At 42.0% G+C, this 144,179-nt stretch overlaps 1 protein-coding gene and 1 non-coding gene across 6 annotated transcripts; both read right to left on the reverse strand.

Annotated features, from left to right (window-relative positions):
- Positions 1-32,201: 32,201 nt before the first annotated feature.
- On the reverse strand, positions 32,202-120,111 carry atp6v1h (ATPase H+ transporting V1 subunit H). 5 transcript variants are annotated; one of them, XM_078216162.1, is made up of 14 exons: positions 120,017-120,111; positions 110,725-110,856; positions 106,199-106,298; positions 104,783-104,872; positions 100,305-100,418; positions 93,159-93,263; positions 83,674-83,721; positions 72,031-72,128; positions 67,775-67,967; positions 59,967-60,145; positions 55,077-55,202; positions 53,681-53,782; positions 45,917-46,030; positions 32,202-32,600 (listed from the first exon to the last, which is right to left on the reverse strand). In XM_078216162.1, the coding sequence occupies exons 2-14, from the start codon at positions 110,826-110,828 to the stop codon at positions 32,540-32,542; spliced, it is 1,434 nt and encodes a 477-aa protein (XP_078072288.1). In that variant the 5' UTR covers positions 110,829-110,856; positions 120,017-120,111; the 3' UTR covers positions 32,202-32,539. The 5 variants fall into 5 exon arrangements, with proteins under 5 accessions (XP_078072288.1, XP_078072289.1, XP_078072290.1 ...); XM_078216163.1 differs by having other exon boundaries at positions 119,879-120,025; XM_078216164.1 differs by lacking the exon at positions 120,017-120,111 and adding an exon at positions 116,644-116,734.
- LOC144496242 (U2 spliceosomal RNA) lies at positions 38,533-38,720 on the reverse strand. The gene has a single exon (XR_013498407.1). It is a non-coding gene; the product is annotated as a U2 spliceosomal RNA (small nuclear RNA).
- Positions 120,112-144,179: the final 24,068 nt, after the last annotated feature.

Consider the following 144,179-nt stretch of genomic DNA (forward strand, 5'->3'; position numbering starts at 1 on the left):
GTTCCCCCTGGGCACCCTCAAAATTATAGAGTCCATTGTCAGTCATCTGCAACCCCAGAGGATGGTCTCTCCTTTCACCACTTTTCAGCCACAATGCAACAAGCAAGTTGCAGCAGGGCTCCCAGTCAGCACCTACACCTCACTGGTAACATTCAAGCAACGACCAAAAGGTTAATACTTCTCGCCTCCCAATGGCTTTCTTGGGCAGATATGCAATTTGACAGCTTGGTAGATTTTTGACCAGAAGTCAAAGATCTTAGGCAGGATTCTCCAGTCTCGTCCTTGGTGGGACCCTTTGCAAGTGAGAACGGAAACTTTGGTGTCCAGCCAAAACTCCATTCACTCTCAGCGGCACAGGAAAATCCCAGCCGCGAACGGAGACACCAGAATTTGGCCAATGACTGAGCTTCCAAAGTCCTCTGGGTTAGAAAATTCCGAAGATTCAGAACCCGCTGTGTAAAACCCCCAGTGACATTCAAGCTGCCTAAATTTACACACAGGTGGTTTGAATGGTGTCACTTTTGCTACTGCTGCTGGTGTTTTGAGACCATATAAGGATTTACCTGTCTGAGCATTTGGTGACCTTGATGGCCAAGGACAGACAGTGGAGCAAAAATAAAAATAAAATACTGTAGGCCGCACCATATGCTTTCCTAGCTGGTGTCCACGAAATAACAGAAAAGAACAACTCTCCCCTTATATATGGTTCCTTTTTAGAATGGGAACTCCTGGGGGCTGAACAGATTGCCAATGCTGTTCTTTTATACATGGGATCATTGAAATAATGAGGGGTCAAAACTTTCTTTATGACAGCGTGCAAAAATCCTAAATGAAATAAAATGGGGCTCTCTCAATGTCTCACATAAAACTACTTCTAATTAGCACTAAAGTGCCTGAGCCATGTAAGGAGGCCTGGCATTGGAAATGAAAGTGCCATGGTGATATAGATGGAGAGCTGAAAAGCAAAACTGCTTATAATTATACATTACAAAAGTCTCTGACAACAATATTCTTCTGATCCAATCATCTGCTGAAGTCCCTGTTGCTGCATATAATGTCCTTGAAAAAATGCTGTTCGCATTTTTCTGTCATGTAACTTTTCTGTTTCTCTTTTCTTCCTTCTATTGGTCCATTTTGCTTAACATTTTTAAATATTGCCTTCCTTTTCTGGTTTCTCCGTCACCATTTTATTATCTAATATTTCATTCAGTCCTTTTTCTTTCTTTGCAGCCAACAGTGGAGTCAGTGGAGACAACAGAAGTCCTGCACTTGTGTTGTGATAGGTCTCTCCCATCACCATGGAAATAGTGGAGCCAGTTAACCTTCATAATAAAATAATTGAAGACATCAGTGGATACACAGGCAAACATGGATTTATTTTCCTCCATTAGTGATTTAAGAGGCGTAGGATTTTCCCTGTGGGGATCTAAAGCCACCCAGCAACCTGAAACGTGGGTCAGACACCCGCACTCTGAGAAAGAGTCACTCATTGTGGTATTATTCCCTGGGACGGCCGATTAATGGCCAGAGGATTGGCTCACTGTCTACTTAAGCCTGAGAGCCAATCAGAGGCCTTCAGCTCAAAAGGAGGAGTGATGGCAAGTAGGTAACCTCAAAATGGAGACAGCCACCCTCCAACTTTTCAAAATTATAATTTAAAAATGAGCTTCTCAGCCAGGCTACTGGTGTGTGGGGAATCTCATGACAAGGCGGTATGCAGTTACTATAACAAGGCAGGCCAGGAGGGTTTATAAGTTTGCTTGCAGCCCTGGCTCTACAGCAGGGATGACCCCTTCCTGGCAGTTAAATTGGCCCCTGCTCCCTGCGGGCGGAACCTGGAGGCCGGCTGGAAAATCCCAGTTGGGATTTTCTTTAATTGGACTTCTTTAATTGGCCTTAAGAGGCAGTTAACGACCCAGATCTGTTATGCGCTTGTGGGTCCCCAGCCAGCCTTCATCCTGCCTCTGGGAAAATGGCCCAGGAGCTGGATGGAGCAGGGGAATGGCAGGCGAGCAGCAATTTTACTGCCTACTTGCCTCCCCACCCAGGTAGGGCCTAAAATTCAGGCCCTAGATCTCTGCCCATTCAGCATCTCACAAAGATCTTAATCTGTGCTAAGAAATTCTAGTGACACCACTTAGGACTATTTTCCATTGCTTCTATCCATAAAAACACTGTTTAGTTTTGCCACCAACAACAAGTGTCCAACTTTATTTGACCCAGGCCTATGTGATTTCAAGAAGAAATTAGATATCGCTCTTGGGGCTAAAGGGATCAAAGGATATGGGGGAAGGCAGGATCAGGATATTGATTTGGATGATCAGCCATGATCGAAATGAATGGCAAAGCAGGCTCAAAGGGCCTACTCCTGCTTCTATTTTCTATGGTTCGATGTTTCTATGTGGCTCATGTGAACTACTACAGAATGTGACTACCTACAGCAGCTGAATAGAATTCCGGTCTCTGAAACTTCAGTTTACATTTAGGCTCAGAATTATTCAAGTTAGTGCTTCATCCGCAGGAACCTGTCACAATGTCTTCACTTTAGGTTGTCTGTTGTACCACTATATTTGACTCACAAAGCAAGGACCAGCATAGCTCCGAGTTAATTAAGGCTATGCTATCTCTGTATTATAATATCTCTATGGTATTCAAGAACATGAGCTGAGCATGGGTTTAATGATGAGTATGCACTGACCGGGGGAATATTCATCAAGCACACAGCTGGCATTTTGAAGAAGCACTCCTGGCTCAGTCTTCAGGAATCCCACAAGTATAATCCCAGCTAAGGTGTCAAGGATGATGGTAGCGTAATACTTGCTGTACAACTTCACCCTGTAAAGAGGTAGAAAATCTCCCAGCCCTGGACCTCGGGGAGAAGCAGGGGGGAACCTGTAAGGTTACTGAGCAATGCCTGATGCTGATTGCTGTTCGATAGAATTTAATACAGGAAATTTTGGCCAGGGTTATGCTCCGAGTGGGAATGCTCTGACAAGGCTTATTCATCACCTTTAAACAGTGAACTCGTGGCAGGATTCCCAAGAGGGAGCTGAGCCATGATATTACGCATCACAAGCGGCTGTTTGTGTGTTGATGTGGCCCACAGTTTCTTTTGTTCTCTATCAGGATCCTGCCCAATTTCAGGCAGATTCACCGAGGGATTCACGGCCCTTTTCTTTCACTTTGCAATGTGCCCATTGCATTAAGAACAAAAAGAATCCAAGCACAGGCTCTTTGAGCCTTCTTTACCATAGAGTAAGACCATGACTGATCTTCTTACTCAATCCTTCCATCACTGTCCCCATATCCCCTGCCTTAGTCCCCAAAATGTATCAAACATTGTCTGACGTACTGAGAAAATCGAGCATCCACAGTTCACCCTGGTAGAGAATTTCAAAGATCCTCAAAGCTCTGAGTGAAAATGTTTGATCCATTATTCTGAAGCTAGATTTGGTCTCCAAGGGAAAAACCAAGCTCCTTAATAATGTTGTATGTTTCAACGAGATTGTCTCTCATTCTTCCAAGCTCTAGGGAATATGGGCCCAGTCCACTCATTAAAACCGACCTTTCGTACCTGGTCTGGCCTATATCTCCAGTTCTAGACCAACGTAGTGCCCTTTGAAATTCCCTTGCAAGTTATTCAGTCATATTAAATGGCTACAATGAACTGCAGCAATTTAGAAAAACCTACAACTACCTTTTCAGAGCAATAAATACTAGCCTTGCAAGAAATGCTAAACATAAATCTTTTAAAAATCAGGTTACTAATTTTTTTAAGGATTTAGATGTTGGAATAAGGACTGTGGAGTACTTTTTAACATGGAACAGAAACCGTCAATTCTTCACTTGCCACTTAGTGAAAATTTGAAATACACTACGGCTTTCTGTCCTTTTGTTCAATACCTTCAGATTTAACATTTTCATGAGAAAACAAATCCTTTCTGTTCTGCCTCCAGTCCACCTGTCATTCTGCTATACACAAGCCATTTATAATCCGTGGTTAAGGGTTGAGATGGATAACCTTTCCTAGGTTTCTGGCAATGTTGCTGTAAATCAGCTGCTAGGAAGCATAGGAAACCAGCCAGGGGATTACTATTTACTTCTCTCAGCTCACAGTATCGACATCGCTCTGTCTAAATGTTGCCTGAGTGACAAGAATACATTAGGTGGCTAACGTTTTTCAAAAAATCATTCATGGGATGTGGCCATCGCTAGCTGGGCCAGCATTTAGTCTCCATCTTTAATTGCCCTTGAGCTGAGAAGCTTATAAGACCTTATAAGGCTTTTAAGAGTCAACCACATTGCGGGGGATCTGGAGTCGCATGTAGCCCAGAGTACAAAGAACAAAGATCAAAAAAAATTACAGCGCAGCAACAGGCCCTTCAGTCCTCCAAGCCTGCACCGACCATGCTGCCCGACTTAACTAAAACCCCCTACCCTTCCCTCTATTCCCATCCTATTCATGTATTTGTCAAGAAGCCCCTTAAAAGTCACTATCGTATCTGCTTCCTCCCCCGGCAACGAGTTGCAGACACCCACCACCCTCTGTGTAAAAAATCTACCTCGTACATCTCCTTTAAACCTTGCCCCTCGCACCTTAAACCTGTGCCCCCTAGTAATTGACTCTTACACCCTGGGAAAAAACTTCTGACTATCCACTCTGTTCATGCCTCTCATAATCTTGAAGACTTCTATCAGGTCACCCCTCAACCTCCGTCGTTCCAGTGAGAACAAACCAAGTTTCTCCAACCTCTCCTCATAGCTGATGCCCTCCATATCAGGCAACATCTGGTAAATCTTTTCTGTACCCTCTCCAAAGCCTCCACATCCTTCTGGTAGTGTGGCAACCAGAATTGAACACTATATTCCATGTGCGGCCTCACTAAGGTTCTATAAAGCTGCAACATGACTTGCCAATTTTTAAACTCAATACCCCGGCCGATGAAGGCAAGCATGCCGTATGCTTTCTTGACTACTTTCTCCACCTGCATTGCCACTTTCAGTGACCTGTGTACCTGTACACCCAGGTCCCTTTGCCTATCAATACTCTTAAGGGTTCTGCTATTTACTGTATATTTCCTATTTGGATTAGACCTTCCAAAATGCATTACCTCACATTTGTTCGGATTAAACTCTATTTGCCATCTCTCCGCCCAAGTCTCCAACTGATCTATATCCTGCTGTATCTTCTGATGGTCCTCATCGCTATCCGCAAATCCACCAACCTTTGTGTCATCTGCAAACTTACTAATCAATCCAGTTACATTTTCCTCCAAATCATTTATATATATTACAAACAGTAGGTAAGGATGACAGATTTCTTTCCCTGAAGAACATTAGTCTTCGGTTTTTACCCAATCGTTTCATCATTAGACTTTTAATTCTAGATATTTATAGAATTCAAATTTCACCATCTGCAGTGGTATGATTTGAATCTGGGTCCCCAGTCTCAGGATTACTAAGCCAGTGACAATACCATTATGCCACCACTTCCCCTAACTGTTTTGCATGTAAAGGAAGCTTTGCAGGTTGAAGTGACCTTTGCTTCTCAGTGACTGAGCTCAGTGTTGGTCTGGTGGCATGCACCACCTATTTTGCAACTTTATTGGCCTTCTTGAATTGATTCCGTTCATGTGGTGTAGATACGCCCATGGTGCTGTTAGGGAAAGAGTTCCAGGACTCAGCAACAGTGAAGGAACGATGATAAAAATCCAAGTCAGGACGGTGAGTGGCTTGGAGGGGAACTTGCAGGTGATGGTGTACCCTTGTGTCTGCTGATGTTGTCCTTCTAGCTGGTAGAGGTCACAAAGTTAGAAAGTGGGTGCATCTTGTATGTAGTACATGCTCTGCTTTGGTGATCATGATGTGGAGATGCCGGTGTTGGACTGGGGTAAACACAGTAAGAAGTTTAACAACACCAGGTTAAAGTCCAACAGGTTTATTTGGTAGCAAAAGCCACACAAGCTTTCGGAGCTCTAAGCCCCTTCTTCAGGTGAGTGGGAATTCTGTTCACAAACAGAGCATATAAAGACACAAACTCAATTTACATGAATAATGGTTGGAATGCGAATACTTACAACTAATCAAGTCTTTAAGAAACAAAACAATGTGAGTGGAGAGAGCATCAAGACAGGCTAAAAAGATGTGTATTGTCTCCAGACAAGACAGCCAGTGAAACTCTGCAGGTCCACGCAACTGTGGGAGTTACAAATAGTGTGACATGAACCCAATATCCCGGTTGAGGCCGTCCTCGTGTGTGCGGAACTTGGCTATCAGTTTCTGCTCAGCGACTCTGCGCTGTCGTGTGTCGCGAAGGCAGCCTTGGAGAACGCTTACCCGAATATTAGAGGCCGAATGCCCGAGTCGCTGAGCAGAAACTGATAGCCAAGTTCCGCACACACGAGGACGGCCTCAACCGGGATATTGGGTTCATGTCACACTATTTGTAACCCCCACAGTTGACTGGACCTGCAGAGTTTCACTGGCTGTCTTGTCTGGAGACAATACACATCTTTTTAGCCTGTCTTGATGCTCTCTCCACTCATGTTGTTTTGTTTCTTAAAGACTTGATCAGCTGTAAGTATTCGCATTCCAACCATTATTCATGTAAATTGAGTTTGTGTCTTTATATGCTCTGTTTGTGAACAGAATTCCCACTCACCTGAGGAAGGGGCTTAGAGCTCCGAAAGCTTGTGTGGCTTTTGCTACCAAATAAACCTGTTGGACTTTAACCTGGTGTTGTTAAACTTCTTACTCTGCTTTGGTGATCCAGGGAGTGCATCTTTATGTTGGTGGATGGGGTGTCAATCAAATGGGCTGCTTTGCCATGATGGTGAAAGGGGGAGAGTCAAGATTGAGAGATGAAAGGTCGAGGGCAATTGGTACTATGTCAAGAATGACAGTTGGAGACTGCAGAATGTTTGGGAAAAGGATCAGCGTGATGTTGGAAAAGTCAACCCACTGGGAGGAAGCTCAAGGGTGCAGATGGATGGGTTACAGCTGCAGGGTCAACATGGTTGCTAACACAGGCTGAATTGGCAGGAGATCAGATTCTTACAAAAGGGGACCACTGTGGGTTGGGAGGTGTTCTGGGTGTTGCACATGGGAGGGTCATGTGCTCTATTGGCCAACTGCAGCTGCTCTAGGATTGAACATAGAACATTACAGCGCAGTACAGGCCCTTCGGCCCTCGATGTTGCGCCGACCAGTGAAACCAATCTAAAGCCCATCTAACCTACACTATTCCAATATCATCCATATGTTTATCCAATAACCATTTGAATGCTCTTAATGTTGACGAGTCCACTACTGCTGCAGGCAGGGCATTCCACGTCCTTACTACTCTCTGAGTAAAGAACCTACCTCTCACATCTGTCCTATATCTATCACCCCTCAATTTAAAGCTATGTCCCCTCGTGTTAGCCATCACCATCCGAGGAAAAAGGCTCTCACTATCCACCCTATCTAATCCTCTGATCATCTTGTATGCCTCTATTAAGTCACCTCTTAACCTTCTTCTCCCTAACGAAAACAATCTCAAGCCCCTCAGCTTTTCCTCATACGATTTTCCCACCATACCAGGCAACATCCTGGTAAATCTCCTCTGCACCCTTTCCAACACTTCCACATCCTTCCTATAATGCGGCGACCAGAACTGTACGCAATACTCCAAGTGCGGCCGCACCAGAGTTTTGTACAGTTGCAACATGACCTCCTGACTCCGAAACTCAATCCCTCTACCAATAAAAGCTAACACACCGTACGCCTTCTTAACAACCCTATCAACCTGGGTGCCAACTTTCAGGGATCTATGCACATGGACACCCAGATCCCTCTGTTCATCCACACTACCAAGTATCTTACCATTAGCCCAGTACTCTGTATTCCTGTTACTCCTTCCAAAGTGAATCACTTCGCACTTTTCCGCATTAAACTCCATTTGCCACCTCTCAGCCCAGCTCTGCAGCTTATCTATGTCCCTCTGTAACCTGTCACTTCCCTCTGCACTGTCTACAACTCCACCGACTTTAGTGTCATCCGCAAATTTACTCACCCATCCTTCTATGCCCTCATCCAGGTCATTAATAAAAATGACAAACAGCAGTGGCCCCAAAACAGATCCTTGTGGTACACCACCAGTAACTGAAGTCCAGGATGAATATTTCCCATCAACAACCACCCTCTGTTTTCTTACAGCTAGCCAATTCCTGATCCAAACCACTAAATCACCCTCATCCCATGTGTCCGTATTTTCTGCAAAAGCTTACCATGGAGAACCTTATCAAACGCTTTGCTGAAATCCACATACACCACATCAACCGCTTTACCCTCATCCACCTCTTTGGTCACCTTCACAAAGTACTCAATAAGGTTTGTGAGGCATGACCTACCCTTCACAAAACCGTGCTGACTATCCCTAATCAAATTATTCCTTTCCAGGTGATTATAAATCCTATCTCTGAAAACCATGTAAACTCAAGCATTCATACATTTAACTGTCTCCTTAATATAGCTCACTTTGTGAACTCACTACGGCCCTCATACACCCAATCTATTTACAACCTGGAGCATTGGAAGAGATTATTTGTCAGATGAGAGCCATATAGCCAACTAAAAACATAGACCACTGTTGTGTTTTCTATTGATAGGCAGAAGGATTAGAGGGGATATTAAGAACAACATGTTCACCTAGATGGGAGTCTGGAATTTGCTGCCTGGATTGGTAGCTGAGGTAGAAATCCTCAGCTCACTTAATAGGAACCTGGATCCACACCCGAAGTGCTGCAACCTGCAAGGCTATGGACCAGAAGCTGGAAGGTGGGATTAGAATGGGTGGCTAGTTTTTCTCTTCTGCTGGCACAGACACAATGGGCTGAATGGACTCATTCTGGGCTGTAATATTCTATGTTTCTATAGGAATTAAAAGATTAAAAGCAGAGTTCCATCTGGTGGACAAAGGTATAAAAATGTATTAACATACCTGGGCATAATTGTGTGCTCAAGCATCCCAACATCCTAAAGCGTAGAATTTGGTACATCCTCTACCTAACATAATGCATTTCTGAAAGAAATAGGAACTAACCTATACATTATCTCAGCAAGACATTGATAAATTGTAAGGTATCACAATCTAATATTGGGTAACCAAAAGGATGACTGAAAATAATTTGTCAATTGAATCCTAGAAACTGAGTATACTGACCACTATCTGCACCTTTCAATATCCTTGAAGGCTACGGGAGGATATTAGCTATGAGGAGAGGTTGGATAAATTTGGTTTGTTCTCAGTGGAACAACAGATGTTGAGGGGTGACCTGATAGAGGTTTACAAGATTATGAGTGGCATGGACAGAGTGGATAGTCAGATGCTCTTTCCTAGGGTAGAAAAGTCAAGTACTAGGGGACATAGGTTTAAGATGCGTGGGGAAAAGCATTAAATTAGATTAGTTCCCAGGGCCTGATGGGATCTACCCCAGAATACGAAGGGAGGTAAGGGCAGAAGTTGCTGGGGCCTTGACAGAAATCTTTGTATCCTCATTGGCTACAAGTGAAGTTCCAGAGGACTGGAGGATAGCCAATGTTGTTCCATTGTTTAAGAAGGGCAGCAAGGATAATCCAGGAAATTATAGGCCAGTGAGCCTTACGTCAGTGGTAGACAAATTATTCGAACAAATTCTTAGGGACAGGATTTACTCACATTTGGAAACAAATGGACTTATTGTGATAGACAGTATGGTTTTGTAAAGGGGAGGTCGTGCCTCACTAACTTGATTGTGTTTTTTGAGGAAGTGATGAAGATGATCGATGAGGGAAAGGCAGTAGATGTTGTATACATGGACTTCAGTAAAGCCTTTGACAAAGTACCTCATAGTAGACTGATATGAAAGGTGAAGTCACACAGAATCAGGGGAGAGCTGGCAAGATGGATACAGAACTGGCTTGGTCATAGAAGACAGAGGGTAGCAGTAGAGGGGAGCTTTTCTGAATGGAAAACTGTGACTAGCAGTGTTCCACAGGGATCAGTTCTGGGACCTTTGTTGTTCGTGTTAAATATAAATGATTTGGAGTAAAATGTAGCTGGTCTGATTGGTAAGTTCACAGACAAGTTCAAGTGTGAGATAATGCATTTTGGAAGGTCCAATGCATGTAGGAATTATACAGTGAATAGTAGAACCCTTAGGAGTATTGACGGGCAGAGAGATCCACCGTTCATGTCCAGCGATCACTGAAAGTGGCAACACAGGTGGATAAGGTAGTCAAGAAAGCAAATGGCATACTTGCCTTCATTGGTCGGGGCATTGAGTATAAAAATTGGCAGGTCATGCTGCAGCTGCACAGCACCTTAGACCTCATTTAGAATGTTGGGTCCAAGTTTACCATTGCGTTGTGCCCGTTTTCGGGTGCGAAAACTTGGTAAAGTCTGCACCCGCTTCCGCGCCAGTTCCCCCTTTACCAAGGCCCAAAAATGGATGCGATTGGGACCACGTCTGAAATGGGTGCGATGGCCATTTAAATGCATTTGCATGCATTTAAATTGACTTAATGGCCTGCATGCCCAACTTACCGGTACTTCCCCCTTTACCACCGCATTTGCCCATCCAGAATCGGCGCAAAATCGACATGCTCCATAAAAGTCCAATTCGAGCACTCCAGTTAGTGAGGAGTTAAGTGCTGAGTGTCCGACAGCTGTCTGTTTGAGATCGATGCGGGAGGGAGTGGGGTGGGGGAGGAGGGGGGTCCGCCACTCTGCTTGAGATCGGTGATTGGGTGGGGGGGGGGAGGTGGGGGGAAGGAGTCTGGTACCACTCTGCCTGAGATCAGTGGAGCGGAAGGGGGGGTCCGCTGCCACTCTGCCTGAGATCAGCGGAGGGGAAGGGGAATCCGCTGCCACTCTGCCTGAGTTCAATGGGGGAAAAGCAGGGGTCCACTGCCACTCTGCCTGAGATCGGTGAGGGCCCGCAATCGGTCTGGGTGGCGAGGGGGGGCATAAGGGGGTCAGTAATGTTGAATCATAGAATCATAGAATCCCTACAGTACAGAAAGAGGCCATTCGGCCCATCGAGTCTGCACCGACCACAATCCCACCCAGGCCCTACCCCCATATCCCTACATATTTACCCACTAATCCCTCTAGCCTATGCATCTCAGGACACTAAGGGCAATTTTAGCATGGCCAATCAACCTAACCTGCACATCTTTGGACTGGGGGAGGAAACCGGAGCACCCGGAGGAAACCCACGCAGACACGAGGAGAATGTGCAAACTCCACACAGACAGTGACCCAAGTCGTGTTGTGGGGGTGGGCCAACATCTGTGGGAGCCATTGGGCGGCATTATTCGGCCCGAGAGGGATGTGGTAGGGGAGCCGCATTCTATCCTTTTTTTTACTGTGCATGCGCAGTTGGAAGCGCCGATCAGAGCTGCAGGGTTTCGGGCACATTAAGCCCCGCCCACAGGCTTCTGCAGCACAATTCGGAATCGCTGATATTTTTGAGGCAGAGTGGGTATGGGGACGCCTGAGAATGGGATTAAAGTCAGATCTGAAACACTCCCAGTTTCAAGTCCGCCCAGCACTTAGAATCAATATGTTAAAATAGGGCCCATTGTGTACAATTCTGGTCGCCACACTACCAGAAGGATGTGGATGCTTTGGAGAGGGTACAGAAAAGGTTTACCAGGACGTTGCCTGGCCTGGAGGGTATTAGCTATGAGGAGAAGTTGGATAAACTCGGTTTGTTCTCACTGGAACGACGGAGGTTGAGGGGTGACCTGATAAAGGTTTACAAGATTATGAGTGGCGTGGTCAGAGTGGATAGTCAGATGCTCTTTCCTCAGGTAGAAAAGTCAAGTACTAGAGGCATAGTTTTCAGGTGCATGGGGAAAAGTTTAGAGGGGATGTGCGAGGCAATTTTTTACACAGGAGGCGGTGAATGTCGAGAACGCATCGCCTGGGGAGGTGGTGAGAACAGGTACGATAGCGACATTTAAGGGGCAACTAGATGAATACATGAATAGGATGGGAATGGAGGGAGTGCATACGTTGGTAGTTTAGGCAGGTATCTTGATCGGCGCAGGCTTGGAGAGCCGAAGGGCCTGTTCCTGTGCTGTACTTATCTTAGTTCTTTATTCTTTGCTATTAACTAAATGAAGCATGTTGAAGAAGACAAAGAATGTTGTCCATATTGAGTACTCAACATGCTTCCTACTGGATCCATTCTTTTATGGTATAAATATTGGAACCACACATTAGGGATTTTGAATTTGTTAGATTCACTCAAGGTATAGCTGCTGTAGTGTAATGATAATAGTTCTCACCATAATTGGCATGGTGGTGTGTCGCTAGACTCTGTAACTTCCTACTCAGGGATTTGACTAGAAATGGAACTGGACTAGCCATATAAATACTGTGGCTACCAGGACAGGCCAGAGTTAGGAATCCTGTGGCAAGTAACTTATTTTGTGACTCCCCAAAGCCTGTCCACCACCTACAAGGCACAAGTCTGGAGTGTAATGAAATGCTCTCCATTTAGTCCGATTCAGTTTCTAGTCATTGGTAACCTCCAGGGTGTTGATAGTGGCAAATTCAGCAAAGGTAATGCCATTGAATGTCAAGGTTAGATCCTCTCTTGTTGGAGATGGTCCCTGCCTAACATTTATGTGGCGCAAATATTACTTGCTACTTACCTGAATGAGCGTCGTTCCAGCAGCCCTCAAGAAGCTTGACATCATCCAGGACAAAGCAGCCCACTTGATTGGTACCCCTTTCACAAACATTTAATCCCTCCACCACCGACGAACAGTGGCAACCATGTATACCATCTACAAGATGCATTGCAGGAACTCACCAAGGTTCCTTAGGCAGCACCTTCCAAACCCAAGACCACTACCATATAAAAGGGCAAGAGCAGCAGATACCTGAGAACACCACAAACTGGAGGTTTCCCTCCAAGTCATTCACCATTCTGACTTGGAAATATGTCATTGTCCCTTCACTGTCCTTCACTTCCTAAAGCATTGTGGGTATACCTACGCCTCAGAGACTGCAGCGGTTCACCACCAGCTTCTGAAGGGCAAGTAGGGATGATGGACAATAAATGCTGGTCTAGCCAATGACATTCACATCCTATAATTTAATTTTTAAAAGTACATAATCTAAACTGAGAAAGTACCGCAATGAGGTCTTGGAGAAAAACGTCCACAACTGGACTGAATATGCTATTTTTTTGAAAGAGAATCTACTTTTATGATAATATTACCAGTACAAATTACCAGTACAAATCTCAAGTATTTAATATTTAATATATTATTCCTGCTGAATATGCAGGAGGATAGCACTCTATCAGAAAGGAAAAACACTGGATTCTTGGCTCAATGTGGGTAATGTCCTGATTGGCTAAACAGACAAGTACCCTGGAATTATGGTAAGGTGAACATAGTCCCTGCTGTAATGCCACTGAGTAATCAACTGGTAGAGAAATGAATTTTAAAAATACAAGCACATCAAATCAATGTAAATCTCTAATATCTGCAATATTCGGCTTTGTTAGCCAAATAAAATCAATTCTGGGAATCTTCTCAAACTGGGATCGGGGATTAAAGTTTTCAACGATGCTACATGAACTTTCAACTTAGGAGCAGGAGCAAGCCACCGGTCCCTCGCGCCTGCTCCACCATTTGGTAAGTTCACGGCTGATCTAATTTTAACCTCCAGTTCACATTCCTGCCTACCCCCAATAAGCTTTCACCCCCTTGCTTATCAAGAATCTATCTAGTTTCTGCCTTAAAGATATTCAAAAACTCTAGGCTGGGATTTTCTCCCGTATTGGCAAATTCTGATGTTGAGTGGGAGAGTGGCATTGAGCCCGTCGATGACAATGATGGTTTTTTACGCCAGTCAGGCAAGGGTTCCATGATGTATCGCTAGTGCGCAGCTACTGATTCGCCGACCTACCGTCAACTCAGTGCTTTGATGATCCAGGCACCATCCTTATAGGTTGCCCAACGCATAGCAAACACACCGGGAAACCATCTTCACCCTCTGGGCACTTCTTTGACATCATCCTGGCACCACCATGCCACTCCCAGCACGACTCTCCACCCCCCCCCCCCCCACCCCCCTTCTCCCACCGAGCACTGCATTCACCTCCAAGTTCTCCTTAGAGTACTGCTCACCTGGTGCATGCCTTTTGAGACCAGCTGTGCATCACACCATTTTGACATCACACAGCCATCAGCCATGGATATATTTTTTGATGTGGGGGATATGATTCCAGCGGATAGACCCAATAATGATATGCAAATTTATTACAGCGCTGTTCCAACTGAGTTGCTGCAATGTGTCAGAGGGACCAGAATACTGAGGCGTGGATAATTTACAAAGGGTCACAAGAGAGTTATAAATGTGGAAGGCCAAAGGTTCCATCCTAATTTATTCCAGATTATATCCCCCAGTGTAGCACCTGATTTTTTTTTAGTGAATGATTCCAGGGTTATTATCTCCATTACTCCACACAGGAGTTTATGAACAATCTCTGACACCTCTATAATATCACCTCTCAGGTGTTTCCTCTCAGGCTAAAAAGTTCAAGTCTATTCAACAACAACAAGACCTTGCATTTATCTATTGTCTTGAACACAACAAAACTTCCCAAGGTGTTGAACAAAAGTGAAAAAAGTAAAAAAAAAGTCCTCTGTGGATCTCAGAACAGATGACCAAATTTTTGGTCACAGAGGTGAGTCTTAAGGACAATGCTAAAGGAGGAGGCAGAGTTAGAGAGGTTTAGGGAGGGAATTCCAGAGTTTAGTTCAGGTCACAATAATGAGCAGGCAAGCTGGGGGCAACACTACCTCAGCTGCTTGTGTGACCCCCGGCCATCAGCAACTAATTTGCTGTCATCAGAACTGGCATTCCCTGAAAGGATGGCCTCCCACCATCCAAAGTTGCTGGCCAATAAGAGAGGCAGCAGCTCAGCAGTCTCAACAATGCCACTGGGGAGTGGTGGCCGTTGCTGGAATTGCACTAGAAGACAAGAACGCCATGAAATCTGCCACCCTCCAGACCAGGCAAGTAGGGTCTGGGGGTGTCAGGGCCAATCAGGCAGCCTCCAGCAAGCTGGGGAGGTGAGCTGGGGAGACCAAGCAGCGCTGTTGCCAAATGGGCAGCCATTGCCTCCTAGGGACCCTCTTTGGGCCAAAGGGTGCTAAATAGGAGGGTCTCCTCTGCCAGCCCACAGAGAGGCAGCGAGGGCTCACAGGCAGTCTCTTCAGTGACAAAGGGCCCACCATTGGTAAATTCCCAGCGTTGGCAGTTGGAGACCATAATTGGCTATTTAAGTGGCAAATTTTGCCTCTAGACAGATGGACATTCCTGGCCTTCCCCAGAACTCATAAAATGGGACGACGGCAGGAAGCTGATTGGCACTCCACCTCATCCTTCCTTTGCCATTTTACATCCCCGTCCCCTCCTCTTCCTCCCCACCTCCTACCCCATCTCCATATAGCTGATAAAGTTCAGCTCAAGGCAGTTAAAAACATGGCCACTAATGGTGGGGGGATTAAAAGTGGGATGCACATGAGCAGGAAACGGAGGAGCCAGGAATCTCAAGAGCTTGAGGGGCTGGAGGAAGTGACAGAGGTAGGAATGGTCGAGGTTATGAGGGACTTAAAAACAAAGGTGAGGATAAAACTGAGGCATTGTTGCATTGGGAGTTAATGTTAATTAGTAAGCACCTTGCTGATGGATGAACAGGACTTGAACCGAGTTAAAATACCGGCAGCAGAGTTTTCAATGAACGTAAATTTATAAGGGGTACAAGATGGGAGGTTAGCCGGAAAAGCATCAAAATAGTCAAGTCAAAAGGTAATAAAGGCATTGGTGATGATATCAGCAGCAGATCAGCTGAGGTATAGTTTGATGGTGTCTATATGGAGGGAGAGATTTAGAGAGGAAAAGAATGTAGTGAACATGGAAGTGGGAGAGCAAGAAGAGCTGTGGTGAAGGCTGAAAGCCAGGATGAGAAGTGAATCAGTGCAGAGGCTAAGGGAGGAAAGCAGAGACAACATCTGAGTGAGAAACTTGGTGAGATGTATTGTGAGTGGTAAATAACAAGGATTTTAAATGTGAGACGTGAAGCGTGGAGCATGGCTAGGCATTCAAAGCAGAAGTTATCAAGGCAATAAGCAGACAGACTATGGTGTGATTTAGCTAGAAGGAGTTACGTCACTATGACAACATTTTAAACGAGGTATGTGGTGGTAAGTGTAGCCAGGAGGAGAAGATACAATAAGGGGAAAGGTGTCAGTACCCTTCAGCCACATCTCCAGCAAGGCTCTGGTATCAAGCCATAATAAGCTCATAGATGCCCTGTTGACAAGTGAATGTATATGCTGGAGGGACATGGGGAGAGGTGTGATGATAGTAGATCCACTGTCAGGGTGCAAAGGGTCAGAGCTAGGATGGGATGACAGGGAAGAAGGCTAGCTAGATTATCCCCAGACAGGTGTGTGGCGTGCCAGATGCTGGAAGAGAATAGAATGGAGCTGCTTGTTGGATGTCTATATGCTGTGATAAGAGAGTGAGACCAGAGTCTATTGGACAGGAAGAGCACTGCGTTGTGAATTTGCAATAAGTTAAATGTTTCTCTTGGCTGTATTGAAACAAGGTGTTGCTGGTGCCCAGACTTCCACATGAATACAAGGCAGCCACTGATCCCTTGGGAATCACTGCTGTTAAATCTAAAAGTCACAATGACAAACATCATTTTTCTCACAGCAAACTAAGAGTCAAGAATTGTTTAAATGAAACAAGTCTGATAGTTTTCTATTAAACTTAAATTAATTTAAAGACCAGTACATCATAAGATTGGGAATTAATTAATGAATTCCACAGCTGTCGCTGTTAGTTGATTAAAAAGCTGCACAGAGAAATCACCATTTCAACATCAGTGCTCCAGCTCTTGATGGGGAGGGTCCTTTGGGTAATTTGACAGCGAGACAGCGTGAGTCTGTGAAGCATGCCCATCAGTGATAATCTCTACTGCCAAATCTTCTCAAGAAGAGAACTAAAATTCTCCAGAGCTTTGGGATCAATTGCTGTTGATTTTGTTAGAGTTTTCTTTTAGGTCATTGTAAAGGTTGAAGAGGATATAATTAATTGACGATGCCATTTATTCTGAAGGACAGATCTGATCTAACACAATTCTCAGCAATGATCCAAGCTTCTCTCCAGGAGACTGCCTTAAACGAATCCCAGTCCTGCCAAAGACAAAGGATACAACGCCGTGTTATTTTTAGCTCTTTCACGGGATGTGAGTATTGCTGGTAGTGTCAGTATTCGTTACTCATTCCCTGGAATTGCCCTGGAGAAAATGGTGGTGAGTCGTGGTATTGAAAATCTACTGCCCATTTGGTGCAGATAAACCTACATTGCTGCGAAGGAGGAAATTTCAGGATTTCGACCCAGCGACAGTGAAGAAAAGCCAAAGTAGTTTAAGTCAGGATGGTGTGTGGCTAGGAGAAGAACTTGCAGGCAGTGATGTTCCCATGTGTCTTTCCTCAGATCCCTGACAATGGAAATCAGACTCATGAAACCAAAAGAGAAAATGCTGGAAAATCTAAGCAGGTCTGGCAGCATCTGTAAGGAGAGAAAAGAGCTGATGTTTCGAGCTCAAATGACCTTAGTCAAAGCAGACTCATGAATTTTCTCTGTACCACCACCAACACTTAAATTCCTGTCTTGTTTCTTGGTGACCAGATTGAGGTATAGAATTCACAGTGTGATTTGACTAGATTGCTGTGCACTTTGATCATTACCTCCCCTAACTACTTTGACTATGTTATTCACTATCACATTAGCTTTCATTGTTGCCTTGCATTGGTTCCAATCAACTAAAATGTCTAAGTTGACCCTTCTATCCTTGAACACATCATCCTACCTCTAATTTCCTTTCCCTCTCCAAAGTACTTGAAAAGCGCCTTCCAAATCCATGCACATACTTCCTATAATTCAGTGCCACAGCACAGAAATAAACCAAACTTACTATGTTGACTTTGGTTGTTAGTAGCATTCACATCTCAAAGTCAAGGGCTGCGATTCATCCAAATCAAGATTAAGTGTCAATGCCACTGTGAAAACTGGAGTGCTTCACTTCCTCTTTTGCAGACCACTTCGTCCCTTTGAAAAACCACAGCTGTCAATCAGGCTGAGAGTCTATGTAAACACTGTGGTTAAGAACAATGGGGGTACTTGAGATGCATTCAAGCGTTAAGGGAAAGTTAATCATCGTAGCTGACTGGAGCCTGAGAAAAATGCCATTAAGGTATTAATAGCAGTCTATTCCAAAGCACTGTACATTGAAATTGACAGAGATCAAAGGTTTTCAATGCAAGAGAGAGGATTTCAAATGTTTCAATTTTCTAGGAAGGCTCAGAAAATTCAAATAAAAGCTGTACAAATACAAAGGAGCTGAGTGAATAGCTGTGGAGGGGACCCCCCCCCCCCCGCCCCACCCCCCTCCACACACAACCCCCAGTGAAATCTCCTCATCTCCATCTTAATGGGAGACCCCTAATTTTTAAACTGTGTGTCCTGGTTCTAAACTGCCCACAAGGGGCAGCCTCCTCTCAGCATCCACCCTGTCAAGTCCCCTTTTATGTTTCAATAAGATAACCTTTCATTCTTCTAAACCCTGTTTAAAGTTCTTTCATCTCAGGAATCAGTCAAGTAAACCTTCTCTGAACTGCTTCTAATGCAGTTGTATCCTTTCTCAAGTAAGGAGATCAAAGCTGTACAGAATATTCCAGCTGTGGCTGTGTGTGATTGTAACAAAACTTCCCTAGTTTTATGCTTGATTCCTCTTGTACCAAACATCAACATTCCATTTGCCTTCCTAACCACTTGCTGCACATGCATACCAATCTTTTGTGACTCATGTACCAGGATACCCTCTGTATTGTGGAGATCCCTTTGTACGGTTGACACGTTGAACACACTATCTTCCTGTAATGCCTGACCCTGTTCTTCAATCTGATTGTCTAAAGAAATTTGCCAAATAAAGCTGGTAACTACGGTATTCATGTCATTTCTGGGGGTTGGTTAGCTCAGCTGGCAATTCAGAACAATGCCAACACTGCGGGTTTAATTCCTGTACCAGCTGAGTTCGTTCATGAAGCTTTCTCAACCTTGCTCCTTGCCTGAGGTGTGGTGATTCTCAGATTAAATCACCACCAGTCAGCTCTCTCCTTTGAGGGGGAAGAGCAGCCTCTGGTCATCTGGAACTATGGCGACTTTACCTCATGAAATTTCTGACAATAATTTACAATTATCGGAATATTAAATATTGCAATATTGCTCCTTTTCAGCTACGGAAATGCTAGGATTTCTGGCTTAATTGTGGGCTTTAGTTTGCTGGAATCTGCTTTAACACTTGGCTTTGCTTTAAGCCAGGATGATCCCGAGCATGATGATACTAAATACCACAATGAACAAATATTGCAAAGTGCGCATTTTTTATGTTTAATTAACATTTGAAGTAAGACTATTGGAGCAGTATAATTTACTTCAGTAATGTGCTGTAACCCATGTTCTGAGATTGGTACACAAAAGATAATATTTATACTCAAATAAAAATGAATGAGGTAGTTGGCAACATGAATAAACTGTGAATGATCATATTCACAGTAATAATGTGGTACTGGCTGGATCAATTTTCGAGCCTTGACTTATGAATTCCGGTTTCTAGTGACTGAGTCAGGTTAAAAAAAAATGACACCTCAAAAGATTTGAAAAAGCTTAAATTTGACGAGGTTACCATGGATTTCTTTTTATATGTGTCACAGTTTGCTCTTTATGAAAGCAGAAAGTGCTCGTTAACATTCATTTAGATTTCTCCTATTTCCTTATTTCACAGGAAGAGCTGAGAAGCACAGTAGTTAAAGGTTGGCTTGGTGAAATCATGTTTGTTTTACTGTAGCACTTCATTTGGAGCTATGAGTAATCTAATTATGCTTCTTTTCTTGACAGCTGTAAAAGTGCATATGAAGGGCAATTTTAAGGCCTCTTGTCCAGTGGCACTGCCCTGATAATTGCGGGTGAAGGCATAGCCCTGTTTCTTTAGAGTGACGCAGTCACCATTTTCCTCAGGTCCTGGCCTGAGCAACCACCTGGCAACAACTCATGGACCAGTGCTTTCAGTAAAAGAACAAAGACAACTAGCTTTTCACATTACCCCTACACTTACAGTCCTTCAACATCAGTCCATGTTAACCCTCCACATTTCAAGAAAAGAAACATTCTCTGACCGTCTGCCATCAATGGGGGCTCACTGTTTCATTATAACCTAGTAAATGGGCAACATTCAGTTGTTACGATTTATAATCCTGTCACGTACCATCATTATTGACTTATTTTGCCCTTCCATTAACTCACTGTGATCTCATTAAGTATTTTTTTGCTGAGTCTGCTGCTTTTCCAAGATGCTCCTTCAGTGACGTCAGCAGGGGTGGGGCCACCTACTGATTTTCAGATGAGGGTCCTTCTACTGCTTGGTGTTGGCAACCTTTAGCAGATTGGGGCCATTAGGGGTCAAATGGAGATAGTGACAACTTAGCTGATAACAGGGCAGTCTGATCCCACTGCCTTTCATGCACATTGGTGATTTAGAATCATCGAATCATAGAATCCCTACAGCACAGAAGGAGGCCATTCAGCCCATCGTATCTGCACCGACCACAATCCCACCCAGGCCCTATCCCCATAACCCCGTGTATTTACCCTGCTGTCCTCCTGACACAAAAGGGCAATTTTAGCATGGCCAATCAACCTAACCTGCACATCTTTGGACTGTGGGAGGAAACCCAAGCAGCCAGAGGAAACCCACGCAGACACGGGGAGAACATGCAAATTCCGCATGGTCACCCAAGGCTGGAATTGAACCCAGGTCCGCAGCGCTGTGAGGTAGCAGTGCTAACCACTGTGCCACCATGTCATGTTATGCAGGGAAAGCACATCAACCGTAAGTGTCTGCAGCTTGAGGAGTTTCGGCTCAGAGTCATTGAGCTGAAGTTTGACATTGTGACACATCAGGGAGGGAGAGTGTTACCTGGAAGCTTTGTTTCAGGAGGCAGTCACAACCCTTAGGATATAATCTTTCAATTTGGAAAGTGGTCAGGGACAGGAGGATGTGATGGCTGCTGAGGCAGGCAAAGGGACCTAAAGGGCAGGAGTGTAGGAGTGTCAGCCACTGCAATTGTTCAACAGGTTTATGGTTCTTCCAGCTGGTTTGGATGAGAATGGAGAATGAAGGGTGGATGAGCTGTCTGACTATGATGCAGTGCTACAAGAAGTCATTCAAGTGGGAGAAGTACATAAGAATGTAGTGGTAATCGGGAACAGTATAGTGGGGGAGATTGAACTGTTCTCTATAGCAAGGAGTGAGAGTACAGAAGTGTGTGCTATCTGCCCAGTACCAGGGTTCAGGACAGTTGCTCCAGGCTGAAGAGGAACTTGGGGTGGGAGGGAGGAGGATCCAGGATGGAGAAGCAGTATGGTTGAGATGATATCATAAATAATAAAGGCAAGAAATTACTTGTGGGAGTGGTGTACAGACTCCTTAATTGTAACTACACGGTAGGACAGAGTATAAAAAAATAAAGAATGGGAGCTTGTTACAAAGGTACTGCAATAATCATGGGGGATTTTAATCTACATAAGGATTGGAAGAAATCATGGCAAAAGTAGCGTAGATGAGGAGTTCATAGAATGATTTCAGGGTAGATTTTTAGAACAACACATTCTAGAGCCAACCAGGGGTCAGGCTATACTAGACCTGGTATTGTGCAATGAGACAGGGGATAATTGATACCCTCATAGTGAAGGTGCCTCTAGGTAGCAGCATAGAATCATAGAATCCTACAGTGCAGAAGGAGACCATTCGGCCCATCGAGCCTGCACCGATCCACAATCCCACCCAGGTCCAATCCCCATAATCCCACACATTTACCCAAGCTAGTCCCCCTGAGATTAAGGGGCAATTTAGCACAGCCAATCCACCTAACCTGCACATCTTTGAACTGCAGCATAATATGATTGAATTTTACATTCAGTTTGAGGGAGAGAAGAGTGTGTCCAAGGTTCTTTTTTAAACTTAAATAAGTGCAATTATAAGGGCATGAAAGTGGAGCTAGATAGAGAAAATTGGCAATTATGCTTAAGGGATTGAACAATCTAAAGATGGTCACTGGCAGACATTTAAAGGAATATCTCAGAAACACAGAATATCCTCGTGTCTGTCCCCCAGGTGTCCCTTGACTAGGCCCCTGATATCCTAAAGTCTCCACCCTCCCCCCCCACCCGACACCCATATCTTCCAGTATTACCCCGGCTTCCCTTGAATGTTACCCCAGTCTCCCTCAAATCAAGCCTGCTGTCTCCCAGGTCAGAACCAGTAACCCGCGTCATACCCTGGCATCCCCGAGTCAGATCCCAGTTCCCCTGAATACACAGAGTCACTCTGCGAGTGCTGTGCTCTCCTCTGAACTTCCCTCGGAGGTGTGCCCTCCAGGTTTGCAGCTTTTGAAGGCAGTTGTAATTCGCACCATTCTGACAGCACCCAGCCAATGGATGGACATTTTGACAGGTGAGTATGATTCCGTTGTAGGGGCCTGATAACGAGATACAAATGGATTATAATGGTGTTCCTGACATTGAACCGCAGGAAACACGACCCATCACTGACGGGGGAGGGGCGATCATGGCAAGCTTTCACGTCAACATAAAACACGACTGTACAGTTTTTGCAATGATTCCCACTCTGCCACCGAACCCACCTGATGCAAATGGGAGCGGAAAGTCCAAAATTTCAGGTCCCTGAAAGTAGGCCTCAAGGCCGAAGATGGCATTTAACAGAGCTGTGGAACTGATTGCTGGAAAATGCAGGATGAGTTGAAGTTAGAAGTTAGAATCTCTACAGTACAAAAGGAGCCATTCGGCCCATCAAGCCTGTGCTGACAACAATCCCACTCTATCCCCATAACCCCATACATTTATCCTGCTATCCCCCCCAAAACTAGGGTCAATTTAGCATGGCCAATCAACCTAATCTGCACATCTTTCGAGTGAGGGCTGATGCTGTAAAGTCATAATTGATCAAAGACAGGAACCGTGCAAATGGCTTTAGAGAGTTCTGACAGGCCTGAGATAACCTCAGTGTGGGCTTTTACTCCATGGTTTAAGCAAAGAACTCAACTTGCCATTGAACATTTTATAGTATGAAGAACTTTACAGGACCATTAAGTCCTGTCCATGTAATACCCAGGCCAACTCCTGAGAAAGGATATAATGATTAAAACTTTGAAGGAAGTCATTGAGGTAGGTGGCGGAATGAAAGCCCTACGGGTAGATCCATGCTAACATTCTTGGGTGTGGAAAGTTGGGAAAATGTGAGGCACCAAGAAAAAAGAGAAAGAGCAGTTTGTGCATCCGAGCCATCCTGCCAGACCTGGACCAACTTGCTGCTTGTAATGGTTGTGTGTTTTTGCCATATGGTTAGTGTATTCCATCATAAACTCTGATTAAACTCAACATACTCGCCATTTTGGTTGTAGTCACTTTTAAAGAATTGATTAGACTGATTAAAAGCAAACAGTGCAGGAATAAGAACATCAACAAATTGGTGAGATTAAAATCACAATACAGGGAGATTGGTTCTTTCATGCAGTGCCCACCAAAAGAAGACTCTGAATGAACTAATTAAAGCACCCCAGAATATATGGAAAGGAGAAGGCGGGTACCTGAAAATAATTCTGCAAATGCCATCATTGATAAAAGCTTATAACCAATTAAGTGCAAGTCTCAAATTCCCCGAGACTTTATATTTATTTCATCCATTCATGGGATTTGAGGGAGACTGAAAAGACCAACTTTTGTTCCCTAACCCTAATTGCCTTGAGAAGATGATACAGGCCTTTGCATGTCCTCAGATATAGGCCTTTGTGTTTGTAATGATGAAAAATGAAAGAATACATATTCCTGCATGTATGAAATAAAAATAGAAAATTCTGGAAAGAGGCAGGAGCAGAACCGTGAAGAGGAAGGTATGGCAAGGCCTGCTTTGCACAAAGAGGATGAATCTGAGAGCCGTCGCTCGGAGGTGCCTCGGAGGTGCCTCATTTTCAGCTGTTCCCAGGTCCCTGAGATGTTTCATGGTCCACAAAGGCTGCAGGGTTGGATCCTCAGGGGCAAGAGTTACCCACTGAGGAGGTGACTGATGTCGCATGTGTGGAGGCAACAGAGTGAGCTGAGATAAGGTGGTGGAGCAGACCATTGGGATGCTGAAATCAGGGCATGTAGACGGCAACTAACTTACCTGCAGTTTTCCAGAACCAGTGTTGCCAAAGACAACACATGCCCAGGGAACTGGTTGGTCACAACTGCCACCTTCTTCAGAATTTGGCACCAGGGGGACTTGGAGGACATCCTCTGCCAGTGTCACTGAGAGTTACAGAAGTGCTCAATGTTTACAGCAGTGGCTCCTGCCAAGGCTCCACAGGTATCTCTGTGGAATTTCACAAACTTCCAGACATAAGTGGATCCAGGGGTGGTGGGCACAGTCTTTGCGAGGGCACCATTTCCACCAAGACCAGGTAGGCCAGGATACCAGAGTGATGGGCTTTGTGCAAATCTCTGACTTTCCGCCGGTGCAGCGTACCATTGACTGCACTCACGTGGCACCCGGATCTCAGGGGCATCAAGCAGTGAACTCTATGAATCACAAGGGGTTCCACTCACTGAATGTTCGGCTGGTCTGCGACCACACCAACCTCATTCTGCGGGTGTGTGTTCGATTCCCAGGGAGTGTGCGCGACTCCCACATTCTCAGCTGTTCCCAGGTCCCTGAGATGTTTCATGGTCCACAAATGCTGCAGGGTTGGATCCTCAGGGGCAAGAGTTACCCACTGAGGAGGTGACTGATGTCGCATGTGTGGAGGCCACAGAGTGAGCTGAGATAAGGCGGTGGAGCAGACTATTGGGATGCTGAAATCAGGTTCCAGTGCCTGGACAAGTCAGGCTGCTGAGCTCGGGGTGCGCTCATTGCCACTAAATTCATGGAGAGTGATGAGGAGATAGTGTCATAGAGTCATAGAGGTTTACAGCATGGAAACAGGCCCTTTGACCCAACATGTCCATACCACCCAGTTTTTAACACTAAGCTAGTCCCCATTGCCCGCATTTGGCCCATATCCCTCTATGCCCATCTTATCCATGTAACTGCCTAAATACTTTTGAAAAAACAGAATTGTACCCGGCCTACTACTTCCTCTGGCAACTCGTTCCAGACACTGACCACCCTCTGAGTGAAAAAATTGCCCCTCTGGACCCTTTTGTATCTCTCCTCTCTCACCTTAAACCTATGCCCTCTGGTTTTAGACTCCCCTACCTTTGGGAAAAGATGTTGACTATCTACCTTATTTATGCCTCTCATTATTTTATAGAGATCAGAGAGGACATCCCATTACTTTCACATGGCTTTGTGAGCATTGATCTCCTGATGGTAGTGCACTCTCTCTGTGATAAAGCTCCTGTTCTGGGGAGGGAGCAGTTGCCCATAGTCCCCCCATTGCAACAGGATGATGACAACTTGCAGTGGGGACATTGCTTGGTTCCTCACAGAGATTCTGTGAATGTCTGACTCCTGAATGGCTGATGGCAGCTCGATTACTCTCAATGACTCGAGTCATATCATGGCGATGCAGTGAGGAAAGTTTCACCTCTTCTTATCTAATATCATCCTTTGTGAGCTGTACCCTTGAGGTTCAGTGTCACAGGAGGATGAAGAAGATTGGATGTGAGGCCAGCCACAGCTCAAAAGTTGCAGAGAGAACACACTGACAATCCTCATTCCCTATGAGAAACAGTATGACTGATGTGTTCACCACTGTGAAGGGACGCCACCAATGTACTGAAAACCTTGCACAAGCACGGTGGGGTGGGGGGAGCCCTGGACTGAGAACCTTTCCTTTCCTGGTACAGAAATCCAATTTTCAGATTGTAACTACAAGAACACAGCTCATCAGAACAAGGAGCTATAGGACGAGCACGATGAGTGATAGTTTATGTACAGAGGTGAACGTTATCTACAAGTGTTTAACACCCACACCCACTCTATGCAACTAGAGCTTTTTAACCTTTCTAACCCTGTTGCTACATCTTGGGTGTATCCCCAATATCGAAAGCGGAGGTGAAGGCAGCCTGCTGTCTGCCACACCCTGTTGTCTGTCATGACCTTTGCAAGCATCCTCTGGAGACACGAGACCAGGGGTTCCCGGCCTGCTTTCGGTGTCCTGTTTTGTGGAGTGTCATCCTCCTCGGCCTGTGGAGCTGGACCTGAAGCAGTCACAGGAAGAGGGGGTTCGAATGGCCGGGACACTCCTAGAGTCACCTGGGTTGATGGCCCAGGGTGTGCATCAGCTGATCCTCTTCCCTATTGGTGCCCAAAGACCCCGGCTTCCTCCTTAAGATAAAGGGGCAACTTGACTGACCGTGAGAAGCTCTGCCGTCTTCTGGTGTTGGAACTGATGGATCACAGCAAGTGCCTGCACCGTAGAGCGCATGTCCTGCAACAGTACAGGACAAAATATCTCACACAAAAGTGAGATAGGCAGGTGTCCTTAAGATCTGCCCCAGAAAGTGTCCTGCTAGTACTCTCTCCATCTGTTTTCACGCAGGACAAGTGGGTAAACGGGAAAGATTCCAGACAGGTTGAGAGATGCCGGAGATGAAGGCCTTGATGGACTTCGATGATGGAGCCATCCAGCTGGCTAAGGAGGGCATCGACCACTCCTGTGCTGATGGTGAGGTCGGCGGTGATAAACCAAGTGAGAATCCAGCACTGCACCATCCATCAGACATCAATGCTCGTGTCTCCTGTCTCCTGTTTTGAAAGGCCTCTGCCATGCACTCAACTGCAAGTAGCTCTTGCAGGCACATCTGGTCAGCGGCCACCATCCCAGCTGTGTTAACCTCAATGCATTGGCGTGTCGGCACAATCACCTCATGAATAAGGCAGACAGATTCCTCCATGCAGCCTTTCAATCTGAAGAATGTACCAGGCATCCCTTCCTGACTTTCTCGTATTTGCCTTTGGAGCTCCAGCTATTGAGGCATGACCGAGTCCAGAGGCACATCATCCGACTGGTACTCAGCAGATTCTTTGGTTCCAGCAATCCTCTCACTGCCAGCACCCTGGCTCCATCTGTTGTGCCTCCAACAGAGTGATGTTCTCACCAGATTGTGACCCCGAGGCTAATGTAGAACTAGGTCCCACCGAGGTGTGTATCTCTGCACTGGTGGAGGATGTCTGTGATGGTTCTTCTATTTCGAAATCTGTGAATCCCTCCTCTGCTGCTGTCGGGGCTGGAATCAAGGAGCCTTTAAGGAATCAATGTACCTTTAAGACCTGGCTGGCTGTAGAGATTTGCATTCTAATTAGTATTCTGTAACTTGATTTCTGTGTCTCTGTGCACTGTTGGAGAACAGATATCCACTCCATCTGACGAAGGAGCAGCGCTCCGAAAGCTTATGGTATTTGCTATCAAATAACCCTGTTGGACTTTAACCTGGTGTTGTGAGACTTCTTACTGTGCTTACCCCAGTCCAACGCCGGCATCTCCACATCATCAAGGAGCTGACCAGATGTGCCTGCAAGAGCTACTTGCAGTTGAGTGCATGGCAGAGGCCTTTAGAAACAGGAGACAGGAGACACGAGCATTGATGTCTGATGGATGGTGCAGTGCTGGATTCTCACTTGGTTTATCACCGCCGCCCTCACCATCAGCACAGGAGTGGTCGATGCCCTCCTCAGCCAGCTGGATGGCTCTATCATCGAAGTCCATCAAGGCCTTCATCTCCAGCATCCCTCAACCTGTCTGGAATCTCTCTCGTTTACCCACTTGTCCTGCGTGAAAACAGATGGAGAGAGTACTAGCAGGACACTTTCCGGGGCAGATGATAAGGACACCTGGAATGTGTGGATTTTGAGTGGGAGCAGCAAGGTATGAAGACATGACTCGCAGGGGAGAGTAGGAGCCTGAGTGGTGATGTCCCTGAGCTGGAATTGAATGAGGTCCCTGTTGATATGTGATGGTGTGTGTGTGAACAATGAGGAGAATGACATGCCCTTGCAGAATGGAGAAAATCATTTGTCCTCTTCCTGCACTGGATGGATGTCCTCCTCCATAGAGAGAGTGCTAACCATTGTGCCACCATGCCGCCCATCTGAAGCACAGGTAGATAATATCACAGCTTGCCTCAACAGCATTGAAGAGTCTCTCCAGGAAAGTATCTGAGAATTCCGGGGCACATTTCCTGGCAGCCATCACTTCCCAGCAACCTGCAAAGTGTGGCTGCTCTGCACTGGACAGCCTTTAAATGTGGCACTCAATGATTGCTGCACTGAGATGGCAGGGCAATGTGGGGGGAATCAGAGGCTGCCCTGCCAGCAATACAGCATGGAATCAATGGATGAAAGTTTTTGGCAGTAAGTGCTGCCCTATACAGTGGGGGGAAGCTGTCATTGCTGTCGGCGGGCTCAATGCTGCTTTACTCACCAGCTATCAGTTTGTTGATTTTTGAAAAAATTTTGCCTTTTGTATTTGCCTGTTATTAACTGTTTATGTTCAGAGCTGTTCATAAGGACTGCTCATTAGCTGCTCAGTCTAACTATTCCCTTCCATAATCGGACTAGGTAACCATTGACCGTATGGTTCACTAAAGTAGCTGCAATCTCTTCACTAACTTACATATTTCTGCAAGCATCTTAATCTGGCAAGGTTAACTGAAAATCCTAAAATGCTGGTTAAACTCAACCGGTGGAATTCGACCATCCCGTCTGCCACAGAATTGGAGCGGGTAAAGGATGGACAATGGAAAGGTCTGTTGACCTCGGAAGGGATTTTCCAGTTTTGGGTCGAGCAAAACCATAAAATCCCACCCAACAGGTCTGGCAGCATCTGTGGAGACAGAAAGTGAAAGGTTTCAAGACCATATGACCCTTCTACATATGGACTAGAAACATTAACTGTTTCTCTCTGCACAAATGCTGCCAGGCCTGCTGAGTTTATCCAGCATTTTATCTATTTCAGATTTCGAGCATCTGCAGTATTTTACTTTTATTTAACTGAAAATCCAAACTGCTTTGAATTCTGGTTCCTTACAGTACCATATTTCTTCATCTAGTTTTAGTTGATTCTATACATATATTCTAAACATATTTTAAACTAACACCTGTTAAGCAAATTTACTCCTCCAAAAATCTTAAAAGATATGCAAACACCTCAATAAAAACTATTGAAAAAAAACTGTAGATGTTACAATGCAAGAATCTAAATAGACCGTTTCCCTCCAAGAGCTGGATCACTTAGAACATTTTCTTTACTCTCGTTCAAAATAAATTAAAGGCAAAAACTGTAAGCTGAACACAAAAACCAGGTGTTTATAGTTGGTACATTTTCAATACTTGGGTACATATTCCAGGACATCAGTGAATACTTTGTGAATTGTAATCGCTATGGTGCAGGGAAATGGAGAAAATTACATAAATGACCAGTTAATATGCTTTTGATATGGTGCTGTTCGAGGGATAAAGGTGCAGAAATGTAGTAATAATCCAATCTTCCATGTCACAGCGGAAATCTCTACAGAAAAAGATAATGTTCCATCTGTAGCTTTGATCAAATGAAAATAGCAACCATTGCTTTATTTTGTGAAGTATTGTCTATTTTTGGAATTAAAATAAAGCTTTCTCTCTGTTCCATCATGTCCCTTGCCTCTGAATTTTTAAAAAAAACAGGTATAGGTACAAGCAGAGAGATAGTAGATTTAAAACTGAGGTGAGGAGGAACTACTGCTTGCAGAGAGTGGTGAATTTGGTAAACTCACTGCCCCATAGCACAGAGGAGTCTGAATTGTTGAATGGTTTCAAGATGGATATATTTCTAATAAAAAAAACAAGATAAAGGGATATGGGGAATAGGTGGGGAGGTAGATTTGAGCCCAGGGACAGTGCAGCCCTGATCTGATTGAATGGCTGAATTTGCCTACTTCTGTCCCTATGTTCCGAGGTGCAGTTCAGGGACGCCATATATGTGGTGGCTGTTTTATAGATCCAATGATGGAAACACATCTCCCAAGATATTTTGTATTATTTGTACCATAATAATGCTCGATGCCAGAAATGCTATTTAAAAAACCCCACATAAAATAGCTCATCAGTATTGTCCTGAATGTGTCACTGTGGTAAGATAGATTTTGTAAAAAAAGTTACTCTCTCTTTCAAATTGGACACAAGAAGCCATAATGATAGGTGCCAAAAGTCAACTGATCTTTTCCACTATAATTTGGACCAATTTCCAACAAGCTCCACATGGATTGCAGGTAGACATACCCAGACATGTGAAGACATTTGAAATTCAATTTTCATTTCCACAAGGGGTGAATAGAACCTACCTTTGCCACTCTTCAGTCCCGATTGGCACCATTAACAGCCCCTTGTCTCATATCTATGCCATCTTTGTTAATCTCTCCTTAGCTCTGACCCATCGTAACTTTTCATTCCCCCACCCCTCCAAGTGTATAATTCATCACATTTCAGTTCTGCAGAGAAGTCATATGTAATCAAAATGTTAACTGTGGAGACCTACGCCAATGGGAAAATAGAAGTTTTTCTCGCTGGCGCTGGGAGCATCTATCAGCTGGGATTCGCCCACCTGACAGATGCTCATGAGGTCATTTCAGGGAACCCACCGGCCAGTCCTGCCTTGCTGCTCAGAAATTGGGGTGCCATTTTTAAAGAGCTCCCCAATCTCTCCACTCAGACAGGACCTCCTCCCCAAAGAAAAATGGTGCCCCACTCCTATTGACCAGGGAAGCACCATCAACCCCTCATCAGAGAGGGGCACCCTCTCCACCACCCACAAATAATAGGTACCCCCCCATCACCACACAGGTACAAGGGTAATCCAAACCCACCTCCACCCATCTCAGACCCCCACACGTCCCTCTTAGACTTCCACTGAAACCCCTTCATACCCACACTCAGACAACCACCCGCCCCCCCAGACCCCCACTCAGGCACACATCACCCCAGATCCCCACTCAGGTCCCTTCTTCCTCCACAGACTACCCACCCAGCCCCCCACCTCCCACTTAGGCCCCCCATTTAGACCACATGCACAGACACCCTGGGCCCCGAGGCGGGGGGGGGGGGGGGTGGGAAAGAGAAGCAAAGAGGTAGATCCAGTGGCCATTTACCTCTGTTGCTGCCATGTTGCCGAGGGACTCTCAATAGTCTTAGGGGCTAGTTTGGCTCAAGCTGGGGGCAGGTGTTGACCTCACCACTCTCCCCTGAGATAGGGGTGCCATGGCTGGACTGCCCCTTCTAGCCCTGGCAAACCCAAGATCACCCTGGCATAGCAATTTCAGTTGTCCTGTGATTAATACCAGCATTCCTGCCAGTCAGCTATGAAAACTTTGAAGGGGCCAGGTCACTTTAATCTCCATGCTCCCTGGTCACCTGGCAGGCTTTCAAATCATTGCAGAACTCAATTCTGCAGCAGAAATGTTCCTTTCTCCCTGTCAGAAGCTGCAGGTGTCAGCAGACTCGTGTGAAGTCCTCTTGACAGAGAGATGTCAATTTCACCTGCTGGGGTGAGATGGCCGGGGGGGGGGGGGGGGGGGGGAGGGGAAGAGAAAGAAGAGGGGCATATGAATCATGTTTGCTTTTATCATGTGCACTCAGCCCCAATGTATGTACCCAGCTTTGATTTGAAGTTCCTCTGGCTTCCCAGCAAGCTGAAACCTTTGAAACCCTCTCTATTCCACAGGAAATCTTTGATCTCTCAATTTCGAAGTTCAGCACTGTGAGAGAGACCTCCATTGACAGCTATGTTTATTGACCGCTCCTTTCATGCTTGAATGCATCTCAAGTGCCTTCATTGATCCTAACCTCAGTGTTTACAAAGGTTCGAAGTTTGATTGATAGCCTTTGGTTTCTTCAAAAGGAATAAGTGGTTTAACTTTTTCTTTTGTAAATCATTTATTCCATTATTATCAATGATTCAGGTCCACAGAACAAGTTATTTCATTATTAATTTATCACTATGTTGACGTGTTAACAGATGACAGACAATACCAAACAATACACAGCAACTACTTTACTGTCTGCTCATCTTTTATTGGAAACATTACTGCGAAATCAAAGGCAAAGACATAAATAATTGACAATTTGTTCAAACAACAGATATTTCAGGTTATTCATTATGTACATACTTCTATGCTGAAAACAGTAAGCTGCTTTAATCAGGATTTATTTTCTATTTCATTAAATACATCACAGAATAAAGAAATGCAGTGTGTGGACATATGAAAAGACACAATTATCCATCAAGATATATGCTTAGTTCAATATATTCAGAAATGTACTTTTTACAGTTCTGAGAACAATCAGCCAATACACTTTAGCACAGACTGCAACAGGAGTACGACAATTCAGCTTCTGGTGGTGACGGCTGGTGGTTGTTCTGATTGAAGCTGTTTCCCAAGGTACTCCCTGAAAGTAATAGGATCGCGGTTATCATGTTTGCTTTTAAAGACCAATTTTTGTTCAATATAAAATTGTCTAATAAAATGCAAGGCCCTTTTCATTGCATACAAGAATGTATTACACATTTATTTTCAAAATAAACTAGAAGATTCACAAAATTAAGACAAAATAAATCAGTACATGTTAAATAATGCTGCACTTTTAAAAAAGGAAAACCGATTTTTTACCAATGCGGCACAGAGTGAATAAAGAAATGAAAATCATGTGCTACACCACCACTTAGTAGCCAGAACACAGAACTGCAGCATCCCTTCATCATTGACAATTACACTCCATTCTTGAGTCTTTTAATCCAATGTTACCATTACAAGAAAATGGTGGCAGAACACTTTTCAATGATGTGTGGTCAGTCCAAGAACACAAGATTTTTCTTACCAATTTAATTTTCCCAAGTCTGCAACCAAGAGGGGGTGGGGGTAAGAGAGAATACCTCGTCGTTACCACTACACCACAATCTATACTGGATGTCAATGTAACTGAACTAGTAATCCCAAATTAATCCTTTGGGGACATGGGTTCAAATCTCACCATGGCAGTTGGTGGAAATTAAAATTACTAATTCTTGATTCATTAATCTGGAACTGAAAGCTAATTTCAGTAATAAGCTATAAGCTATAAGAACTAGGAGCAGGAGTAGGCCATCTGGCCCCTCGAGCCTGCTCCACCATTCAATAAGATCATGGTTGATCTTTTCGTGGACTCAGCTCCACTTACCCGCCCGCTCACCATAGCCCTTAATTCCTTTACTGTTCAAAAATTTATCTATCCTTGCCTTAAAAACATTCACTGAGGTAGCCTCAACTGCTTCACTGGGCAGGGAATTCCACAGATTCACAACCCTTTGTGTGAAGACGTTCCTCAACTCAGTCCTAAATCTGTTTCCCCTTATTTTAAGGCTATGCCCCCTAGTTCTAGATTCACTTGCCAGTGGAAACAACTTCCCTGCTTCTATCTTATCTATTCCCTTCATAATCTTATATGTTTCTATAAGATCTCCCCTCATTCTCCTGAATTCCAATGAATATAGCCCCAGTCTACTCAGTCTCTCCTCATAAGCCAACCCTCTCAACTCCGGAATCAACCAAGTGAATCTCCTCTGCACCCCCTCCAGTGCCAGTATATCCTTTCTTAGGTAAGGAGACCAAAACTGTACACAGTACTCCAGGTGTGGCCTCACCAGCACCATATACAGCTGCAAATAACCTCGCTGTTTTTAAACTACATCCCACTCGCAATGAAGGACAAAATTCCATTTGCCCTCTCAATTACCTGCTGCACCTGCAAACCAACTCCTTGAGATTCCTGCACAAGGACACCCAGGCCCCGCTGCATAGCAGCATGCTGCAATTTTTTAACCATTTAAATAATAGTCCATTTTGCTGTTATTCCTACCAAAATGGATGACCTCACATTTACCAACATTGTACTCCATCTGCCAGATCCTCACCCACTCACTTAGATTATCTATATCCCTTTGCAGACTTTCAGCGTCCTCTGCACACTTTGCTCTTCCACTCATCTTAGTGTCATCTGCGAATTTTGACACACTACACTTGGTCCCCAACTCCAAATCATCTATGTAAATCGTAACCAATTACGGTCCCAACACTGATCCCTGAGGCACACCACTAGTCACTGATCGCCAACCAGAAAAACACCCATTTACCCACTCTTTGCTTTCTGTTAGTTAACCAATCCTCTATCCATGCTAATACATTACCCGTAACACTGCACCTTTATCTTATGTAGCAGTCTTTGGTGTGGCACCTTGTCAAATGCCTTCTGGAAATCCAGATACACCACATCCACAGGTTCCCCATTGTCCACTGCACATGTAAGGTTCTCAAAAAGAGTTCCACCAAATTAGTCAAACATGACCTTCCCTTCATGAACCCATGCTGCGTCTCACCAATGGGACAATTTATATCCAGATGTCTCGCTATTCCTTCCTTGACGATAGATTCAAGCATTTTCCCTACTACATAAGTTAAGCTAACCGGCCTATAGTTACCCACCTTTTGTCTACCTCCTTTTTTAAACAGTGGTGTCACATTTGTTGTTTTCCAATCTGCAGGAACCACCCCCAGAGTCCAGCGAATTTTGGTAAATTACCACAAGTGCATTTGCTATTTCTCCCGCCATCTCTTTTAGTACCCTGGGATGCATTCCATCAGGACCAGGAGACTTGTCTACCTTTAGCCCCATTAACTTGCCCAACTCTACCTCTCTTGTGATAATGATAGTTTCTAGGTTCTCACCTGCCATAGCCTTCCTGTCATCAATTTTTGGCATGTTATTTGTGTCTTCCACTGTGAAGACCAACACAAAATACCTGTTCAATGCCTCAGCCATTTTCTAATTTCCAGTTATTACATCCCTCTTCTCACCCTCTAAAGGGCTAATGTTTACTTTAGCCACTCTTTTTCATTTTATATATTTGTAGAAACTTTTGCTATCTGTTTTTATATTCTGAGCTAGTTTACTCTCATAATCCATCTTGCCTTTCTTTATAGCTTTTTTTGTGGCTTTCTGCTGATCTTTAAAGATTTCCCAATCCTTTAGGTTCCCACTAATCTTTGCCACTTTGTATGCATTTTCTTTCAATTCGATACCCTCCTTTATTTTCTTAGAAATCCATGGTTGATTATCTCTTTTTCTACAGTCCTTTCTTATCACTGGTATATACTTTTGTGAAAGATCGCTTTGAAGGTCCTTCACTGTTCCTCAATTGTCCCACCATAAAGTTTTTGCTCCCAGTCTACCTTAGCCAATGCCTCCCTCATCCCTTTGTAGTCTCCTTTGTTTAAGCACAAGACACTGGTATTGGATTTTACCTTCTCACGCTCCATCTGTATTTTAAATTCAACCATACTGTGATCGCTTCTTCCAAGAGGATCCCTAACTGCAAGATCATTAATTATTCCCGTCTCATTACACAGGACCAGATCTAGGATAGCTTGCTCCCTTGTTGGTTCCATTACATACTATTCAAGGAAGCTATCGTGGATACATTCTATGAACTCCTCCTCAAGGCTGCCTTGACCGACCTAGTTTGGCCAATTGATATGTAGATTAAAATCCCCCATGATAATTGCTGTACCATTTTTACATACATCAGTTATTTCTTTGTTCATTTCTCGCCCCATCATGATGTCATTATTTGGTGGCTATAGACTATGCCTATCAGTGACTTTTTCTCCTTACTATTTCTAATTTCCACCCAAATGGATTCAACCTTTTTTTCCATAGAACCTATATCATCTCTCACTACCGCCCTGATATCATCCTAAAATGGAATGGTGACCATGAAACTATCATGGATTGTCATAAACACCCATCTAGATCACTGATGTCCTTTAATAAACAAAATCTGCTGTTCACCTGTCCACATATGGAATCACAAGCTTTCAGAGTGCTGCTCCTTCATCAGCTGAGTGGCCACTCACTTGAAGGAGCAGTGCTCCGAATGCTTGCGATTCCAAATAAACCTGTTGGACTTTAACCTGGTGTTATGAGACTACTTACTGTGCCCACCCTAATCCAACACCAGCATCTCCATATTACGTGTACCTTACAGTGGTATAGTAGAGTAAAACAGGCACATCATTGATCGTTTTTTAAAACTAGATAAAATTCTACAGAAGATAAATATTTTGTTTTACAAATTATTTGCATTCGTTTTCTAAAATATGTAATTTAACTCACTATTAAAGAGGCTCACAAATTTATATCAATAATGCAACAACCCTAGCAATTCTTCATTAAGAAAGTCTGCTACCAGAAGTGTGGAAAATAGAGTCTTTATCAACATGGACCTGCAATATTTATCATAGAAGAGTTAATGTAAATAGGTGAATTATCTAGTGCAGCTTATCAATACAGATCAAAGCATTTCTACTGGAAGATTGAAGAGTGGGTGCTGCCTGGGACCATGACTCATTTAAAGCTGTTCCAACATTTTTGCAGTAGATCAGAATTTATTCTTTTGGTTTTCTAGAAATTATCGCTCCTGTCTAAATGTGAAGTATTTCAGATCATCACTAAAAATTGAGCATCTTATCAGCTTTATAGATCGAAATAGGAGCAAGACTAGGCATTCAGCCCAATCAATCATGCTGCCATGTAGTAAGATCATGACTGATCTGATTGTGGCATTAACTCACCAGATGTACGCTCTTTGAATCCAGTCGCGATTCATGCCATTCTGACATCATGTCATTGTGAATGAATTATTTGACAGGTGGGTATGATTCTGGCCTATGGGCTCAATAATGAGGTGCAATATACTCTGCTAAGGTTCACATCATTGAATAGCAGGAAACACCACTGACAGGGTGAGAGGGGACCGATCGCAGCAAGCCTCACGTGGACATTAAACACGACTTTTGCCTTCTCGCAATATTTTCCTGCCCACCGCTAACTGGAGCGGCATTTGTATCCTCCTCACAATTTGCTTTCCTAAGCAAGTTATATCTGTCTACAATTCTCTTCCAGCAATTATACTTTTGAAAAAGTTAAGTGTGACAGCCTTTTTTCACCCCTATCAAATTATGAAACATAATAAAGATCCACAATAAGTGTCTAGAGTTAATTTCTAAAAAATGTTGTGTTTAAAAGTCATGGTTGACTTATTTTGTGGTGTTATTTAGAATAACTTTATAATTATAATTGCACATCAAGAGGAGAGAATTCCTGTGACAAATCACAAATGAATACACGTTCAGCCTGATTACTCTCAAGAAACATCGGCCAATTATTCTTTGAAATGCATAATTGAACATTTTACCTTTTTCTATTAAAATGTACAACTTGATTCACTACCATTCATGTGCAACCATTTGAAGTTGGCATGATAAAATTCAAAATATATGGAACATAGCAAAACTGCATTTTATAAACGAGGGTTTAAATGTGATTTTGGTGGAGCATGTTCTATTAGTTAAGCTTAACTTGCATGAATAAGTTTATTTCCCACAAAGTTGTTGGACACACAAATTTATAATGGCACAGCAAGAACAAAGGGACATCAGGAACCATGGTGAATGTGACAAACAGTGTAACAAATGATATTTAAGAATTGAGAAATAGAGTTGAAAAAAGTTGAACGACTGCACAAATTCAATGTCAAATTAGGTACAGAAAGAGAGGGAAAGAAAGATTGGATTAAGAGAGAGAAAGAGGAAAAAGGGAAACGGGGGGGGGGGGGGGGGTAAAGAGACAGAAAGAGTCCTTTGCAGGTGGGGAAATGCCACTGGGGTAAGTTTGGGAATACTATGGTACCATGGGGGTGTGATTAGTCAGTTCTCAAGAAGAGTCACTTTCTCCACAGATGCTGCCAGACCTGCTGAGTTGTTCCACCATTTTCTGTTTTTATTTCAGATTTAAGCATCCACAGTATTTTGCTTTCACTTAAATAAATTTGATAAGTCAACAGTCCGGACTGAGGTGATTTTCCAGTGATCAAACATGAATTATGTTTAGACGGTCTCAATCTTGGCCTGATTTACTGGCATGACCTACCATTAGGAAATACAGTAGCTTAAGAATGCAAAGGCAGTGAGGGAATGATTGACTGCTAGACAGTCAAGTAGGACCAGACAGATAATGTGCAAGTTCTCCGAGTACACAATGGGTGATGCGAATGAAAATCAAGCCGAGTATAGAAAATTCAGAGGGAATGAAAAAGGGAATGAGAGAGATAAAAGGAAAGTAGGAGAAGAAGCCAGCAGTTAATGGAAAAGGGAATCCAAAGATATATTTTTTTGTTTATATCCAATTCAATCCAATAAAAGTCCAATTCAAAATCTCAACAAGTGAGACATTCCAGATCCAAGCTGACAAGATAGGCTCACCACTTCCTGCCTTGGGCTTGATCCACATGATCCAAGCTGATTGGAGCAAACATTGCATCTCCTCCAAGGCTTGATCTCATTTGTATCTTAGCCAAAAAGCTGAGATGCCGCTTTAAAAAATTGCTTCAAATAAAGCCTGTGTAACTTCATGACTTCAACCAAGTGCAGAACAGCAAAATTACACTTGATCTTAGCCAAAAGGCCGAGAAGCAATAGATATTCTTTAATTGCACATCCCTAATTGTCCTTGGACTGAGTGGCTTGCTCGGCCTTCTCAGAGGGAATGAAATGAGACCACATTTCTGAGAGTATGGAATCACATGTAGGCCAGACCACGTAAGGATGGCAGATCTTCCAGATTAGTGAGCCAGATGGATTGCTGAGAAAATTGATGGTTGTTGTTATGGTCACCATTACAGAAACAAGTTTTATATTCCAGATTTATGAAGAGTCACTCAAATTCCACCCACTCTCGGTGAAATTTGAGCCCATGTCCCCACAGTAATTTTTTTTCATTCATTTATGGGACATGGGCATCACTGGCTAGGCCAGCATTTATTGCCCATTCCTAGTTGCACTTGAGAAGATGGTGGTGAACTGCCTTCTCGAACTGCTGCAGTACTTGAGACGTACGTACACCCACAATTTATTTTAGGTAGAGAATTCCAGGATTTTGACCCAATGACAGTGAAGGAACAGCAATATATTACAGCAACATTAGTCCAACAACTTTAGCACTATACTACCATCTCTCTAAAACTTGATAGAACAGATATTAAAAAGGCATGCTTTACTTAAAGTTGATAAATCAGCCACATTGGCTAGCATGCATCTGAAGTAGGAATGCAAATTGAAGAGAGACTGCCATAATCATCTAGATACACAAGTGGTGCCAGAGCACTAGAGAACTGCAAATGTTATACTTTTGTTCAAAAAAAAGATAAGCCTTGCAACCATGGGCCAGTCAGTTCAACCTTGGCGGTGGGAAACCTTTCAGAACCAATAATTTGAGACAACATTAATAGTCGCTTGGACAAATGTAAATTAATTAAGGAAAGCCAACAGAGATTTGTTGAAGGCAAATTGCGATTAATTAACTTGATTGAATTTTTTCTAAGACTGGAGAAGTAGGAGCTATTCTCCATCGAGAACAAAAGGTCGAGAGGAGATTTGAGGAAAACAGCTCTAGCTTCTCCAATCTTTCCACATAACTGATGTCCCTCATTTCTGCAACCATTTTAGTAATAATGTTTGAATGTTCTTTACAGCTTGCACTTTATTCCTGAAATGTAGTTCCCAAAATTAGGTCCAGGTCTCTGTTTATAAAGCCCATGGTTCCCATATACTTTATTATTACAGAGGTGTTCAAAATCATGAGTGGTCAAGACAGAGTAAATGTACAAAAATTAATTCCATTGGGGAAGAGGACCAAAGAACACCAATTTGAAATGACTGACATAAGAGTCAATGGGGATGTGTGGAATTAAAAAAAAAAATCAATGAATCTTTAGGATCTGGAATGCATCAGGACTACCCGAGTGTGGTAGAGGCAGATTCGATCGTGGTTTTCATAAGGGAATTGGATATTCACTTGAAGGAAAATACAGTGAAACAAGAGAAAAGGGTGGAGTCAGATTAGCTGAGCCGTTCTTGCAGAGAGCGGACATGGACATGTTCTATCGTTCTAGTAAATCTTTTATGCACCTTATCAGTGCCTCTACATCCTGGTTATAACGTGGAGACACAACAAATGTGGTCTACCCCAAGTTCTCTACATATATAAAATAATTTCTTTGCTTTTCAATTCTAATCCTCTAGAAATGAGTGCATTGCCTGCTTTTTTAATACATGGTCTTATTAACCTCTGATACTACTTCTAGTGATTTGATTATCTGTGCCCAGAGCCTTCTGCTTCTCTATTCAGACACACTTTCCAACAAGTATTGGGCTTCATATTCTTCCTTCAGAATGCATCACCTAATTTTTCGATATTGAAGTTAATTTTATTACATGCCCATTCTGCAAGTTTATTAACACGTGATATTTTTTGCAGCACTCCCTTGTATTAATTACATCCCCCAATTTGGTGGCATCTGCAAATTTTGAAACAGTAGTTTGGATTCCAGAGTCCAAATTGCTTATTTAAATTGTGATTAGTGGTCTTAGTGGTCCTTATAAAACACCATGCCCTATGTTTTGCCAGTTTGAATAACTATCTTTAACCCTGACTGTCTTCTGTTTTGCAGCCAGCTTGCTTTCATTCTGTTACTTGTCCCCCAACTTTACACAGTGTTCTATTAGCAACCCAATGTCATGTAATCTGGCATATAGTATAATAATAGAGAACATTCCTACTAATCTTTGGCACATTAAGAGCTCTGATGATTTTCCTATTCTTGAATTGAAAACCTCTTTTGAGGTTGCACCGTTGCAGGTATCACAGATCAAACTGTAAAAAGTGGAGTTTGAATATCTCTCAGAAGAATGAAATCATACCCATGTTACGTGCCCTAAAATTATTCCTCAAAACAGATAGCAAATTAACTTATGATCATGCACAGCGATCCCTGAGCAAGAGCTCAGCAATTGTGGCAAGAATCCCTACGTTTCTCAGAAGTGCTTCAAGGTCAAGGACCATGATTCTCTTGAAAGTGTTCATAACCTTGATGTTCCATAATGCAACTGTGGCTTCCATTAAGTAGAAAGGGATCTCGATATATTAAATACGGTTATAGAATTTTGCTGGTATCAGTGATTGCTCGGATGGCATGTAATTTGCATAAGACGGAGACTTGCAGTTTATCACAAAAGGACAAGTTGTGGCTTTATATGAGAGCGCAGAACACAAGGTTCAGAAGAAACCTACTTATTTTGCTTTCAGTGATATTTGTAAAGCCTTTGACCATCTCATGCAGCTCTCAGCATCCAGAAACTAACATACAATGATGAGAATACATAGCTGATTTTTATTTTTTAATTTACTCCAAGCCAGTCAAAGACAAATGAAGCAGCCACTGTGGTTATATAGTTTTTAATGTAGGAACTGTTTTATAGAGGGAGTAAATTTTTTTTAAAAGTAGCATGGTTCTAATCCCTCAAAGAAGAAGTTGGATTTGATTTTACTTGTTCTAAGCCTAGCCAGCTACGCCCACACCGCATGAGTGAATTATGAAATAAAATTAAGAAATATTTTGCCAAGATATTAAAGGCAAAAATAGGTGGAGAGAAAAAAAGCACATTCCAGACAACAGGGACTGATCTAGACCATCCAGATAAAAGGCCTATGTTGAGGGATTGAAAGATACAAGGCAGGCATTATTGGCAGGATTCTCCAGCTGCTTGCTGGCGGCGGGATTCTCTTGTCCCGCCAGCAGCACACCCCCCGCCCGTGGGTTTCCCAGCAGCACGGGGTGGTTTCATTGGGAAATTTCATTGACAGTGGCGGGACTAGAGAATCCCACCGCCAGCAAACAGCACATCACCTTGTGCCACTGAGAAACATGCGGCTAAGAGGCTGGAGAATCATTCCCTATGTTACAGAACCATTACATGAAAAAATGTTGCATGTAAACCACAAAAGGCTTGTGTGAACTGTGATAGTTGACAGTGCGACATGCTGTAAAATGCACGGTTTTGACTGGTTGAACTCCAGCGATTCTCCATATGCTGACTTGACCTTAAGTCTTGGTCCATGATAATCTGTGCACTCTAGCTTTAGGTACATGTGATGTGCCTCTTCAGTGTGAATTCAATCGCAGAAGTTGAAAGTTTAATAAAGTGGATTTCTCACCTGATTCCCTGGCAGACCAAAAATAAATTATCCAGAGCTCGCAAAAACTCTAATTAAAGAATTCAAACTCCTCCAGGACATTATCTTTCAAACATCAGCCAAGATCCATCATTTTATTTTGCACTAACCTTTATTGATAGTTAATAGCTTCGACATTCATTTAAACAAAACATGCATAAAACATACATGGTAGAATTACTTAACATTTCATTTTCAAAGAGGATTTAAAAAAATTAGGTTGAATTTAGGAACATTGGCCATTCGGCCTTTTAAGCCTGCTGCATAATTCCATGGCTGATCTGGTCATTGTCCCAGCTCCACGTTTCTGTCAGCACCCCATTATCCTTGACTCACTTGTCAAGTAAATAATCTGTCCAGCTCAGCCTTGAGAAAAATCTTTTATGGTATCTATAAAAGCTTGTATACAATGACTAGCTTGATTTCCAAAAAGCCAGGAGAACATAAGAATTAGGAGCTGGAGTTGGCCATTTGGACTTTTTGTGTCTGCTTCACCATTCAACAAGATCATGGCTTACATCAACTCAATTTTCCTGCACTATTCTTACATGCCTTACTTCCCTTAGTACCCAAATAGCTATGCATCAAGACCTCTGTCTTGAATATGCTCAATGACTAAGCATCCACAACTCTCTGGGGTAGATCATTCTAACGGTTGACAACCAAGTGAAGACATTTCTCCTGATTTTGGTCCTATATGGCCAAGCCCTTATTCTGAGGCCATGACTCTGTGATCCAGATTCCCTTGCAAGGGGAACTATTTCCTTAGCATTTATCCTGCAAAGTCCCTTAAGATTCTTGCGTTTCTATTAACTCGCTTATCCTTCTAACCTCATATCGGCCTAATCTAGTCGATGGACAATCCTCCTATTCCTGGAGCCAATCTAGTGAGCCTTCATTGCCCTTCCTCTAGGGAAAGTATATCCAAATAAGTAGTCTAAGTCTGCATATAGAACTCCAGATATGCCCTCAACAATGTCCTTATTAATCGTGGTAAGGCTTTTTTACGCTAATATTCCAATCACTTTGTAAGAAAGCTAACACACCATTTGCTTCTTAACTGCTTGCACTACTTGCATGTTGACTTCAAGATTCTTGTAGAAGGCTATCCAGGTCACTGAATGCAAACATCTCTAGTTTCTCACCATTCAAAAAAAATCTGCTTTATAATTGTCTAATCAAGAGGCTAACCATACACTTGGCTACATTGTATTCCATCTGTCACGTTCTTGCTCATTGACCCAATGTATCTATGGTCCTCTATAGCCTCTTTGCATCCTCATTACTTACTTTCCAATCTAACTTTGTATCATCAGTAAACTTACTTACATTAATCTCTGGCTCTCATCTAAGTAATTAACATTGTAAATAGCTGAAGTCTAAGGACTGAACTTTTGTGGTACCCCATAAGTTACAGCCTGTCAACCTGGAAGTGTCCCATTTATTCCGACTGTTTTCTCCCCATTAACCAAATGTCCATATAAAAGGCTGTTACAAAAATCCATAGGGACTTCAAGGTAGGCAATTGATTGCAACTCTTCTAGACAGAAAGTTGTGATCAGTACAAAGGGACTGGATCCACACCTACAACTTAAATGCCCTCAATTACTTTACAGTAGAATTAAGGAAAAATGTGACATCCAGCTGCAGAAGGCAATATTAGACAGATGGCCAAAAGTATGGTCAAGAGACAGGATTAAGGTGTGCCTTAAGGTGGTGGTTGGTCGGGTTGGGGGGGTGCGTGGGTGGAGAAGCAAAGGAGAGAGGTAGAGGAGTATAGAGCTTTGAGGAGCACATTCCAAAGCTGAGGGCCTTGGTGCAGTCTCAATCAGAGATGCTCAAGAGGCCACAATTAGATGAGTACGAAGGTTGGTTAAATTCACAGAATCCCAAAAGTGCAGAAGAGGCCATCTGACCCATCAATTTAGCATGACATCTGCATATCTTTGGACTGTGGGAGGAAACCAAAGCACCTGGAGGAAACCCACACAGTATAGGGATTCTGTTTAAAAAACATACTTGGGGCATCAGAAATTTAAGTTTCTTAGGAAAAGATCAGACAAATTTTGACTGATTTCTTTGGGAGAAGATAGATACAACCACCTTGTCAAACTCTGTGACTTGACAGACAAGATGTCACTTCTCAACACTAAATTCAATACTGAATAAGAGAAGCTAGTCTTACAAGGTCAGAGAGAATGGCAAAAGAGCAATAAAGGAAACAAAAAAAAATGTCCCTGGAGTAGGTGTGCTGCTGACGACAAGCAAAAAAAAACTAAAACATGCAAGAAAACAAAACAGGGTCAGACATTACAGTCGGAAATAATTGAATTCAGTGTCGAATCCAGATGGCTGCGAGATACCTCACTGAAAGGTGAGGTACTGTTCATTTTTTTTTGCTTTTGCGACATGAGCATTGCTGGCTAAGCCAACATTTACTCCCATCCCCAATTGCCCTTAAGGTGATGATGAGCACTTTCCTGAACTGCTGCAGGCCATGTAACGTAGGTAGGTATACCCACAGTGCTGTTGGGAAGAACGTTCCAGGATCTGACCTAGCAACAGTGAAGGAATGGCAATATAATCAAAGCCAGGATGGTGTGCGACTTGGAGTGGACCTTGCAGGCAGTGAGTGCTCCCATGCATCTGCTATTCTTGTCTTTCGAGGTTGTGAATTTGAAAGGTGTTGTTGAAGGAGCTTTCGTCAGTTGCTGAAGTGCAGCTTGGAGATGGTACACACTGCTGCTACTGTGCATTGGTGTTTTTCAAGCTTACATTGAGCTTTAATGGAAATGTGCAATAGGCTAAGAGATGTCAACATTGGGCATATCTTTTGTTTCTTTTTTAATGTTTTTTTTATTCCATCCTTAAAGTTACAAAGCCAATGCTCCGAACGGTTCAGGCAAACCCAAATACATTCCTTGCTTGCTCCAAAAACCAAACTCAAAATCCAATTGAATCTAATTCCCCACGAGAGAAAAGCAAGATCCAAGCTGACAAGATAAGGCTTTAACCGCCCCCCCCCCAGCTTGGACTTGATCTGACGCTTGATCTTAGCCAAAAGGCCAAGAAGCAATGTTCCTTTGTTTCTTTTCTTGCGCGCATCACCATTTCCTTTGACCCTCTTCAGTCATGCAATTTCTTCCATCTTCCACCCTATCAGAGAACTTCTTTTTATCCTTGTCCTATCCACCCCTTTCTTAAAACTTACTTCATCTCTAACTTTTCCCAGTTCTGATGGAAAATGACAGACCTGAAATGTTGGGGGTGAGGGGGCAGCCATTCACTGCCACAATTTCACTGCCAAGCTTTAGTTCAACTGTTTCCTGGTGCATTCTCCATGGCAACACCTCTACCAATCAAACTCCATTTGCCAACAGATGCTGCCTAACCTGCTGAGTATTTTCAGTACTTACTTCAGAATTTCAGCCTCCACAGTATTCTGCTCTTCAATTCAATATTGAACCATTATCACAACACTGTCTAGTACTGTCACAAATAATGGAAATAATAGTATGGAATTTTCTGCTGGAAATATCAACAGGATGTTCAAATGAAGTGGTCAATATTTACCAAATTACTGTTATATAGCTAGTACATACCAGTTGTGCACCATCAGTTTTTGAACTGCCAAAAGAGCATTGTAGCGTACTTGCTGATCTTCATGATGCATATGGTTCATCACAAGTTGTTTGCCTCCAAGCTGTTCAATTACACTGAAAATAAAAGTCACAATGAACATTAAATTTTCATGATTTATTTTTGAAATATTTTAGTAAACAAATGATTTAAATATACATCGCCTAGATGATAACACGATTGGGGGTTTGGAGATATAGTCAAGATTGACATGGCCAGTCTGTATAGAAAAGCAATGAGTTTATATTTATATACAGCCTTTTATCTTCTCAAGGAATCCAAAGCACATATAACGAATGAGCTACTTTTGCCATGAAGTCATTGCTGTTCTACAAATAAACAAATATTGTTGAAAAAAAAAGACATGCCGTCGAGGCTTTTCATCTTGCACTCAACAGGACAGTTTGCAAGAATACCAACTATAAAGGGAACAACAATTTTTAGTGCACGTGCGCGCTGATTGGTTGGCAAATGGAGTTTGATTGGTAGAGGTGTTGCCATGGAGAATGCACCAGGAAACAGTTAAACAAAAGCTTGGCAGTGAAATTCAAACCAGGCAGGCTGACTTTGGTCAAAGCATTGCCATAGGAAATGAATCAGAGAATGGCTGCCCCCTCACCCCCAAGCTTTTGTTTAGTTCAAGGCGGCACAGTGGTGGAGATGCTCAGATCCATTTGGCAACCAATCAGCACCCCCTTATGCAGTATTCCTTACAATTGGTATTCTTGCGAATCTGTCCTGAGTGGAAGACAAAAAGCTTCCCCAACATCCCTTTATTTTTCTACAATACTACGTTCTGTACTGCCAAACCAAATGTGACTAATATTGATACAGCAGAGCGAGACTAAAGGTGGAATTTCCCTTCTATAAGGATACAAGGCTCTCACAATCCAATAAACATATTTAAACAAAATGAAAATGTAGCATTTCATTTGTACAATATGCACATGTAACTTGCCCTTGAAAAGTCATAGATTCCCTACAGTGCAGAAGGAGGCCATTTGACCCATTGAGACTGCACTGACAACAATCACACCCAGGCCCTATCCCCGCAACCCCATATATTTACCCTGCTAACCACCCAGCCACTAAGGGGCAATTTACTGTGGCCAATCAACCTGTCCTTCATATCTCTGGAGTATGGGAGGAAACTGGAGCAAGCGGAGGAACCCCTGGCAGACATGGGGAGAACATGCAACCTCCACACAGTCACCAGAGGCTGGAAGTGAACCCGGGTCTCTGGCGCTGTGAGGCAGCAATGCTAGCCACTGTGCCACCTATCAACTGTATCAATCAAGTAGCTGAGCCATCCCAGCTAGGATGATCCAAAGTTTTGAATATTTAGTGTTACATTTGCAGTTTTCTAATCCCCTTGAGCCTCTCCAGAATCCAGGGAATTTTGGAAAATTACAACCAGTATCTTCAGTATCTCTGCAGCCATTTCTTTTCAGATCCATTATATGCAGGTCATCAGATACTAGGTATCGTGATCATTTCAAGTTCCTTGCTCTCTTCCCTCTTGATTTTCAACTACTGGGCCATTGTATGATTTAAATACATTCTATGTTTTTTCCCAGTAGAGCATACTGACAAAGAAAACATTTAAAAGGTTCTGTCAATCTTGGAAGTTTTCTTGAAAGTCCACTTTCAGTTGAATCTTGTAAAATGTTTCAGTGCTTTATAGAAACTTGCTTTATTTGAGAAACAGGAGAAAATAAGGTTTGCAGGGTGCAATATAAGTTGGGATATAAACTGGGAGCCAGCATGGATAGATCCAATATCACGTGTTGAGTACATCTAGCATTTTATCCCAGAACCTCATTAGCATTGGAGTTTCAAATTTACATCTGATTAGTGACAGCAGGCATGATGCAGATCTTTTTTCAAATATTTAAGGGAAAATGCAAAGATGCAAGTTGAAAGAGTTGGAGGGACGAAATGTAAAAGTGTCACAATGGAACCTACAAGCGGAATTTTCTCCAAAAATGACTAAAGGGGCAGGTGATAGTATTGGCACGTCACGCTGGTAAGATTGGACGAGGCCAAAAAGAAAAAAGAAAATTGGGTTCGCGGCTATTCATTAGGTAATGTAAATGTACTTACTGAGTCCTGGACATAATTGGGGGCAGTGTAGAAACTGCACAATGGCATCCCTACAGCTCAGCAGCCACCTTCTGGCGTGAATAAGCTCCTCCCATTCCCCAACTGGTGAGAATTACACTTGGGCTCATTTTCTTTTCTCTAAGTGCCATACAATTGCATCTGGGAGCTCACCCAAAAAGTGGGTGCAATTCTTCCTGTTTTCGTGTTCATTTGGCATTTTGGGGATGATCTTACCAAAAATATTTTAAACATAATTTCAAATGAGAAAACTGGTCTGACTGTTGCGATTCAAATGGCAATCGTTCCACGTGTAGTGCACTCAAAGAACCCCCCCCAAGTGAAACACCCAAAATGGAGTCCACATACATGTGACTCGCCCGCAATGGTTCGCAGTTGTGCACTGTTAACAAGGGGGAAGCTGCATTTAAACGCTCCCTCTGCATTCAGTCAAGTCAGGAAAGTGGCAACGTGGAGAGCAGCTCCATGCTTCATGGAGGCAGATCTCGGAAGACTTCTGGATGCAGTGGAGGAGGGGCGGGCCACCCTGTATATCGAAGTGGGTAGACAATCCAGAAGCAGGGAAGCAAATGTGGCTTGGAATGTGGTGCTGGACATTCATTGCCAGCGGCATGACATTGGACTGGCATTCAATGCCACAAGAAAATTAATGACCTCGTTTGAGCTGCAAGGGTGACTGTCCATCTGTCACATTCTGGCATCAGTCCCGTCTGTCACACCTGGAATATCAACATAGATTCACCCCCTGACACCCCGCAGCCTCCCCCCCCTCCCACCCAACATGTGCCTCAAATCCCTCTGGCACTCCTGGTCACAACTCCTTCCTGTCCAGGCACATTGCCAACATATGCCACTTGTTCTTCCCCGCTGGCCCACCCGACATCAGACTTTTTAATCACCACCTTTTGTCCCTGCAGGTCAAGAGAGTTCATAATAAAAAAGAGAGCAGGAGAAGACTGACGGGGAATTCCTGAGCTGTGTCCCCTCACCGCCTATGAAGAGCGAGCGATGAAGCTCTCAGGGGAGGCACACGAGAGAGCTGAGAGTGCCTGCGAGGTCAGCTGCACAACAGAAGTGAGGATCTGCAGAACATTCATCCACATGACCTGTCTCAAGTGAGTTCCAAGTTGCACTGATCCTTGTCCCTCATTTGCACTGAACCGTGTTTCTTAGTTTGCAAGATCAACACCTGATGAGGTCAGGCCATCAAGAGTCAGCAACCCCCTCCCCTTGAAGGAAAGCACCAAACTGGTGTCACAGACATCACCCGCACCATCCACCAGGGCAGAGACACACTGTAATGAATGGAATTAGCAGACAGGCTTCAGGATCACTATCTGATGAACACCACACAACTGCTGATGCATATCAGGTGGAGATGGAACATCCAAGGGATCGGGCAGGTGGAGGTCTACTGATCCCCAGGAAGCAGCTGGCCCCTGCCAGATGCCGAGCTGGGAAAAGTTCTCCCAAAGCTACTGGAGATGCAGTGACAGAGCTGGGGACTGCAGTGGGGAGGGGGGGGGGGGTGTCAGCAACATTCCAGCAACTGCAAGGCTGCTTGGAGGAGTTCCACTGCTTTCAGGCACGAGAGATGGTGCTGGCACTGCATGGCACCCAGGCCAACACTGCAAAGGTGGAAACTGCAATGGAAAGCCTAGGGCCAGAGTCCAAGGCATGACCGAGTCACTGAAGACCATGGCTGTAGGCTTCAAGAACATGGCCCTCAGAGGACAATTGCAGAGGGGCTCCAGAGCTTGGTCCAGATGCAGAGGTCCATTGCTGAAGGCTCTCACACCATGGTGCAGACAATGCTGGACCTCCAGGACTGGCAGTGCCAGGTTGTGCAGGAGCTTCTGGTGTTCATTCTAGCTGCCCCTCCATTCCATGGAATGTCCCAGGGGCCCACTATCAAATCACGTCGAAAGGACATTGGTCCCAACTGTGTTCAGGTACTACAGGTATGGCTAGAACAGGTCCCATCTTTCACAGAACTGGTCCCAAAAATCAAAAGTTCTTCCCTCCTGAATATCTAGCCTGCAATGCATTTCTGTTCTCCCATTTCTATATTCATCAGCCTGTGGCAGTAGGAGTAATCCAGAGATTACTATCTTTGAAATAAAAGCAGGTCATGCAACATCTGTGGAGAAAAACAGAGTTAATGTTACGGATCGAGATCTGCTTTAAACAGAACTGAAGATAGAAATGTAATAGGTTTTGAGCCAGTGGAAAGGGAAGGAGGCATGAAGAACAAAAGAGAAAGTCTGTGATGGGTGGAGAATTAGAGAAACTAAATGGCAAATGATTCCTGCAGCAAAATCCAAAGTGAGTGGTAGAGGGTACAGTAAAGAAAACAAAAGATGAAGCCCAAATGAGACGTGGATGGCTACACACGTCATTTGAATGCAACATAAAGGGATAAAGGAAGAAACAAGATGAGTCAGATCATCAAAGAAAATACAAGAATAGTTGGAGGCAGAGATTATGATCTAAAATTGTCGAAATCAATGTTGATTCCAGAAGTGCTGAGCCAAAAGGTGAAGTGCTGTTCCTCAAACTGGTGTTGAATTTCATTGGAACACTACAACAGGCCAAGGACAAAGTTCAGTGTGGGAACAAGGTGCAGAATTAAAATTACAAACAATACTAAGCTCGGAGTCCACTTTACAACCACTCTACTTGACTTCTCAAACAGTCAGCCACTAAATTTGTTCTCCAGGACTTTAGAAAAACTTTCATTCTCAGCTGAATCCTGGAATCATAGAATCCCTATAGTGTAGGAGGCGGCCATTCGGCCCATCAAGCCTATACCGACAATAATCCCACCCAGGCCCAATTCCTCGTTACCCCACGTACTTACCCTGCAAATCCCCCGGCGCACAGAGTCAATTTATCATGGCCAATTCACCTAAGGCACATATCTTTGGAGTGTGTTAGGAAACCTACGCAGACACGGGGAGAATGGGCAAACTCCACACAGACAGTGACCCAAGCTGGGAATTGAACCCGGATCCTTGGCGCTGTAAGGCAGCAGTGCTACCACACCACCCTGGAAAGTGTTTGGCTCCTGGAAGAATACAGGCAAAATTAAAGGAATTACTAAGGGGACACAGAGAAAAACTATTTCTTCTCAAAAAGACAGTCCAAAATAAGTGTGCATAACCTTAAAGTTGGACAAGGCCATTCAGGGGTGATGTCAGGGAAGCATCATTCAAACAAAAAGTAGTGCAAATCTGGAGCTCTCCCTCAAAAAGATGGTGAGGGTAGGGGTCAACAGATAGTACTCTTGCCTTATTGTGAAACAAAGGGTTATAGAATCAAGTTGGGTACATGGCATTCAAATACAGATCAGCAACGATCCAAAAGAATGCCAGAACAGACTGAAGTGGCTGAATGGCATACTCCCGTTTCTACCACAGCAGCCCACTTGTTACATTTATGTTAAGAGCGAGAATAACATCTTGTAGAGTTGGAGAGTTGATGCTAACAGAATGCACAAACAAGAAAATGCTTTCAACTCCATAGCACTGACATTCCACTACCTTGACTATACCAGCAAGTCAGTCAAAACTGTAACACTGAAATGCAGTGCAGTACAGAATTTTCACATCAAAGCAGAGAATTATATTTAAAAATTGTGTCCACTAGTTATATAGAACATAGAACAGTACAGCACAGAACAGGCCCTTCGGCCCACGATGTTGTGCCGAGCTTTGTCTGAAACCCAGATCAAGCTATTTCCTCCCTATCATCCCGAAGTACTCCATGTGCCTATCCAATAGATAGATAGATAGATAGATACCCTACAGTGCAGAAAGAGGCCCTTCGGCCCATCGAGTCTGCACCGACCACAATCCCACCCAGGCCCTATCCCCATATCCCTACATATTTTACCCACTAATCCCTCTAACCTACACATCTCAGGACTCTAAGGGGTAATTTTAGCATGGCCAATCAACCTAACCCGCACATCTTTTGACTGTGGGAGGAAACCGGAGCACCCGGAGGAAACCCACGCAGACACGAGGAGAATGTGCAAACTCCACACATAGTTCTTAAATGTTCCTAAAGTTTCTGACTCCACTATCCCTGCAGGCAGTCCATTCCACACCCCAACCACTCTCTGAGTAAAAAACCTACCTCGGACATCCTTCCTATATCTCCCACCATGAACCCTATAGTTATGCCCCCTAGTTACCGCTCCATTCACCCGAGGAAATAGTCTTTGAACGTTCACTCTATCTATCCCCCCCATCATCTTATAAACCTCTATCAAGTCTCCTCTCAACCTCCTCCGCTCCAAAGAGAAAAGCCCAAGTTCCCTCAACTTTTCCTCATAAGACCTACCCTCCAAACCAGGCAGCATCCTGGTAAATCTCCTTTGCGCTCTTTCCAGTGTCTCCACATCCTTCTTGTAGTGAGGTGACCAGAACTGCACACAATAGTCCAAATGTGGTCTCACCAAGGTCCTGTACAGTTGCAGCATAACCCCACGGCTTTCAAACTCAAACCCCCTGTTAATGAACGCCAACATACTATAGACCTTCTTCACGGCTCTATCCACTTGAGTGGCAACCTTCAGAGATCTATGGATATGAACCCCAAGATCTCTCTGTTCCTCCACATTCTTCAGAACCCTACCTTTGACCCTGTAATCCACATTTAAATTTGTCCTACCAAAATGAATCACCTCGCATTTGTCAGGGTTAAACTCCATTTGCCATTTTTCAGCCCAGCTCTGCATCCCATCTATATCTCTTTGCAGCCTACAACAGCCCTCCACTTCATCCACTACTCCACCAATCTTGGTGTCATCAGCAAATTTACTGATCCACCCTTCAGCCCCCTCCTCCAAGTCATTTATAAAAATTACAAAGAGCAGAGGACCAAGCACTGATCCCTGTGGCACTCCGCTGGTAACTGGTTTCCAGTGGTCCCAGAAAGCACTGGTCTTTCACTATATGATAATATATTGCATTTATTTAGTGTCTTTGAGCAGCCTTACAATGTTTTATTGCATTAAAGGAAAATTATAAAACAAAATTTGACACCGCTGCCCGTAGGGCGATATTAGGCCAGTGATCAAAAACCAGATCCAAAAGCTGGGTTTTAAGGAACATACTGAAAAAATGAAAAGAGAGGTAGAGAAGCAGAGGCATTTTTGGGGTAGGATTGGGGGTTGGCGAGATGAATTCAAGAGCTAAGGCCTAGGCAGAAGACATGGCCACCAACAGTGAAACAATTAAAATCAAGGATGCTCAAGAGGTTAGAAATAGAGCAAAGCAGATATATTGGAGGAGATTGAGAGAGATAATGAAGGAGTGAGATAATGGAGAGTGTTGAGCACAATGATGAGAATTTTAAAATCAAGACTATGCTTGGCTAGGTTAACTAGCAGAAGGGTGATGGATTTGATGCAAGAACATGAAAAGCAGAATTTTGATAACCTCAAGTTCATGGGATGTACATGGTTTGCACTCAAGCAATGCAGGTATTTGGTAGTTCCTAAATAAATTACCATGACATTTCATGTTAAGTATTCAGAGAGCAATGATGGTATGTAATTAATTATTTTTGTGTAAATTGTATTTACTGACAAGTCTTACCGTTTTCCCCGAGGGTAGTGACGCACATATTCACCAACATCATGTGCAGCAACTGCCAACACTTGAGGATCATCAGAGACTTCCAAAAGCCTGGTCAGAATCCTTTGCAGGAGAAATAAAAAATGCAAAGCAATGAGATTAGCACATATTTGTTGTGCGTTAATTTCAGCACATTGCAATCAGCAATAATTGATTTTAAATTCTTCTAAAGTCAATCCCAATTTATTTTAATGCATTAATTTTTTTCTAAATAAATTCCTGGCATTTAAAATTGGTAACAATAGGTGATAAAAAAATGTTAACTAAGGTAATCCGGCAAAGCAGCAAAAGCAGAAAATGCTGGAAAATCTCAGCATCTGAGGGGAGAGAACAGATCTAATATTTCGAGTTTCGACGACCTTTCGTCAGAGCTGAAAGAAAAGCTACTGGATAACATCTTGAAAACTTTATCAGAGCACTAAAGGATTAGCATCTGCTTTACATTCTTCATGCTTATGCACAACTCAAGTGTTCTTAATCTGCTGTTCTCAATGAATAATCTAATAGACAAGTGAAATTAATTTGATTTTCTGTCCTTTTATTACATTTTCAATAATAGAATACAAACTGATGACAAAAACCACTTTAAATGACATTTTAAATACCACTGGGATCTACCAATTTGGAGTACAGAACAGAGATCTGTCAGTCAATGACTCCCCCAGCTATGGCTGGCCTTTGCAGCTGATCCACCACCCCAACACAGAGCGATTGATTGTCCACCCAGCCACACCCGCACCCTGCATGGACTGGTAGATCACCAGTTGCAGAGGTTGCAGCCCTCTCTCCTACCCACCCCACTCATGGTTGCAGAGCGCAGTGTTTCCCTCCACCTAATCGTGGTTGCAGAGCGTGCAGCATCCCCCCCCCCCACCCCTGATTCACCAGCCCTCTCCCAGGTGACCCCACACCCTTGACACTGACCAATGCTAGTGTGCCTGGCTGGCACTGCCCAAGGAGCACCCCCTTCTACCCCTGACCTCCCAAGGGGGGGGGGGGGGGGGGGGGTCCTCAATTGCCTCCAGTCTCACTGTTAAGGTCATCATGATAAGTCCCCATTGATGGGGACCATACATGATCCTTGCCAGTGAAGACCTATACCAATTAGGCCGGAGAGGCAAGTGAGCCCGGATGTGTGTGTCCCAAGCTCACTTGCAATATTTTTTCGGGCGTGAGGCTGAGTTTGCTGGATATCTGGTGCCGGTAAGGTCATGAAAGGTGAGAAATAGGGCATGAATCCAACTTCACGGCTATCATCGCGATGTTTTCAGATCGTCTGCACATTGGTTGGCGGGGTGAGATGGTAAGATCGCCCCCTCAATGTATTTGAATGGAACAAAATTGAAATGACACTTACTTTAGCAGTTCATAATTTTTTTCATTCAACCTTGCAGCATTTTCTCGCCAGAATTTTTCAGATTTGTGAACAGGGCTCCACTCTAAGCGTCCTGACTTCAGTTCTGAACTATATTCATCAAAAGAACTGGAAATGGGTGATAACAGAGGAAGAATCAAAAAATCAGTGTAATATGTACATAAAACACTACAAGCACAAAATTGTCAAACAAAAATTTACACGTATAGAATATATAGTGCGAACAGAGCATTTGACCCAATCAGCCCATGTTGCTCCTCCATTGTGGGTTCAGCAATCAGCTCTGCCATGATAGACAGACTTTGTGATGTCTAAAGCTTCCTCTACGTGTCCTCCCCAGAGCACAGCTCAAGATAGTGTTCTACCCATTTCTGCAACTATTTATTGCAGTTCATAATGACTTCCCTCGTCTTTGTTTTCAACTGAGCCATTTTCTCTGCTGATGGGACTTTGGTAAAGTTGTAACCAGAGGTCACTGACACACTGCCTAGTGACCTTGGTCTTTACTTTGAGTAGCTTACAAGATTCAAAACATTATTGTTCAGATCTCTCTGGTACCGGAGATGATGTCCATGAGCCTCAAAAATACCTTCAAAGGTGGAGTCCAATTATATGCAGAGTATAAAAGTAAACCATCAGTCTGGGGATGGGTGTTCACCATTTTGAAATGTCACTGGCAGCTAATGCAAAGTGTGCGCATGTGTCTTAAATTCCCAGACATCTTTGCAGCACAGCCCATATTGGCTGCTTGATTCTTTGTGCCAAAATATAAGGTATCGGTAAAGAAAACATGCATTGTGGGGTGAACAATTGAAGCCGACAACTATTGAGAGCATAGCATGCCGTGGCTGAAGTGGGGGGGATTTGTCAACTTATATCCAAGTACATGCAAAAAAAAAAGCGATTTTGGGAGACTGAAGGTCGTCTTCTTACAGAGTAGAGATATACTGAAATTTACAATAATTAACAAATATGACCACTTTACTTCAATGACAGGTTCTATCACAGTGATGTTAGCTTCCATTCAGTTAGCATTTTCCTGCTCTTAATACATGGAAAGCAAAAGTGCGGTATTGTAGATAGCGTCTCTAAATATGCTCAATTTCACTTCTGCACTCTGCTGGGTATGCCAGAGGTCACCTCTTTAATAGAGTCGAGGAACTGCTGTCTTTTAATCTGGATAGGCAGTAGCTGACATTGATACAAAGTAGAAATGCCGTCAATGTATCAAAAATTTTAATGATATCCAGTCAGATTGGATGAGCAGAAATTTCTTCTACTTAATTATTAGGCAGATTGAAACCACTGTCAAGGTGACTTCCTAGCCACCAATGTATCTCTTTCGCTGGCAAAGCTGAACCAAACTCCTTGCAACCAGTGTGTCATTATTTAGCTCCAAGATGAGCTTCCAAATCACACATCCGCACCCTTATAAGACCACCTATTTTTGTGACAGCACCAACCATATCCTTGCCTCTGCTCATTTGCTGCTGGAACCCTCACCCATGCCTTTGTTACTTCCATACCTGTCTATTCAATGTTCTCCTGATTAGATGACTGAGTGGGAGACTAAAGTTCTGTTTTCTGTGTCCTTACTTACACAAGTCCATTTTATCTGTGTTCACTGGGCTACACTAGGTTTTAATTTTTAACTTTTTCTGGGTAACGACCACTGTAAGACAGTCAGAATCATCTGAGGCTTGAGACTTAAATTGCAGTATTGGATGTTTCCCGTTGCAGGACAATTGCCGTGCAGTCCTTATATGGGGTCATCGAGGAGAGATCCAAGTGCTTTTTTGGGGTACCCCACAGGCATAATGCCCCAGGAAACAAGTTATGGGCCACATCTCTGACTACGCTCCAGTTCCACAACCCTCAGATATCCACATTCATCTCATTCTGGCCTGTTGGACTTCTCCAAATTTAGTTGCATCATAAGTAGTGGCAATGCCTTTAGCTGTAAAAGCCCAAGCTTTGGAATCCTTCCCTAACCCTCCCCAGTTCGCTACCACTCTTTCCTCAATTAATATACGCTTTAAAATCTAGCTATTTGACCAAGCTTTTGGTTAGCTGCTGTATCTTATGTAGCTCTGTCAAATTTTGTTTTACATTACTGCAGCATTGAGATTTTTATTATATTAATGGTGCTACATAAATACAAGCTGTTGTAGAGAATTATTTCATGGTAACAATCTTACATTGATGGCTTCTAGTTTTACTCTTCCCTGTTGTGGAAAACACTGTTGTCTACTCAATCAAAATGTTTCAAAATTTAAAATTTCTATTAAGTCAGCATCAGCCTTCTCTTTTCCAAGAGAAAGATGCCTGTGCATCTTTTTCTGAGAGATATAGCCTCACATTTCTGGTATGCAACCAAGGTTCGATACAAGTTATTCTCTACTCTGCAATTCTATCCCGATAGAAATAAATCTTAGTGCTTGTTTTGCTTTTTTACAGCCTTATTAACCTGCATTTGTATAAAGGAAGGTGCAACTGTGGCAATTGTAATAAAAGGAATTCACACGCACAACTCAAAATCTGTAAATGCATCCTCTGAAGAAGTTCTCTTCCTGTGAATGTTTATAACTTTGTATTTAACTTGCTTAGCATCAGTAACTAAGTTGGGATAGTTTTTTTCTGCCAGTTTTAACATTCAAACAAGATCAACCAAAAATTGAGCAAATATTGAACAAAGATGGTTGTGGCTGCTACAGACTGGGTTTCACTACATTATGGGTCTCCATCCAGAATTATATCTCACTTCCCTTAAAATTTGGAACATAATTGCATTTTAGAACTTGCTGGAGCCAATATTCATATAATATGCAACAGAGGAATTCTTATTCCTGGAACATAAAGTAATGGGAAAAGGAAAAAGGTGTGGTATGCATTATTCAAACTTAGAATTTAATATAATATTTTTGAAATAGTGTTTTTATCCTGTACATATTCAGATTTAATAAAATTATTTGGGTGAAAATAGGGCTTTTAGTCAGTTTTCACTAAATCTGAGTAATTTAAAAACACAATTTATTTCATACAGAAACGGTGAACATTCTGAATTTAGTTCTAAATACAGGTCTACACATTGAAGATTTGGCTCCTTATTAAGGCTTTAATATAACCTCAATTAAGGCCACAATCAAAAAGTCTTTTAAAGCTTGGAAAGCAATTGGGTAGCATAATGTATTGCAGCTTTGAACTGGAACTTCAATTATAGAATATCACGTTGATAGTATTAAGTCTCCACTGTGAGGGTGAAATGGTCCTCTGTCGAATTAGTTAGGACAATTTTATTTCAGCTCTATATAGGCCAAAAGCACAAAGCTGTTCATAATCTACCTCAATATTGTTGAAGACAAACAATATTACAAAGACAACCAGAGTAGAAAATGGAAATAGCATACTAGTGCAAGAGAGGCCACACTTTTAGAGATGCTGTGCTAGAACAATATCTAGAACTCTAACATAATTGCTTATCTGGCAGTAACTGAAGCAAAACCAAGTTTCAAAAAAAGTATGTATTCCCCAGCATCAATATAGTCGCCACCTTAAATGCAAGGAAAAATTGAAATGATCAATTTTGGAAAGTATAACATTTTTAATATTTCAAAGGATTTAAGTTGGAAAGCTTTTAAACCGTTTCCATGTCAAAGGGTGGCATGGAGAATAGCACTGCTGCCTCATAGTGCCTGGGACCTGGGTTTGGTTACTACCATGAGTGACTTTATGGAGTCTGCACGTTCTGTGTGTTTGTGTAGGTTTTCCAAAGATATGCAGGTTAGGTTGATTGGCTGTGCAGGTCGCTGTGTCAGATTTATCCATGCATTGTGGCCACCTTGTATACAATTGTGGTGGGCTAGCAGCTTGGAACTTAGCTGTTTGCTTTGCTAATAAGCCCTCAAGAATTTTTTTCTCCGAAAATCTGAATTTTGTAGATGAGCTGGGAGGAAAAACTGAGAAGATACACAAGATACTTAGGAGGGATAAGGGAGCCTTTACAGGAGTCCTTCTTGAGACAGCCACAGAATGTTCCAGCAGAAAGGAGATTAGGCCTGTCGGGACCATACTGGCTTTCTTCAAAAGCAACTCAGTACCACCACCCCCAGTCCTACAGTCCCCAAGATACTGCTCCAATGCCTCCACCACACTCTCAGGCAGTGCATTTCTGTTCACTATGGAATCGAGCTTCTCTTCACATTATTGCTTATTCTTTTGCTGACCACCATAAATCAGGGTCTGCTATTCCCGACCCTTTCACCAATGGGAACAGTTTCTCTCTATCCACCCTGTTTAGACCCATGATTGAGTACTTCTATCAAATCTCCTCTCAATCTTATCTCTGCCTAGAACAGCTCCAGCTTCTCCAATCAATCCATGCAGCTCAAAGCCCTCATCCTTAGAATCATTCGCAAACATATTTTTGCATTTTAAAATCTTCACATCCTTCCTAAAGTTGAATGCCCAGAATTGGGCAGAATACTCCGGCTGAGATCTGACCAAGGTTTAATAAAGATTCATCATAACTTCCTTGGTTATGTACTCTACACCTCTATTTATAAAGCCCAAAATTCTCATGCTGAACTTATAAGGAAAGGCAGTACTTAAAATGGAGAGATGCTACATTTCTTAATTTAACAGCTTCTCCATTTAGTGACTTAGTAATAACAGCCCCTGGTAATGACAAGTTGAATAGTTAAGTAGGGATAACATTTGCATAAACATTCAAAGAAGTATTTAAATATATCAGCTACAATGAAGACACACAACAAATAATAATAATTACTTGACTGTCTGATTCAACCATTTTTAGGAACAACTATTTTATCAGATCTTGGTCACAGATAAATACAAAGAACGATCATAACTAACCTAAGATCTTGGACACTTTCACCAAGCTTTTCCAAGAGGAATTTGATGTCATCAGCAATATCTTCATCATCATATTTCTGCTGTTCAAGGTTCTCCAACTGTTTAAGGACTTTGCACTGAATCATTGCAAGTGCATATTCCTGATGGGTTTCTCTTTCTGCAGATTTTTCCAGAAGATTCTGATAAAGTAAAAGTATTCAATATTTTACTCATATTTAAAAGGTTTCAGAAGTACAAGCTGAACATAAAAAGGGATAAATGCAAGAAATCTCAATTAAAATACGATTGTACTGTACCCATGTGAACATGTAACATTAAAACGTATTTGATTAAAGCCTGTTTAATCTATAGTTAAGCATCAAACCCCAAATTCACTTCATCTCAAATTACATTTTTCCCCCTAGCTACAATTTGGCTACCTTCACCTTATCACAGCCTTTCTACTGCTGAAATCCTTATCCATGGTTTTGTTACTCCAGTGCTTCTCTGGAGGAACAGTGGCTAGCACTGCTGCCTCAGCGCCAGGGACTCAGGTTCGATTCTTGGCTTGGGTCACTGTTTGTGTGGAGTTTGCACATTCTCCCCGTGTCTGCATGGGTTTCCTCCGGGTGCTCCGATTTCCTCCCACATTCTGAAAGATGTGCTGGATAAGTGCATTGACCTGAACAGGTGCCAGAATGTGACGACTAGGGGAATTTCACAGTAACTTCATTGCAGTGTTAATGTAAGCCTTACTTGTGACTAATAAATAAACTTTATCTTTTCTTGATCATTATCCTTTGCTTATCGTCCAAAAACGAGAATATATCCAAAAAAAAATTAAATACATTCTGTTTTGTACTAAACCTAATATATATACAGCATCATAAATCCTTGCTCTACCTTCAATGATCAATAGTATTGTTCCACTCTCTTTATAATCTTTTCTAAACCTACATATCCTTCTTCATTCTTTTGTCTTCCAGCTATCTGCACTGGTTTGGTATTGCATTCTTCTCAAATGGGAAGATGGCTGGATTCAGCAAACTCTTAAAATAAAAATAAAATAAGCTAATAAGAATTATTGCAGCTTTCCTGATATCAGAACTAAAATGTACTTTGTCTCACACTACACTCCTTCATTTTATTGACTTAGATAATCTAAAAACATGTTCAAGATTTACTTCTCCAAAAGTATAACATCCAGTTTACTTCTGTAAACCTCCCCTCTCAGTTCTTCCATTTGAAAGCTCAACTATTCATTTACCCGATCATCCCTGTTATCTTCATTAAACAACATTTGCCATTGTGCTGTTCTTTCACAGGTTTAGTCCAACTCTTTGCTTAATCCACCTCTGACCCACCTGACTTACCCATGCAATATCTGGTTTCATTAGAAACAAAAAATGCTGTAAATAAACAAGTCAGTCAACATCAGTAAAAGAGGAAGATACAATAACACTTGTGTGTGTTCAGTCATACTTCAGAAGTTTGTGTGCTACCAGTTCATATCAGTACTTACCTTGCAAGCAACTAGTTCTAACGACATCTAACCACCCTGCTCCCATATTTCAACATATTTACCTTCAATATACTATCATATCTAATCTACACTTTGTTTCTTCTTCAGCCACTAACTCAGATGAATTCCAAAGCTGCACAATTGTGTGAAGGTGTTTCTCCTGCTTTCTTTTCTATTTTTTTTTTAATCTTGCATTATAACGCCATAACTTCTGAATAGTGTGCTTCAATCAACCCCATACTTTCTTTATATCATTTAGACAACAGATTGTTGATAATCCGTGTTTCTTTAAAAATCCATTAAGTATAAGGTGCTTTGATTTCTTTGTAAACTAAAGTCTCTCAAATTTCATTGCTCACTCATAACAGGGAGCGTGATTATTTCCATTTTTTAAACCAATACGTATCACTTGCCAACATTGATTTCCATCCATTTAATGAATTAATTGTATCACATATTTTAGTACCATCTGTAAATTCCATCATCATCCTCAGTCATGTACAATCCAACTCATTTTTATATACAATGAACAGAAGAGGCCATCTCATCAGTTGGAAGCCAATACCCATTTCACTCATTCTAAAAAAAACTGATCTTAATTCTACAATTTTTACTTCTCCAATCATTTTCATAGAATCACTACAGCGCAGAGGGGGGCCATTTGGCCATCGAGCCCCTACCGACAACAATTCCACCCAGGCCCTATCCCCATAACCCCACGTCTTCAACTTGCTAATCTCCCTAACACTAAGGCAATTGAGTATGGACAATCAACTTAACCCACATACCTTTGAACTGTGGGAGGAAATCGGAGCACCCGGAGGAAACCCATGCACAGAGGGGAAGAATGTGCAAACTCCACACAAACAGTTACCAGAGGCCGGAATTGAACCCGGGTCCCTGGTGCTGTGAGGCAGCAGTGCTAACTATATTATCTTGGAAGGAGAAGGACAAAAGGAAGATGAGAAATGGGAAAAAAAGACAAGGGCATCAAATATATTTTTGACTGGGGACAAGAATGCCCAGCACCAACATTGCCTCAGGAGCATCATCACTGACAAAGTTGTCTGAATCGTGAAGAACGTATCTGTTAGGTTACGCTTGCTGCAGGTGGTGAGAGATAAACATACTTGAACTTGCCCTCAACAATCTGACTGTTGCAGATATATCTGTCCATGGCAGCATTGGTAGCAATGACCACTAACACAGGCCTCTTAGATACCAAGTCCCATCTTCACATTGAGGATGCTATCCATAATGTTGTGTGGAACCACCACTTTGCTAAACGGAATTCAGAAGAGATCTAGCAGCTTGAAACTGGGCATCCATGAGGCACGGTGGGCCATCAGCCATAACAGCAGAATTGTTTTTAACCATTCAGTAATCATATGGCCCAACATTTTCCTCACATTACCATCACAGCAGGAATAAAAACTGGTTCAATTCGGGCCAACATGCCAGGATCATACCCAATAATGAAGCACCAATTTATATATGTGGCTTACTGTGGTATGCATCAAAGCAGCCAAGATGATCAAAAGTTTGGATATCCCTCAGAATCCCTACAGTGCAGAAGGAAGTCATTCAGCCCATCGAGCATGCACTGACTCTCCAAAAGAGCATCTTACCCAGGCGCACCCCCTGCCTTATCCCCATAATCCCTCTGCATTTACCATGACTAATCCATATAGCCTACATATTTATGGATTCTAAGGGGCAATTTAGCATGGCCAATCCACCTAATCTGCACATCTTTAAACTGTGGACACACAGATATAGAGAGAATGTGCAAACTCCATAGAGTCACCCAAGGCTGGAATCGAACCCGGGTCCCTGACGCTAAGAGGCAGCAGTGCTAACGACTATTGACACCATGCCGCCAAACTCATTTTCCATTAAAGGCCTACCATATGGGAAATGTTGTGTTACTGAAATATAAAAGCAATTTAAAGTTAGAACAAAAATAAAAGGAACTGAAGTAGACCACGCAGTTCCTTGAGCCTGCTCTACTGTTAAAAATAATTTTAACATCACTTCCAGTTTTCTGCCCCCGATTCATATCCCTTGATTATCTAAGTGCTCAATAATCTACTGAACTCAGTTTTGAATATATTCGACCGAGTAGAGAATTCCAAAGCTTCAACCCTCCTTGAGTGAAGAAGTTTTTAATTGCAAATGGCCAAACTCTTACCCTGAGACTATGACCCTTAGTTTTAGACTCTCCTGCCAGGAATAAACAGCCTCTCTGCATCTACTGTTGTCAAGCTGCAAGAATTGTATATATATTTTAATCAGATCACTTCTCATTCATCTGAGAACATAGACCTATTTTACTCAAATGCTCCTCACAATTCAGCTATCTTCTCTGAGGAATCAACAGATGTTGCAAACCCTCGGGGCAAGTTTTTCCTTCCTTGGGCAAGACAGCCATAAACTGCACATGGTTCTCCAATGCAGTCTCACCAATGCCCCATCAACCATATCAAAACTCCTTCATGCTATTGCTATATAAAACACTAACACATCATTTGCTTTCCCAATTGTTTACTGATTATAGTATGCAATTATATGTAATGCTACATGTAAAGGATATTTTGCTGATTAGCCAATGACTGGAGTCCAAATACAAAGAATCCCAACAGTGCAGAAGGAGGCTATTTGGCCCATCGAGCCTGCATCGACAACAATCCCACCCAGGCTTTATCCCCATAACCCCACAAATTTACCCTTGGCACCAAGGGTCCATTTATCATGACCAATCAATCAATCTAACCTGCACATCTCTGGAGTGTGTGGGAGGAAACCCATGCAAACATGGAGAGAACGTGCAAACTCACCAGTCACCCGAGGCCGGAATTGAACCCGGGTCCCTGGCACTATTAGGCAGCAGTACTAACCACAATATATCTGCACATTTAGTTTTCTAAATAATACATCATTGCATAATAAATAGTGAAGTGCAGAATCTGTCCCCTACTTTTATTAGCAAATTAAAATACTACATAAGAAATAATGATGTACAGTTGCTTAAAAGGAGTTTTGTCTAGATTGGTAGCTGCTCATAAATCCTAAAACCATGTGGGGACAGGCCCAGTTATGAAGGTTCACAGAAACTACTGAAAATAACTGGCTTTTTAAAAAATGCTGCCTTTAGGCAAAGATTGCTCTGTTGTCATCGTTATTGCTTAGAGTCAAACATGATACAAAAGAGTGCAAATAGGACAATACATATGGCTTGAGAGATATTTTTGTGAAAATGTGTCCAAAGCAAAGTTCCATACATCAACACATTGCCTACGTTGTGAATTCATTGGATAACATGTAGAAGTATTACATTGCAAATGATGCTAAGGTACAGCCATTTTTAAACTGGCCACTTAAGGCAAGGAATTCTAATTGCTGCAAGTGAAAAGGCAGCTTGGATCACAGAATTTTTTGTTTTAATTTGTTTTTCAGATGCAAGAGTTGCAGGCAAGACCAGCATTTGTTGCCTATCCCTCGGTGCCCTTGAGAAGCCGATCGAGTGTTGCATTCTTGAACTGTGCAGTCCATGTAGTACAACCCACCAACAGTGAAGGAAAAGCGATATGGTTCCAAGTCCAGATGTTGTGCGGCTCGAGGGGAACTTGCAGGTGGTGATATTCCCATTGGTCTGCTGCTCTTGCCCTTTTCTATGTTATATAAATTGAGGGTGACGGTGTGGCTGAAGGAGCCTTGATTTGTTCCTGCAATGCATCATGTAGATGGGGAACAAAGAAATGGCTGACCAACTAAATATATACTTTGGCTCTGTCTTCACATAGGATGACAAAATGTACCAGAAATAATGGGGAACACAGGGTTTAGTAAGAGGAGGAACTGAAGGAAATCAGTATTAACAGGGAAATGGCGTTGGTGAAATTGATGGGATTGAGGGCTGATAAATCCTCAGGGCACTTAAGGAAATGGCCCTAGAGATAGCGGGTGCATTGGTGGTCATCTTCCAAGATTCTATGAACTCGAACAGTTCCAACAGATTGGAGAGTAGTTAATGGAACCCCACTATTTACAAAGAGAGGTAAAGAGAAAACAGGGAATTATAGACCAGCCTGACATTGGTAGTGGGGAAAATGCTAGAGTCCATTATAAAAGATTTAATAGCAGAGCACTTCAAAAACAATGGCAGGATTGGACAGAGTCAGCATGGATTTACAAAGAGAAATCATTCCTGACAAATCTACTGGAATTCTTTGAGGATGTAACTAGTAGAGTTGATGAGGGGGAGTTGTGGATGTGGTTTATTCAGAAAGCTCACGACAAAGATCTAATAAGATCAGTGCGAGAACCCCAGCTATTCACAATGTATATTAATGATTTAGATGTAATAAATAATAATAAAATGTAATATCTCCAAATCCGCAATGATACAAAGCTTTGACAAAGGGTCACCTGGACTCGAAATGTCAGCTCTTTTCTCTCCTTACAGATGCTGCCAGACCTGTTGAGATTTTCCAGCATTTTCTCTTTTGCTTCAGTATGATTTGGCCAAGCTGAGTGAGTGGGCAAATGCATGGCAGATGCAGTGTAATCTGGATAAGTGAAAGGTTATCCACTTTGGTAGCAAAAAAATGGAAGACATCTTATCTGAATAGCTATAGATTGAGAGAAGGGAATGTGCAACAAGATGTGGATGCCCTTCTACACCAAATCACTGAAAGTTTGCAAATACAGGAAGCTGTAAAGAAGGAAAATGGTAAGTTGGCCTTCAAAGCGAGAGGATTTAAGTGCAGTAGCAGGGATGTCTATGCAGGACTTTGGCGAAACCACACCTGGAATAGTGTGCGCAGTTTTGGTCTATTTATTGGAGGAAGGGTGTTCTTGCTATAGAGTGAATACAGCAAAGGATTACAAGACTGGTTCCTGGGATGATGGCAATGACGTATGAGGAGAGATCGAATCAATTGGGATTATATTCGCTGGAGTTTAGAAGGATGTGGGGTGGTCTCATTGAAATCTATAGAATTCCATCAGGACTAGACAGGGTAGATGCAGGGAGAATATTCCCAATGGCAGGGGAATTGAATCCAGAACCAGGGTTCACAGTCTAAGGATAGAGGACAAACCATTTAGAACCGAGATAAGAAAAAACTTCTTCACCCAGAGAGCGGTGAGTCTGTGGAATACTCTGCCATGGAAAGCAGTTGAGGCCAAACCATTGCATGTTTCGAAGAAGAGGTTAGATATACTTCTTGAGGCTAAAAGGATCAAAGGATGTGGGGGGAAAGCAGGAACAGTTGTTAAGAATTGGGGAAAATCAAGATTAAAAAATGAAGTAAAATAGGGAGTCGGTTAGAGGCAGACGGCTGGAGAAATGGTATGCAAATTAGTCTAACAGCAGAAAACTAGTGTTTTACAATTGTGACTAGAGAAAACAATGGGGCCAAAGGAACGATAACTTCAAAGTGGAGAGATAAAGAAATTAACACGTACCTGCCAGAAGCCGACTCCAGTGGGGGATAAAATCAAAAGGGAAATAATCTGTATTCCCAACATTCCAGCTAGAGAGCCATCACAAGCTACTGGGATCAAGACACTCTGTCAACCACACATTCATTCTCTCGAATCAGTGATCCACTGTCATTTGTCATGGGTTGTTATACTTCTCCTGGTTATTAATGAAAGGCATTTTCTCCAAACTGTTGCTTCTTAATAAACTATGTTAAAATTACTTACTTGACAGCTTAGCTTGGATATCTGTGGTCCCCAAACCCAAAATCTTACTATGTTGAGAAAATTGATAAATGCGCTAGGTGGACCAATTACTTTCTCCTGCACAAAATGATATAATTAGCATTATTACCCCTCCCTCAGAGTAGGTGCACTACATATAATTTATGTTTGTTAGCAAAATAAACAGTTAACATTAGTTAACCAAAGTGGCTTCCAAATGTGAGTTGGGGACAATGGACAAGGGCGAAGTACAAGACTTTATTGATGGAAATGTGATTTTGTTATCTTCCTCACTCATATCCTCCACAATTTACACTTTTAATAAATTACCAGTATGGAAAAGAAATAGAACTGTTTCAGGCACCAGTTTGTTTTAAGATGACAGTCTGTGCAAAGGACAAACAGAAACACCTCACTTCTGGAAAACTTTCAAAACTCATGAGACTAGCAGAACAAAATTCCCCTGACAGTTACTCATCTGCTCTGCCGTGATGAAGATGTTCCACAATTCTGTTAGGAGGGCATCACTTAATGATAAAAGTTGCCTAAGATGTATATTATGTTAAGTGCACTATCAAGATGACTCTTGCATACTTACCCTGAATGTTGCCAGAATGATTCTTGTAACTTTTTCCTTCACAGATTCTTGAAGAATATCTGATAAGGCTGGAACAATGTTCAATCTGCGTAAATATTCACACAGTTGTGGACTGAAGGCCAGTAGCCAGAAGGAGAAGATCATTTGATACTGCAGCTGGAAGCCACATTTATTGGTTATAACAGCTATGATGCTGTAGGGGGGAGGGGAAGGGGTTAGAAAAAAAAGCTTTTAAAACGTCTTAGTTTCAATCAAAAAATATAACAATCCATTCAAAATAGCTTAAAAATCCATAGCATTGTACCTTCCACTGTAATATTATGAACTAGAATCAGAACAATTAAGATTTTGAAAGCAGAAACACAGAAGTTTGTTTGAACAGTCAGTATGTTCAACTGCAAATGTTACAGAAATAACTGAAATCAAAATATTTCATCCACATTGAGAGATCAGAAGTTTACAATAACTAGTCTTTAGTCTATCCATGTCCTGTACTACTTTTTGTATTAACATGCAGGAGAAATCCTAGCAAACCTACTTTAAACAATTTTATTCTCGTCTTTGATCAATTTTTTTTTCTGAAAAGGAAATGCATAACCCCCGGCAAAGGGAATGCAATATAATTTCTCAAAAATATTATAAATCAGAACATGTGCCATTGGTGATCAATCTACAAAAACATGACATTTTTAAAGATTTTTCTAGATGATTTGTTCAAGAAAGATTTTCTCAAAAATGGAATAGGATTCTTCTCTGTATACATGCAATAATCAAACTTCAAAAAAATGGGACTTCCCAAAAGGCTAATGATATGTGAGAAATTAATTACTCCCACACTCGGTCACTTTTTTGGAGAGTTGGGAGTTTTGTGCCAGGACTTGGGAGGGTGGGACCTAAACACACCAGTGAACCTGGTTCCAGATCGCTCAGACGCCGTTTCGCTAGGGCTCAATCTCTCAGTGCACTGGGAGACACCACCAAACGTCCCCCCCCCCCCCCCCACCCCCATGGACATCGGGACTCCCACCCCACCTCATAAGACTGAAATATAACCTCCCTATTTTTGTAATCAATTTCCCTCGCAATAAGCGACAAACATTGTATTAGTTTTTCTAATTACTTGCTGTACCTATACCAGCCTTTTGTAATTCATGTACTAGGATCCCTAGATCCCTCTGCATTCTCTCGTGATTTAGATAAGCTTCTTTTTTATTCTTCCTGACAAAATGGACAATTTCACATTTGCCCACATTATCTGGCAAATGGAGTATTTTTGCCCATTCACTTAACCCATGGCCTTTTGTAGCCTCCTTATGTCCGCTTCATAATTTACTTTCCTACCTATCTTTGTGTCATCAGCAAATTTAGCAACCATTCCTTCAGTCCCTTCATCCAAGTTATTAATATAAATTGCGAAAGGTTGAGGCCTCAACCCTGATCTCTGTGGCACACCACTCGTCACATCCTGCCAGCTCAGGGGGCTAGACAGCTGGTTCAATTCCCGTACCAGCTGAGGATCCTGTCCTTGGATTTTTTTTCTTTGTCACTGGAATGTCTATTCTGCGTATTCTCAAATATCCCTATAAAAGTCTGCTTAAGCATATTTTCCAGTTTGCTACAGCTGGATCTGCTTTCATACCCTCATAATTGCCTTTATTCAAGTTTGAAGTACTAGTCTTGGACAAACTCTTCCCTCCCTCAAACTGAACGTAAAATTCAATCATAATATGATTGCTATTACCCGAGGTGCACACAATACCAAATCTGCCCTCTGGTTAATTCCAGAACATATTGTTCTAAGGAGCTATCCTGAAAACATTCTATGAACTCTTCACCTTCCCCACCTTTTCCCATCTGATTTTTCCAAACTACATGAAAATTAAAATCCCCCATGGTTATTACAGCACCTCTGTGACAAGCTCCCATTTTTTCTTCTTTTATAGTCTGCCTCACCGTGTGATTACAATTAGGGGTTGTGTACACCAGTCCCACAAGTGACATCTTGCCTTTATCGTTTCTCATCTCAGCCCAAACTACTTTAACATCCTGGTTTCCTGGATTTAAGTCATCCCTCTTTAATGTGCTAATACTTTCATTAAATAATTAATTAAATTAATTCACCTGTTCTCAACTTGCTGCCCTTACAAAATGTCACATACCTTTCAACATTCAGCTCACAATCTATGCCATCCTATAGCCATGTCTCTGTGATAGCTATCAGATCATACTTATACATTTCTATTTGTGCCATCAGTTCATCGGTTTTGTTTCAAATGCTTTGTGCTGTCAGATACAAAATGTTAAGTTTTGGCCCTTTATTATTTCTAGATTTACTCAGATTTGCAGTCTGTCCCTTCCTGTCAGTCTGTTCATTTCCCATATTAGTGCTCATCTCTTTTGCCTCGTCTCTACTCTACCACATCTTCCCAAATTTGATCCCTTGCTCCCACTATTTAGTTTAGAACTCTCTCTACTTCCCTAGTTACGTGGCTCGCTAGAACATCAGCCCAGGCATGGTTCAGGTGATTGTGATGATTTTATACGTTGTCAATGATAAAAGTAATCAAAAATGGGATCAATTCAGGGCAAGCCAACATTTGTAAAATACAAAACAGCACAATGGCTAAATTGGCCAGCCAATTATTGCTATTTCAAACTCACTGTCATCTCTTCTTCATCTAAACTTGCCAGCTGATTTGGCATTAACAACAGCATGCTTTATGATTCTGGTTATTTTTCCAAGAACATTTAGGCCACTATGTATTATAAATAATAAATAATAAAATAACTTTTTGAATATTTGTACTTTGCCATTTTTTTTCTAAATTGTTACCTTGTTTCCCAAAAATAGATCATGGGCAGGATTTTCTGGTTGCCCCAAGAACGGAAATTCCCACCTGAGATTAAACAGACCTTTAAATGGTCCGCCAATTTTTTTTGTCCCACCCACTATAATTCCCAAGGTGGGTGGGGTGGGAACGTTCCACCCTATATAACTTTAAAAGGATTTTAAAAAGACAGCTGTTTACTTGTAACGGAGGAGTGTTTGTAATTTTCTTGGCTAGATGAAGATGATGACAAGCAGATAATCTTTGAAAGAATTATAAAATGAAATGAGGGCCACCACAAAAGAAAGCAAATATAATAAAATGGTCATGAAAGCAAAATGCTGAAGATATTTAAAAAGGTCCAGCAGCATCTGTTGAGGGAGAAACATTTTAACATTTTAAGTTCAAGTTCAATTACTTGCATCAAAACTGTAACCATTTCTTTTTTTTTTGTTTATTTTTCAATTCAATCAAATTAAGTCCAATTCAGAGTCTCAACAAGTTGAGACATTCCCGATCCAAGCTGACAAGACAGGGCTCTCACCTCTTGTCTTGGACTTGATCTACATGATCCAAGCTGATTGGAGTAGGCATAGCTCCTCCTCAAAGGCTTGATATCATTTGCATCTCAGCTAAAAGGTCAAGATGCCGCTTTTTAAAATTGCTTCAAATGAAGCTAAAATGTAAACTAATGACTTCAGCCAAGCATGGCACGTCGATACTTCACTTGATCTTAGCCATAACCATTTCTTATGCAAGGTCACAACCTAAAAGAGTGGGTGGAATTCTACGTAGAGGCCAGGGCCCTACATGCCAGCTTTAAAGTCACGGGTGAGCTCACCTCCTGAGTGTCTGGGAGGCCCCGAGCTGATTGAACAGCCATCGATGGGACTTCCACCTCCATCTGGAAAGGGAATTCCCACTTCTGACAGCTGCAGGCTGACAGCTCTTTAGTCCCAGCAGTGCCACAATTGCCGTTGGAGCTGGACAATCAGGTAAGTAGATTTTGTTGGAGCCAGACCGGCAGGTCTTGGCGAGGAGGTTGGGGCCCAGCTTCAGGAGGGTAGGTGATACTGTGGGGGTGCCAGAATTGGACAGAAGGTAAAATACCAATGGCAACAACTTACAATGAACATGACACCCAGCCATGCCACCCAAATTTTCTTTAACTGTTTCTCTCTCTGCAGATGCTACCAGGTTTGCTGAGCATTGCCAACGTTTTCTGTTTTAGTTGCAGATTTCTATCATCTGCAGTGTTTTACTTCTGTATAACTGTCAGTTGAGTATGAATGCATTTGCTTCCAGTGATCAAGTAATTAGCTGCAATACATTTCCTCAAAAACACTAATCACGGAATATGTAAAACCCATCATACAGACTATATGACCAATTTGCACAGAATAAATTAGTGTACTTAGAAATTCTTACCAGTTCACCCCATCAGCTTCTACCCAGGCAAAACGATATTCATTGATTCTCAGCATTAGCTGCAGACAACCTGCCACACACTGAACATATTGGGAGCTCTGAAATTAAAAGAAAATTATAAGTAATCAAAATAACATTGCTCAGACCTTGCCTTGAATTGAAATTAGCATTGCAGATCATCTTTCTTTAAATTGCAAAATCATTTCTTTATTGTTGGCTAAAAGTCATGTACCTTGATAGACAGAAGAAAAAATGATCCGAGCCAACAAAAGAACGCAGTTTTTAAAAAAAATTATATTTCCTTGGCATTTTCCAATATTCATGTGATTCAAGAACCCAAAAAAATAGAACACTGAAATCTTTGCTAGGCACGTCAAGTATTAATGATGTATGTTAAAGCATCTCTGTCACAAATTGAGTTTACACTAGATGTTCCCTTAATTTCAAAATCACCATCCCAAAAGAGAACTCAATGCTTGCTACAATCAAGAGTAAAAATTAGGCAATAAAAAGTAAATGATAGCCATTTCTGTTCTAATGAAAGGTCCTGGTCCTGAAACATCGACTCTTTCCTCTTTCTACAGAGGTGGCCTGATCTGAGTATTTTCTGTTTTTGTTTCAGATTGCCAGCATCCACTGTATTTCATTTTTATTTTAGTGTTTATTCAGTGCTCTTTCACTTCCAGGAATGCCCACTTTGAGAATTTTGGCTCTCCTCTCCAACAGGATTCCCATATGTTTCTTTAACCTTGTGCACCTGCATTGCTTTCACTTCCATTCTTATGTTTGATCAGGTTGCTACCAAAACTCACGTTCAGAGTCACATCTCCTTCCTCTCGCACTGACAATTTCTAAAAAAAACAGATCAATGACCTTTCATGCATCAATTTGTATGAAGTACTAGATTCTGTGATTTCATCTGTGCATCAGTCTTTGGGACAGTAAATTAATAAGCAATCAGACAAGGCTAACTGTAAACCAACATACTGGATTATTTTACTGGAAACACAACAGTAAACATAATAAGATTTATCTGTTGCCTATTGCCTTTAGCAATTGTAAGAATAAAGAACAATTTTTTAAAAATGTCCGCTTTCACTTGATCATTCAGTATCGTTGAAATGACTGGAACCAAAGAGAGAGAGAATTCTCTGCCTTTTTCACAGTTTCAAATCCAAGTACTGATAAGTTGTTTTTTAAAAAAAGAGGACATGGCAATTAAAACTTTGAGCTCTATTCCTCCACCAGAACTGTTGAGAACTGGTTCATTAAGTTGTCAGACTACCAGGTTGAATCAGAAAACTCTTCAGTTCAGCTACATCTTCTCTGTGTGCCATGAATGAAATCAATATAACACTATACATGAAAAAAACCCCACAAAATACTGGACATGCACAAATCAGTCTGTATCCACAAAGTGGAAGGACAGATGATGATCGTTTGGATGTATTATTCTCCATGGCCTGTGAAAAAAAATTAGAATGCCTAGACCTATACTTTGGTTTAAACAATATTGCGATGTTAAAAAGAATACGGCGTTGTCAAAGGTAGACTTTGAACGGCATCCTTCTCTGTTTGCTTCAGTCTTTTGTATTTCAACAATCCCAAACCTTCCGGGAGCTGTCAAACAACACTATTGAAAACACTCCTCTCCCGACCACAAAGCAGATCAACTGGTCACTTAATTTTCTGCCGTGAACAAAACAGTTGTCACATTTACCATTTAACAGTAACTGCGGTTCAAATAAATTCAGAGCGTGCAAAGCATTTTGAGGCAGCATAAGGCACTAAATAAATGCAAGCCTTCCTTCAAGACCTCTGAAGAAGGACAAGGCATTGTGCTACATGAACATTACATTTGTGCAAGTTTACAACCAATTTATATCCTGCTACTTATCTATATATCAATATCATCCACTTTTTGCACTATTCTCCTCCCAAGAGGAGAGCCATAAAGGACTGCATTCCACATTATATAAGGAAGACAGGACAAGAGTTGGTTGAATACAGGTAAGTGGCACACAGTTCCAGGGATGATGTTAACTACTGAAATTCACACTTGCTAGGTCACCAAAGTAGGAATTTTCCAAGTCATAAATGGCCTGAGCGTCCCTCAGGTGTTGACTTCACCTGAATGATTATGTTTAGCCTTGTAAGTTTGAAAATACCTTTTAGAGCACCGGTTACCTCATGGGTGGATGAGTCCTAAATCACAACACCAACTGTTGGTATCACCACCTTCAAATGAGTAAGTTACAGAAAACAAAAATTTGCACTTCACATTTGGACAAAAAGATTCCATGGTACATACCTAGGATGTGCACAAGGGCAGCAGCTGGGCACATTTGTCAATGGATTCTCTTTAAAGGTCAGTGTCATAAGGACTTGATGAAAAATAGTGGGATAAGCTTCCCACTATCTACTCAAACTGAAGCTCTTCCAAACTGGTTTCCTAAATTGCACAGTCCTGTACATCTATTAGGCCATGTTCATAGAAATCATAGAAACCCTACAGTACAGAAAGAGGCCATTCGGCCCATCGAGTCTGCACCGACCACAATCCCACCCAGGCCCTACCCCCATATGCCTACTTATTTACCCACTAATCCCTCTAACCTACGCATCTGAGGACACTAAGGGCAATTTTTAGCATGGCCAATCAACCTAACCCGCACATCTTTGGACTGTGGGAGGAAACCGGAGCACCCGGAGGAAACCCACGCAGACACGAGGAGAATGTGCAAACTCCACACAGACAGTGACCCAAGCCGGGAATCGAACCCAGGTCCCTGGAGCTGTGGAGCAGCAGTGCTAACCACTGTGCTACCGTACCGTGTTCACTGGCTTACACTGGCTCCAGGTTGTGCAATGTCTCAAATTTGATTTCTCAGGCTTGTGTTCAAACTCCTGCAAGGCTCTGCTCTCCCCATCTCTGCAACCTCTTCCAGCCACACACCCCTTAAAGATCAGTGCATTCCTTCAATTCTGGTCACATGCATCTCTGATTTCCATCATTCTATTTCAACTACCTAGTCGGAAGTTCTGGAAGTCCCTTGCTAAACCTCTTTGCCATTCGAAGACGATCCTGAAAATGAGTCCGTTTGACCGAACGTTTAGTCAACTGCTCTATCTCTCCATGGCTTGGTGTCAATTTATCTATTTGATAACCCTCCTGAAGTGTCTCGAGACAGTTTATCATCTTAAAAGGCATGAAAAAATGCACGCTATTGTTGTTTTCACCTGTATGCAGACAGAGGGGAATTCTTCCAACTCACCTACTGCGGCCAAAAGAGAAAACGCTGGAAGATCTCAGCAGGTCTGGCAGCATTTGTAAGGAGAGAAAAGAGCTGACGTTGAGTTCAGATGACCCTTTGTCAAAGCTTTGACAATGGGTCATCTGGACTCAAAACGTTGGCTTTTTTTTCTCCTTACAGATGCTGTCAGACCTGCTGAGATTTTCCAGTGATTTCTCTTTTGGTTTCAGATTCCAGCATCCACAGTAATTTGCTTTTTTGATTTGTGGTGATTTTTTTGATTTTAAACGTGCTGCAGGTTTGGTGATGCATGGAGAATCTGGTGAGAGACAAAAAGTTGAAACCGCCAGCTGCAATTCTCCTAATGGAATTCCCATTGACAGGTGGCACTAACGCCATTTGCATTCATTTCCATCTCCTGCGTGCTCAATAAAACAGCTGCCTGCCCACAACCCATCAAGTCTTTCAATCTTGCAGCAAATTATGTCGACATTCCCCCAAATCAGATTGTTAATCAGTGGCATGCCCAAGGTGGTCCTCACTTTGCCAGAGACTTCAAGGTGAGTGCAACAACTTTCTACCATCGTGCTCCTGATGCACTGTACATCATTCTGACAGGACAAACTGATTCCTGCCTCCAGCTCCATGCTGAGCTGATCTTCATGGACAGCACATGGTGCTGGTCCCAAGGACCCTCCTGTGCTAACAGATCAGATCTGTACTGCGTTTGGGGCTGTGGAGTACAAGGGTCTCCTTCCCTGCTGGTGTCACATACCACTGTCTATTGGAACAGGACCATTGGGGAGGTGATGGCCTAGTGGTATCATCGTTAGACTATTAATCCAGAAACTCAGCTAATGATCTGAGGACCCAGGTTAGAATCCCACTACGGCAGATGGTAGAATTTGAATTCAATAAAAATATCTGGAATTAAGAATCTACTGATGACCATGAAACCAGTCGATTGTTGGAAAAACCCATCTGATTCAGTAATATCCTTTAAAAGGACGGACATCTGCTGTCCTTACCTGGTCTGGCTTACATGCGACTCCAGAGCCATAGCAATATGGTTGACTCTCAACTGCCCTTGAGCAACTAGGGATAGGTAATAAATGCTGGCCAGCCAGCAATGCCCATGTCCCACGAATGAATTTTTAAAAATGCTGCAGAACTCATGCAGCACCATAACAAAGGTCTGAAGTTCAACCGGATATGAGGTGAGGCCAGGGCGGGGGTTGGCCTAACGAAGACAAGTGAGCAATGTGGGAGGAGTGCTGTACAGTGGGATGGGGAGGGGAAAATTGAGGTGAGATGTCACAAGGACAGAGGGGCAAGGAAGTGGATAAGGATGACAAACAATGGAAGGCAAAAGGGAAGACCAAGGGGAGGGAAGCTGGACTCCAATAGGATGGCATGAAGAGTTCAAAAACACAGGGATTAAAGGGATACCAAATCATCTACTGGAAAGGGATGCACAAAGACTCCAGATGTTTTAGGTAGCGGTCCAAGTGGGGCATAGGCACCTCACAGATGATAGGCCCAGGATGATTGAATCAAGGAACAAACTTCTTGAGGCTGCTAGCCCTTTTCCCTCTGGGTTGCTGACATCTTTCACAGTCTGGTGAAGACAGGTGGGCTGGAGAGTGTGATAAGAGTGCACTGGACTGGTATTTAAATATCATGCGGGGACCTTTGAACCAGCAACTGAGAGTAGGTGGGCAAATCAGCCACTTGCTCGCCAGGCCCTATTGCCTTGCATCATGAAGACTTCTGTCTTTTAATCTCACTTGTCCTCCACATAATCACAGACTTTCCCATTTGTTCTACTTTCTACTCTTCCCTTTCAATAAACCTATTACACTTCTAACTTTTTTCCAGTTCTGATGAAATATCAGACAGGAAACGCTAATTTTGTTTCTTTCCACAGATGCTGCCAGGCCTGCTAAGTATTTTCATCATTTCTTGTTTTATTTCAGATTTTCAGCATTCAGTTTTTTAATACGAATGCAATCTCACTTTACTAAAAGCTAATGCTGAAAAAATCTTGTTCAGTCAATTCAGATTTTACCCAACCCAACTAAGATCAACTTAATGCAAGGTAGGTCCATTCAAAAGTCTGATGGCAGCAGGGAAGAAGCTGTTCTTGAGTCGGTTGATATGTGACCTCAGACATTTGTATCTTTTTCCCTGACGGAAGGAGGAGGAAGAGAGAATGCCCTGGTTGGACTGCAGCTGGGGGAAGTGTTAGTTTTACCACACCAGAAGAGGGAATGCATGATGGATTGGGCTACATTCATGGCCTTTTGCAGTTTCTTGCAGTCTTGGGCAGAGCAGGAACCATACCAACATGTGATACAATCAGACAGAATACCTTCTATGGTGCATTTGTAAAAATTGGTGAGAGTCGTAGCTGACATGCTTAGTCTTCTGAGAAAGTAGAGGCGTTGGTGGGCTTTCTTAATTATAGTATCAGCATTTGGTGGGGGGGGGTTTGAGATCCGACCCGCAATGGTGTCGTCGTCAGCAAACTTGAACATCGAGTTGGAGGACAATTTGGCCACACAGTCATCGGTGCCACCGAATGGTCCTCTACAGCATTAACCAGCTAGGGAGACACAGATTATTATAAAGACAAAATACTGTGGATGCCACAGATCATTGTTGCTTGTAAGGTCCTACACAAGTGCAAGCAAGTAAGTCTGGAGGTTCTTGAAGAAGGCATTCATGATTCCATACCGAATGAAGATTACAATAATTATGCAGACAATGAGTACCAGATACACTCATGTAGTGATGTCTGTAATGCCAGCTAAATTCAACTGGACTAGTGTCAACTGGAACATTACAGCTCTATCTGCTGTCTCTAACCACCTGTCACAAACAAGCATGTAATCCTCAATGAACTGGTCCAATTTCCCAACACTGTGCAGTCTGCATCCAATACTCAAACAGTGGAATGGTGTGAGCACTGAACATTTAATTTCGAACAAGATGGCTTAATAAATAAGATAACTGTGTAAAACCATGTGATCTATATATTATTTTCTTCCAGAGAAAGTGGAAGACTGCTGTTCACCTGTGTCCTGAATTGTTCTTGGCTGATGACCATTTCTCCAAGCTGCATGGATGCAAAGCAATCAGGAACATGTCACGCACAAGCAACATTCTCTAAGTTGCATGGCTGCATGTCAACCTTAAAGGGAGTGCACCATGCAACAAGGTAGAGCAAACAGCAGATGTAAAATTGCCAATGGCCTCTAGTTTGAAGACACTTTGAAATCTGAACTACTGATCACTCCTACAATTGTGCCAGGGCAATGTGCACCAGCTGGAATAGAGGCACCATCACAGTTGAGGGGGTGGTAATGAATGAGACATACCAATGTTCTGAGAAACATTTTTTATTTACTTCACCCATTCAGTCACTCTCCCGCCCCCATAGAACAGCAGCACATCCATGCTACTTATCAGGACAGGAGGAGATCAGTGATGCTCTGTAAGCCTTGAGCTATTCACTCTACAATCCTGAGAAGCAACAGACACTCCCAGCCAGTCTGCATTATCACCATCTGAGGCGACATGTAGGGCACAACAGCAAGTGCTAACTCATGAATAGCCAGCTTTAATTTCCACGTACCTCTCCATATGCCCCACAGTGGTTTATAGAGTTGAAAAGCCCATCATCATCCACAAATATTATAGTTGGATTCCTCCTTCCTCTACCGCTGTGGGTCGTGTGTTTGGCAGGCCTGTCAATATTTCAATGATTGCTACTTTACCACAAGCATAGGCCCCAGGGATTTCTTATTTCTGTCCTGATAGTAGAGTTTAAAAATTACAGCACCCTCCTGTGAGTTGCCTCATCAACTGTCCCTTTCACCATTCTCCGATTTTGCTCATTTGACTCATGTAAACTACCACGTGCAGCTCCATCCACTTGTCTAGATGGGCCAACTAAGATATTCATGTTTGCACTGGTGCTTGCTATATTTCTATTATGCAAGGGCACGGAGGGTCTCCGATCCTTTTGTCCTTTCCCCATCACTGGTTCTTGATCTTAATTTGATGGCACTGGAGAACAGAGGAAAGGACATTAGATAACGGTGCATTGAGAATGTTCATTTGCAAATTAAACACTTCGTAAGAGTTGTCAATGCACCAGAGATCCAACTAAGCGCTTTGTGGCAGTTGCAAAATAAAACATTAATGTTGTTACCATTCCCTGCTGGACTGCCAGTCTTGCCATCGCCAGCACTGAAGAAGTTCTCTTATTTCAAGAGTCTCTTCCTCCACCGCTGAAATTTCTACAATCTGTTGGGGTTCCCCCATTGGTCCTTGCCTTCTCATAGGCATTTGCTCCCTTCGGCAAGATATATCTACAAATAGCTAAGAAATAGTCATATCCTATAGAATGCAGAGCAATCAGCGAAGATGAAAAATCAGGCAAACACACAAGGACAACAAATGACATGCTTTTCTAAATTGTGCTCATAATGCCATTTCAAGATGTGTGAAAGTGTTTGGAGGTAAGTTACAATGTACAACACTTGAAGATTATGGCCACTGACATGGGTACACCGATAGATGGCGGGGTATTGGTGATATCTCTGGACTAATAATACAAAGGCTCAGGAATTTGCTCTGGGAACTTGGGTTCAAATCCCACCATGGCAGCTAGTGGAATTTGGTTCAGGTACTAAAAATCTGGAATTAGAAGCTAGGCTCAGTGATGACAACCATCGTTGTCATAAAATTGCATTTGGTTCATTAATGAGCTTTAGGGAAGAAAATATGCCATCCTGGTCTGGCCTGTATGTGGCCATGATGTGGAGATGTGGCTCCAGGCCCACATCAATGTGATTCACAATCAATGAATGTGATTCACAATCAATCAATGAATGTGATTCACAAATCAATGAATGTGATTCACAAATCAATCAATGTGATTCACAAATCAATGAATGTGATTCACAAATCAATCAATGTGATTCACAAATCAATCAATGTGATTCACAAATCAATCAATGTGATTCACAAATCAATCAATCAATGTGATTCACAAATCAATCAATCAATGTGATTCACAATCAATGTGATTGATTCTCAACTCTCTCTGAAATGGCTTCATTTGCAAGGCAATCTGGGCTGGACGCCAAATTGCTGGTCTTGCCAGTGACACCCACATCCCATGAAAGAATAAAAGAGTGGAATCTCACCACACCAAGGGAGAGAGAGAGAGGTGGGGGGTGCATTTCCAAAGGCTGACTGATCATGATGAGAGTTATGAGGGTCTGGGGAGTAGGGTGAATGAAAGTTAAAGGATATACAGTGGAGATATGGGAGAATACAACGTTATGCTCTCCTGTCCTGTGACAGTTTTATATCTGCTGCTCACCTTTGCTACCACTTCCAACAGGGCCTTGCTGGTGCCATCAGGTTTCTTTGCACTATTTAATGAAAACAGCCCTTGCTATTTACTGTCCTAACACATCAATAGATGCACCTGAAAATCTAATCACAGCATGGACTATTTTCAGTCATCATCAAATTTCTCTTCATTCTCTAAATGCTACAATGTGCAGCTGTCCTCTTCAGTTTTGTGTGATCTCTGGGTATTTCAGTAATCAAAGTGAAATTGTTCCATTACACAGAAGGTATGAAACACAAAGTAAAATAATGAGGCACCCTAATTGAAATTGGACATGGGATGTTGTATGGTCATTGTCCCCAGCCCGATTCTGTTCACAGCTCCCTGTGGTGGGGATGGGTGCAAAGCAGGTCAGAGTTGGTGAAGGTATCAGCTTTGGCTGTAGTGCTCCCAGAGTTAAAAATTTCATAATTTCAAGCCCCAATCTAGAACACAATTTAGGCTCAGAGTGCAGTTTGAATGGCGGGCTACATTGATAGGTGATGTCATCCTTCAGACGTGACATTAAATCTCATCTGCCTTCTTAGTTGGGGGGGGGGGGGGGGTGGTGGTGGTGGAGGAGGGAGGGAGAGAGAGAGATCCTTTGGCTCTATTTCAAGAGCAGCAAGGCAGCTATTTTGGTAGCTTGGCCAACATCAACGATAGCTTAGCAAAACATCCCAAGATGCTTCATAGGGCATAATCAAAGAAAGCTTGATACTAAGCCAAAGGAGACACTTGGACAGGCGAACTAAGTTTGGTCAAAGAAGTTGGTTTTAGGGACTGTGTTAAAGGAGGAGAGAGGATATACATAGAGGTGAGAGAGGGAGAATTCGGACTTGGTCCAGATGATCAATAACAGGAACACAAATGCTGGGTTGAAGTAAGGAATGCACAAGAGGACAGAATTGGTGATACAAAGAGTTTGAGGGCTGTTGGATGTTAGAAATGAGAGATTTGAATACATGGATAAAAACATTGAAGTCAAGACGTGTGGGGATTGGGATCCCATGTAGGCTAGCACCCACAATAGTGTTTGGTGAATAGGAGTTAGAATGTGGGCAGCAGAATTTGGATTAGTTTAAGTATATGGAGCATGCAAGGAGAGGGGTCAGTCATGGGCCATTGGAATAGTGGAGTGTTGAGGTCCTAAAATGTAAGGTTGATGATTTCAGATGGCTGAGGCAATGGTCCAAATAGGCAATATAATGGAAGTGAAATTAGGTGATCTTACTGAGGAGTGGATATGGACAGGAAGCTCAAGACAAGGTTAAATAGGACACCAAGGTTGCAAATAATCTGATTCAACCTGAAACAGGAATCAGACTGGAGATGGAACTGTTGCCTAGGGAATGGAGATTCATGGCAATGGGTGAGAGAATGCCTTTGATCTTTTAGCTGCAAGAAATTTCTGCTTATCTAGTACAGTGGTTCTCAAGTGATGTTCGTAGACCCCTGGGGTTCATAGATGCTTTCTAAAGGGGTTCGCAAAATAATATCTCTGGATAATGAGAGAAAAACAAAAAGATAGAAAGGAGTAGGCAGTAAGGAAAAAGTTAAGCCATCCATTTTGTACAAATTAACAGTAGCTGATATCAGTGCACAGAAGCAGTTAACAAGATATCCACTTCTGAAAGCTTCCGAATACTTGCCCTTCTCTGACATAATGGGAGCTTTTGCTGCCTTGGTTTTCAGCACTGAATCTTTAATTTACTTTTTATAGGAGTGGGAGGGGACACGGAAGGCCAGCAGCTGCTGTGATACTGAGGTACATTCAATTTGGTCTCATGCAGTGAGCAGTGCTTTTATAATACTGTTTTGCCTGAGTATTTCCAGTTTTCTGTTTATATTAGTCTTTTGCTGTTTTAATTCTTGTAATTGTGAAAAAGTTGTCAGACTTGACTCTTCCACCATGTAACTTCTTTGTATAATTATATAACACTGAACAATTTGGCTGGGTTTGCAAAGATCCATGAAATAATGCCAAGAATGTCACATTCAAATGACTAATCTGTCATAGAATCGGTGGAACGTGTTATGTGAAGTTATTTTCAATACAATTAAAAAACTATAAGCCTGTTAAATATCTAAATACGGGAAGAATTCTGTTATTACTGATGAGGTCAATGACCAATTGTATGATTTGGTGAGCTGGCAGCTTGTAAATGGTAGATATACCTAACGTTTATTCTGCTGAATGTTTGTTTCTTACTTGCCAGTCCCCACATCCAGCCTGTGTTAAAGGTTAAAAATAGTTTTGTTGGCATGTACCAGATAACTAAAATGTTAGCGGAGACATCCTAATGCTTTATTTCTGGTCTCTCTCATCACTACCTGAACAATACTCATATTAGATTGGGGTCTGTCATATACTAATCTATTTGAAATAGAGTCCTTCATGCAAAAACATTTGAAAATCACTGAGCACTAGATGCCAGACAAGCAGCCTGACAAGAGGTAGCGGAGAAGTTGAGGGGTTGCGAGAGATGATCTAATTCATATTATGTGACAAAATACAGATAATTTTATTAAACAGCAACATTTGGTATTGCGAAATTGCACAAGGTGTATTTACTGAATAAAGAAAGATGAATTTAATTAATATTTTTCTCAACAAGTAACAGCAAGAAAAAAAAATGGAATTTGCCCTTCATTTTGATGCTTTAGATAAAGGGAAACAAATCCCAATTACAGTGTCACCGATTTCATTGGCAGTTTCATCTCAGGAAAACTGAGACGCCAAGTCCGCGAGCAAGAACAGTTTGGTAATAAGACTCTTTCCCCCAATTCCCCTTCCACCACCTAAAACACAATGACCCAACAAAACTTGCATTTCTACAGCATTTAACTATTCCCCTTCCTTGGATCTCCCACCCACAAATAATGCAATTTATGATTTACAGCATGGTGCCAAGTCGTCAGGAGGTTGCACAAATTATGCTACTTTCCATGTCATTCCCAACTATTTTCTCTTCAGCTTACCTCACTTGGTGAAACTGTTCCTGCTTCAGACCCCACAGCACGCAACTTCTAACAAAAAATAAAAATGACTTATGTTTTGTATGAATCAAATTCCAATGGAAATACATTAATACTTTCATTTACAAGATGACAAATCCCAATTTCTAAGACTAATGAATATGCACTGTGTTAGTGTAGCACTGCCATAAAATTGAAAGCATTAATGTATTTGGGGCACAGATAATCAGATTCCACCTTATTAACATGACAGTTATAAAATTTCTGCACAATCCACCAGTTAATGAATGAAATTCACTTAGAAGGAGCACACAAGGACACCAATATTTATCATGTAAAACAAACACTTATGCTCTATTTTTTCAAAAATAGGAAATACATCCACAAAACCCAAATCTGCAAGCTGCCAACTCCTTTCTTGAAAAGTGTCAGTCATCATAAAGTTCGGAAGTGGTCTAATAGAGAGAAAATCTTTTAAAATATGAAACAACATTTTTAAGACTCAGTAAAAGAAACACTGGATTTCCAACACCAAAAACAGATCATCTAGTCATTGTCAATCTGTTTATGGCAGCCTCCTATGTACAAATTGGCTGCTGTGTTTCCTACGTGATAGCAGTGACCATATTTGATAACAAGTGGAGGCTAAATTGTGTTGTGCAATAGGAATTGTACAATATGGCATCTTAGTCAAGCAGTTTAATTCGCATGCATGCATCTTCTGTTGGCATCATGCAGAGCAGGCAGATCATGATATGGGTCAGTATGAAAAATTGATTTGACACCAATGCTGCGATTATTCAAATGTTCATTCAGATCAACTCCATCCTAACCTCACACAGCTAAAAAAAAACACATGTTAAATGGAATGTAGGAATGCCCATCGCCTTGATCAGAAACTGAACTAACCATATAAATGCTGTGGCTACCAGAGCAGGTCAGGGGCTGTGAATTCTGCGGCGAGTTACTCACCTCTCGACTCCCCAAGAGCCTGTTCACCATCTACAAAGCACAAATGAGGAGCGTGATCTAATACTCTTCCTTTGGCTGGATGAGTGCAGCTCCAACAAGGTTGCCACCTTCCAGACCAAAGCAGCCTACTTGATTGGCACCCTATCCACAAATATTTACTCCCTCCATCACTGGCAAACAGTGGCATCAGTGTGCACAAGATGCACTGCAGGAACCCACAAAGATTCTTTGGGCTGCAGCTTCCAAACCCATCTAGAAGGACAAGGGCACATGTGAACACCACCACCTGTTTCCTCCAAGTCACTAGCCATCCTGACTTGGAAATATATTGCTGTTTCTTCGCTGTTGCTGGGTCAAAAATCACAGAACTTGATCCCTAACAGCACTGTACCAACACCACAGGGATTTATAGCGGTTCAAGAAGGCAGCTCACCATCAACTTCCAAAGGGCAACTAGAGATGGGCAACAAGTGCTGGCTTAACCAGTGACACACATGAATTTTTTAAAAATATAGCATATTTTTAAAATCGTGATTTACTTACAATAGACTTGTCCAAAACATGGCCCATGGGCCAAACTTGTTTAAAATATATCGGTAAGTGAATCACAGATTATTTCTCTCCCATGTTTGCTGTTGCTAGGATCATGAGTGAGCCAATCAGCTGTAATAGTGCGAGAGAACCAGTCCAAGTGGAGGGACAGCTTTCTTCAGCCTGAGACCTGAAAATATGGTACAACGGGAGCAGAGAGTCCCCTGGGGAAAGCTGGAGTCAAAAGTGGCTGCTGAACAAGAGGATGGGACTGGGGGAGGAACTAGCATTTGGTGGGATGGAAGGGGAACTGGCTGCTCGCACGTAGATTTGCAGATTCCAGGATTGTCCAGGGTGCAAGGTGCCACTGAATAGACAGACATTTATTGGACAGATCTCATGCGAACTTGGCCTTTTTCATGAATCAACAGGGATTTGATTCACTCTGTGTGCGATCACAAACAGCATTCAGGCACCAAATTCATAATTCCTCGATTCCTCAGCCGTTTGTAATACCTGTATTTGACACACCAGGGTAAGTCAAAGGCAGGCTATTGACTAATGAGGGATATCCACTCAATGAGGCTCATTATGCCAGCCTGGAGCACATGCATATACATACAGCAGGTATCCAATGAGAACCATTCTGGCTTAAGGAACACTGCAGAACAAATTACCCAAAAGCAATACAGTCCAAAGATGTGCAGGTTAAGTGGACTGGCCGTGCTAAATTGATCCTAGTGTCAGGAGGATTAGCAGGGTAAGTATGTGGGGTTGAGGGAATAGGACCCGAGTGTAATTGTGGTCGGTGCAGACCCGATGGGCCGAACGGCCACCTTCTGCACTGTGAGGATACTATGACGATACTACTATGCTCTGGAGAAGCCCCACAATACCCAACTGATCAGGTACCAAGATTGCGCAACATACAGCATTACATTCCCTACCTCAGCATAGAGGAACAGCTCTTGTCACCATCTATGTGCTGGTTAGGTGCATTGACCTGAACAGGCGCTGGAGTGCGGCGGCTAAGGGAATTTCACAGTAACTTCATTGCTGCGTTAATGTAAGCTTTATTTGTGACTAGTGAATAAACTTTAACTTTAGAAGGGGCACATGGTGATGGGGAGGTGGAGAGGTGCATTTGACATAGGAAAAGTAACGGAAAAGAAAGTGGGAGGCTAACCATCAATAACCCGTTTCTGCCCAAATTCTGCCTGATCAAGAGGGTTATCTTTCTTAACACCGGCCACCATATATTCTCTTTCAGACAGCACACAAGATCAAAAGGCAATGGCAAACCACCACTGAAAACTGTCAAGAAAATGGCCCAGAATCTTTATTCTGTCATAAGAGATGGCATCGCAGGTTAGGCCAATGTTTTTATTACCCATCTCCAATCACCCTCGAAAGCTGCCTTCTTAACTGCTGCAGTTCATGTGGTGTAGGTACACGCATAGCGCTGTTCAGAAGAGAATTCCATGATTTTAACTCAGTGACAGTAAGTGAATGGCAATGGCTTGGAGGTGAATTTACAGGTGGTGTTCCCATGCATCTAGTTGGCAGGGATCATAGATTTGGAAGTTATTGTTGGAAGAGCCTTAGCAAGTTGCTGTAGTGCTTCTTGTAAATGGTACAGTGTGCAATGATGGTGATGTGAGTGACAGTGGATGGGGTGTCAAACGAGTAGGCTATTTTGTCCTGGATGATGTCCAGATCCTTGATGGAGCTACATTCATCCAGGCAAGTGGAGATTATTCCATCGCACTCCTGACATGTGCCCAGTAGATGGTAGACAGGGTTGAGGGAGTCAGGTAGCGAGTTAATTCTGCAGAATTCCCAGCTTCTGACCTGCTCTTGTAACCATGGAATTTATATAGCTGGTATAGTTCAGTTTCAGGTCAACAGGAACACCCCAATGTTCCCGATGGATTCAGTGATGGCAATGCCATTGAATATCAAGGGAAAATGATTGGATTCTCTTGGTGGAGATGATTATTGCCTAGCACTTGGGTGGCAAAAATATTACTCGTCACTTTTCTGCCCAAGTTTGAATGCTGTTCAGGTCATTCAGCATATGGACATGGACTGCTTCAGTATCTGAGGAGTCACAAATCATCAGCAAACATTTCCATTTCCAATCTCATGATGGAGGGAACGTCATTGATGAAGCAAAAGAAGATAATTGGGCCTAGGACACTATGAGGAAGCACTAGCAGACAATAGGTCAAGGCCCAGCCTTTGGGCAGAGCACGTGAGTGAATGAATGAATGAATGAATATGCAAAAATGAACAAATCACCATTGTACAATCCCCTAGTGTCTAACTCCAAAGTGCATTTTACCTATTCTAATGCTCCTACAAGACATTGATATTGTAGTTATATCATGCTTGGCTGAAAGCTGCTGAATTTCAATTAAGGAGCCTGCAGCCAGCTTTGGAGGGCAACCTCAAACAGCTCTAGAATAGAGAACCTGGCTTCAGATGGATTATTTTGGCCTGAACAAGCTAACTGACATGTCAAAAAGAGGTCAGTGGCAAGAGATTGCAAAGGAAGGCTATCATTCTAAGATGGTGGTCTGTGCTCCTTAAGACTATGCCCAAGCAATTCTATGGATCTACTAAATGGATAATGCTACTCAGATCCACGATTGCAGCAGACTGAACTTCCATCACAGACATTTTGTGGGAGCTGTTTGCACTGCAATGTAGTGGAGATATCCGCCACCATGCGTCATGGTGGGTTCCATAGTGTGTTGAGACCCATTTCGTGCTGAGAGGATTGGCTACAAACTCTGCAAAGCCCTGTGCTAAGCTGGTGCTGGATTCCTCCATGTTTGACATGTGAGAACTGGAAAGCTGGTGCACAAACGTTTGGTTATGTACACCCATCAGCATTCTTCTGCAGCCTGGTCCAAAGTCCTCATGAGACTCTGCAGCATGCAAACTGGTCCTCATCCTGGTTCCTATCAGTGTGCCTAGTGTCACACCATAGACAAATCACTCCTTGATTCTAGCCTCAAATACACACAATGTTGGTCTGGTTGGTGGCTGTGAATGCAAGGTTGAGTGTTGGCGTCTCTTCACCTACACTTTCTTCTTCCTGTTCCTCTTGATTGGGAAGGTTCTAGTTCTTGGGTATTTCAAATGAAAAAGGGAAAAAGGCTCGATTATTTTGAGGGGAAAGAGGAGAGTCAGAAGAGATTGCAGGATGAGAGAGAAGTGAGAAAGGGGTTAAGTATGCAGGTACCCTCAGATCCCTTGAACCCCATCAGTGGCCATGGTATTAGTAATGCTTCTTTTCAAAATGGCTACAACTTCCTCCACTATGGAAGTTAAAATAAGCAGATAACCACCTCCTGTTCATTCCAGCTGTCTCCTATGTAATGGTAGATATAAATTGCTGGTGATAGGTGATGGACGAGGTTAGAAGTGCAATTGGTAAAATATGATATTTGAAGATGAACTAATGCATCTTCACAACTCAAGTCAGATCATTAAACCTCCCTCTGCACTACACCATGACCTTGAAGCAGCATTCCTGGTATTGACCCATGTCATCACTTATTCTCACTGCCATCTAAGCTTTTGTCTGGAAAGTGTCTCGTAGGTCACTCGTCTCATCTCCTACCGAGGCATCCAAAGCATTATCAGAAAACTTGAGTGCTCATATTTTTACATATTCAGCCATTCTTCAAATTATCCAGATTCACTGAAAAAAAATTCCTCCACTCCTTGCAGCCATAATGCACCTTTGGTTCAATAGTCACAAGTTGTTTTTAAGTAGCATTAGGCACTCACAATATCAGGCATCCTGATGATGCATCCAGCCAATGAACAGTGCGAGTATGGAGCAATCGTTTCACAACAGCAGGCAGCATGTTAGCACTGCAATGCACAGGCATGGATTACTTAATCAAGATTTGTTAAACAGAAGTTTTGTTTGACAACTCTAGGAATATTCTAATTTGGGAGCACAAACACCATTATTAGTGACCAATAGTCCATACGGGACAAAAAGTATGCTGTAGGAACTAGCAGCAGCAAAAGGATTAATCAGTTTCCCAAAACATATTTAGAAAGCAGTGTTGTCTCAAGGACTAGAAAACAGCAAATAGTTCACCCTATTCAAAAAAGAGATCAGCCAGGAAACTGCAGACCAACTATCTTACCCTGATTGTAGGTAAATTTAAGAGTCCAAATTTAGATTGAGCAGGAATAGTCTGGATTTATGAACGGTGCCATGCTCAGATAATCAAATTTATTTGTGAGAAAATCAATATGGATATTGTACATATGCAGCTTTTAAACTGTAGTCACAACAATCAATTTGTACACAAGTTCTCGGAAACAGCAATTTAATAATGCCTAAATATTCTGTTTTAGAGATGTTAAAGGATATCTATTTGCAGTTCACAATCAATTTTGCTTGATATTCTGTCTATCTAAGAGGCAGAATAGCGAATGCAACCATTACTGGCAGGATAAAGTGCAGCAACGTGGGTGAAGTTAGTCATTGCCTTTCTGAAGCCTACAAGCTCAGGATAGCACATAATGAGCATAAGGTTGGAGAACTAAAACTAGAGCTTCTTGGATGATGAGAGAGATAGACAATAGGATGGAACGTTAAAAAGGGGGGTATGACATGTCAGGTAAATGCTTCAAGTGAGAACAAGGTCAATAGAATGAAAGAAAGACCACAAGACATAGGAGCAGAATTAGGCCATTCGGCCCATCGGATCTGCTCCGCCATTCAATCATGGCTGATATTTTTCTCATCCCCATTCTCCTGACTTTTCCCCATAACCCCTGATCCCCTTATTAATAAAGAACCTATCTATCCCTGTCTTAAAGACACTCAATGACCTGGCCGCCACAGCCTTTTGGGGCAAAGAATTCTACAGATTCACCACTCTCTGGCTGTAGAAATTCCTCCTTATCGGTTTTGAAGGATCATCCCTTTAGCCTGAGGTTGTGCCCTCAGGTTCTAGTTTTTCCTATTAGTGGAAATATCCTCTCTACATCCACTCTATCCAGGCCTCGCAATATCCTGCAAGTTTCAATAAGATCCCCCCCTCATCCTTATAAACTCCAACGAGTACAGACCCAGAGTCTTCAACCGTTCCTCATACGACAAGCTCTTCATTCCAGGAATCATTCTTGTGAACCTCCTCTTGACCCTTTCCAAGGCCAGCACACATATGCTCACAATACTCCAAATGGGGTCTGACCCAATTTAAAGGGAACTTAAAAGAGGAAAATAGGACTGGTGAAGAGAGAATTTGAAAATAGTAAGGAAACTTAACATAAAAGGGTATCCAAAAATCTTCTACCAGTATGTAAATATTAAACAGGATGTGGACATTGCTGGTTGGGCCAGCGTTTATTGCCCATCCCTAACTGCCCTCCAATTCAGAGAACGTTTGAGAATCAACCACACTGCGGTGGATCTGGAGTCACACGTAAGCCAGACCAGGTAAGGATGGCAGATTTCCTTCCCTAAAAGGACATTAGTGAACTAGATGAGCTTTTATGACAAACAACAATGGTTTCATGATTAGACTTTTAATTCCAGATTTTCATTTAATTCAAATTTCACCATCGGCCACGGTGGGATTTGATCAGGGTGCAGAGACAGACCAGAGGAAAGAGAGAGAAAGAGACACACAGAGTCAGACAAAAAGAGAGCTAGAGAAAGAGTCAGACCGACAGAGTGAGAGAAAGAGTGTCCATTTTTAAAAATTCATGTTTACTGATGTGCCAAACTTCATCTTTCCTGAAATTTGCTCATTGGCCCCTCAAGTGAGAAAAACTTTGAAATGTGTCCCTCCATGCAAATAGGTTGGACAAGCTGGGATAAGGCATCCTGTAAAGCAATCAATGTGCTTAATAGAAGTTCAAGTCACACTCTGTTTCTTTTAGGCACTTTCCAACCTTTTGCTGAGTTCAAGACAGTAACCACTGTTATCAACTATCCAGAAAAAGGGAATGTTTCTTCTATTGTCATTTATACTTCTAACTCATTTTTTGTTTCTTTTACTACCCTTTTTACCCTCATCACTTTCTCCCACCTTATCACAGGCCTTCCCTTTCATTCTTTCTCAGCTTCTGCACCTGCTTAAAAGCAGAGGAGGACAGGGGGCAGGCAAGTGGGGATTGGAGGGCTGGAGCTCCAAGGTCCTGGAGAGAAGGGCGCCCCAAATCTGAAGGGGTCTTCAGATTGATGCCCCCTCCCTCCCAGATGGGGAAAAAGTCTATTCCCCTGTTTCCCACCCTACTCATATTCACATGATTAAAAATTGAGGTTGGGTGGGAAAAGGTACTCCGTGAAAGGGCCTGGTTTCCCTCCTGAGGCCCTGCTTCCCCCACCCCCAACCTAGAAGCCACCTTGGTGGGAATATAAAATCCTGACCCGTGCGTTTATATTTCAGATTTTCAACATCCATTGCATTTTGCTTTTGTAGTCGAGGATGTGGAGAACAGAGTTATTTTCACTGGAACAATTTTATTTCAAATTTTATAGAGTGGCATGATCTCACAGATTCATGAAATAAACATTGACATAACTTTCATAACCCTGATGGGCAAGGTCATTACAAGCTTTCTTAAAGGGAACATTAATTTAAAAATGGTACAAATTCTAAAAGTTAATGTCAGTAAATTCTACACAAACAATAGTTTGTCATAGTAAAAAGTGAATGAATAGTCCCCCATGTCGAATTTGTATCAAATATGTATTTTCAATAATCGCATTTGTACTAACTAAACATATATGTTAACTTTTAACAGATGGGGTGCACTGTTGTAAGCTCTAATATACCTGGATTCAATTAACAGAAGTATTTATTACAGTATTGTTATACATCACCTTTTTGTATTAGAGTGCACAGTATGAGGGTATTTCATATAACCTAAAAACTGTCAATCTTCACAAAACTTAGGCAAAGGAAGCATTCTGCTCTTATGCAAATAACAAAATCTAAAAGCTAATATACCAATAATCCCAGTCACACTATCAGTTGCCATAAGTAACTATCTCTATTGACAATGGGATTCTTAAAACTGTTTGCCAGGAATAGAAGATAACAGACCCAAATTTTCTGGCACAAAGTTTGAAAGCATGATGTGGTAAAATGGGAAACACTTTTTCCCCTGGTCACACGTCGATGATTGGGTTACCAAAGCGCTATAACATCTAATTTGCCCCAAGAAGTCGAAGGAAAGCAGTTAGCTGACTCTTTTTCCTTTGTCTGGAAGATACCCAACACCTCAAGTGGCCATCCCACCCTCTGAAAAGACCTCAATAGGGTAAACACCAATATCAACACCCATACCTACCCTCAAAAAATGATACAAGGACACCAAGCTGCTGGATTAGGACATCAGCAAAGGCTGACATTGGAGCAGGATCAGCCGCACAAAAAACCCATTTTCAAATAGACAAATCCCAGCTGATTAGAGTCAAGGGCTAATGAACAGAGGCTGCCCTCTGGAGGCAGGGTTGGGAGGATAGTAGAGAAATCCTAGACAAGGTAGAACCTTCCTTCAAGACACCTATCCAATGAGCACCAACTCCACCCAGCATGGTACAAGTGATATAATTCTTGTTCAGTACTGCAAGCTACTGCTAAGGCATATATAGATGCTGGTCCTCATGTAAAACCTAATAAATACCAATACCAGTGCAGCATACAAGTATGAGTCACAATGATCATCAAGGTGGAGTAAAATACCCAAATATTAAGTCTGTCTGTAAATAGTTTAGCATACATGATGCTATCGACTCTGTAGGAAATGACTTACGCCAGTGACCACATCTGTAGTGTTTTCCAGCAATAGAATCAGTGCTATTGTCAGCCAGCTTACTTTGTACACTGATCGTGAAGGTACAAGGGAAATGACACTTGAGCCATTAACCTTTATCCTTACAAATGTTCTATTGAGGATATTTTGCCCAATATTAAGTATTTAATTCGCTCAATTACCTGGGAACTCAGCTGAGTTTTAATCCAATTGAAATAGTAGTTCAGATCACTCCCTTCCATCAGCTCACGCCCCCAAGCAGCTAGTTTTGCTATAATTCTTGCAGCCTGCAAGTATAAAATGCAACATTTCAGAAACATTGACATTTGAAATGGATATAAATTTGGACCATTGTTTCCTTTGCATTCACATTTATCCCAGCAATTAAAATTGGATGTTAGAAATCAAACAACATTGACATGTTTTCAACATGAAACAAGTCAGAAACTGAAGAAAACAGACTAATTGACTTTATTTACTAGAGTAACTTAGTTAGCATTCATAGATGACGAGCCACTTGAGATTATATTGATAATTTCACTTTTCCATAAACGAAAGCAAGTAGAGGGCTAATACCGAGAAGGGAAAAAAAACAAAAACAAGTCTCACATCATGATAGTATTCATATAGGATGGTCATTTGACCTCCAGGAACATTCCCCCAGACATTTTCCTCCACTGTGTGCAAAGTTTGAGCAAGTAAAATAAATGCACTTATTTCAAGAACAATTTGAATTAATTTTTCTTTAGCAGCTCTCCGTAATAATCTGCACTCAAATTACTACATAAAGTATGGATTTGAAGATTTTGCCAATTTCAAAGGATAATCAGAAATGCATTGAATCTATCATTATGCAATATGGATCTCTGTTGATTTCATGCTGCAAACAACATAAGCAAACTTCTGCTTCCAAATCTAATCTCCCAATTAAATACAAAATGTAAAAGTTATGATGTAACAACAACAAATTTGCATTGTACTGTTAACGTAGCAAAACATCAAGATCACAGAAGCATTATAAAACGAAGTATAACACTGAACCACATAGGAAATGTTAGGTCAGATGACCAAGAGTTTAGTTAAAGATGTAGGTTTTAAGCATCTTAAAGGAAACAAGTGAGATAGAGACACAGAGGTGTAGAGCCAGAATTCCAGAGCTTGGAACCTTTGCATCTAAAAGCACACAAATGTTACAGCAATCATGATTGGGAATGTAAGGTTAGAGGAGATTACAGAAACAGGAAGAGGCAAGTCCACAGAGGGATTTGAAAACAAGAGGAGAATTTGAAGATCAAGACTAGAGCTAACAAAGGTCAGCCAGCACAGGGTAGTGCTTAGTATGGCCCCTGCTCTGCCCAAAACTGCAAAAGGTCGTGAAAATAGCCCAATCCATCACGCAAATCAGCCTCCCATCCATTGACTGCCTACACTTCCCGCTGCCTTGGCAAGCAGCCAGCATAATTAAGGACCCCACGCACCCCGGACATTCTCTCTTCCACCAGGAAAAAATACAAAAGTCTGAGGTCACGTACCAACTGACTCAAGAACAGCTTCTTCCCTGCTGCCAGACTTTTGAATGGACCTACCTTGCATTAAGTTGATCTTTCTCTACATACTAGCTATGGCTGTAACACTACATTCTGCACTCTCTCATTTCCTTCTCTATGACTGGTATGCCTTGTCTGTATAGATGCAAGAAACAATGCTTTTCACTGCATGCTAATACATGTGACAATAATAAATCAAATCAAAGACAGTAGAACAGGATTTATTGCGAGTTAGACATGGGTAGCAGAGTTTTTGCATGACCTCAAGCTATAGAGGGTAGAATGTGGGCAACCAGACAAGAGTGCGTAGATGAGCCTCATAAGCAGATGTGCTGAGGCAGGGGCAAAACAGAGCAATATTACAGATTGAAGGTTGGAAGCTCACCTCAGGATCAAATGTGACACCAAGATTTCAAACAGACTGGCTTAATCTTAGACTGTTGCCAGGGAGAGGAATGGAGTCAGTAGTTAGGGAACCAAGTTGGGAGTGGGAACCAAAAAGAACAGTTTCAGTCTCCCCAATATTTAGTTGAAGGAAACTTCTGGTCATCCAGTACCGGATGCCAGATAAATAGTCTGATAATTTAGCAAGGGTTGAGAGAGTTGGTGCCATCAACGTAGACGTGAAAAAGAATGTTGCACCTTAGGATGTTGTTGTGAAGGGCAGCATATAGATAAGAAATAGGAGGGGCCCTGGATTGATCCTTGGACATTAGAAGTTAGTGCTGTTAGTGCTGGAACAGCAACCATGAGAAATGAATTTTGAAAGTGAAGTTGTCAGTGAATTGAGGCATAGTTTTTCCAGAGATGGATACAAGAGGTAGGCTTGTGGCACAGAACGGGGATGCGATTGATAAGCGATAAAAGATCAGAGATGACCTTCTGTAATTGAAACCATGGGAGTTGCCAGACCACACAATGGCAAGGTCAAGGGGGTAATTTTGAATACAAGTTGGAGAGTTCATATGGAGAGAGAGATTTAGGGAGGATAAGAGGACAGGGAACATGATGGTTCACTGATGGAGCTTGAAATCAGAGGATGAGAAGTCATTCAGTGCAGAGACTGAAGGAGGAAAATAATAAAGACCTCTGTCATAAAATGGTTTCATACCTGGGAGGGTGGTACAGAATTATTTTGAGACACAAACTGAGATGCTCAAAGGAGAACCAAGAGCTAAAGGATTGGGGGAATCAAGCCAAGATGTGATTTTGTGATAAATGCCATAGCGACAGTTTTGACAGGGCGACTGTTGAGTTTCTATTATGATGCATGTGATATTACGTAACAGGACAAACATGAAAGCTTCATTAAGGGCAAAAGTATCATCCCTCAGCTCGGTTTTCATTTAAGGCCAAGATGTCAATGCAATCACCCACAATAAGCTCATGGATGGCATGAGTCTTAGTCACAAACCTATGTTCCATACAAAGTGTAGAGCTACATCTCAATCAAAACAATATCCTAGAAATCATAATAACCAGAAAAGAATTTAGGCTTTACTATCATTATTTCAATAAGACAGTAAGTAACTAATATCAAAGAAAAAGCAGTCAGAAACAAAGTTGGAACAGGTGTAGAAGAAAAGCAACATAGTCTTTTGAAATACGTATGAAAGCCAAATATTTCAAGAAAAAACATCCAGAGATAAAGAATTCAATCTATCTGAACAATCTTCAAATACACAGGCAGCTTGCTTTCAAGCAGAAATGCAGTATCTGAATCTCTAACCTTTCCAAAAGGCACTGTTCACCAAATAAATCTTGACCATTCAGGTTAACAATGTGCAGTGAAAAAAAACATATCATAATAGAACTCAACAGATGTGTAACCTTGATATTAAAACGTACAGTACCCGCTCAGACAAATACACTGTGTAGTGAATTATTGGCAAATAAAGCCACCCACTCTCTTGAAAAAATGTCTTAGAGGACTTAAAGTGGGGGATGTAGAATTATTCAAGACGGTCATATCCTGAAATCAAACATATTGGAAGTATCCAAACTTTGTTTCCACTTGAAAAAATGTGCAACACTCCATCTGCAACATATTGGGCCTGCTCACAGGAAGGTGAGCTGTTCTAGGAAACAAATTGAAAATATGGCTTCATAAACCAATTTGTCAGACAGTGGCTATGGATTTACCTGGGTGATAATATAGGGTGCTATCCCTAATCAGTGAAGATGAAATCAATCAATCATATTTATCTGACACTGAAACCCAATTCCAGCATCAAGTCAAAAGACAGCGTCCTGCTCTGCAAGTATACCTCCTTTATGTTTCTCTGATTCACATGTCACAATATTTATCTTTTAAGTTTAGAACAAGTCCGTTTCTCAGCTGCACCATGTGCAGAGTCTATTCAGCTAAATCTTTCAATTTATAAAAATGTGCGTTTGAAGAATACAAAATAATAACAAAACACGCAGCTTCTTTGCTCAGAATCAATTTGCTCAATGGCAACAGCAATTCTGAATATTGCAGTTCAGTGCTCCTCTTGTCTGGAAAACCAAAACGTGGTTGGAGGTCCAGTAAAATAGAACACTGCCTTACAATCTTAGTCATCTGCAGAATCAATGAGTGAATGCAAATTTTTCCACCAGGACCCTCAGGAAGGAGAGAAGGCTGCTTTGGAGCACCCCTGGACAGCAAAGTAGTAAAAAGGAACAAACTTCTTGTGAAAAACCTACTAGCTTCCCATTAATAACCTTTTTCAGTGAAAAAAGGTTTTCTAACCTTCATGCTTTGGCATTAATCCTAACATGTCATGCAATGATAAATTCATCAACCACTGGAAATAACTGCATTATTAGATTACTCTTTATATTCACTGATATTGCCCTCATTTTTACAAGCTTCATAACTATCATCCTTGACATCATAGTAAATCTTCATTCGAACTTTTCATATTTACAACAATCCAGATATTGAGAGATGTGGGGGGCACCATAACAGGGGTAAGCTCAACAAGAAACTTCTGCCAACAGCAGAACTTCATTATAATTTTCTGTGTTTCCTTAATTGCACTGTGGAAGCTTTCCCTTAATATGACAGTGACGGCACAGCAGCTAGCACCATTGCCTCAAAGCACCAGGGGCCCAGGTTTGATTCCCGCTTGGGTCACTGTGTCATTCTCCCAGTGTCTGCATAGGTTTCCTCCGGATGCTCCGGTTTCCTCCCACACTCCGAAAGACGTGCTGGTTAGGTGCATTGGCCATGCTAAATTCTCCCTCAGTGTACCCGAACAGGTGCCAGAGTGTGGCGACTAGGGGATTTTCACAGTAACTTCATTTTGTTGTTAACATAAGCCTACTTGTGGCACTAATAAGTAAACAAACTGAAAGCAGCACTCTTGTATCATATTGTAAAGACAAGCGAGTGCATATTTGGAGTCAGAGACTCATTTCCCTGCCTTATATATAAATAAATACACATATCTTTTCTACAGGAAGTGTCCAAAACTGCACACAGCACTCTTGCGGTCTACCCAATGACTGATTAATTGCCCCCGGCTTTCAATAGCCTTACAAAAATAATTTGTTTTGGCCTTTGAGTCACTTACTTCTACTTGCATTAAAACCCTGCATACCTTCGAGAATTTTGCAAAAAAGGTCAGAACATTTTATAGTAATTTACTGATGGCAATGTGTTTATGGTGCTTTATAAATTTACATTTGTTTTCTCTAGGATGTACTCTTTCACTTTTACATATGCTGAACTCTATTTGCCACATTTACAAACTACCTTAGGCAGTCTTTAACCTTCTCCTGGTCCCTTGCAAGCTTCTCCATTATTTACCTGGCATCAACATGCAGAGCAAAATTATTTTAACACATTGTGCCTATGTGTGTATGGAACACAAGTAATCCTAACAGAGACCTGTACAGCATAGCTGCCACTTCAATACCATGGCCTAAATGTTTTTGCAAGCTCAAGATATTGCACCTACTGTGTTTCCTTTACCGACATGCTTGTTTATTTCCATACACTGTTGAAATAAATCAGTTAAGCATCACCAGCACTTCAAACCCATGCTGACTGTACCTAATTTAACTTACTGTATACATGGAAAAAACAGACAAATTAACCTATCAAATAGTCCACAAACCCAAATCATCTCATCTGTTCTCTCCTCAGATGCTACCTGACCTGCTGGTGTTCAAGTATTTTCTGTTTATATTTTAGATTTCTAGCATCCCAATAATTTTGTTCTTTCATTATTTTCTGAATGAATCGCCACAAGCTTACTTTCAAATTGCAAGATGCACATTGGGAGCCAGTGCCACTAATACAGGATATCACAGAAAAGGGGCTAAATTTGTACTTATTTGACAAAGGTCCAAGGAATTCTATCACCCGAAGGGACCAAGTTAAAGTACACGAAATCTCAAAAACACACTTTCCCGTTTGAATTGACCAAATATCTTGGTTATTTTTGCTCAGCATATATTTAAACCAACTGATATTACCAGCCTTTCTTTCTCCAACCCATCCTCCACAATTTTTAATAAAAGTGATTTGTGCTAGTTAAACATATTTCCCTGCAATTGAAGTTATTGGTTGGCCCAAGTTCATAGTGGACTCAAATTAGCCCAAGCAGAGTCTTCATATTGTCATGCGAGTGTACCTTTAAGAAAGGTTTTTTTTTAAAAAATATGCAGCTTACAACTTCAGTGATGTCATTGGGGATGGGGCTAAGGTGTGGCAGTCAGGTGGTAGGGGATTTTTCTTTTGGGCTTTCAGTTTCGTTTTTGGAAGCAGTTTAGCAGCAAGCCAAGCAGCAGGCTCTCTCTCTCCCTGTTCTTCTCTTCAAGAAGCTGGGTTTTGAGAAACAGATTCAATTACAACCTCTTGAGTTTCTTCACAAGGGATTTTCAGCATTCAACCCAGGAGGTGGGATTCCTGTAACAAGTGGGCATTAGCCTATGCTGTATTGTGTTTATTTGGAGGGTTGTGTGTATTGGATGTTGGCTTTGGTTAGAACACACTAGAGTTAGCTCAAGAGTTATACATTATCGTGGTTGTGTTTCTTGTTTGTAATTATTAAAAGTTCTTGCTAATTGTCTTATTATATATGTCAACAATATTCTTAATTAAACTTTGCTTTTGATAAGCGCTCCTCGTGGGTCAGTTGAATCACACCTGAAGTGAAAACTCATGTTCATCCTAGCCAAATTCAACATAAAACATTACAGGTCAGGCGAGCTTCATAGAGTACCTTGAAGTATCCAACCTGACTCATAACAGTATATAATAAAGAACTGAAAAGGAACAAAGTTGTCTATTTAAAAAAATCTAAAACCACTAGCAAAAAAGTCATTAAATCTTATAGACCTCTTTCAAAACACATCCTGACAATAGGAATTAAGGAATGTGAATTCTAGGAACTGAAAATCCTCCCACTGATGAGAAAAGTAGCCAGAACTACTGCTGTATTAATGAAACTTTATAACAGGAACAATACCACATCTATCAGCATGCAGCATTATATTATGAAACGGATTTTCGTGACCATGCTTAGCATATGATTTTGCAAAGCCAATCAAGTTTAGCCAAAGCTCTATGGTTTGTATTGGACACTCAAATGAAAGTGCTTTGAGGTAGAGTGTGTAAACTGGGCCCACTGACAACATGTTACAGCACTGGGAAGATCTAAAAGTTCAACCTATACAAGTCCATGAGATAGAAAATCAAATTAAAAGCAACTAAAAAGTTATTAATCTCCGTATTGCTACTTAGAACCAATTTTAGAAATAAGTCACAACCCAACACTCTTCACTCACCATATGAACAGTAAATAGATCCTGTCGATTCAACATTGGTAAAAAGTATGACCAGGCAGTATTCTTGGTTTTTTTGGCATAATCAAAGAAAATGTTGACTCGTTGGTGGTTTTCCTGTTTGAAGCAAAAACCATTTAAAACATCAACACATATCTACCGTAAAACATTTCGGCAAAAAACTAAAGTATAAACTTAATAACTTTACCTTATATGTTTCCTCAGTAGTGACAGGACATGAAAACACAAACTTTCACAACACAAAACTGAAAAGTTAATAACCTATACTTGGGTCTCAGTTTTATATCACATCATACAATTTTTAATGGTGCTGTCAAGTGTCAATAGCCAACTTCAGTATTGGTACACTCTTAAGCCTCCAATTCTGCACAAACTCCAGAATCATTCTCCTGTGTTACCAAAGCTCAAAACCACAAGTAAATACTAGTTTACTGCACTAGCTGCTGTAAAGCTTCTAAGTTTAAAGGGCCTAGTGAAATGAACAGGGAGAAGGTAATTGCCAAGAACTATCCAAAGAAAAATCGGCCTGAGTGGCTACAATTGTTATCCAGATGTTAGAAGAGATTTTAATTCTAACTTTTTCCAGAGTAAATATTGGTGTATCCCTGGTAGAACCATCCAAAGTTAGCAATTTAAATAGCTTTTTTGAATGATTCTCAACACAGGGCAATTGCCCAGAGGAAGCAAGTGGTGCTGAGAAAGGCTAGAACCCTTGATTAGTACTTTATATTGGTGTTTACCAAGGAAGACGTGCTGCTTAAAATATTGGTAAAAGCAGAGATAGGAGAAGCAATGGAAAAGTTGAAAAATGAGCACTACTGGGCAATCGCTGTGTAAACCCTTCACTAGCAAGGTTCCAAGAGGGATTCCCCAGCATATCTACTAAACTGATACTGTGGAGTTATGGCCCAATGTGTCTATTTATAAACCCGAGATCCCTAACGGTCTGTTAATTACTCGCTCTAGTCCTGTCACCTTCAAAGATCTATGCACATGAACCATCAAATCACTCAAACACATTTTAGAACTGTGTCATTAAGGCTAATTGCCTGCCCTATTCGTTCCACCAAAATGCATTACTTCATACCTATGTTGAAGTCCAATTGCCACTTATCTGCCCATCTATGCTAGCTTATCCTGTTGCAATTGATAGGCATCATTTTTAATGTCTGCCACCCCTCCAAGTTTGGTACAAACAGTGAATTCTAAAAATTGTACCCTCCAAAGTAACAAATTGAGGTCCAAGCAACACCATTGCCTGCTGTCCTCCAGCGTGAAAAATAACCATGTGCCAACTTGCTGTTTTCTGTCTTTAGCCAACTTTCAATCTATGCTGACAATACTCCATGAGCCTTCATTGTTATACCAGTGTTTTAAGTAGACCTAGTCAAAAAGCTCTCTGGGAATCGACACAGATAACATCCATTGCATTTCCTTCTTGAATCTTTTGCTAGTTCAAAAAAAATTGGATTAGTCAAGCACAACCTGCCTTTTATAAATCAGCAATGACTCGCCATAATTAACTCATTTATCTCATGTGTAATGATTTTGTTTTTAATTAAACGGATCAGCCTTTATTTACTAGGAACATCTTGCACACTTTCTTGAATAAGAGTGTCACATTTGCCACATTCCAATCCTCCAGCATGATTTCTTGTATCTAGGGAAGCTGAAAGATTACAGAAATCCCATTTTCTTTCTCTACCCCGACTTGCTTTGGCAATCTAGACTGTACACCATCCAGATCAAGTGATTATTTACTTTAGACATAGCCAGCTTTGCGAGTACAAGCTGCCCATTAATTTTCACCCCATCCATTACTTCAACCACTCTACTTCTTCCAATATTTTAATCAGCTCTTCTTCCTTAGTAAACACCAATATAAAATACTAATCAACCATTCTAGCATTGCCCTTTGCCACAACGCATATATAATCCTCTTACTACCATCTTGCTGACAGAAGATATTTGGTTTCCCTTTTAAGTGTCATTCTATTCTTGTGTACCTTCAATACCATTTCAGCAGTAATCTTTAAAAATGGCAAGGCATCAAAATGAAATACCTATGCAAGGGATAAATAGAAAACATTTTTCAGAATAGTGGCCAGAATTATGATATTCAACTGCTGAAGCACCAGTAAGAAAATAATCCCAGACCAATTTAAAAATAAATTTGATTTCAGAAATGTCAAAAGTTATTCTTGACTCATCATAGTTCATGTCCAGAGAGAAAGGCAATTCCAGGGAAAAACACTGGATTAATCTTAACTAAAACAAGAAGGAATAAATGGACAATGTGGTCAAAGAGGAGATGACATTTAGAATAATCCAGCCTTGCTTCTTGGATCATTAGGCTTCTCATTCAGCAAAACAAAAGGTAGCTGTAAAAAAAAAGTAAGGTGGGTGGGGTGGGGGGGGGGGGGGGGGTGTGTGTGACTTCCTTACCCTTGACTCTCATATACTAGACTGAAGGCCTCCAAAATCTGCTGCACTGTCTTTCTCACCCAGCCCGAGTCTGAAGGTCGGGCAAGAACAGTATAGCTACATTTCCGTTAAGTAACTAGGAGCAGAGTGGTAATCCGACTGTGATTGTCATTTAAATGGAAGTTATAGTCCAAATAACTCTTATACTCATGACATTTAGAAGTAACATGATATAAATATTAACAAGCAAGCTGTGTTCAAACATACCAACTGTTCAATAAATGGCAGATGCGATCAAGACAGATCTCAGATTTCTCAGCAGGAGTTACACGATCTCATGAAAACTGTCTCACTCACGAGACATCACAAATGAAGATCTAGCCTTCAAATTTCCTCAAAAACAATTCTGGCTCTGACTGCCTGAACAACTGCTCACCTCCTGATTGTTTAATCTCTTCTCCTCAGACTGCATGCCACGGAATTCCCAAAACTGCACTCCAACCTTTAGTTACTGGCACAACTTCAGCTCCTTCGCAGGCCACTTGCTTCATCAAGCTGGCACTGCCCAGGGTTTCTCCATACACCAGTTTCCCAGCTGCAGCAAGCTATGAATAGCTTCTAAACCCGAACCAACTTCAAGTCAGGAACCTTCCATCACCTTCTCACCAACACCACCCCCCCCCCCCCATCTCCATGACTACTACCGAGCCCTCACTACCTGAAGCCTCTTCTGCCTCCCAAGAAATCTAGTTACATATACTCACCTCTTCCCAAGGCCCAGTGTTCAAATTTTCATGCCAAAAATCACCACACAGACAAGCTGCCCATCCCCTGCAGCTTAAAAAACCATAACCGAGCACATGCACCTGCTACCCTGCTGCGTTCTGTGCACATGCCAGAACTCGTGACCCATTTGGGAAATGGAGTCCTCGACCTCCATCCAGAACAAGTTCACATATTTTTAAACAGAAAGCAAGGAAATAATGGGCCAGATTTTGCTCTCAGCAGTGAATTAACACTGCCAGCTGTTCATTATACTATGGGAATCTGCAATGGAGCATGGTGTAAAAAGCTAAAATGGCATGGCAAGTAGGAATCTTCTGAACACAGCAAGCAATTATGCATCTCCTTAACCATTCAGATCAAAGAATCGTTAATGACCAGTGCCATGTTTGAACCAGGGAGTAAGTTACAATATTTAATTCAATGTCAAATTAGTTAGGGTGTCAAAGGAAGAAAGATGGGATTGAAAGAAAAATATTAAGTATTTAACAATAATTAAAATTTCAATACTTTTCAGTGTCCAGGAGGCTGTTTGGCAGCAAATTAGACTAATCATTAAAAATGGCTTTAAACCAGAATGGGAAAGGTATAACTTTTTCAGGATATTTGCATGAGCATATATCGTCTAAGCAGAGCAACATTGCACTGTTTCATGTATTTCAATGCTGAGTCAGCAAGACAAGTCGAGAGTGCAGCTTCTGGAGGAGCAGGGCAACTCGAACAGCAACTGCCTAATTTCCCACGTGCAATCATGGATATTGCTATCTGGTTTACACTTTAATAATGATGAGCACTGCAGGCCTCACCCACTCTAAAACGGAAGCAGAGCCCAGCCAGAAAAGGAAAAAGCTATTCCTGTATCCTTCACATCAGACTTTCTTAGCTTCTTACATGGTTCTACCATTGCCAAAATAATAAAACTAGAGCTTGAGCCATCAAAATAAATCGCTATTTTCACAGTCACAGCTTGGAGCTCCCTGTACTAAGTTTTAGGTATCAGGAATTCAGAAATATGATTTACCATCCATTAACATTTCATCCCTGACGAACTAAGCTTTGTGCCCCAAATACTGATGACAAAAGAATTACCTGCTGGTTTGAACAATTTTACAAAATACCTCTTCATTTTACATGCAAAGTCATTACTCACTATTGGCACTGTACAGTTGTCAAATTCATAATCATATCTAACAGAATGCTCAAAATAAATGCTATGTTATACAATGAAAAGATCATTTTAACAGTAAACATACCTGTAGCATGTCATCAATCATAGTCAGAATGTACTGCACAGTTTGCTCTTTGGAAATGTGGGCCATTAAGTTCAAAAATGTTTTGGCACACTACAAAAAAAAACCACTGAATTATTTAACTTTATCTTAGACACAAAATTTCAACCAATTTCAAAAATTGTGTAAGTGTCACATTTATTTGTAAACCACTGAAAATATGCATAAAATACACAAATAGCGAGCAGCCTGCTTGGACCCAAAACATGTTAACATTAGTCCCAATTATATTGTATGATACCAAACTAAATTATAAATTTAGGATTTTTACCCAATATTGGGACCTACGGAAGGAATATCAAAACAGTAAAAGAATTATAAATTAAAACATGAAACCCAAAAATACACTATTTGTTTCTGTTAGCAGATGGAATGCACATAAATGCTTTGAAATCCACAAAGACGGAACAGGAACAGAGTGAATTTTTATGGCCCTAACGGATGGGTAGGGGCCAGAAAATGCAATGCCCCATTCAAAAGTCTATTGCCTTCAGCAGGAGCGGAAAATCCCACCGGTGTAAATTCCATCCATGGTATCTATATGTTTTTGCTGTGTGAAAGATGCCAAGAATATTTATTATGGAACCTGGGGTAAAGAAGTTTTCTTCCATGCATTTTACTTCCCAACTATATGTTCCACAAAATAACACTTTTTCAGCACATGAAATAAAGTGGATCCAATTTTTATACAAAAAGAATAATTTTCAACACTGGTTGCATATTCAAACCAAGAATATTTAAGTTTCATTTTTCAAAATGAGCCATTCTATTAACAGTTAAAAATTCTATTAACAGTTAAAAATTGTCAACATGGCCATCAAAAAAATACATCAATCCAGATCATAATCTTCCAGGTCATCTTAACCAAGGCGTTTCTGCAAAATCCAAATACATTCTTCAGATGCACACAAGATAAGCCTTTATAAACAAACAGTCTAATAAATACAAGTGTTTTGTATTCAGTGACGTCAGCAGCTTAATGAGGAGAGAGGAGAAAAAAGTAATATAACCTTGGACTTGGAGTGGAAAAAAATACTAGATCCAGAATAGGAGCTGAACAGGGTAGTGAAATTAAGAATTTGTTTTATTTTTGATAAAGGGAGCAATGGTTATGAAGGAGGGGGAAAACGCAGGACAAAAGAATACTTATATGGGAACACAGGAGCAAGAGTAGACCATTGAAAAGGAAAAGTTCATTACAGTACAGAAAATAATGTTCTTTAATATTAATTCATTTGTAGTTGACATGCTAGTATTAGAAAGTTACTGAGTTATAAAAGATATTCCACACACCAATGTGAAAAATCACCAACCTTGATAAGTACAAGACATCTATTTACAATAGAAAATAAATGAGTGCACACTGATTCCAGATTATACCTGGTGGCCTTCATTATCCAGTATCCGTTGCTTATCTTCTGAACGAGCAGCTTCAAACCTTTTAATGAACTCACAATCTTCACCTGAAATCATCTGCCCTCTGAGAAAAGAACGCAAGTGTCAGCGCACAGTATTCTGAAATGCCACATTAAGGCAGCTACAGTGTCTCAAATCCAGCAATCCAAAAAACAAACATGTTTTAAGTTGCTATGCATGAATTACTACTGGAAGAGTAAAATAACTTAGCAGCATGTTCAGCTAGGTCCCGTACTGGCATGGTGGCACAAGTTATCAGCTTTGTATACCTACTATTCCCACAGAGTAATCCAAGTCACCCTTGACCCCAATACTATCCAAAACTTCAGAAATCCAGTACGGACTCAGTCCTGGGTTTGCCAGTTTTGAGACACTGCACCTGTGTGCACAATATTAGAGTCGCTGTACAGACTGCATTTTTATAAGAAAAATTCGAACTTCCAGTTATTCACTTACAGAATGACTAAAGATTTCACACTGAGAGACTTTTATTATCAAATGACAAAAAAAAGTCTTAAATGTGTACGCAATTTACACTTTATAGAAATAAATAGTTTCTTGTTACTTATCACTCTCCGCAAACTACAAGTCTCATAGAAAATAGCTTCCATCATCCAGTGGTTTGCTTCCTTTTCTACTTTCCCACTAACTTCTAAGCCCAGAGCTGTCTCCACTGTAGATTTCTTGCTCTAACTCTAAGCTACACAAATCTCAACTCCACAAACTCCAAACCCACACTTGGCATGATGAACTACAGAGACCATATCTTATCTGCTTAAGGTGCAGGCCTGGCCAAATCTATCATTTCTGCCTCTCAATCAACTGTGGATGGGGCTAAACAAACTGCCTTGTGCATGCAACCTGATCTCAAAAATTTCTTCCTCTATCCTCCTCTTCATGGCAACAGGATTCACATCAGCTTGTATCCATGTACAAATCCTTATTGGTTATCTTTGATCATAACTGCCATTTGTCTCAGAAGTAAAATAGACAGGTTAGAGCACAACGGTTTACAATTTGATATTGATACCACCTTTCTGGAATAGGGAAATACAAGCTCTACCCACTGTACATTTAGAAACAGTTGTCATTATCCCCCAAGTATAAATATGTTGCATCTCCCTCTCAATAGCACAATCTCAATATTTTAATCTCTAACAATTAGACTTTAGACTTCTGTCAAACAGATTCCAACACATGTTCCATGCCCCTTTCATTTCACCCAAATTCAAAAGATACACCCCAAACTATATCAGTTGCAAATAAAAAAGGTACAGTCTTAAAACATAACATTACAAACAACAAAATAATAAGCAATGTACAACTTTTTTGGTAAAATCCCAGATTTTGACAAAAATGTTTGTTCTTATCAGACATCAGAAAGACCCAGAACTTCCAGAATGTACACTACCATGTAAATTCTGAAGTTGCAGTCAGCCAACAAATGCCACTCCAAAGGCTATTTCTAATAGCAGGTATGGAACTACGGTGGATTTGGGTTAATTGTCCATTAATTAGATTAACTTTAATTTCAAAAGCTGATACTTCTAGGGATTAAGTGGCCTTCTCACATTAGGAAGCGCACACCAGCAAGGAACTTTCAAACGTTAAAATGGATTCAAATAAATGATGCAAGAACATTAGTCTAACTTAATATTTATCATTCATTTTCATGCAAATCTCTTTCTAAACAAATTATATAAACCATGTTAAAAGGTCAACATGAAATCTTTTAAAAACTGAAATGCAAGTAAAAATCTATGACTTTTTCATACGATTTCAGACATTTTGTTTCAATATTTATCACTAAATGATTTCTAACTTCAAAGTGTGTATGAAAATAGCTCTGGTTAAAATTCATTGCATTTTTAAAATAATATCTAAATGTTTAATTTTGTAAATTGAACACTGTCACATGATTAATTTTCCAATGCCTTTTCATTGGATCAGTCTAGTTTACACAGTCTAAAGCGGTGACTGGAAGCCAAATCCATAACGGCTTGTATTGCCCCCTGTATTACATGACACTGCTGGCCTCGCTTTTACCAACATCAGGACAGAATCTTCCGTGCTTCAAACTGAAACGGTCATGTGGATTGTGGTACGCAGATTGAATAAAATTTGATTTAATTTATTATTGTCACATGTATTAACATAGTGAAAAGTATTGTTTCTTGTACGCTATACAAAGTATACCATTCACAGAATAAAACGAGAGTGCAGAATGTAGTGTTACAGTCACAGCTAGGGTGTAGAAAAAGATCAACTTAATGCAAGGGAGGTCCAATCAAAAGTCTGACAGCAGCAGGGAAGAAGCTGTTCTCGAGTCAGTTGGTACGTGACCTCAGACTTTTGTATCTTTTTCCCGAAGGAAGAAGGTGGAAGAGAGAATGTGCAGGGTGTGTGGGGTCCTTAATTATGCTGGCTGTTTTGCCAAGACAGCGGGAAGTGTAGACAGAGTCAATGGATGGGAGGCTTTGCGTGATGGATTGGGCTACATTCACAACCTTTTGTAGCTCCTTGCGGTCGTGGGCAGAGCAGGAGCCATACCAAGCTGTGATACAACCAGAAAGAATGCTTTCTATGGTACATCTGTAAAAGTTGGAGAGTCTTAGCCGACATGCCAAATTTCTTTAGTCTTCTGAGAAAGTAGAGGCGTTGGTGGGCTTTCTTAACTATAGTGTCGCCATGGGGGGACCAGGACAGGTTGCTGGCGATCTGGACACCCAAAAACATGAAGCTCTCGACCCTTTCTACTTCGTCACTGTTGATGTAGACAGGGGCATATTCTCCTTTACGCTTTCTGAAGTCGATGACAATCTCCTTCGTTTTGTTGACATTGAGGGAGAGATTATTGTTGCCTCACCAGTTCCTCTGTCGCATTCCTGTACTCTGTCTCGTCATTGTTTGAGTTCTGACCCACTACAGTGGTGTCGTCAGCAAACTTGAAAATTGAATTGGAGAGGAATTTGGCCATACAGTCATAGATGTATAAGGAGTACAGTAGGGAGTTGAGAACACAGCCTTGTGGGGCACCGGTGTTGAGGATGATAGTGGAGGTGCCTATCCTTACTGATTGTGGTCAACAAGCGCTATCACTAAACAGCTCACTGCAAAATCCAGGCCAATATCTTTTGTACTTAGTTCAATATTGAAAAAGTGTGGCAAGTACCCAGGGAAAGGGTTTTCTTGTTCTACAGGGACTAAAGCTGCGGGTGGTTATTCGTGAGAAGCTGAAGTAGAACAAGGACAAAGTTCAACATTATTTTTCTTCAATTCTTTTTAAATGTTTTTGTGCAAGCCTTTTCCCTTATTGAAGAGGAAACACGAGGGAAACATTTTAGATTGCTAATGTAGAGAACCTAATCAATGACTGCATATCTTCCAGATCCCATTTTCCATTGTGAGGTTGGTGTTGAGATCCACCATTTACAAACTGGATTAGGCCAGATGTTAAAAGTGTTACAGTTTACAAGTTTTGGTATAATTAAGTCTAGTAATAAGAGTGGTTACAGAGGAAATAAACAAAGCCAAGTCTTGTGTGCTTATTTTGACATTTTAAAACAACTGAAGGATAATAGAAGCAAAATGCTGCAGATGTCAGAACTTAAGCAAAAACAGAATGCGTTGGAAATACTCAGGTCTGGCCGCAACTTCGGAGGGAGAAATAACTAAGAGTTAAATATGACATTTTCACAATCCCAGGAAGTCATACTTGACCTCAAAATGTTAACTGTTTCTCTCTCCACAGACACTACCAAACTTGCTGAGTATTTCCAGCACTGTTGTTATTTGAAGATGACTATCACAAAATATACACGATGGAATCAAAGGGAAAATAAGCAACATCCATTTACTTTCATCTCCTCGTAGACCAAAAATGAAAAGCTACCATGATCACCTTCTGGTGAACACAATAAAGAGTTACTACAGTGATGTCAATAAAACAAAAATTCAAACACTAGCTTGAATAACTTTGGAAAGAACAGAAATATTTCAAGCAAATATAAACCCTTAGAGTCAACTTGACAATGTCTAATGCTGAAAGAAGTTGTCATACATAAGTAGCTGCATCCAAAATGCTCATTTCCTTACAGAACTTCATTCAGCCATGATACATTACTGAAGCAACTGAAAGTGTTTATAATTATATGCGCGCACAGACTGTGTCAGGAATACAAGGAAAAACTATACAGAGGCTGGCACCCCACCCCCAGCTGCCCCAGTCCCTTCATGTCTTCTGATTATCTTTTGTCCAAGTTATGACTCCACCCCCTGGGCTGATTACCCATTCCCAGTCTCAACTGGTCCCTCAAGCCAGGTGATCCTCTGAAGCTGTGCTGCCCTTAAAGGGACAATCACCACAGTGTTGTTTCTCAATAAAGAGATGAAGTGTTCAGGTTTTCAGGAGATAGGGCAAGACACAGACTGTGCTACCAATGGTGAACATTTCTGGGATTAACAGAATTAAACTATTTAGTTATACTCACTGAAGGTAAGATTGCCAGTTGACCTTATTTGCTCGAACTTCTGCAGCCTTGGCAGCAATAATATTAGTAGGAACTGCAGCATCCACAGCACCTCTGATGTCCATCTTGCTCAAAGTGGAGTGCCCGAATAGTCTAAAGACAAACAAACACAGTTTCACTAGAAAAAAAAGTATTGAACAATTTCATTGAGAGGAATTTGATTATCCAGATTACTATCCAGCATGACAACTCGTTGCTGGCAACATGTTTCCAATTGAACTGGTCTCTGCCCTCCCAGTACTGCAACCTACTCCACCTCATTACTTGGATACAAGCTGAAAGAGGGAACACGAAATATCATGCTCAATTTTTATAAAAGCATTCTATAAACTATAAAATATAATTCCTACGCTGAAGATAATGGGTAAGAATGCTCAGATTTTCATTTAAATTCACAGAAAAAGCAAAGAATCAGTGATAGGACTGTGGACAATTCTGTTAAAATAATTTAAAAACCATAAACAACACCAAGAGGTATTACAACAGCAGTGAGGTGTCTTAGTTTATATATTTCAGTTCACCAAGTAATTTTAAATATTCCAAACCACTTAAGAGTTCAGAAAAATAATCTGAAATTAGATTAGTAAATGGCTCTTACAATCCCAGCTGTTACTTCTGGATAACTCAGATCCCAGGCTGGAGCCTGACTTCATAGATCCTTTTAATTTTTTGTTTACATACATGGGTGAAGAGTTACAGAACTGCCAACAACAAATGAATAAAACATTTAGTAAAGAAGAAAATTAATACACTGCTCCTTTACCCCAACCATAAAACTTCACAAATGATGTAGATTTGTAAGATAACACATGTACAACAATAGGACCAATGTGATCAGACACACCACACAAATCAGAGCCTGGTGTTCCCCCTACACAACTGCTATGGAATTCCCATCAATTCCCCCCAGATGCTTGTCACACTGAACAAAATGGTCTCACTGGAACGCTGACTTGCACTCCAAGGGTTCCAAACTCCATTCTCAATGAAAACTATTTGAAACCTCTACCAAACAATGCTCTCTCTCAGGTGCCTTCACCAAAGATCCACATCCAGTTTTTCAACCGCTACTTGGAGTACTCCTCTGTCCTGGATCACCATGTGCATTCAAGCTTCCACGCAACCTCTCGGGTACCCAGCCACACCAACGGAACACCACTGCTTCACAGGCTGTATTGTGTCATCAACCTTTTGATAACCTCGAATATCTGGATGCTCAAGCCACAGTTCCCAAATCTGCACCGTCTCTGGAGACATGGGGTGGGTAATTTTTCCAACCTCGCTGCGCCTGGCACAGATCATGTCATTCCCGGAAAATAGCATGCGGGCCTAAAAAAAATTGGTTTCGTACCCGGCGCCAAATGGTTTGCAATTGTCCCAGTCCCTTTCTAATGGCGCAAACCAGACCGTACCCACTGAGGACTCAAGGCCAATTAGCATATTTAAAATAGCATTTAAGTATGTTTTAAGTTTAGTCAGTTCGACAGTGGATTCTCAGCTCCCAGGACCGTCTGACTCTTGGGTGCAGTGCCAGAGTGGCAAGAATCATTACTGGTCTCCACTCAGAGACCAGGTGTGACGGCCACGCTGGGAGCTCGGAAGCCACTGAAGCCCCAGGCGGTCAGACATAGCTGGACATTGCCCATCTGGCAGTGCCTATCTGGCACATGCAGTGCCAGGTGGACATTGCCAGTGTGGTGGAGCATATTGGGCATCAAGGAGGACTCAAAAGCTAGCAATCCATGTTGGGAAGGGAAATCCACTTTGCAGCCACGCTCACCGACGTGTTTAGTTCCCCCCCCCCCCCCCCCCCCCCCCGCCCCCAGCGCACAACTCATCACCCTACTAAAAATGTGGAACAATTGTGATCCGGACTGCGCCTTCTGGTTTCTCACCCTGGTGACACTTAATGTTTTTGGGGGGAAATCTCAGCCTCTGTCTCTGCTCTTGACTTCACTGAATAGAACTGATTTTTCCAGATTGACTTCAGTTTTCCTGGAACTCTCTTCTGTCCCATTCCCTGCTTTCCGTCCCTGTGTGTTGATCTGCCTGTACACTACTCCTTGTCTCTGGGTTATCTAGTTCCAAACTAACTCTTGCCGGCTGTGTGGCCTCTGGCTGCTAGGTAACAGCTTAGTTTTTTTATAACACGTTTGCTTCAGGGGATTGTAAAACCTTATTACAATGCAAGCATCTAAAACAAATTACCAGACTACTTTTAAAAATGAAGGCAAAACTCAAATTCTTAACCCTTTCTTAGCAAACACGTAAAGAGCAGAAATTAAGCTTAAATTTGAAGCTATACCTTATTTCTAATACCCACAAAAACAAATCTAAATTACTTACAACTATTTTGAAACAATGGTACCTCAATGACTGAAGACAATGGTATCATAAAAGTCAATTAATTATACTACCTCACAAAACAAATATTAACATAAATCACCCAATATTTGAATGAGCATTCACACTATTCTGGAACCATATAAAATAAGTGACCATTTGGCCCTTCTAGCCTGCTCCACCATTCAATACGATCATGGCTGATGCTTTATCTCAACACCATGGTCCTGCTCTTTACCCATGCCCGTGACAGCTTCGGAGTCTAGAAATCTATTTCCTTCTTAAATATATTCAGTGACTCTGCCTCCACAGCCTTCTGTGGTGGAAAATTCCACAGGTTTTCACCACCATCTGAGTGAAGAAGTTTCTCCTTAGTCTCAGGATACACGGTATGTCATTAAGGACTGTCATGCCTTGTTCTTGATCCTCCAGCCAGAGGAAACAACGTCCCTGCATTCAGTCTGTCCAGCCCTGTCAAAATTTTATACATTTCAGTTAGATCCCTTGTATTCTTCTAAATTCCAGTGAACGCAGGCCCAGTCAACGTAATCTCCCCTCAAACGACAATTCTGCCATCCCAGGAATCGGTTTGATGAACTGCTGCACACACACACCCCCCCCCCCCCCCCCCCATGGCAAATAATTCCTTTCTTAGGTAAGAAAACTAAAACTGCACACAAAGCTCCAGGTGTAGTCTCACCAAGGCCCTCTGTAGCTCCAGTAAAGCATCCTTACTCCGGTATTCATGCCCTCATGAAATAAAGGCCAACATACGTAACTGCTTGCTGTACCTGCATGCTTGCTTTCAGTGACATCTACCAAGACATCATGGTCATTTTCTAATTGAACATTTCCCTACCTATCACGATTTAAATAATACTCTGCCATTCTGTTCCTCCATCTAAAGTGGATAATTTCACATTCATCTACATTGTACTACATCTGCCATATATTTGCCCACTCATCAACGTGTCTAAATCACCTTGAAGCCTCTTAATCTCCTCCTTACTACTCCCATTCCGAGCAAGTTTTGTGTCATCAGTAAACTTAAAAATATTACTTTTGTTCCCTCACTCAAGTCATTGATGTATATTGTGAACAGAGGGGGCCCAAGCACTGATCCCTGTGGGACCCTACTAGTCACTGCATGCCACTTTTTCTACTCTCCATTTCCTGTCTGTTAACCAATTCTCAATCCATGCCAATATACTACTCCCAATCCCATGCATTTTAATTTTGCACACTGCTGAAAATCCAAATACACCACATTCACTGGTTCACCCTTATCTATTCTACTAGTTACATTCTCAAAATATCCCAGTAGGTTTGTCAAACTGGACTTACCTTTCATAAGTCCATGTTATCTTTGTCTAATCCCATTGACGTTTTCTAAGTGCCCTGTTACTGTGTTCATAAGACGCTAGCATTTTCTGATGTTAAGCTAACTGGTATAATTCCTCGTTTTCTCCCTCCATCCTTTTTTTAAATAGTGGGTTAGATTTGCCACCGTCCAGGAATTGTTCCAGAATCTATACAATTTTGGAAGATAACAATGCATCCACTATTTCCATGGCCATCTTTTAATATCGTGGGATGTAGATTATCTGGTCGCATCTACTTTCTGTAGAATGTCTCCCCTGGCAGAACCACGCTGGACTAGAAGCATAGATGCCAAGTCTCCTCAGAGATGACAAACTTCACTTATAGTACTGCCTTAAGGTCTGTCTTCTCATGCATGGTGAAGTACAATCCAGTCCCTTTCCTGTCAGTAAGGACATCAGATGAAAAGCTCACTTTGCTGTAGGCCATTCCCAAGTGCATGCCAAACACAAAACGCAGCAGGTAGTTCTCAATGTCCTTTCCCTCTTGATAGAGTGGCATTCGGTCTCTACACAGGACATAGGTGTGTCTAGAACAGGACCCATATCCCTTCTGTTCCTGAGGATAACCTATCGTCAACATAGAGCAGGGGTTGGGAGAAGCTGTCTGGAGCTACTGTCCATGCTCACCTGCTGTTTAAATAGGATAGAACTATAGAATCCTTCTAGTATAGGAGACCATTCAGCCCATCAGAACTGCACCTAGTCTCCGAAAGAGCATCCCATCCAAGCCCATCACCCTAACCGCACGCATTCACCCTGTTAATTCCCCTAACCTACACATCTTGGGACACTAAGGGGCGTTTTAGCATGGCCAAGCCATCTAACCTGCACATCTTTGGTCTGTGGGAGGAAATTGGAGCACTCGGAGAAAACCCACGCAGACATGGGAGCATGTGTAAACTCCACACAGTCACTCAACAATCAAACCTGGGGCCTTGGCATTGTGAGGCAGCAGTGCCACCATGCCGGGAGCAGTTTGAATCGTCACCCCAAGGCTCCTCAATTCTCCACCTAGTTCTTCCTCACGTTTCTATTGAGCAATAAAGAAGTCTTTAAACAATGTGCTGAAGTCTCCCTGCTCTGCTGTGTCTTTGGCCTTCCCCAGCTTCCAAGCTTTGAGTTGAACCACAGGCTCGGCTTCCTCTGCAGATGCATCACTCGGCAAGTTTAACATCCTCTCACTGGATCACATTATCCTGCCATTTGCCATCTCACAGCTGCCACTAAATGTTGCATAGTCATCCGAGTGCAGGTAGCTTGAACTGCAGGCACTGTTGAAACTACTTCTTCCAATTTCAGAGCAGGCAGAATGCAAAACTTGTACCTCCACTCAGTCTTTACTTAACCATCCTGCAAAATTAATATGGTGCACTGTTTAAAAGGTCAGAAACTGCACAGGTGCATTGTCTAATATACTAGCAACTATCCTTCTAGGATGAGTAAGTGGGGTCTCTCGAGGTCAAACTGGCTTCAGAACAATGCTGGAGGTTTGGAACAATGTCAGCCAGTCTCCAGTACTTCAATACATTGATAATAAACTAAGCCAATAGCTAATAGAGCCCACAAGGCAGGCCTAGCACGGACAACAGAGATTTTTTCTACTCCATTCCTTATAATTCTGCACACCAATGTCTTAACAGGAAAGATGGTCCTAAAAAGTTCAATGGTTCTCCAGAAATTTTTTATCAAGCGTTTAGACAGATGTTAAACACAATCTACACTATTAATCACTTTCTTTCCCTAGGTCAAATGAGCAATTACTGCTGTTAGACCTGCATGCATGGTTTTATACCTTCCCAAAAGTAAGATATGAATTAGCCACTATTCCCAAAACCAATGGTTTTGCCATTAAATCACCAATTGTAAGGATTTGGGCAATTTCTACACCTCTGTTGGATTTAAACATAAGCATTACAAATACAAAGAACATTTTTCATTCAAATTTGTTCATTTAGTCTCATTCACATATACTATAAAGAAATTATAACTAGTGTAGATTACAGTCAACTGTACTAAGACATTTTAACAATCTTTTACTGAAATGTGCCTTTTAATCTACCAAACTTCATAATACATTGCTCATCCTCTGCAGATTGAGATTAATTAAATGGTTTCAGGTTTTAAAAAAATGAAGGACCAGATTCTCTGACCTCACCCGCAGCCAGGATTCCCCTGTCATGTTGCAGTAAAACAGAGATTTGGTTGAGTGTCAAATTCTCCATTCTGGCTGGTAGCGATGGTGGGGCATGAACAGCCAGAGAATTCCAGCCGAAGTTTTTAAAATGAGCATGTTAACAATGAAGATCAAAATGAAACTCCTGTTTAGCTTGTTTGCTGCGAACACTTCTAGCTTGAAAACTGAACTTTCACTCCTAACAATGTCTCTGTTGCAACACCCTTTGTTGACAAACTGCAGTTCTACCTTTCTGCACTCTTTTAAACGGTAATTGGCATTTGGAACACCAGTGCATAAATTCCCAGAAACTGCAAGAGCTTTGATAATAGAAAGAGCAGTATTAATGCATGTTATTTAACATAGTTACAAGTTAGTGAAGAACCCATGGAATAAAAGTCAATTATACAATTTGCACTGGGGCCCCTTCCAATAGTGTTGTGACACGATTTTCAGTCATGAATGTTAAGTATGTAAATTTTGCATATGGAAAACTAAAAGTAACCATCAGCCCAATTTAGATTGAGATTTAAGCTCCGATGAAAAGAATTGGCAACAGTGCCTCAGCAAACTGCAGTGATGAATTGAGTATCAGACAAACTTCATATGATATACAGAAGAAGTGATTTTCTCTAATAGCACACTAGCATTGAAAATAAAGAAAATGAGGCCAAATTAGTAAAAGACACGAGTGACACTCGTGTTGCACAACAGTAACTGCTGACTAGCTAGAGGTGTGGCTACAGCCTGATGCGAAATACTGCTAAATGTACTTCCTTTTCTTAAAAAAGTGTTAGTCCTGGCTCAGTTGGTAGCGTTGATCGGAGTCAGGTTTGTGGGTTCAAGTCCTTTTCCATAACTTCAGCACAAAAAATCAAGGTTGGCACATTAGTGCAATACTGAGGGTTGGCTGGATTATTGGAGGTGCCACATTTTGGATAGACATTCAACCAATTGCCCTTATACTCCTTCAAAATGACCCTCATAGCACAATTTCATACAAGAATAGGAGGTATCCCAAAGTCCTGGCCAATATTAATCCAGCTATTGACATCGCTAGAACAGATTATCTAGTCACCATCACATTGTTGTTTGTGGGAGCATGTATGCAAATTGGCTATCATCCATAATACAACAGAGACTGCACTAAGATATTCATTGACTAAAGAATTTTGGAATGTCTTGTGGCTTCAAGAGATGCTGCATAAATCCAAGTCTTTTCTGTGTCATTATTTAATGCAAAACCTTCCAGTCTCTCTTACCAAGTTTGGAACTCTGGCATGAATTTATCAGGGACAGCACATATTAGAGCAATTGTAATCTGACTTCTGAGAATATTGATTTGCACAATGATTCATTCCTCCCCACCATTTGACTGGACGTTGTTTTTACCCTTTGACATGCCCTGCTAGAGATGCTCATTATTGGTTGGGCTTGCTTTCTTCTGCAGCCCTGAAGTTGTGATTGGTTGAGCTGATCATGATGAAAGCTCCCCTCGCTCTACAATATTGCTGTTGCTCCCACGATTCTGAGGTTTAGGGTTTGAATGTTGCATACCACTTTTGCAAATAACCAGTAGGTAAGGAAGGAAAACACAATAGTCAAAAAAAATGATCTTACCATTTTTATCAACGAATGCACAAAAATAGCAAAGTACACAAACATACAAATAGCAATAATACATGTCCATCTACAGTGCCTATTAATCTAAGCTGTAACTGGTCAACTCTGGATTTGCAATGAACCACACGTTGCAAGTGACTACTGGACAAGACGCTTAGGCCACAGTTGAAATGCTGTCTGCAATTCTAAACATCCCCGATGTGGAGATGCCAGCATTGGATTGGGATGGGCACAGTAAGAAGTCTCATAATGCCAGGTTAAGATCCAACAGTTTTATTTGGAATCATGAGCTTTCGGAGCGTTGCCCCTTCATCAGGTGAGTCTCTGTTGGACTTTAACCTGGCATTGTGAGACTTATTACTAAACATCCCCATTTTAAGAATACTGTTAAGAGCTCTCAAAGGGGTACTAGGAATGACAGATTTTAGCTTTGAAGAAAGGCTGGAAGTTAGCAAATTAAATTTTACCCAAGGCTTCAATTTAAGTTTCCTTGTTGGTGGACTACAGTAAATCCTGAAACACTTCTGGCTTAAAGGGCGGCACAGTAGCAGTGGTTAGCACGGCTGCTTCACAGCTCCAGGGACCTGGGTTCGATTCCCGGCTTGGGTCACTGTCTGTGTGGAGTTTGCACATTCTCCTCGTGTCTGCGTGGGTTTCCTCCGGGTGCTCCGGTTTCCTCCCACAGTCCAAAGATGTGCGGGTTAGGTTGATTGGCCGTGCTAAAATTGCCCCTTAGTGTCTTGAGATGGGTAGGTTAGAGGGATTAGCGGGTAAATATGTAGGGATATGAGGGTAGGGCCTGGGTGGGATTGTGGTCGGTGTAGACTCGATGGGCCGAATGGCCTCTTTCTACACTGTAGGGTTTCTATGATTTCTATGAAACGTTACCAAGACTTCCCCACGCAGAATAGAATCAGCCTTACTTCGAAGAATTAAAGATACCAATGACCTTGTGCAAGGCACAAGGCAGCACTGTTGTCAAAACACCACTCAGCATTTCAGATCAACAGAAGGTGGGTTTGAACAAGAGTGATGCTTCATGAAGCAGGCCAGTAGATACCAGCATGGACTGGTCTGCCAAGGGGAAGGAGATGGGGCCCTGGTGGGTACAGACACTGACGGGGGGGGGGGTTAGATGGGTGATGGGGTTTTGGTGGGTACAGACACTGACGGGGGGGTTAGATGGGTGATGGGGCCCTGGTGGGTACAGACACTGACGGGGGGGGGGGGGGGGTTAGAGGGGTGATGGGGCCCTGGTGGGTACAGACACTGACGGGGGGGGGGGGGGGGGTTAGAGGGGTGATGGGGCCCTGGTGGGTACAGACACTGACGGGGGGGGGCGGGTTAGAGGGGTGATGGGGCCCTGGTGGGTACAGACACTGACGGGGGGGGGGGGGGGGGGTTAGAGGGGTGATGGGGCCCTGGTGGGTACAGACACTGACAAGAGTCGGGGGTATGATTAATGATAAACTGTGAGGGACGCGGAGAGAGGCCCGCACGGTGACGGGAATATCTGACATTCAGACCCCAGTCACAGCTGAATGCACCGACAGCTCGGCCCGAGGCCGATCCATCTGCGGGCGGGGGAACCTACTCAACATGGCCGAGAATGCGGTTACAGGCGGCCTCCACCCCCGGGGGCGGCTCGAGCGGACAGCGCTTCCCCCCGGGGGCGGCTCGAGCGGACAGCGCTTCCCCCCGGGGGCGGCTCGAGCGGGCAGCGGTCTCTCACCTGGAACCTGCGCAGCAGCGGACCTGTCAGCTCTTGAACAGCCCAAACACGCGTTGTCATGTGACTGCTCACGTGACTCCGTTGCTCTTAAAGGGACAGCGCACAGTGGATGCAGACTGGTTGTGTCAGGGCTGAAGTCCAGCCCACCATCATTCCACAAGTCACCTGTCTGCTTACAGATAGATCTACTCTATAGATGGCAGAGGGAAGTTATGTGTGGAACCGGAGGAGATTGGTGAAGCATTGAACCAATATTTCTCTTCGGTGTTCACGCAAGGGGACATGAATATAGCTGAGGAGGACACTGGGTTGCAAGGGAGTAGAATAGACAGTATTACAGTTGATAAGGAGGATGTGCAGGATATTCTGGAGGGTCTGAAAATAGATAAATCCCCTGGTCCGGATGGGATTTATCCAAGGATTCTCTGGGAGGCAAGAGAAGTGATTGCAGAGCCTCTGGCTCTGATCTTCAGGTCGTCGTTGGCCTCTGGTATAGTACCAGAAGATTGGAGGTTAGCGAATGTTGTCCCATTGTTTAAGAAGGGGAACAGAGACTTCCCCGGGAATTATAGACCGGTGAGTCTCACTTCTGTTGTCGGCAAGATGTTGGAAAAAATTATAAGGGATAGGATTTATAGTTATTTGGAGAGTAATGAATTGATAGGTGATAGTCAGCATGGTTTTGTGGCAGGTAGGTCGTGCCTTACTAACCTTATTGAGTTTTTTGAGAAAGTGACCAAGGAGGTGGATGGGGGCAAGGCAGTGGACGTGGTATATATGGATTTTAGTAAGGCGTTTGATAAGGTTCACCATGGTAGGCTTCTGCAGAAAATGCAGATGTATGGGATTGGGGGTGATCTAGGAAATTGGATCAGGAATTGGCTAGCGGATAGGAAACAGAGGGTGGTGGTTGATAGTAAATATTCATCATGGAGTGCGGTTACAAGTGGTGTACCTCAGGGATCTGTTTTGGGGCCACTGCTGTTTGTAATATTTATTAATGATCTGGATGAGGGTATAGTTGGGTGGATTAGCAAATTTGCTGATGACACCAAAGTCGGTGGTGTGGTAGACAGTGAGGAAGGGTGTCGTAGTTTGCAGGAAGACTTAGACAGGTTGCAAAGTTGGGCCGAGAGGTGGCGGATGGAGTTTAATGCGGAGAAGTGTGAGGTAATTCACTTTGGTAGGAATAACAGATGTGTTGAGTATAGGGCTAACGGGAGGACTTTGAATAGTGTGGAGGAGCAGAGGGATCTAGGTGTATGTGTGCATAGATCCCTGAAAGTTGGGAATCAAGTAGATAAGGTTGTTAAGAAGGCATATGGTGTCTTGGCGTTTATTGGTAGGGGGATTGAATTTAGGAGTCGTAGCGTTATGTTGCAACTGTACACAACTCTGGTGCGGCCGCACTTGGAGTACTGTGTGCAGTTCTGGTCCCCACATTACAGGAAGGATGTGGAGGCTTTGGAGAGGGTGCAGAGGAGGTTTACCAGGATGTTGCCTGGTATGGAGGGGAGATCCTATGAGGAGAGGCTGAGGGATTTGGGATTGTTTTCACTGGAAAGGCGGCGGCTAAGAGGGGATCTTATTGAAACATATAAGATGATTAGAGGTTTAGATAGGGTGGATAGTGATAGCCTTTTTCCTCTGATGGAGAAATCCAGCACGAGGGGGCATGGCTTTAAATTGAGGGGGGGTAGTTATAGAACCGATGTCAGGGGTAGGTTCTTTACCCAGAGGGTGGTGAGGGATTGGAATGCCCTGCCAGCATCAGTAGTAAATGCGCCTAGTTTGGGGGCGTTTAAGAGATCCGTAGATAGGTTCATGGACGAAAAGAAATTGGTTTAGGTTGGAGGGTCACAGTTTTTTTTTTAACTGGTCGGTGCAACATCGTGGGCCGAAGGGCCTGTTCTGCGCTGTAATGTTCTATGTTCTATGTTCTATTGTTTACTAACAAGGATGCCGCATTTCATCCAATCCAAAACCAATGTCTTCAGAAATTGAAAAACAAATATCCACTTCAGAGAAATGTCCCTCCTCCATAAGAACTAGGAGCAGGAGTAGGCCATCTGGCCCCTCGAGCCTGCTCCGTCATTCAATAAGTTTATGGCTGATCCTTTTGTGGACTCAGCTCCACTTACCTGCCTGCTCATCATAACTCTTAATTCCTTTACTGTTCAAAAATTTATTTATCCTTGCCTTAAAAACATTCAATGAGGTAGCCTCAACTGTTGCACTGGGCAGGGAATTCCACAGACTCACAACCCTTTGTGTGAAGAAGTTCCACTTCAACTCAGTTCTAAATCTGCTTTCCCTTATTTTGAGGCCATGCCCTCTCGTTCTAGTTTCACCTGCCAGTGGAAACAACCTCCCTGCTTCTATCTTGTCTATTCCCTTCATAATCTTATATGTTTCTATAAGATTTCCCCTCATTCTTCTGAATTTGCCCCAGTCTACTCAGTCTCTCCTCATAAGCCAACCCTCTCAACTCCGGAATCAACCTAGTGAATCTCCTCTGCACCCCCTCCAGTGCCAGTATATCCTTTCTCAAGTAAGGAGACCAAAACTGTACACAGTACTCCAGGTGTGGCCTCACCAGCACCTTATACAGCTGCAACATAATCTTGCTGTTTTTAAACTCCATCCTTCTAGCAATGAAGGACAAAATTCCATTTGCCTTCTTAATTACCTGCAGCATCTGCAAACCAACTCCTTGTGATTCTTGCACAAGGACACCCAGGTCTCTCTGCACAGCAGCATGCTGCAATTTTTTACCATTTAAATAATAGTCCATTTTGCTGTTATTCCTACCAAAATGGATGACCTCACATTTACCAACATTGTACTCCATCTGCCAGACCCTCACCCACTCACTTAGACTATTTATATCCCTTTGCAGACTTCCAGTGTCCTCTGCACATTTTGCTCTGCCACTCATCTTAGTGTCATCTGTGAATTTTGACACATTACACTTGGTCCCCAACTCTAAATCATCTTTGTAAATCGTAAACAATTGCGGTCCCAACACTGATCCCTGAGGCACACCACTAGTCACTGATCGCCAACCAGAAAAGCACTCATTTACCCCCACTCTTTGCTTTCTGTTAGTTAACCAATCCTCTATCCATGCTAATCTATTACCCGTAACACCGTGCACCTTTATCTTATGTAGCAGTCTTTGGTGCGGCACCTTGTCAAATGCCTTCTGGAAATCCAGATACATCACATCCACAGGTTCCCCATTGTCCATTGCACATGTAAGGTTCTCAAAGAGTTCCACCAAATTAGTCAAACATGACCTTCCCTTCATGAACCCATGCTGCGTCTTACCAATGGGACAATTTATATCCAGATGTCTTGCTATTCCTTGAATCTATATCTATAGATTCAAGCATTTTCCCTACTACAAGCTAACCGGCCTATAGTTACCCGCCTTTTGTCTACCTCCTTTTTTAAACAGTGGCATCACATTTGTTGTTTTCCAATCTGCAGGAACCACCCCAGAGTCCAGCGAATTTTGGTAAATTACCACTAGTGCATTTGCTATTTCTCCTGCCATCTCTTTTAGTGCCCTGGGATGCATTCCATCAGGACCAGGAGACTTGCCTTTAGCCCCATTAACTTGCCCAACACTACCTCTTTCGTGATAATGATTTCTAGGTCCTCACCTGCCATAGCCTTCCTGTCATCAATTTTTGGCATGTTATTTGTGACTTCCACTGTGAAGACTGACACAAAATATCTGTTCAATGCCACAACCATTTTCTCATTTCCAGTTATTACATCCCCCTTCTCATCCTCTGAAGGACTAAAGTTTACTTTAGCCACTTTTTTTCGTTTTATATATTTGTAGAAACTTTTGCTATTTGTTTTTATATTCTGAGCTAGTTTACTCTCATAATCCATCTTACTTTTCTTTATAGCTTTTTTCGTGGCTTTCCGTTGATCTTTAAAGATTTCCTAATCCTCTAGGTTCCCACTAATCTTTTCCACTTTGTATGCATTTTCTTTCAATTTGACATCTTCCTTTATTTCCTTAGATATCCATGGTTGATTATCTTTTTTTCTACAGTCCTTCCTTATCACTGGTATATAATTTTGCTGAGCACTGTGAAAGATCGCTTTGAAAGTCCTCCACTGTTCCTCAATTGTCCCACCATAAAGTTTTTGCTTCCAGTCTACCTTAGCCAATGCCTCCCTCATCCCTTTGTAGTCTCCTTTGTTTAAGCACAAGACACTGGTATTGGATTTTACCTCCTCACGCTCCATCTGTATTTTAAATTCAACCATACTGTGATCACTTCTTCCGAGAGGATCCCTAACTGCAAGATCATTAATTATTCCTGTCTCATTACACAGGACCAGATCTAGGATAGCTTGCTCCCTCGTAGGTTCCATTACATACTGTTCAAGGAAGCTATCGCGGATACATTCTATGAACTCCTCCTCAAGGCTGCTTTGACCGACCTGATTTGACTAATTGATATGTAGATTAACATCTCCCATGGTAATTGCTGTATCATTTTTACATGCATCAGTTATTTCTTTGTTTCTTTCTTTGTTTATTTCTCGCCCCACCATAATCAAACTATCTTTGTGAATACCTCCCAGTGTTCATTTATTATTTTGCCCACCAAGTTTTGATTCCAATCCACCTGAGCCAGAACCCATTTTAACTCACTGAACTCAGCAACCCCCCTATTGTATTTTTGACAATATGAGTAGGAGTCATCAGGGCGGCACGATGGCACAGTGGTTAGCACAGCTGCCTCACAGCGCCAGGGACCCAAGTTCGATTCCCGGCTTGCATAACTGTCTGAGTCTGTGCATTCTCCCAGTGTTTGCGTGGGTTTCCCCTGGGTGCTCTGGTTTCCTCCGTCATCTGAAAGACGTGCTGGTTAGGCCATGCTAAGTTCTCCCACAGAATATCCGAACAGGCGCCAGAGTTTGGCGACTAGGGGATTTTCACAATAAATTCATTGCAGTGTTAATGTAAGCCTACTTGTGACACTAATAAAAAAAAACAGAGAAGGCAGTATGGCTCCCAAGGTCTCCTCTGCCTTTCAATAAGATCATGGCTCAAACAAACTATCTAACCCACTCCCATATTCTTTAATGTACCAGAAGTTTTGAGAAACACAAGTTTTAGTGAGGAGCTGTAGGAAATCAGTAATAGCCGAGAAATAGTTTGGGGGAAATTAATGGGGTTGAAGGCAGATAAATCCCCAGGGCCTGATAATCCTCATCTCAGAGTACCTAAGGAAATGGCCCTAGAGATAGTAGATCGATTGGTGGTAATTTTTCAAAAATCTTTGGACTCTGGAATAGTTCCCACAGATTGGGGAGTAGCTAACGTAAGCATGCTATTCAAAAAGGGAGGTAGAAAGAAAACAGGGAACTAAGACCAGTGAGCCTAACATCGGTAGTACGAAAGTTGCTCAGGTCCATTATCAAGGATTTCATAGCTCAGCATTTGGAAAGCAGTGGTATAATCAGACAAAGTCAGCATGTATTTACATGCTTGACAAATCTACTGGAATTCTTTGAGGATGTAACTAGTAGAATTGACCAGGGAGAACTGATGGATGTGATTTATTTAGACTTTCAGAAGGCTTTCAACAAGGTCTCACATCGCAGATTACTATGTAAAGTTAAAACACATGGGATTTATGGGTAGTGTCTTGAGATGGATAGAAAATTGGTTAGCAGACAGGAAGTAAGGAGTTGGAATAAATGGGTCTTTTTCCGATTGACAGACAGTAACTAGTAGGGTACCAGAGGGATGTGTGCTAGGACCCCAACTATTCACATTATATATTAATGATTTGGATGAGGGAACTAAATGTATTATCTCCAAATTTGCAGATGATACAAAGTTGGGTAGGAAGGCGAGCTGTGCGGAGGATGCAGAGATGCTTCAGTGTTATTTGGACAGGCTGAGTGAGGGCATATGCACATGCAGTATAATGTAGATGAATGTGAGGTTATCCACTTCGTTAGCAAAAATAGGAAGCAGATTATTTTTTGAATGAGTGTAAATTGAGAGAGGTGGCTACTCTGCAAGACCTTGGTTTCCTCATGCATCAGTCACTGAAAGTAAGTGCGCAGGTACAGCAGGCAGTAAAGAAGGCAAATGGTATGTTGGCCTTCATAGCGAGAGGATTTGAGTATAGGAATAGGAATGTATTACTGCAATTGTATAAGGCATCGTTGAGGCCATGCCTGGAGTATTATGTGCAGTTTTGGTGTCCTTATCTGAGGAAGGACATTCTTGCTATAGAGGAAGTGTTGGGCTTCACAATTTGGACACTATCTTTTTGATTTTTTTATCAATGCCCTACCACTTAACATAACTTCAGACGCACTCTTTCATCCTACTTTGTCCCGAGTGTGTGTTATGCAATTCTTGTCTTAAAAGCCGTCACTGATTCCTGGAATGGCAGGCCTGTCATACGAGGAGAGATTCAGTCAGTTAGGATTATATTCATTGGAGTTTAGAAGCGTGAGAGGACATCTCATAGAAACTTATAAAATTCTAATAAGATTAGACAGGGTCGATTCAGAAAGAATGTTCCTGATGGTGGGGAAGTTCAGAACTAGGGGCTATGGTTTGAGGATAAGGGGAAAACCTTTTAGGACTGAGGTGAGGAAAACTTTCTTCACCCAGAGAATGGTGAATCTGTGGAATTCACTACCACAGAAGATAGTTAAGGCCAAAATATGTGATTTCAAAAAGGAATTAGATGTGGCTCTTGGGGTTAAAGGGATCAAGGGATATGAGTGAAGGCAGGATCAGGGTATTGTATTTAATGATCAGCCATGACCATAATGAACAGTGGAGCAGGCTCGAAAGGCCAAATTGAATTAATGAAGTGATTAGCCACTATCAGATAGATATCACACAGCCTTGCCTGATTCAAATTTTGAAGGCATCAGTTTCAGACCTCCCACTTAAGACAGTTGGAGTTCTATTATCACAAAGCAATTTCAAGACTGTGATCAAATTTCTAGGATACCTGCGAAGTACAATCCACAGTGCCTCATGATTTACTGAGTCAAATGCTTTGGTCAGGTTGATGAGTGAAACAAAGATTTTTCTAACACTTTTCTTGCATTTGTTTGGCAACAAAGATCATCCCTGTACCCTCATGTGAGTGTACAGAGATGGGCTCTATTGCTAGATGCATATGGATACTCTTTCCAGCATCGTCCAGGTATGCAAATATCAAATGCGGATGAACTGAGCTGGTTATCCTTTCCTCAAATGTACCACAATGAATTATAAGAACATAAGAACATAAGAAATAGGAGCAGGAATAGGCCATCTAGCCCCTCGGGCCTGCCCCACCATTCAACAAGATCATGGCTGATCTGAGGCGAATCAGTTCCACTTACCCACCTGCTCCCCATATCCCTTAATTCCCTTATAAATCAGAAATCTATCTACCCGTGATTTAAACATATTCAACGAGGTAGCCTCCACCACTTCAATGGGCAGAGAATTCCAGAGATTCACTACCCTCTGAGAGAAGAAGTTCCCCCTCAACTCTGTTCTGAACCGGCCCCCACTTATTTTGAGGCTGTGCCCTCTAGTTCTGGTTTCCCTTCTAAGTGGAAAGCATCTCTCTACCTCTACCCTATCCAGCCCCTTCATTATCTTATATGTCTCTATAAGATCACCCCTCAGCCTCCTAAACTCCAATGAGTACAGACCCAATCTGTTCAATCTCTCCTCATAAGCTGTTGGCTTTACACTTGATAGAGATTTTGCTGTCATGTATTTAGTTCTGTCTGATCATTGCTTGTATATACATTGTTGGTAATTAAATGCTTCTCAACTTGAAGTCACAACGAGTTACCCTCAACTTATTACAGGTACAATTGTCACATCCCTGAAATCAGGGGTGGAAAGGGATGTTCTTTTTCCTCCCAAATCCATAGTATGACTGCATGGGGTCTTGAAATGAAAAAAAAAAACCCAACAGCTTTGAATATTTCAGCTGGAATAATGTCAGAGCCACAGGATTTGTTTTTCTGACCTATTTGATTGCTTATTGCGGCTCTTCCAGCAAGTTGTTAATTTAAGAATTCAAGTTGAATTTCTGCCTGCAATTCATTAAATTTGCTTCACATAAGGCCAATAATAAGGTATTCTGGTAAGATTCTATACATTTTAAAAATATTAAATTGTGTAAAATATTAATTATGAGTAAAAGTTACTTTCTGAGTACAAACAGTCAACAAGCAGAATTTAAAGACCATAAGCCCATAGGTATAGGAGCAGAATTACACCATTTAGCCCATCGAATCTGCTCCACTATTCAATCATGCCTGATATGTTTCTCAACCCCATTCTCCAGCCTTTTTCCCATAACCTTTGATCTCCTTACCAATCAAGAACCTATCTGTCTCTGTCTTAAATACACTCAACGACCTGGCCTCCACAGCCTTCTGTCTCAATGAATTCCACAAATTCACTGGCTGAAGAAATTCCCCCTCATCTTGGTTCTGAGGCTGTGCCCTCAGATCCTAGTCTCTCCTACTAATGGAAACATCTTCTCCATGTTCACTCTACCCAGGCTTTTCAGTATTCTGTAAGTTTTTATGAGATCCCCCCTCATCCTTCTAAACTCCATCGAGTACAGGCCCTGAGTCCTCAAATGCTCTTCATACATCAAGCCTCTCTTTGCTGGGATCATTCCTATGAAACTCCTCTGGACCCTCTCCAGGGTCAACATATCCTTCCTTAGATTTGGAGTCCAAAATTGCTCACAATATTCCAAATGAGGTCTGACCAAAGCCTTATTAAGCATCAGCAGTACATCTCTGCTTTTGAATTCTAGTCCTCTCGAAATGAATGCTAACATTGCATTTGCCTTCCTAACTCCCAACTCAACCTGCAAGTTAACCTGAAGAGAATCCTGATCTAGGACTTCCAAGTCCCTTTGCCCTTCCAATTTCTGAATTCTCTCCCCATTTAGAAAATAGTCTATGCCTCTATTCTTACAACCAAAGTGCATAACCTCACACTTTCCCACATTGTATTCCATTTGCCACTTCTTTGCCCATACTCCGAACCTGTCCAATTCCTTCTGCAGCCTTCCTGCCTCCTCAATATTACCTGTCCCTCCATCTTGTATCATCTGCAAACTGCAAGTGCCCTCAGTTCATAAGAACATAAGAAATAGGAGCAGGAGTAGGCCATCTAGCCCCTCGAGCCTGCCCCGCCATTCAATAAGATCATGGCTGATCTGAAGTCGATCAGTTCCACTTACCCGCCTGATCCCTATAACCCCTTACTGATCAGGAATCCATCTATCCATGATTTAAACATATTCAACGAGGTAGCCTCCACCACTTCAGTGGGCAGAGAATTCCAGAGATTCACCACCCTCTGAGAGAAAAAGTTCCTCCTCAACTGTCCTAAACCGACCCCCCTTTATTTTGAGGCTGTGCCCTCTAGTTCTAGCTTCCTTTCTAAGTGGAAAGAATCTCTCCACCTCTACCCTATCCAGCCCCTTCATTATCTTATAGGTCTCTATAAGATCCCCCCTCAGCATTCTAAATTCCAACGAATACAAACCCAATCTGCTCAGTCTCTCCTCATAATGCTGAGGAGGGGTATCAACCTGGTGAACATTCTCTGCACTCCCTCCAAGGCCAATATATACTTCCGCAAATAAGGGGACCAAAACTGCACACAGTACTCCAGCTGTGGCCTCACCAATGCCCTGTACAGATGCAGCAAGACATCTCTGCCTTTATATTCTATCCCCCTTGCGATATAGGCCAACATCCCATTTGACTTCTTGGTCACCTGTTGCACCTGCAGACTGGGTTTTTGCGTCTCATGCACAAGGACCCCCAGGTCCCTCTGCACAGCAGCATGTTGTAATTTCTTTCCATTTAGATAATAATCCAATTTGCTATTATTTCTTCCAACATGAATAACCTCGCATTTGTCACTGTTATACTCCATCTGCCAGATCCTCGCCCACTCACTCAGCCTGTCCAAATCTCTCTGCAGACCTTCTACGCCCTCCACACGATTCACTTTTCCACTTATCTTTGTGTCGTCTGCAAACTTTGTTACCCGACACTCAGTCCCCTCCTCCAGATCGTCTATATAAATGGTAAATAGTTGAGGCCCCAGTACCGATCCCTGCGGCACGCCACTAGTTACCATCTGCCAACCAGAAAAGCACCCATTTATTCCGACTCTCTGCTTCCTGTCAGATAGCCAATCCCCAATCCACGCTAACACCCTACTCCCAACTCCGTGTGACCCAATCTTCTTCAGCAACCTTTTGTGAGGCACCTTATCAAATGCCTTTTGGAAATCCAAAAACACCGCATCCACCGGTTCCCCTCCGTCAACCGCACTAGTCACATCTCCATAAAAATCCAACAAGTTCGTCAAGCACGACTTTCCCCTCATGAATCCATGCTGTGTCTGCTTAATCGAACCATTCTTATCCAGATGGCCTGCCATTTCTTCTTTAATGATGGATTCCAGCATTTTCCCAACTACAGACGTTAAGCTAACCGGTCTGTAGTTACCTGCCTTTTGTCTACTTCCTTTTTTAAACAGCGGTGTAACATTAGCCGTTTTCCAATCCGCCGGCACTACCCCAGAATCCAACGAATTTTGATAAATAACCACTAACGCATCCGTTATTACCTCTGACATTTCTTTCAGTACCCTGGGATGCATTCCATCCGGGCCCGGGGACTTGTCCACCTTCAGTCCCGTTAGTCTACCAAGCACTGCCTCCCTGGTAACATTAATTGTATTGAGTACCTCTCCTCCTACCAACCCTCTATCGTTAATATTCGGTAAACTATTTGTGTCTTCCACCGTGAAGACCGACACAAAATACTTATTTAAAGTTTCAGCCATTTCCTCATTTCCCACTATTAAATCCCCCCTCTCATCCTCCAAGGGTTCAACATTCACTCTTGCCACTCTATTCCTTTTTATATATTTGTAAAAGCTTTTACTATCATTTTTTATATTTAGAGCTAGCCTAGCTTCATAACCTATCTTTCCTTCCTTTATCGCTTTCTTAGTCGTTCTTTGTTTTTTCTTAAAGTTTTCCCAATCTTCCGATTCTCCACTATTTTTGGCCACTCTGTACGCATCGGTCTTTAATTTAATACTCTCCTTAATTTCCTTCATTATCCACGGCTGGTTATCCCTTTTTTTACAGCCCTTCTTTATCACCAGAATATATTGTTGCTGAGTACTGAAAAGGATCTCCTTAAAAATCCTCCACTGTTCCTCAGCTGTCCTACCTACCAGTCTGCTCTCCCAGTCCACCTTAGCCAAGTCAGCCCTCATCCTATCGTACTTCCCTCTGTTCAAACAGAGGACAGTGGTATGGGACCCTACTTTCTCCTCTTCCATTTGTATCAGAAATTCAACCATATTGTGATCACTTGACCCAAGAGGGTCCTTCACAAGAACATCCTTAACTCTACCTACCTCGTTACACATTACCAGATCTAAGATAACTCGTTCCCTCGTCGGTTCTGTAACATACTGTTCATGGTAACTATCCCGACAGCATTCTAAGAACTCTTCCTCCATCCCACCCCTTCCAACTTGAGTCAGCCAATCAGTATGCAGGTTGAAGTCCCCCATGATTATTGCCGTTCCGTTTTTGCACGCATCCATTATTTGCTTGTTTATAGCCCTCCCCACCTCAACATTATTATTTGGGGGCCTATAGACCACGCCTACTAGTGTCTTTCTCCCCCTACTATTCCTTATCTCTACCCATAGCGATTCCACGTTTTGTTCCTTAGAGCCTATGTCACCCCTCACTACTACCCTGATATTATCTTTTATTAACAGAGCTACCCCACCACCGTTTCCTTCCTGTCTATTCTTCCTAAATGCCTGATACCCCTGGATATTCATCTCCCAGTCCTGGTCCCCCTGCAGCCACGTTTCTGTAATGGCCACTAGATCATACCCATTCGTGCTGATTTGCACCATCAACTCATTAACTTTGTTCCGAATGCTTCTTGCATTCAGGCAAAGTGTCTTTATTCCAGCTTTTATCTGGACCCAATTTGATGAAACGCTATCAACCTCTCCCTCGCCCTCTACTCCTTTAACTACCTGAATGCCCTCATTCACTTGCACTCACTCCCTCTCCTCTACTATTGATTTCGTAATTCCTCTTACCTCTGTACCCTCCCCCCCATAAATTAGTTTAAAGCCCTATCTACAGCCCTAGTGATACGATTCACTAGGACTCTGGTCCCAGCACGGTTCAAACGGAGACCATCCCATCTATACAGGTCCCATCTGCCCAAATACTGGTGCCAATGCCCCATGAATTCGAACCCATTCCTCCCACACCAATCCTTGAGCCACGCATTCGTCTCCTTAATCCTATTAACCCTGCGCCAATTTGCGCGTGGCTCAGGTAGTAATCCAGAGATTACCACCTTGTTGGTTCTGCTTTTTAATTTGTTCCCCAGCTCTTCGTACTCCCTCTGTAGATCCTTAGTTCCTGTTTTGTCTATGTCATTGGCACCTACGTGGACCACGACAACTGGATTTTCACCCTCCCACTCCAGATTCCTCTGCAGCCCAGATGATACATCCTGGACCCGAGCACCAGGCAGGCAACACAACCTACAGTATTGCTTCTCCTGGTCACAGAGAACAGTGTCTATGCCCTTAACTACACTATCCCCAATCACTACTACATTTCTCTTTGATTTCTCTGTTGCAGCAGTATCCTGCACCCTGGTACTGCTGACAGTTTGCTCGTCCTTCTCGCAGTCATTTTTCCCATCTACACTGGTGGCAAGAACCTCAAATCTGTTACAAAGATTTAAGGGCTGAGGTTCTTGGGACTTTACCTCCTGCCAACTACTTCCCTTCTTCCCCCCTCTGCCCGCCTTCTTCCCCCCACTGCCCGCCTCACCCACAGCCACTCCCTGTTGTCCCTGACCCCCAGCTAAGTTAGTCAGTCTAAGGGGCGTGACTTTCTCTTTATACACATTATCCAGATAGCTCTCCCCTTCCCTGATAAGCCTCAGTGTCTGTAGCTCAGAGTCCAGTTCATCTATCTTGAGCTGGAGATCCTCCAGCAACCAGCACTTACTGCAGACATGGTCCCTGGGGTCCACCTTAGTGTCCACTTGCTCCCACATCATGCAGAAACAGCACATTACATATCCCTCCATACCAATTTACCTTGTATAAGTTGGGGTAATTTAAAAGTGAAACCCTACCCTGCCTCTGCCTCTGCCTGTCCTCGCCGAAGCCCTGTGAGCCAAAGCAAGTTCATACTCTACTCCCCACTCCCGACGCTGCCCGCTGTATAGAGTGACTTTTATACTAAAAAAACACAATCTCCCAGAATCCCCTGCAGCCTACTCCCACTTCCCTTAGTTTAAACCCTTGAAAAAAGTTCCTTCATCTAGATCATTGATGTATGAAATGAAAAGCTGTGGTCCCAAAATTGACCCCTGCAGAACTCCACTAGTCACCAGCTGCCAACCTGAAAAGGACCCCTTTATCCCTACTCTCTGCCTTCTGCCAGTCAGCCAATTTTCTATCCATGGTTAGTACAGCTTTCACAAACACAGGTTGAAAAGGTGATCAACATAACATAGACTGAGGGGGAGGAAGATGTCATTTTGAAATGAGGGAGGAAAAGAAGAAGATGAATTGAGGATAGAAGGACTTAGTGAATGTTGGCATCAATGTGAACTAAATGGGCAGACATGGAGATAAAGATTGGTTTTTGAGGGGAGCATACATAGCATATTTTGAAGACCTTAGTTCATTCATTATATCTCATTGTAAAAACCTGTCCTGAATGTCAAGTTTTCTCAACATGGCGGAATGGCAACATAAAATATAACAACATTTTTGTGTGGTATTTAGCTTCATAATGTAATAAATACATTGATTATTCATATGTTAAGTAGGATATAGACTTATCAAAATGCAGTCTTGTTTCACAACTTGTTTTCTGGGAATGTGAAGGTAATAGTGCCAGACTCTACTGGCCATCATCCAGCTCCTCTCTATTAATTGATTTTGGCTGATTCTGTTGGTTTGGAAACTGTTGGCTTGATTCAGTTGCAGGTGTGGAGTTTGTGTAGTTTGATTATTCATGTTTACAAAGTTCTGTGTACATCAGTAACACAAATTTTATACATATTACGTCCCTGGAGAAATTGTGCAATTGTGTCTTAGAGCCCAGATAGGGGATATTATGCACAGCCCGTGGCTGCCGCTGGAATTAATTAATGTGGTGGAGAGCCTTATCTTCTTGTGTCTGTGTGGGTTTCCCCTGGGTGCTCTGGTTTCCTCCCTCAGTCCAAAGATGTGCAGGTTAGGTGAATTGGCCATGATAAATTGCACCTTAATATCCCAAGATGTGTAGGTTGGGGGATTAGTGGGGTAAATACGAGGGGTTATGCAGATAGAGTCTGGGTAAAATGCTCTATGAGAGAGAATTGATCTGACTCAATGGGCCGAATGGCTTCCTTTTGCACTCTAGTGTTTCTATGATTCTATTCTATAGTTGGAACACTGGGGAAATGATGTACAAAGAATAACAAGAAAATTAGAAGCAACATTCAGTTGTTGAATGATGAACATTTGGGAAGGAAAATTGATTTAAGGAAGAAGTAGAATGTCATGACTGAAGGTAAGAACCTCTTAGCACTGACTTTGAAGTCTTATCAGTCATTTCAAAATAATGAGTTAAAAAGCTTTGGTCTAGAAACAGTGAGGAAATCAAAATTAATAGTCATAGGAAAATAAACTGGTAAAAAGGTCAGAACAAAGGTCAGAACTGGAGAAAACTACTGAGGAAAAACAACTGAAATGTTCTACAGATCTTTAACCCAGTTTGTATCATTACCCTAAATTTTCAATGAATCTGCAGACCACCGAAAAATTACGCTGATGCCTAGTTTTCACTTCCAACTTCAAAGCAGAAAATAGAGTAATGTTTGTCTTACTCACCTTAGTTTACAGTAAAGTAGAGTTATGTCATCATCTAGAAGTGTGATAGAGTAGTGATTAGGTGTGCTGACTAAAGAATGGTAGGGTATAGATCTGTTACCGTAATACTTCATCTTATGTATTTCATATAAGGGCCATAAAGTTGGGGGGATGGATGCAGATGACAGCAGATGCTTCACAAAAGGGAATTGAGTGAAAACTGGTTGGCAATTCACTCTTATATTCTTTAGAGAGGAGATGGAGGAGCAGACAATTTGACCCTACCCAATGTAAAGTAGGTGGAACCCAGCTATGAACGATGGAGAGCCCCAATTTGTCAGATGCAACTGCAGAAGTGTTCCAGAGGAGAATAGAAATAGGAGGGCAGCTCCACTGGCACAGAGTATCAAAGAATACCAAAGTGAGCAGTCTGGATTATAGAATCCACAGCCTGCTGATTCTGAGGTAAAAGTTCTGTCAACTATGCCATCTATCCACAACCTAAAAATACTCATCAATCTAGTGCATAGCCCATAGTTCTAGAATACAAAATAAAATTTAGCTTCATTTAGCCTTCAATGTATACTGTATTGAAAGCAGTGTAATAATACACAATAGAGTTAGAAATATAAAATAGTGCTTGTCTGAGTTTATATGAAGTTATAGTTACAATTATAAAATAGCAGGCAGAATCAATCAGGGATGAAGGAGAGTGATATGTGGAGGATGATGATATGGATAAGATATTAGATTAACTTTGTGCATTGGTTTTCACAAGCACACGATGATGGAAGTAAGAAAGTTGGGGAACTAGAAAAGGATAGGCAAATACAAAAACTGAATTGCTTCAACAAAACTGATAAAAAAATCAAGGAGGATTATTCTCTGAACCCTGACGACATGCATCCTAAGGTCTTAAAGTGAAGCCAGAAAGGAAGTAGCCATAGGTTTTCAATCTTTTTTGACTATGCAAATAGTACTGTGGGACTGGAAAATATCAAATGTAACACCAGGAAACAGAAGAAGGATAAACTGAATAATAATAAGCCACTTAGTCCAACATCATACTTTTGGCAATCTCTTAGAATCTATGGACGGTGCCGACACTGAATTTGGATTTAATGAAAATGTCAGTTTCCTGATGGCGGCCCCTTACTCACTCTCTCTATCTTCACCCACTGTGCTCTCTTGCTCCCTCCAAACCCCCATCCTCTCTCGCTCCTTCTTACCCCACCCTCCCCCACCCTTTCTTGCCCCCTCCACCATGAAGGAAACAGCCTTTGGACTTTGACTTTCTGAACTCCAGAAATCATATGAACTAAGACTCATATCTGTGGTTTTATTTTATTGTTGTTGCCCATAAATGTATATCTTACTCTTTTGTGCGTGTGTGTGTGTGCACGAGAGAGAGAGAGGTAGCTGTGGGATCTTTAAAAGATAGGCTTGCAGACCACAAAGGTACAGACAAACACAAGTTTTAATGGAAATGTGTTTACTCTATAGGCTGTTAGGATAGACTGCCTGGTGCCAGCGCAAACGGGGAGAATGTGAAAACTCCACACAGACAGTCACCCAAGGCTGGAATGGAACCCGTTGTGCCATTGTGCCACTGTGCCACCCAGCAGTTGTTTCTAGGATTGTCAGGTTCTCCCGAATATCTACCTCTTCAGTTGACATAGTTTGTTACAGACTCTCAGTTGACTCTGGGGATGATTTTGCGATCTCGCTACGCCTGGTGCAGATCATGCGATCTTGAAAAATCCCAGAACCAGCGTGCGACTCACCACTCTCCCAAAAAATTCTGAATGTGGGATGATTGGGTTTTCTCGCTGTTATGACCATTGGCTTTTTTTTGGGAAAATTCCACCCTCTGTCTCTGACAAACTAGTTCCAGTTGCTGAAAGTTGATCAGCATGTCTTCTCCACACTTCATCGCCCCATGGCTGAAATGTGTCGGAGACCAGTCCTGTCTGTGCTAATAAGATGGCAGGTGGGTACAGTTCCTTACCAATGCTTCCTGACCTTTCTGAAAAACACGGCATTTAGCCTTGTTCTCCCGTCATATAACCTACTTTGTTGCTTCTTCGACAATTTCTCTGTCTTAGGTGGCTTCAGAAAATCAAATGCTGTGCGTAACTGACTGTATATCATGAGTAATGCCAGAGAACTTTGGGTTGTCGAATGTGTTGTATTCCTGTATGTCATCAGGAATTGGCTTAGTTGTTTAGACAATAATCCTTGCTCACAAGTTACCTTCAGGGAATTCTTCATTGACTGAACAAACCTTTCAGCCAGCCCATTTATGGCAGGATGATATGGAGTGGATCGGATGTGTTGGATTCCATTTATCTTTAGATAACTTGTGAATTCTTGCGAAAGGAACTGTGGCCCATTGTCACTCACAAGTTGTTCAGGGTAACCCGATCTTGCAAAAAACTCACCCAGTCTATTATTCTCTCCAAAGACGTAGTCTTCATAATGGCGATTTCAGGACATTTCAAGTCAGCAATATATATTGTTTCCATGTTGTTAAAGCATTCCTAGATGCTTCACAGAAGCATTATCAAAGGAATTTGGAGAGCTGACCAAGAGCTTGGTCAAAGGGGAGGCTTTAAGAAGCATCTTAAAGGAAGGCAGAAAGGTGAAGGGAGGGAGTTCCAGAGACTTGCACTTAGGCAGCTGAAGGCATAGGCGTCAACCAAAGAGCATTAAAAAAATTGGTGACGCACAAGAGTTTACAATAGGAGGACTGCAGAAATCTCGGAGGAATGTAGAGTTGAAGAAGTTCCAGAGAAAAGGTTAAACTTAAGTTAAAGTTTATTTATTAGTCACAAGTAAGACTTACATTAACACTGCAATGAAGTTACTGTGAAATTCCCCGAGTCGCCACAGTCCGGCGCCTGTTCGGGTCAATGCACCTAACCAGCACGTCTGTCAGAATGTGGGAGGAAATCAGAGTACCTGGTGGAAACCCATGCAGACACGGGGAGAAAGTGCAAACTCCACACAGACAGTGACCCAAACCAGGAATCAAACCCGGGTCCCTGGCGCTGTGAAGCAGCAGTGCTAACCACTGTGCTATCGTGCCAGACCCTGGTGAGGCCATAAAGAAATATGAAAACAAGGGTGAGAATTTTAAAATCAGAACACAGCAGGGCCAGGATTCAAGGTAGCTCAGTAAACCTGGAACTCATAGGTGAAAGGCACCTGGTATGAATTAGAATAGGGACAGCACAGTTTATAAAAGTTCAAATTTACAAAGGACGCAAGATGACAGCTCCAGGGACCTGGGTTCGATTCACGGCTTGGGTCACTGTCTGTGTGGAGTTTGCACATTCTCCTCGTGTCTGCGTGGGTTTCCTCCGGGTGCTCCGGTTTCCTCCCACAGTCCAAAGATGTGCGGGTTAGGTTGATTGGCCATGCTAAAAATTGCCCCTTAGTGTCCTGAGATGCGTAGGTTAGAGGGATTAGTGGGTAAATATGTAGGGATATGGGGGTAGGGCCTGGGTGGGATTGTGGTCAGTGCAGACTCGATGGGCCAAATGGCCTCTTTCTGCACTGTAGGGTTTCTATGATGATTCTATGATGGGAGCTGGCCAAGAGAACTTGGAATAATCAAGTCTGGAGGTAAGAAAAGCATGGATAAGAGTTTGTGGCAGGGCTGAAACAAGCAAATTATAGAGATATTTCACAGACATGATGGGATGAATGGTCTCCAACTTTGCTGTAACCTTCAATGGGTCAATGAAAAGCAAACTATAATTAAAAGGATACATATGACAAAATCTAAAAACAGCGACATTTTCTGGGACTCATTTGAGTGAACAGAATATTATGACACATTTTCAATTTCACCCAAAACAGGCACCAGCTCAGAGCAACTGCTGTTGGACTGCTGAAAGCAGCATGAGGCCTGAGCTTTGTTGCGGCCCAGACTTCATTAACATGATGCCAGTGAGTTACAGCAGCAGGCAGGCACCCTGCTTCAACTCCCCAGCTGTATGAGGGCAAGACATTGGCAAACATTGGTTGAAGCTTCCTGACCATTTTGAGTGCTTCCTCCAGTGGTCACTTAAAGAACAAATAGTTAAAAATGCACAATGCACTGTCCAGATACTTGCAATTGATCTGTTGCCATACGTTTGAGGTAAGCAGAATACTTTCTCATTGATATGCAAGTTTTAGGTTGGTCTCATAATTGCTTTGTGTATCATTGAGGCACCATGCTGCTCTCCCCTCCCTGATTTTCAATTGCTGGCTGTCCATTCTTCAGGGGCCAAATGGGCGGTTAGCAGTTGAATGTCACTACCAAAAATATTGATTCCATTTTCAGAATTTTGGTAAGTGAACTGACCTGTCTAATTTTATTTCTTCCACAATGAATCCCCACTATCAACATCTTGAGGGTTCAGCATTAATCAGAAACTGAACTGGACTAGCCTAATAAATATTGTGGCAACAAAGAGAATGGTAGAGGCTGGGAATCCTGCGTCGAGCAACTCATCCCCTGACTCCACAAACCCTGTCCACCATCTAACAGCACAGTTGGTGTCTTTGCATCACATAGACTGCAGTGGTTCAAGAAGGCAGCTCACCACCATCTTCTCAAGGGCAACTAGAAATGGGCAATAACTGTTGGCCTTGCCAGCAATGTCCACATCCCATAAATGAATTTTTAAAATGTGAAAATTGAAATCTGCCATTGCACCTGTATTTCCTTTCTGCTTCCATGATTCTCATAGTTATACATCTCCTCGTAACATCACTCCTGTCAGGAGGAACATAAACATCTCAATCCTGTCTTGCATCCTTTGCTGTTCCTTAACTCTACCACATTGTTTCCACCACCTGATCGTGCTTACATCAATGACAGCCCTTACTGAATTCTAACCTTATACCTGCTTAAATTATGTAAATTAGCAATATTGTGACTCCTCCTCCTTTTCCAATTACCATTTCCTTTCTCAATATCCTATAGCCTGGAAATTTCATTCCCAGTTTTGCCCAGTTTGTAGCTAAGTATCTGCAATGGATCTCAGTCATCCGTTAAATTGTATACATTGAGATGCCTTGGCAAAAAGGCTATTGGTGACTTCCTTTTTAGAGGAGTGCACATCAGGTTGGCTAAACTGGCAAAAACCTCTGCGGTTCACTGCAATTAGCCTTTGGCTAATTTTTAAAATTCTCTCTCTCTTCCACAGTCGGAGAACTAAGCACTGTGGCCCTTGGTTAGATATCTGGTTGCAACAAAGAGATCAACTTGAGTCAGGCCTCTTGGGAAAAATCTCAGAAAGTGAGCTGTGTTCATATATTCCTATGGTTGGGCAATAGCACCACCTCTCCCCTGGTGGTGCCTGATTAATCTGATTTACCTGCTGTTCCCCTTATTTCAGCATTTATATATCTCATAAAATCCAGAATTTCCACTGGGTAGCCCATTATACTACCCTCAGATAGTTATTCAGTAATAGGCTTGAAACAGAATGCAATGCAGAATGAAGAATGTATACGAAAACTTTCTAAGTATGAGTGATTTTTCTTGTAATAACAAGTATTTTTTGTAATACTTGTACTGAGTTCTTACAAAGGGCCAGAAATCTCCATAAGCATTCTCAGTCAGCTGTGTTGAACTAATTAAGTATTTCTATCTTGATGACTCTCTCCTAACAAACTGACTTCTAAATAAAGATACACATCCTCAAACTCAGATTAGAAAGTTGAAGTAATTATATTTACAAAGTAGTGGGCCAACCTATCCTAACTCAATAATTTTCACATTACTGTAATGGTCTGCTTCTTTACTGCAGCTTGAAAATTGGTAGGATTTATACTGGGACATTTTGGCAGCAGAATTCTAGAATCCATTGGCCCCATCAGAAATTCCTGGCCCTTCAAAGATGAGACAACATTGCGTAATGGTGGGTTACAAAGGGTCAGGAGTGTCCTGGAACTAAATTATTGTGACTTTGTTTTTTGATTTTAAAAAATGTCAAAGATGTTGTGGAAGGGGATTTCTAAGCAGCCAATAAGATTTATAAGCAGAAGCAGTCTTTCAGAAGACAAGGAATCAGGAAAGAGTTAAATGATTATTGGGCAAGCTAACATGAACAGCTTACACATATGTGAAAGCAGTAAGCAAATCAAAACAAGTAATTATGATTTTATAACATATATGCTGATATTTTAAATGTATTTCAATGTACTGTACACTTTTAGTCAAGCAAAGTTACCGAAAGGCATGGTGGTAGAAGTCAATGGTTTAAAACCAAGGGTCTGGGAACAGGTTAATCAGCAAGTCTTATCGGGTGGCATTCCCAAGAGGGGATGTATTATGTAACATTATAAATAGATGTATTCATGGCCCAGACACAGAATAGATATGAACCTAGATGCAGGAACGCATATCTATTCAACTTGGCAGTGAGCCAGTGGGAATGTCCATTTTGAACTTGTGGTAGCGTCTGCCATTACCAAGCAACGGGGAGTTAGTTAGTACCAAAATGGGAGACTACATCCGGAATCAGTTGGACAAATAAGATATCACCATGCTATTAGGTATCTTATGACTGACTGAGATATTTGGCAAAGATTTGTGTTGATGTATAACTGTTAAATTGAATTGATTTTAAGCTAATGAAAGGCGGAATTATTGATAATGAAAGAGTATAATTGATCTGTATTTGACTTTGTAATCCAATTCTTTTGGAGAGGTTCTATCGCTCTGTCCTTGGAGCTATTTAACCCTTCGTGAGAGTCCAGTCGGCTGTACGTTCGTATTGTATTGTCTCGTGTTTTTATGTTTTAAATTTATTATGTCTTTTGCACAGATATTTTTGCCTTGCGAGTTTCGAATTGTCTTAGTTTAAGACACAATTGGCCATCTCTTGAAATTTCTCCATAACAGATGGAGTAGACAAATTATTCCCTCACCAAATCCAAGAATCTTGTGGTGAATGTTTTGGGCAAATGGAAAATGAACAGCATTTAAATATGATCAAAGCATAGGGAGAGGGAGGAAAATATAGAAAAATCGAGTTCTAAAGAAGGATTACACCATTTAAAACATTGAAGTGTCTCCTCTCCACACAGAATGAACTGTTTTGTACTCTTAGCGTTTTACTCTTAAAATAATTTTATTTTAGACTTAAAATGAGATTGTTCCAGATTATAACTTGTTCAAATCTATATTATACAGCAAAATCAGGAAGTAACCACTTCCCTGAAAACAGCCTCTGCTATTTTCTTAATTGTTTTTGCAATAGTTATTTTGAAATACATGGAGGTTGTATGATTCATGCTGTGCAATGATTTCGTGCTGAAGTCAGACAATCTTGTTTTTATGCAGCACTTACAAAGAGACTAATTTTGCTTCATTATTTTCAGTTGGAACTATATGAATTGGGAACTTGATTAAAGGTCGAGAACTGCAAAATATTAACCAATCTGTCAAACAATGATATGTTCAACCTCCAACAACCTTTCAGTGTGTGCCTTCATGATCATGATATACTAGCAAGAACATTGGAAACAATCTTTTAAAATGCAACCGCCGACCTTGAACCCTTTTCTTTAACCACTGGAAAGGAAGTGAAAGTTTCCAAATGACAAAATTGCTCATGATGAACATCCAAACAAACCTTTGTTGAGTGTTACAATGCAAAGGAACTGAAAATGTAACAACTTATAACAAAAATTAAGCAGTTTTAACATAATAAAATGTCCCAAATCACTTCACAGGTGCAATATAAAACAAACTATGACAAAGGGCAACATAAGGAGATATTAAATTAGACAACTGAAAGCTTAGTCAAACAGGTAAGTTTTAAGGACTGTCTTAAAAGAGAGGAGAGAGAAGCAAAGAGGTGTTGAGGAGATTTCACTAGCCTTTGATTTTTCATTCATCATAGGATCGCTGCAGCATTAGATTCAATTATTCACTGCCCTTTCTTTGTCCTTGTCCTCAGTAAAACCTTAACTATCTCCCTATCGAGTTGTTCCACTGGCATGGTCGCCATTTTCACTTCCTTCATTCTTAACAGCACGCAGCTTGAGCATACGTGGTGCATAACTGGTTCAGGCATCCATTATTTGGGGGCATAACTTCCAAGTGGCAGGACGTCACATCTGAGGTAGGTACCCCAAAGATAAACTGGGCCGGCCCCTCCTCCCAATGTTCACAGATAAGGTTTGCATGGGAATTGCCTAGGAAATGCAAACTTCCTTTCGACAATTGACTTGCACTGGAAACCATCCAAAAATGTGATTAAGATCACAAACTTTGGATGGTTCCAACATCAATAGTTACCTAGAAAAAGTTAGAAAATTTAAAAGCACTTCTAACTTCTGGGTAACTACTATACAGACCGATCCCAGCCCTCTACATCCCTGAACACCCAGGGGACTCCCTCCACCTCCTCGCTACTCCCTGTCTGCAGGACTCCCACAAATGCAACGGGATTCTCATACCCACCCCCTCCCTCCCTCCACCAAGATCCAACCGGACCTGATCCCACCAAGATCCAAACTGACCCAATCTTCTCCCTGGCCCGCATAGGCCTGACCCCCTCACCTGCCAAGGCCTGACTCTCCCCCCACCAAAATCCCAACCTACTTACCTGATACATTTACTTTCTCCCTGGCTTGTTAACGACATTTAACCCTGGCTGGAGCTTTAAACATACCTGCTTTACAGCAGTTAGTGCTGTAAAAAAGGGAGACTCCTTGCCTCTGCTTCAGGAGCGATTGACTGAAGGCCTCAGGAACACATTGCCCTGCACACTTCTTGCTTGGCTTGAATCAGAAGTTTGAGCAAAGCAGGATCGAACAAAATTAAAGGTAAGAAACTAGACGCAGAAGTTCCACAAAAGTTCAGGCCAGGATCTAACTGGATTTCAGCAAGCTCTAGCTGGCCAACTTTCCTCTGTCAAAACAGCCGACTAGTTGAGAATCATTCCAGTAAGTGTAAAGACAGACTCCTCTTCTCTGCTAGCAGCCACTTCTCAAAAGCACACAGCCTGTTCGCCTAACAATAATTGCAAAGTTTTATGGAGTTTTCATCTCTAATGTCAAAACAATCCATTCAGGTGTCCGTTGTTTTTCCTTGCTAACCAAGCTTAATTTGGTCCCAATTCTGTTCTACTTGACATGTGATTCTTATGTTCCCTCGTGTCTCAACATGGT

This window comes from Mustelus asterias, chromosome 7 (genome assembly GCF_964213995.1).
Source record: "Mustelus asterias chromosome 7, sMusAst1.hap1.1, whole genome shotgun sequence".
NCBI classification, from domain to species: Eukaryota; Metazoa; Chordata; class Chondrichthyes; order Carcharhiniformes; family Triakidae; genus Mustelus; species Mustelus asterias.

What these genes read in the sequence shown, in the direction of transcription:
- atp6v1h (XM_078216162.1), bottom strand. Translation starts at nt 110,828, where the DNA reads ATGGACATCAGAGGTGCTGTGGATGCTGCAGTTCCTACTAATATTATT. An exon ending in AACTGGCAATCTTACCTTCA is followed by an intron (nt 106,299 to 110,724) that starts GTGAGTATAACT and finishes TTCTTTTCTCAG; the next exon opens with AGGGCAGATGATTTCAGGTG. An exon ending in GAAGCTGATGGGGTGAACTG is followed by an intron (nt 67,968 to 72,030) that starts GTAAGAATTTCT and finishes TCCCCCCTACAG; the next exon opens with CATCATAGCTGTTATAACCA.